The sequence below is a fragment of the Colossoma macropomum genome, unplaced genomic scaffold (genome assembly GCF_904425465.1).
Source record: "Colossoma macropomum unplaced genomic scaffold, Colossoma_macropomum, whole genome shotgun sequence".
Lineage (NCBI taxonomy): Eukaryota > Metazoa > Chordata > Actinopteri > Characiformes > Serrasalmidae > Colossoma > Colossoma macropomum.
The window spans coordinates 38,609,203-38,753,381 of record NW_023494791.1 but is presented as its reverse complement, the minus strand read 5'-3'; the positions used below and the strand labels follow the sequence as shown (position 1 = coordinate 38,753,381).

General features: G+C 38.4%; 1 protein-coding gene and 1 pseudogene across 1 annotated transcript; both read left to right on the top strand.

The window, feature by feature from the left end:
- The first annotated feature begins 71,828 nt into the window (after positions 1-71,828).
- Positions 71,829-104,513, top strand: LOC118811097. The gene is given in 28 exon segments (XM_036575306.1): positions 71,829-71,905; positions 72,000-72,104; positions 82,374-82,965; positions 83,082-83,457; positions 83,742-83,921; positions 83,924-84,045; positions 84,196-84,414; positions 84,549-84,650; positions 84,744-84,814; positions 87,321-87,363; positions 88,267-88,407; positions 89,084-89,358; positions 90,754-90,880; positions 91,000-91,041; positions 91,162-91,296; positions 93,536-93,715; positions 93,813-93,832; positions 94,094-94,172; positions 94,462-94,581; positions 95,830-95,955; positions 96,056-96,097; positions 96,525-96,656; positions 96,930-97,058; positions 101,688-101,981; positions 102,083-102,176; positions 102,802-102,928; positions 103,737-103,858; positions 104,009-104,513. Coding segments are annotated over 25 exon segments (3,804 nt in total). The 5' UTR covers positions 71,829-71,905; positions 72,000-72,018; the 3' UTR covers positions 102,879-102,928; positions 103,737-103,858; positions 104,009-104,513.
- A 2,608-nt stretch (positions 104,514-107,121) lies between these two features.
- LOC118811096 lies at positions 107,122-107,998 on the top strand (annotated as a pseudogene).
- The last annotated feature ends 36,181 nt before the right edge of the window (positions 107,999-144,179 follow it).

Genomic DNA, 144,179 nt, shown 5'->3' with positions numbered 1-144,179 from the left:
AATATGGACATGTCAATATTTTCATAATAAAGTGCCCTCAGCTTGTGTTCCATTAGGTGATGGAAATCAAATAGCAAATACAGTACTTTGCAAAAAGGTTTAGGCACCTGAGCACTAGGGATTGCATGACTATTAATTTTTACTAGTCACACAGTTATTCCAACAAGTAGTCGGCTAATTATGAAGAAAACTTCAATGTCTGAGAAAAACATTTAGTAAGCAGCTTGCTAATAAGGCCTGGGGTGGTAAGAAAAAACAGTGCCATTTCACATTAACTGGAAAGCATATAAAAATGTCAAAAGAAATTTGCTTCCAGTAGAGGTTTATTTGCTTTGCACCAAGCTCATCTGGCTAAACTGTAAGCCCATGAATTTTGCCCTGAACACAGATCAAACTTTATAATTGTAAGCTAACAAAATGTTGAGTATGTTTCATTCAAAAATAAAAAAAAATTATAATATGCTTTTTCAGTTTGTGCTATAGCATTTTTTTCATTACAGTGGCTTGAAAAAGTATTTGAACACTTACACTATACTTCAAAATGTATTACATTCTATAAGTTCTGCACTTGTTTTAAACAAGACCGTAATTCCCTTTTGAAGACGCTGTTTTTCAATGCTGGCTGGCTTGTTTTAGATTGTTATGGTTTGAGCAATTTCATTTGTTCCCATCAAACACAAACTCACCAAGACTTTTTTTGACATTTCTATTTCTGTGCTTTACAGTAAAGTTAGTGCTGTCTGGTTGGAGCTTGTCCAGGCCTTCTCTACACAAAGGGATTGATTTACCAATGGTTTTCAATGCTGCTAATCATATCTTGGTGTAAAAAGTGGTGAAGCGATTTGCTAAAGGGGCAATGGCTCTTTTTGCCTCTACAGTCACTGTGTTAGTAAAGCTAACTTTGTTTGCACTGTGGCTTCTGTACAGAAATGTTACAGGCACGGTTTAAAGTGCTGCACATAGCTAAGATGCTCTCCACAAGTTTAAATCATGCAGTGTTCCTTCGAGCAGGAAGTGCTTAGTGAAATTAAACAAGGAATTTACAGTACCACACATTCTAAATGCACTCAAGAACTCAAGTTTAGGTTCAAGCTGAAACCACCAAATGATATTTATTATGTCAAAATAATAGTGTAACATGTTCAAGAAATGCTTTTGCATGTTTAAGGTTATGCACCATCTATTGCAATGGGGTTATAGTAGTGTACCGTTGTAGTAGAGAGCAGGGTTAGCAAATTGCCCACGGAGTTTGTGTGAGGGAGAGACCAGAGAGACGTGAGCTGGGTCGCGAATGAGCTGCCAGCGAATAGAAAACTCTGTATATGTATGGTGTAACTGTGGCCAACAGTGAAAGCGGTGTCTCTTTTAATAGCAGCGGATGCTGCAATATATGAAAAGTTCATTTGCAAAAACAGATATTTCCATTTTGCAGCTGTGTTGTTGTGATTAAGTAAAAATAACTCAACAAAATACTGGTAACTTACAAAATTAAACTATTGATTTTTTTAGTTAAACGTTGTTTTTTGGCAAAAGCCAAATGGTCCTTTCATGTTTGAGATATAAACAAAGCCATTTCATTCTTACTGACCTATAAAGCTCTAAAAGGACTCGCCCCTCAGTACCTGAGTGAATTTCTCTCCTACTGTGAACCGTCGCACCTACTTAGATCGCAAGGTGCTGGCTTACTATCTGTACCTAGAATTAATAAACCTACATCAGGGGGAAGAGCCTTCTCATACAATGCCCCCCAGCTTTGGAATAATATTCCAGTCAGTGTTCGGGACTCAGACACAGCAATATAATTAGTTTTCCCTGTCAGATAAAAGGTGCAGATCTGGGGGTTCATGGTCATAGAGTATTATGGTAAACTGGGAATGTTGGTGCTGTCGTCCTGCTGCTCTCATGCGTTCACTCAAGTTTGCTCATGGTGGAGCGGTGGGGTGCCGACATCTCAGGGAGCCTCATGTCTCTGTTAACTTCTGGTTTCTCCCTTTTAGTAAAGGGCTGTAATAACTAGACCTGACGGAGTCTCTGCTGCTCTGTTAATACTGTAATCTGTGATCAGTCACTCATTACAGAACTAACTCTCTGTGCGTTTTCCTTTCTTTGCCGAGTTGAACAGTTGCCCATCCTGTGTGTCTGATGCTGTTGCTTCTTCTGCCTTGATCGGGTGCCCACTGATGGCCAGCCTTCAGGACTAGCTTGACCACCATTGAGCTTCATGCTGTACAACGCTGTGCAACCCTCACCCTCATGAACAGACCCTCCCGATGATGCAGTTGCTGCTACTGCTGCTGCATAAACTAAAACTAATCAAATTAACCATTGCTACTATAACAATTTATACTAACGCTATTTGCTATCCGGTGTCGACCAGAGGAGGATGGGTTCCCCTTTTGAGTCGTGGTTCCTCTCAAGGTTTCTTCCTCTTGCTCTTAGGGAGTTTTTCACTGTTGCCACTGGCGACGCTCATGGGGACTTGGACCCGTATTTTTCTGTAAAGCTGCTTTGTGACAACACCTGCTGTAAAAAGCGCTATATAAATAAACTTTGCTTGCTTGCTTGCTTGCAAATGGCTCACTCCTCCCTATATATTGCACTATGTGAGTTCTAAAATTTTTGCTTTTACACCCAAATATCACACTTTATGACCAGTATGAAACTGTGCCTTTTTCTCTTACCCAGTGGACATGGGCTTCCAAACGAAAAGCACGAGTCAAACACATAGTTATATTGCGCTGCTCATTTGTTAATGACGATGTTGCACATACATTGATTTCAACAGAATGTGTGCAAGTTAATAACCTGCTAAATTAGCCACCCCCACAGACACAAAGTTTTGCTCAACTGTCTGTTATTACACCTCTTTTGGTAAATGTGCTCCAGTGAGTCTACCATCAGTTTGATGTTGTGCTAAAAGTTGTTATTTGTGAAGTAGCCTAAAGAAGTTGGTTACACTGGTGCCAGTTTATGTAAAATCAAAACAGAACAAAACACGTACAAACAAGTAAAATATGACATTTTATGACCTTCACCCATGAGGTTTTGTATAGTACAACTTTTTGAAAAACAAATGTGGAAGTACTACATTGAAAGAATACAAGTTGTATAAAAATAAAAGAAAGATAAACATGTTGTATAAAAATAAATGTGATGTGCATTTTGAACTCATTTCAGAGCCTTTTGCCAGATCTGTGCTTTATGACAGCAGGGTTTTGTTAACAGGTAAAAGGAACATGTGATGTGTTTTCCAGCCCTGAGTCTGTATGATCTCAATATATTTACCTCATCTGTTCCTGGGTAACTACTTGTCTATTACAGGTGGACCTTCATGTAAAAGTAAAAAACAATCATGAGCGATTATAATGCAGTAATTTAGTGATTCGTTTAGTGCAACTGGCCACATTTTTCTGAAGAGCTTATGTTTTCACCTTATATGAATATCACCTGTGAAAAACAGATGAAAAGAAGTAAGTTTGCATTTTACAATATCATTTAGCTTCACTGTGATTATGGCATGTAACTGTCTCTGTATATAATGCTGTGCCTCACTATTTAAAAAACATAACGGGCAAGAAATAAAACAGAAACAAGTGAATCAGTATTTCACAGCTCTAATACCACATAATTTTAGCGTTTTAGGTTGTTACCTTAAATTAATTTTGTTTTAATAACCTTAATATTATAAAATTGCACAGGGATTCAAAAAGCATTGGAGTGATATGTTGATTATGTAGATGTTATTCTGTAAGAGCTGGAGATCGTATCCCTATAAACGTAAATATACAATGACTGACTATTTGTACAATATTGCTCACTTTTCACTTTTACTGTATGTTTGCTTTTTTGTATAAACTGGAAATGTAACATTTTATTTATGGGTAATTAGATAAAGTCAAAGTTTATTTATATAGCACTTTTTTACAACAGACATTGTAACAAACCAGCTTTACAGAAAAAAAAAAACAGGTCCAGGCCACCGTGAGCAAGCCAATGGTGATAGTGGCAAGGAAAAACTCCCTAAGAGAAAGCCAAAGAAACCTTGAGTGGAACCAAGACTCAAAAGGGGAACCCATCCTCCTCTGGTCAAAACCACATAGCAAACAGTAACAGCAGAGAATAAGGTTTGACCATTAGTATAAGACACGGAAAAGGAGAAAAACAGGAGAAGCAATGAATGCATTTATATGCACTTAATAATCTGATCATAATCAGATTTCTGCAGTTTTCTGATTATTCAAATGGTCATGTAACCAGCTTACTCTGATTCCTTAGATCGGAGTAAAGTCTAGAAATCTGATTAAAAAAATCTGATAAAGAGATTTCAGCTCAGTAATCAGATTTCTCAGTGCATGTAAACTCTTACTCTGATTTCTTTCAGACTTCTCAGTCTGCGCATGTGTGAAAACATACGGCGGTACCGGAAATAAGTAAGCAGCTTTGCCACAAGATGCAGCAAAACACTCTTGGGGCGACGCTAAAACCAGCTACATTCTCTATGAGATGAAGGATTTAAATGTTCTTCATCTTCTAGATGATGCATGTCCATATTTTCAGGTAAAGTTTAGCCGCAGCATGAAGTTTGAGTTTTGCATTACGTTTATGTCACGTCTTCTTCTGTGGGTTTATTGGCTGGTTGCAAAACAGAAATCCGATTACTGTCTGACTCATGTAGACCCTGAGTTTTCACATTATCTGATTACTCAAGTGCATATAAATGCGTTGATCGGATTTTTGTGGGAAAACACATCCATGTACCTTTGCATTGATTGCATTGAATTACACCTGCAATTTCACCTCTGGTTAAAATGATATTAACCCAGTAAAAGCCTCCTCAAATAAAACAAGATCACTGGTAGAACCCCATAACTAAGTTATCTGATTGTAATTTGAATTCCTATTCAGTACAATTTGGAGATTATGACTAGACTAACACATTGTACTATGCTGTATGTAAATTGATTGGTGCTGTATAAAATTCGGGAGAACCATGAGAGTCAACTCACGAGTTCCCTTTTATTTTCCTCTGACAGCTTAAGGGTTTAAGATGACCATCCTTATAAATTTTTAGCAAAGGAAGGAGCACCACACCCAAAGTGTTGAAAGAGCTCATAATTGGAGCAATATTACAAAATAACAATTTCTTATCTATTTTTATCACATTAAATAAAGAAAGTGCTACCTGAGGCAGGTAGATAACTAAGACTAAGATTAATCCTAGAAGGATTGTTTTAAAGGCGTTCCTCTTTTGTTGGTTGCCTACATCTCTACCTCTCTCTGTTGTGATCTGTGTGTTTCCTGGTCCTGGGTGTTTCAGGGAGCGCAGCACAGACACACAGCAAAACGAGATCACAGTCACTGCTGTGAAGAAGACAACATTGAAAATGGGGTCACGGTAACCATCTTGAAACATCTCATATAAGGCATAAGCAGCTGTCAGCAGCCAAACGACCGCAGCTGATGCAAACCTGTACTTAATACCTCTAAATTTTAAGAATATTACTGGATAGATCACTGCCAAAAACTGTTCAATAGAAATGCAGATATACATCAGAGATCTACCAATCCAGGACAGACGAAAAAGAAAATATATCACTGTCATGAACGCGTTATTGTTGAACAGAAACATATTCAACATGTCTGCGGCACAATAAGTGCAGTAGATCAGTTCCAGTAAAGACAGATTCAAAGGAAGCATGTGGTAAGGTTTGATTTTGAAGCCGTCGTGGAAAAATAGCCAGAGGATCCACAAATGAGCTGGTACTCCGAGGAAGAAGCAGAGTGACTTTGGAACACAAGAAAAAATCATACCAACAAAGACGTCTTTCCCACAGTCGAAAAAAGTGAAAGGAACCGAAGTAGCATTTATGTCAGTTCCAGATGTGTTGAACATTCTGTAGTAATGGAAAAGAAAACAATACAAAATTAATATCTTCACACTTCAGATCTACTGTGCAAATAGAGAAATAACCCTGAATTATGTCTTGAAAGATATGCAATCAAGTCACTAATAAAAGGTTAAAATATGCTTGCGATATGCAACGTCAGTGAGGGCATACATAATGAGGATCCTGTTGTGCCAGTCGTCTGCTTAAATACCATCAGATCCTGACTAAAATATAATAAACAAGAGAAAATAAACCCATGCGTTCTATGTAGATTTATTACACTGTTCTTATTTTGTCTCTGAAGATAAGGAACATCATGTAGTATTGGCTTTTTTACCTGCCTGCTCGCGTCTCTGGGATCTTTCAAGTTGCCTGGGATTTCCACTATGATAGTGGTTCACTGAGTCGATGAAAACACACCTGCTATTTAAATGTTGAAATGTTGATTTTAAATGTGAATATTTGCATTTTGCAATGCCATCAGGTAAAGATGAGCAAAAGGCTATGAAGAGTGTTTTGTAATGATCTTACACTGTATATACAAGAGAAATGTACCCTAAAATTGCTACAAAATTTCATTTACATGTATTTATATTGTCATTTTTAATGCAGATATTGTAATACTCCTATCAGTCAACCAAATGCATGGCAAAGAATACAAAGTACACCTGTGAAATAGTTTGTTGACATTCATGAATCATGAAATGGCTGTTAAAAGTAATGTAGCATGTTCGAGAAATGTTCTGCATCTTAATTTAGTAATAGTTCTGCAGCAGTTATTCTTTGGGTTTATTCTGACAAACACTCTTAATGTGAAGGCTTGGCTGCTTTGCTTTTGGTGAGATATGTGTCAGAGCAGACTTCTGCTGGAAGTTCCTTTGCCTTTTGCTTCTTTAGCAGCCACCTGTGTGTCATTTATTTTGAATTTAAAGCTCCAGCTGTGGTCAAAAGATGACACATAAAAATGACACAGCAATATGTCATTTCTACTGGGCAAACATTGTGCTAAGGATTCATAGAGATGGGTGTTGCAGGTTTGGCTGTGTTTATATAATTTTTAGCAATAAATCTAGTATATAATAGTCTGGCTGTTGTGTTAGAATAGGTATAATGATGACTACCCACTTTATCAGAGGCCTACACAAAAAGTTGTTTCTGCCTACACTACTGGGCTAGCATACAAAATTCTTTTAGTTCTCATATAGCCTTTGTAGTATCTAATACAGCCAATGTAATCTAGACTACTACTATTACTTCTGATTCTCAGACATACTTGGGAATATACAGAACAGTTGAATCTAGGTAAGCTGTTTTTTTTTTCGGAAACACAGCAGACCAAAAAAAATTCACTTGTTGGTTGCTGTTTGAAGTTTGCTTAGTGGTCATGGGGTGGTGTTAATGTGTTAATAATTCGCCGTATAAATCTGTACTAAATAGACACGTGCTGTATGAGCACCTTTTCAAAACTCCGTGCTGCCTCCGAGCTTGCCACCCCAACTTTCTAGGTCTGCTACTGATAAGAGCTGAAGTCCCAGCTGCTAAAAGACAAAAAGTTTGGGATATTTTCGGGATACTGTAATTCCTTTATATGGGGTTGACCCATTCCACCCTCTCTCGTCTACTTATGGTTCAAAATGCAGCAGCTAGACTTTTAACTGGAACAAAGAAAAGACAACACATCACTCCCTTTCTGGCTCACTTACATTGGTTACCTGTGAAATACAGAACTGATTTTAACATTTTACTATTTTTTTTTAAAGCCCTCAATGGATCAACTCCGCAATATATCACTAATTTGCTTTTCCATAGTCCGCTTCTAGGTCACTTAAGTCATCCTCACAACAACTCGTTTTAGCCCCACACTCATGTTTTAAAACCAAAGGTGACCTGGCTCTGGAATAGTCTCCCATCCCACATTAAGTCCTGTCCCATCATTCATTGTCAGTTCTACAATCTGCAGCTCAGTGGTGACCTTGTCCAAAGGTTTCTGTGATCTGTGAGTGCTTTTCAGTGGACAGAATGTATGAACATCACACTAATCCCTGTACAACCACACTGCTCTTAAATGCAAAGCCCTGCAGAGGGTGGTGTGGACAGCCCAGCACATCACTGGGGTTCAGCTTCCATTTCTTGGAGTTATACACTAATCACTGTCTATAGAGGACTAGGATGATTGTAAAGGACTCCACCCACCCATCTTTTCTTGCTACTGCTGAGTTGCAGGCGGTACAGAAGCATTAAGTCTAGAACTGGTTGATTTCAAGACACTAGTTTGTATGAATGGCATGACTGGCACACACACACACACACACACACACACATGTATATATATATATATATATATATATATATATATATATATATATATACATATATATATATATATATTTGTGTGTGTGTGTGTGTGTGTTTGTGTTTGTAAGAACAAGTAATTTTTAAGTAATTTTTCAGCTTTTGTATTGGTCCATTCATTGTGACATTTTAGCACAGTGTACAGGCCAGCAGGCATTTTCAAAATCTGCATACACACACACACACCCACACACATCTGTATATATATATATATCTCATTGCTGTCCAAAGAAAAACATGTATCTCCTTTTTTGACGATTTCTATTTTTCTACATCATTTGAGCAGCTGTTCTTTATATTGTGTGAAAATTTGATGGTGAATCGACCACTAGAAATGCTGCACAACTGCTTAGAAAAAAAATCTCTTTCCATTGACTTACATTAAAAGTTAAGAACATTTTGCCCTGTCCTGTACAGTTACTATTTCAGAGATACTTGTTTTTCTTTGGACAGATGGCCAGAGTCGATATATTTCTTGGATGAAGTTAAAGAAATAACTAAATTGCACTTGCATTGCACTCCCTAGTTTGCCTCATTAGCTTATACATTCCATTTTTCATTTTGTTTCCCAGTTTTACGTATATCCACTTCAGCCCTCAGTGAATTGGTAAGTACAGTACCAGCCAAAAGTTTGGACACAAAACCAAACAGAAGCTTTTTTTCAAATAAATGCTTATATTTCTGGTGTAACACAAGACTCTGCACTACTATAATCCATTCATGAATCCTTTTGTGTTTGTTGGTTCCCCACATCACCATGTGTGTCTTTTGATATATGTGTGTCTGCTGGTCCTGGGTGGACTGCCAACCCAGGAAAAGCAAAATAAGTGCAATGTAATAGCTTGTGGGGTCTTTACAGACAAAATACCTATTTGTATGAAGAAGAGCAGATGCAAGAGAGTGAGATTTAGGGCAAATAAAAGGCAAACTGTCTTTAATAGTTGAACATTTACAAAGCAAAGCAGTCAATTAAGTTGACGATATTAAATATATTCAAAGTGAAACATCTTGTCAAGCCAGACATGAGAAGAGGCAGAGGAAATGTTTTATATAGGCTCTTCAGTTCATGAAATGCACCGTCCCAACAGCTTGTGAGAGGTTCTGTGCAACAGTGATCAATAAGGTGATGAGGACAGAATGCACTATGCTATTCAAACTGTGATGTCCAAGAAAAATAAAAACACTTTACATGTGTCAAAATTTTGCATGTTGGGTATCATTAGTACAGTGTTGTCATACTGTATGAAAAACACCTTCAATCTACTTTAAATACATTTCAAAGAGTCAAAGAAGCATGATATGTTTCCTTTTCACTTGAATGGTTTGATGCTAGGGCCTCGAAGTGATTCAAGTCTGTCTTGATTTAGTCCCAAGCAGGTCTGATATTATACAGTTGTAGCTTTATACATAGCCTTTGCCAGAATTTGCTCAAATTGGAATAGCGGCAGATGTTTGAACGCCTCTTAAAGCCCCCTCACAGAAATGTGCTACATTTGAATGATTATGAATGTGCTGCCTATGATAGTTTTGAGATCAGCTTTTGGCCTAAATGTATTTTTTAATACATTCATGGGGGAAGAGGTATGTGTAGGGTGTTGTAAAGCAAATAGTACCCAAACCCTCTATTTTACCATCATCATTATTAAACAAAAAACTGAAGAAGACGTATAAATTCACTGGTCATTATGGATAGCAAATAAAATGGCAATATGTGCATTGTAGACATCATGACCCATGGTTCCTCACCATTTTAAAGAAATCTGAGTTGGTAATTTTCACTACAATGCACTGTTTCACATCACGCTCAATGACTGATACAGATCGACATTGAATTGTGTGGAAATTTCAAAGAACTGATGGAATTCCTCTTTAATGTGCCTGGATGAGGTACATCAATGTTTATTCATTTTTCAACTGTATGGTCAATGTGTGCACATCAAAATTAGAGGCTTATCATAAGAATTGGACTTGGCACACAACTCTAACTGTGTACACAGAAAACTCCCTACTGTTGAAATTGGCATTACAGTGTTCATTTGTGTCCAGTTATTCAGTATCATTTCAGCATGTTCCATATTTCTACAAACCAATCAATAAAGTGATCTGAACCACTAATAATTTCATATAAAACACATTTTCATTAAGTTCACATAAATATTCTCCAAAGACCTCACACACAAATCAAGACCTATGTTTTCAAAAGAGTTACCACAGCCACCAAATATATGTCAAATATTGAAACTGAGAAATTTTATTGTTCTTTGAAAAATATATGCCTGTTTTGAATTTGATGCCAGCAACAAAGTTGGTACAGGGGCAATAAAAGACTGGTAAATGTAGCAAACACTGGCTGAAACTTTACCTCAAGCAGAGTGTTTACCCAAAAAGTTAAGGGCCTTTTTCCTTTGTTCCTTTCCTTTTATTGTTGATTTTATTTTTTTTTCATGCATTGGGCTCATGTTCAGAGATGATAGGCAAATATTACCTGTGTTCTTTGACATGTATTGTGTATCAGGTAACAAGGGTTAAACTCTCTCTTAGAAACATTCCTGAATATCCTAATTGTTCATTCCTTGATTTTGAAAGTTAAACCAATTGGATGATATAGAAATGTTCTTTTTCTTTGTTTAAACTAGCTGAAACAAAGGAGGCAGTGATTTTGGGGAAGGCATTCCTCAAATTATGCACAACCAATCAGAGTTGAAAATAATGAGGAGCTAGTTGACCTTAGGTTAGGAGAACCTATCAGCACTCTGGCACCACTTCCAAAGGGTAGGGCCTCCAGCCGAGCAAAACCAGAGTGCACCGCAAATTTGGGTGAGTTCCTGCTTTCACAACAAAAGTTTCTAAGTTTGTGCCGGCCTAGGTCAGAAAGACAGGTCAGAAGTATTAGGACGCTAAATTTTCAGATCTGAAACCTTTGTTTGTTTTGTAACTTGCCTGTTCGTCTACACACCTTAAGTTTAAACCACCCTCAGAGAAGGAAGGTGGATATTTCTTGTCTGGCCCGGGAGGATATATCCATAACTTTCGATTCTGCTAAAGAGAGGTAGTTAGTTAAATTAGTATCACCAGCCTCAGAACCCTGATTGCAACCTGAACCTCGCCAGCGGAGTGGGAGCGGCTCTGACGCCACGGAGACCCAGCATCGCACCCAGAGCCATGCACTGATCTGTGAACAGATCGACCATCGAAAGGCTGCCCAAGCTCCACCGTCAGACGGCCACGAGACGCCTCCGTCCAATCACTGACGGAAAGGTTAATTGACAAGATGTCAGTAACATGATTTGGTATGAAAAGCGCATCCCAGAGAGGCTGAGTCTTTCAGAAGTAAAGATGGGGAAGTGTTCGTCACTCTGTGAAAGATTGTGCGGGCAAATAGTGCAACAATTCAAGAATAATGTTTTTCAACATAAAATAGCAAAGAACTAAGATTTCATAATCTATGGTACATAATGTCATTAAAAGATCCAGAGAATCTGGGGAAATCTCTGTATATGAAGAGCAAGGTCAAAAAATATTAGCTGGCTGTGATCTTTGGGCCCTCAGGTGGCACTGCATTAAAAACAGACACGATTCTATAGTGGAAATCATTGCATGGGCTCAAGAACACTTCCAAAAACCGCTTCCTGTGAACGCAGTTTGTCGCTGCATCCACAAATGCAAGTTAAAACTACTACGCAAAGAAGAACCATATATAAACAGGATCCAGAAATGCCGTCGGCTTCTCTGGGCCAAAGCTCATTTAAGATTGAGTGAGGCGAAGTGGAAAAGTGTCCTGTGGTACAACTACTGTCCTGGCTACTTCTGATGTCCAGACAAGAGACGGTGAGCCTGTCCCACCTTCTGACTAAGGCAGCAGGTCTGGCTCTCTCCTAAGGACTTGTCTCTCCATGTGGAGTACCAAAAGCTGGCCCCATGCTACATGGGCCCCTTCAAAGTCATCGGCTGGGTTAACCCAGTCTCATATTGCCTGCTCCTTCCACGCTCTTTGTACATCAACCCCATGTTCCACGTGTCACGTCTGAAGCCTATACTCTGCAATACCCTTGCCTGGCCCTGCACCTGGTAGCAAGGTCACTGGCCTACACTGTTAGGCTCCTCGTGGACTCTCGGGGGATTTGGGGCAGCACCCAATAACTTGTGGACCGGAAAGGGTAGGAGCCTGAGGAACACTTGTGGGTACCCGCTCTCAACATCTTGGTCCCAGAGTGATGAGGGCCTTCTGGCATGACCGTGCCATAAGTTTGGGAATGTCAACTCTGGCCAGCTCTGGCCACCAGAGCGAGGCACAGAGCCAGTCTGCCCCTACTTAAGGGGGGCTCACTCTAACCTCCATGCTCATTCTTGAGTTATGTTTTTAGAGCACTGTGCAAGGCTAGCTGGTAATTTGGTGAAGCTCTTTGAGTTTACTCCTACTTCTCTCTAACTTCTTGCCTCTCTTACTTATGTCAGACCTAACCCATCTGGAGTTTCTCTTAGGGTCTCTCTGATACCTCTAATCAAGTTCTTTCCTCAACACCCACAAAAAAAAAAATAAAAAAATAAAATCTGCCCTCCATGCCAGGGTTTCTTTCTTGGTATTTTTGTTTTTCTTTGTTCTCTTTTCCCTCCTATTGTTAGAAAACTTGTTTTGGTTTGCCTTCCCCTTTTGCTCTCTTCCCTGATAGCTGTTGTTTCTGTTTCATATTTGCACTTTCTCTTGTCTCTTCCAGTGATGTAGACAGATTATACTGGACCTCCGTTCCTGAGATTGGTGGTTCATTTCCTGCTTGGCGCTTGCTTCAGTCCCTTACATTTTAGTAGGGACATAACAAGAGTCTGATTGTCTTGATTTAGCACTAATTGATGATTTAATTTGAGCTATTGATAGGAATAAATAGAAAATAGCACAATAGAGACACAATGGTTAGATAAGGGTTGTACACAATACTTTGAAGTATAATACACAAATTATAGTGTTCTGGAAGATGCTTAATTCAGCCTAGTCATTGCTTAACAAAATAGTAATAAGAATCCAGTTATTTACCAGCTACTGGCTTGATAAAGCTTAATAAGAGCATTATATGGGCATTATAAAATCCCCTATACTGAACGTTTACCCAGCTGTCTCTTTTACAAAAAAATCTCAGTAAAGTTAATGATATTACATGAGCTGTCATAAAAGGGTTGCCTCCATCTGGTGAAAAACAGATATGCTATTTGTTTCTTAGGGCAGACTCACACAAGCCTTTTAAAAGGGTCTGTGCAATGGTGGTTTATCAGAGCAATGAAATTTCAGCACAGCCCCTATTCAAAAATTATTTTTCAAGTCACATTATTTACAGCACCTCTGTCAGAAATTTGCATCACACCAAATTTACATCACACCAATGGTCTAATATAATATGTAAAATGAGAAGTGGCTATTTTTATTGCTAACCACATGCACTCCACACTTCTCCTCTGCATACTCACGCTTATGTCTTTGGCACTTTCATTGTTATTGATTATGGATAAATCAATGATATTGATTAACAGTGCTATGCAGAACAAATGGAAGAGATCCAACTCTCATCGTAAGCTCATCTTCTTTTTCTGTGCTGTCCAAGTGGCAAAAAAATAACATTTTTACTTTTCCACCTCACCTCAGTGCATCCTAAATCAGCTCAGGCCCAAAAAACGTGGTGGTGTTTCTGGATCCTGTTTAAATATGGTTTCTTCTTCATTTTAGACTTTTAACTTGCATTTTATAACTTGCATTTGTGGATGCAGCAGCGAACTGTGTTCACTGTGTTGGTTATCAGAAATGTTCCTGAGCTCATGCAGTGATTTCCACTACAGAATCGTGTCTGTTTTTATTGCAGTCCCGCCTGAGGGTCCAAAGATCATGACCAGCCAATATTGGCCTTGTCCCTGGAATACAGACATTTCTTTGGATTCTCTGAATCTTTTAATGATATCATGTATCATAGATCATGAAATCCCCAAGGTCGTTTCCTATTTTATGCTGAGAAACATTATTCTTGAATTATTGCACTATTTGCTTACGCAGTCTTTCACAGAGTGGTGGTCCCTCCCCACCTTTACTTCTAAAAGACTCAGCCTTTCTGGGATGCTCTTTTTATATATAATCATCTTAATGATCTGTTGTCAATGGTTGTGAGATGTTCCACCATTTTTTTTAGCATTACACAAATTTACCAGTGTTTTGTTGCTCTGTGTTGCTGGCATCAAGTTAAAATTGTGCATATACTTTTAAAAAGCAATCAAATTGATCAGTTTTAACATTTGTCATTTTTACACTGTCACTAAAGGCCTACCTTCATGGGACTGATCATCACAGAAAAAAACTCTTAATGTAGACTTCTTTACAACTTTGAGTTAAAAATTTTCAGCTCAGTGCATGGCACAAAATGCATCCGCCAAGGGCACAGCAATGTGAGGCACCTTGGGTACAGAAGCAGTGATATAATATAAAATAATATAATATTCCTACTAAAACAACTGGAAACAGTGCAGCCTTGTTTGTGCTGTCAGTGGCACTGAATCATTAGACAGGATAGATACAATTAGTTGTAACAGCTGTAATAGTGTGGCACACTGACCGGGAAACCTGACAAGGGCTCAGAGACACACACCCAAACACCAGCGTGCATGAACCAACATGCTTCATTTACAAATTATAAATCAGACATACTTCTATAAACAAGATATAAACTACCTCAACTCAACGTCTATCACCAATCTTACTTATGTCAGTTGTTTTTTTAGAGTATTTCACACTCTTTAATGCACTCTCTTTCTGTGTGAGGCCAGTCTACCAGTCTATATGCTGATGTGCTGGTGAGAAAGGTCACTATTCTGCCTCTCCTCCGTGGCAGTAGGTTATCCAATGATAATAATGTACAGTAAATGCACCATTCCAGAACGCACGTTAGTCTGTGAAGCAGTGTTGGGGTGGGTGGATTTGATGTTGCTGATGTTTTCTGTTTTGTTGTGTCTTTATGGACGACTTACTGCTTCATGTTTATGAAATTTTAAGAAGCCACATTCTGTTGTACATCTATATATAAAGCTTGGGGAACAAAATCAGTATTGTCACACTTTTCCGGCCACATTTTAAATGTTTTTAAATACCTCTACTTCCCATGTTTCTGGACAAGCTCCTTAAAATCTCATTTTACCATTGGACATAGGGGTGCTGGGGGGTTGCAGCACTCTAATTCACATGGTTATGGACAGGCTCCTTCCATCTTTAAATCGGGGCTAAAGTTACACCATTATTTAGGAAACACACAATCAGTCAAGCAAATATTACAGACCAATTTCACTCCAATTTTTCTTTAAAACTACAAAGCAATTCTTCACATCTTGGTATGTTCCAATCTCAGTTACACTCTCTTTGGCTAACCAAACTTCTGTATTTTTTTATCAGTCTGATGGGAAACAAACTTTTGTTTATCAAACAAAATGCAGTCACCTCCTCTGTACAATGATGGAAATAGCCAGGTTTTTCAACTTACTTATTGAATATCTGTCTCTGGTGCATTTTCACACTGCAATAAACTTTAAAATGATCACAGATGTTTTTACATTCATAAATGTTTTAATCAATCAATCAGTCAGTCACTCAATCAATAAAACTCTTGAACTATACAGATTCCCTGCATTCAAAAAGGTGCCACACAGGATTCTTTGATTTTACTTCCCTAAAAAATCTGTAAGGGCGAAGAAACTTTTATTGTTTTTTATTTTTACCAATTTTTAAGGGTTCTTCTTAGAACATTTATATTATTTCAAAGTTCTTTAAACTTTAAAAAGATTACTCACATTAACAGATCTCAATCACAAAAATGGTTCTCTGAAAAACCATCTGTTGAAAGGTCCTTCAAGGAACGAAAATGGCTTTTGTATGGCATCACACAAAGAACCCTTCCTGGCACCTTTCTTTTTAAGAAACAATTCATTCTTAAAGTCAAATGACTTCAGCATCTGCAAGTGGACATAATAAGATATAAAATGAAAAGAAAAAAGCACACTATTTTACATCACTATGGCTATTACTTAGTAAAAGGTTTGTGTGTGTGTGTGTGTGTACGCGTGTGTGTTCCGCTGTAAGTACGCTGGCGCAATATGGCTTTACATCGCTTTACATTGGTTTTCTGTTAGCTTTGTTTTGTTTGTGTGTTTATTTTAATGTTTGCCTGAGAGGTTTGCCATCATATCCACTGAGATAGTGGCTGAGAGTGGTTTTCCAACTGTGGCTCGGGGGCTTATTGGACTGGCTGTTTGGGTGTTGCTGCATCGCAGCTATTATGCGGCCTGGACCGGCCGCTTGGGTGACGCTGTGGTGCAGCCACGGGGCTCTCTGGACTGGGGACCTGATCGATGTGACATCGCATGACCTGGGCTGGCTGCTTAGTTGACGCTGCACTACAGCTGTGAGGCTGCCTGGACCAGTAGAAAGGCCCTATACAAATAAAAGTGATGATGATAAAATATTATAAGTCAGGTCTGTTTCTCTACATGTGGGGCTACTACACCGCGTCTACATAATAACTTTTTTTAAAGCAAAGTGATTACATTTGTTCAAAGAGTGACGTCAAACAAATATACTATTGTTTCTGAATATATGCTAAAATATGAGAAATGCTAAAAATCCTTTACAGAAGCCCTGAAAGGCCATCATTACAGGTTCATTTTAATTTGTAAAAAAATAGACAAAATAGCAAATGTCTTTTGAAGATGATGACAGCAATAAGAAAAGAAAAAGGAAAAAGTATGTAATGATAATGTAACTTGAGGACACTAATGTTCACCCAGCTGAAACGTCTCAGTATAGAAGACATAGAATTTGTTACTCCCCACTAGCCAAGACTCTTTCTATCACACAATCCCACCTGGCATTTTCTTTTTCTGGGCTTCCAAATATGGCAAGGGTGTCAACCTTAACCACTAAAAGGGCCATATTAAAAAATCTCAACAAATCATTGGACCAAACAAATTGTTTTATATATAACAATAGACTGCATTAGCTGCAGATAATTGTTAAACATCTTTAAAAGTCCCCAGGAGGAAGGTAACTGCTGGCCCAGAGATTGTTGTTGGGGGAAGGGGGTCAGAGTGCACATTATGTTGTAGTGCATGCTGGGGACTGTAGTGCAGCACATGGTGAAACAAGCTAATATTAAAAGAAATTAAAAATAATGTGGGCCAAGTCAGGCTTCTTTGGCTTCTTGTGTTTGACGCATGGGAGATATGGGCAGCTGATGTTGGGGTGAATTCTTAGACCATTGTACCACATGTTAATATACAACTTTTCAAAGTTAAAACAAGAAGAAGATTTTAAAGTGTATTAATGTTTTAAGGACACAGAAATCTGAGCAATTCCGGGAGCTTATAAGAGGTGCAAACAGACTAAGCATTCACCCCTACCCAGAAGTTCTGAGTTTGAACGCTGGTGATGCCTGGTGGTCCAGCTATTGGGGAAATTCAATAAAAAAACATACATTCTGTACAGTTTAATGAATTGAGATACTAAAACTTTAAAATGAAAGTTTGGAGAATTTTTGAATTTTCAAACTAAGAATTCTGAGTTGGGTGAACTCTAATGTCCTCTAATGTCTCAATTTCAGCAAACTCAAGTAAAGCAATGCAATCATTGCAAAGAAATTCATTTTTAACAGTGTATGTGAATCCACAGCCTAGTAGGGCTTACGTACAAAGAGAACAATGTAACTGTGAAAAGAAAAGATGTTAAAAAAACAAGAAATAAAAAATAAAAGTATAATGAAATAAAAAACAATAATACAAAGCACATAAAAATAAAAGCATTAAGCCAGAAATAAAGCAAACATCAAATTTAAAAAGGATAAAATGTAAAATAAAAAACGTTAAAAGAATGATCTGATAAACAATATAAACTACTGTATTGTGTTTTAAGGAGAGAGTGTACACCACATGAATGGACTTGTCAAATGTACAACAGTTCTGGGTCATGCTCCTTAGATGGCAGGAGGAAAACTTAGTGGTGTTATAAATGTGAAATTTAAAAGCAAAACATCCAAAAATATTAGTTCACTAATTGTCTGTAGAGCCAAATTACCCAGCCTGCTTTTCTACCTTTACTTCCAGTAAGGAAAATGATTTTTTTGCTTCATTCAGTTTTTAATCAACGTGCTACTGTAAAATCAGTGACAGAACATGACCCAGAGTAGAATATATATTTTTGGAGTACATGCAGGTGATAATATTAACTGGAGTATGAATATACTGTATATTAAAGAATTCATACATACGTGTTAAATAAATCATGTTTAAACATATCCCTCCTTCAACATCTTTATCCTTGGGGTCAGCAATTTAAACCTCCAGTAATGATTACAAAAAAAATTGTTACCCAAGTTTATGTGTCTGGATTCTTTGCCAGATGTCAATTATTTTTTTTTTAGAGATGTTAAACATTGAATGGGGCCAAATTGACCCACAACATAATAGGATGGTTAACTATATTTATTTCTTTACTTACATTTGTTTTTTACTTTGCCATAATCCATTCCTTTTTTAAACAATTACATTCCACAATGTTCTTTATCCACTTTGATTTGCCTTTTGATTACTAAGGCATTTCAGATGGCCTTCCTTGTACAGTTTCTGCAGTGGTTGAACCATCACACAGTAAACATAAAAAGAGATCAATACAAAGTTAATATTACAGTAAAATAATTCCTTGTTAATATATATTAAACGGCATATGGTAATCAATGCCAGAGGAAGATAGCTGATCAGCACTATAAGCAATACAGTAGAAATAGCAATGAAGGCATTCCTCTTTTGTTGGTTCCCCTACATCTCTATCTCTCTCTTTTGTGGTCTCTCTTCCTCCTGGTCCTGAATGTTTCAGCGCACGCAGAACAGACATACAGCAAAATGAGATCACAAACAGTCCAATGAAGCAGAAGGATGAGAAAACATAGTCAGGAAATGTAAGTACTGCTGAGATCAGAAGCAGGCCATATACTGAAGACATCAACCAAATGGTCGCAGCTGCTGCAATCCTGTAATGGGTGGCTTTATATCTTAAGAAAGTAACTGGATAAATCACAGCCAGATACTGTTCAATGCAAACACACACCTGGATCAGAAGTTTACAGCCCCAGCACAGACTGAAAATGAAAAGTGACACTGATGAAAGTGTGATGTTCAGGAAGATGAAAGTATTAAGTATTTGAAAAGGTAAATGTATGCAGAAAAGCAGATCTATTGCAGTGAGGATCAAAGGGAACATCTGAGTGGGTTTGATTTTCCAGCCAGCACGGAGAGAGAGCCAGAGGAGCCAGGAATGAGCTGGTGTTCCCAAGAGGAAGCAGAGTGACATCGCAACATAAAGCCATATAAATCCAATAGGAATTTCTTTCATACAATAAATAAATTCAACAGGAACTCCAGAGGTATTCACAGATGTGTTTGTCATGTTGAAGCAATGCTGTAATATAGTACAAGAAGAAATTAACTGTCACTTAATTGTTAACTATGGAAATATGAGGAATTGTGGTGTAATTAAGAGACATTTTTAAACCTACTTTTATATAATCTATTCACATGATGTAATAAAACAATAGAGGGGTTTACCTTCAACTATTAAAAAGGAATGTAATTATGCTGTAGTAGGAAATACATATAGAACTTAGAAATGTCATAAAAATGTTTAAGTAGTAATGCTGAAATGCTCTTTCTGCATTCAAACGCAGAATTTTATAGGATCTTGCATCTTACTGGCAACATTAACGACATAGTCTAGCATTTTTTAGCTTAATCTACTACATCTGCAGCATACATTTGACTGCCACAGACAACAACTTCTGTACTTAGAGAACTTTCTTTCAAAACACATTTATGATAGAAGTCAGTGGGCAGGCACTGAATATACAGGTGAACAATTTTTTGTTCTTTTACTAAGTACAAGGAAATGCCTTGAATGCCCATTGGAATTATTCATTGACACCAGCACTTACAAGATTACTATAAACAGTGGACATGAGAACTAAATAAATAAACTGAAAACAAGAAAAGCAGAATAATTAACATTATTATGTCTAGTAAAGAAATATTATTCAGACTGTATTACCTCTTTCCCTAGATTCAGGGCTCATGCAAGACTTTCTGAGTACTTCTGTTCTTTTGCACTGTTACAACAACAGTGAAACCAAACCAATACACCATTGTTTAAGAGCTGTACAGGTGCTGTGCTTATGTCAGGAATTTGCATGTTCTGTATTAATGGTGAAATTCGGAAATATGCAAAACGCCAAGCATTTTCTTGCCTTGTTCAGTCGCTGGAGAAAGGAGACACACTGTGGGGTGGAGTGGGGGGGGCAGTAATTTTTTAGATCAACATTACGTTTGATCAACATCTTCAGAGCTCACCCTCCCAATGAGCCACAAACATTCTTTCTTCGCAATGACTATTTTACTTCTATCCACACTAATTAATATTAATATAATTAATAATTACTACATGTTTAAGGTTTCCTCAATCGCTTAAAGGGTCCATATCCTACATTTTTCTTGTGTTTATTTCTTTTCCTGAGCTCCATGTATAATGTTTTTTTGTGTAATGAGACAGAACTAGCCAGGTAAAAACAGGAATTGAATCTTTACTCTTTTGGACGTGATCAATACTTGTGGTCATGAAACATGAGTCACGGAGCACTGGTGTGCAGACCTCCATTACAAAGAAGAGTTTCTAATGTTTGGATGCTGCGCAACATGATGTGGTGCGTCCGGTGTGACGTGGCCTTTATAATGTGAATGATGAAATACAAAACAGACTGCACTACTTGTCAGAAGCAACACAAATGATGTTTAAACCAATGGACTGTGCATGTATTGCATAGGTGCAGCATATGTGTACATTTACATATTAATATAATTTTGTGATGACATTGAAAGCAGCTTTTTCTTCGTTATTCAACACTTAAATGGGAAGGATGTACCTAAAAATAAAATAAATTAAAACAAATTATTTGTCACTACTTACTTTTTTATCTTTTTATTTGTAAAATCTTTTCTCAAGCAAGACAAGTGAAGAGACAGAGGAATTGTGTTGTATAGTTTATGAAATGGCAATGTGGACCGTTTTTGTCTGCAGAATTGCAAAGTTGTGAGGAAACACCAAAATTTCTTGAAGTGATCGTTAAGGTGATGAGGACAGAATACATAATGCTATTCAAACTGTGATATCCAAGAGAAATAAAGGCATTTTGCATGTGTCAAAATTTTGCATGTTGCATATCACTGGTACAGTGTTGTCATATTGTATGAAAAACACCTGCAATCTTCTTTGAATACATTTCAAAGAATCAAAGAGGCATCATTAGTTTCCTTTTCACTTGAACATTTAATGTCAGAATTTGCTCCAAGTGGATAAGCACCACATGCTTGAATACCTCTTAAAGCCCCCTCATAGAAATATACTACATTTAAGTGGTTATGAATGTGCTGCCTATGATAGCTTGGAGATCAGCTTTTTGTCTAAATGTATTGGGTATATTCTATGTAGATCCATGAACACTCAAAGAATCCTTTGCATGATTAAAAGGTTCTTTGAATTGTGAAAGCATTCTTCAGATTGATGGAGAATGTTTTTACATTCGTACATATCGTACATTTTAGTAATTACATGTTAGTAATACTAACAATTACACATTAAAATTACTACCACTTAGCCCTTCTTCTAGGTAGTCAACTCCACAAAAAACTTTTAATTTTTTATTCAATCTTCTTTTTTGTGAAACACTGCAAAAAAGTTAATGAATGTTCATGATCTGTAATTTTCCTGGAATGGTCGATTATTTTTCCACTCCATGCCACATCACAGAGTATCTTTTGCCAATGAGCTGCTAGACCATTCTACCAAAGTGCTCCACGAGGTGCTTCTGGGAAACAGTCAGGACAGTCATCTGGCTCCACTATAAGTCTCCTTGTCCTACCTTGTCAGTCCACCTTGTAGATGGTGTATTTAGCAATCATGCTAAATGAGTTGTCTATTTTTCATTTGAAGTTTTTGACACTTTACTGCTGCTGAAGTTGCTGCAGCAGTCTTGGAAAGTAGCGATGAAGATACTGGAGCATTTTGATATGAAACCTAGAATGTGAGCAGAATGTTATATGCAAGTGCCTTTAAAGATAAATTTAAGAAGATATGCAAAAATAGAGAAACTCCTGTAGAGGACATGAGCAATTCAATTATTTTATTATTACTTTGACCTCAGATGAGAGTCTAGGGTAACCCGAATCGTATATCCCAAACCAACCACAGTAAGTAAGTAAACACACTCACATGAAGGATGCTTCAGTCAAGAGGCAATTTATTGGGCTTAATATCAAATAACAAGATTCAAATTACATTCAATGATATAGTTGATTAAAGGAGAAACATACAGAACTCAGATATTGTAATCAACCATTGGGATGGGATTAAGCAATAAGTCCTGAAGTTACTCCTTCTGAGGGAAGAGTGGAAGGGTGACTTGGAAACTTTCAAGCATGAATGTAAGGGAAATCTTAAGTGAGCTGATATATGTATGCACATGTAATATTATATATCATATATATATATATATATATATATATATATATATCGCTGTTGTCAGAAGAAAACCTCGTATCTCCATTTTTGACATTTTTCAGTATTTGACATAATTTGAAAATACTTGTTGGCCTTTACATTATATGTAACTTTCATGATAAATGGACCAAAAGAAATGACCTAAAATCAGAAAAACGTCTGGTTCCATTGACTTACATTGAAACTAAAGTAGGTTTTTGCCCTATAAAGTTACCATTTTGGAGATACAAGGTTTTGTTCTGACAACAGCGATATATATAGGGTCTAAACTTAATGGATTAAATAGCATCAACATCTGGGCGCGTGAAAGAGACCGCTGCCTTACTTTGAGTTAAGAAGCTGAACTGGACCTCTCCAGTGGTGTGGAAAGGATCCTCAGACACTCTTGAGTTGTGGGTGTACTCCACATCATCAGGATCAGCTTTGCTGCAGCAGTGGAGCAGGCAGATGTTTGAAGTGACCTCCGTCAGTGTGTTGTATATTGAGTGGCTCAAGAAAGAGAGCTTCACTGCTTCCCAGGTGGTGGTTCTGTCTGCGACAACTGGTGCGTTAGTAGGTGAAGCAGCAGGTCATGTGGCAGTACTCCAGATACAGTTCTTAAGTTTTTGAGACCGGCTGGACTTTTCAGGCTCAGCAGGTTGATGGTTCTGGATATGCTTAGATTATCAACCTGCGTGATACTAACTATCAACTAACTTTCTCGGTTTTGCTAAGAGAAAAGTTGACCATGCAACAGATTTCTTCAACTCTATCTCTAAGCATGGCTTGAACAGGCTTAAGGTGGACATTAAACAAATGAAAAAAGACAAGTTTCTCAGATCGGATAGTGAATGTTCTAAATATGAGCCAAGGCTGGTGTGAGCTTAAAGTCATTCTCCTGTTGTCCCTAACTGCCTTTTCTCTAACTAACTAAAAGTCTCTTTTGTTCAAGTTTGTTCTGGCTTTTGGCCATGACCTTTTAGGGTAAACCCAGAGTACTGCTAGGTCCTCTTAACGTAAGTGTTTTTAGCTATTCACAGTCTCCCATTCTGATTGCTGGTACAGTCTATGAGTGCCTCCCCCTCTATGAGGCTATCCGTCCATGTTTGAAATATAAAAACAAATAACTTCGTATTACAATGTCACAACAGTCTCATTATTGGTATGTCCAGTCTTCTTGCAGCAAACCAGGATATGTGGTTAACATTGATCATTGATGTTGATTTAACTTTTAAAAAATTGATTTTCTGTTACTCAAAGGGTTCTGGTTTAAGTCATACTGCTGGCATCCAGACAGACTCTTTCATTGTCCCATTGTGTGATGGATGGGAGGTGTTGATAAACCCACTACTGGGTCAGGGCCTGATTCCTGGCAGGAGCTCTAAAACCCTAAAGTTTAGCTTTTGGGGTTGTGGAAAGATCTTGTAAACTGAACCCAGGTGGTGTCCACCACACTTTAGACCCCAGAGGGTTAAATAAAATCTATTTACTGCAGGTTGAGGGTCTAATGGATTCTTTCCATGTGGCTTAACTGAGTTTTATTTGTTGATATTTATTGGTTCCAAAATTCAAAAATCCCCTGAGGGCAAACCAGAATGTTGTCATTACTATGTTTTCATTTAATAATAAATATAGATGTATGCTGTTTGGATTATATTTGGTTGGTTTTAGGGGGTGATTCTAAATAAGCTTTAGAGTTTTACAGAAAAGAAGAGAGAATAATCTCATCATTATTTGCTTCCAAAAGTTATGATGCATAGTTGGATTACAATTATAAGCATTACCTTATTAATATATTCTGTATCATTTATGAGTATTATGAGTATTAGTGAATTTACAATAAACTACAATTTGTAATAAACTCCATTATATTAAGAATTAAATCGTTCTCTTTTCTTTTATTTGTTTTATATTCTATAAAATTTGGTCTCGTTCTTGAATCTGACTCAACGTGTCCAGGTCTTGGTCTTTACTTGGACTCGCCTCTTATCGTCTTGACTACAACAGTATCACTTTCACTGCCACTGTGTTTTAGCTTGCAATAACAACAACAACAAAAAAAACCTAAAACAGCATCATTGGTGTGGAAGAAAAAACAACCATCAATAACCATCCTGCGACCCCCCCAAGAATGTTCTCTACTCCTAGTTTTTGGGTCACTGTTCAAACTATCTGCCTTTTACATGACTCTGCTTGTACAGCTTTAGCAGTAAAAGACTCAGTATACTGCACATATTACAAGAGGTCATAAAGGGAACAATGTCACACTGTAAGATCAATGGATCAATTTCGACTTTAGTAAATACGACAAGTGATACTTGTGGAAGGTAGCTGAACAACCCAGAAAGCAAAACAGCAAAGATATTCTTGAAGGCTTTTCTCTTTTGTTGGTTCCCCACATCTCTACCTCTCTCCATTGTGATCTGCGTGTCTCCTGGTCCTGGGTGTTTCAGGGCTCGCAGCACAGACACACAGCAAAATGAGATCACAGTCACTCCAATGAAGAAGACTGAAATGAAAATGAAATCAGGAAACCGAACTACTGACAAGGACAAACACAAGCCATATCCTGATGACATCAACCAAGCAATTGCAGCTGATACAGTCCTGTAGTGGATACCATTATATCTCAGGAATATCACTGGATGGAGCACTGCCAGATACTGCTCAACACAAATACAGGTCTGGATCAGAGGTTTGCAAGTCCAGGACATGCCAAAAACTAAGCATGTTGAAAAAAGGACTGCGGCGTTTTGGAAGCACAAGATATTTACTAATTGAAAAAATAAACATATGCAAAACAGGATTTCTAACAGAGTGAGGTTCAGGGGCAACACTTGGGTGGGTTTGATCCTCCAGCCAGCACGGAGAGACAGCCAAAGGAACCAAGCATGGCCTGGTGTTCCGAGTAGGATACAGAGTGATGTAGTAATGAAAGCCAGAAGAAATCCAAAATGAATCTGTTCCAGACATTGGAAAATACCAAGAGAATGTGAAGAGGAAGTTTTGTTCATTTCAAACATGCCTGAAATCCTGTAGTGATGAAAATAGGACAATTATTATTACAAAGACTTGGAAAAATACAAAAATTCATTCAGGTTGAGATCAGATTACAATTGTAGTTATGTGTCATACTTACCCCAGTTGCATAAAACTATGGGCCAAATTTACTAAGGGGCTTGCAAAACATGCGGCATGTGCTTAATTGACATATGCATGTAGTAAAAAGTATCATATACTACAATTTTATAAGTTTACATGGCGGAGGTGCTAAAACCAACCTACACAGGGCGTGCTTCAACCAGTTGTAGACAGAGAAAACAGAAAAAAGCTAAAATTTCAGTAGAAGATCTGGTGTTTCTGACGGAGGAGGCAAGTCCCATCTCCTACATGAGGAGCAGTTTGAGAAATCACTGTAAAGAAAATAATGATCATTTTAATTCTCTTTAAAAAAAAACAGCTGTCACTGAAGAAACATTATTGGTTGGGTTAATAAAGAGAGAACTGTAGATGTGTGCAGCATCAAATACCACAAAAAAATCAAATAAAACTATGAGTCCATTTCTTTTGCCTCTTTCTGTTCTGGCTATTCTCCAACAAGACTTAATTATCTTATCTGTCGACTAGTTCTCTAGTCCTGCAACAGCTTGTTTGTTTCTTTTATCTTTCTAAAACTAAAAATAATTCTAATGCTTGTGATAATGTGAATCATTAAAAAAAGGGCACCTTTTGAATAAAAGTCCCCCTTAATTCAAGTATCATTGGTCAGACCATGAATCTGAAAGAAAGCAGTGAAAATGAAGACCAAAGAGGATTCTAATGAGATGAGAGATAAAGTTACAGATGTGCACACAATAGGAAAGTGTTTGGATATCCCAGCGAGCCCTCCTGGATCAATTATGAGTAAACAGAAGGTCCATCCATACCACCCAGCCACTGTGTAGACAAGGCTGTCCCTCAAAACTCAACATCAGAGCAAGAAGACGGCTTGTGAGAGCAGCCACAGACAGGCCAACAATCACTTTGCACCCAACGGACCTGTAAGGTCGGGTGGGTAGAAGAAACCATTACCGCGGGTTTTGTTGTCACATGAGACAAAAATGGAGCTTTTTTGCCCAGAATTCAAAACGGTAATACAGCCTATATCTCAAACACGGAATAGTCTAGTCCGATTGAGGCCATTCGGGAATATAATTTCTATCCAATTGAACGAGGTGGGTAAACCTCAAAATAATCTGTTAAATAGGAGAATAATAGCCATATAAACGCCCGAATCTGATTACATCCCAATCGGAATGTGTAAGCGCATGTGTGTCCCATCATAGCGAAAGTTTATAACGCTCAACATGGCGGGAGCAGAAACTGGTCTGCAGAGGAGACGAAGTTTATGCTCTGATCTTTAAAAGACGGCAGTGGGACGGACGTCCAGGTTATGTGTCTCAGAGCACGACGTCTTCATCTCGCCGCTTCCTTTATACGTACATGTGAAGGACGTTTTTCTGAGTCTGACAGCGCGCCAACTGGAAACTCATCTCACGCCGACTGGACCTCACGTGATGTTAGCTGTCATGGTGACGTTTACTCTAAGCGCTACTCCACGCATGCATGTCATTTTGCATCGGATTACTTGTAGTGAGCATGTAAACGAAGATTTTCCATTAGATTGTTGAATAGAGTGTGCATATAAACACCTCAGTCTGAGTCTGTATTCGGATTGGCTGTGTTTATTTTAAGGATGAAAAGCTATGAACTTTACATTCACTGGAAAACAGCACAAGCCTCATGATCAAGGCATATGACTAAATATAATCGCCCCACATTTCAGCAAAATGCTTTGAAAGAGCTCAATTAATAATGTCATTATCTTTTTTACCATTTTTTACCATTTTTGGGAATTACTTTTTAATTACTACAAGGTTTTTACAGTCTGTTACTCGTTACTTTATAGACAATACATATAATACTAAAACGTAAAGAAATAAGATATAAAATAGATAAAAAAGATTATAAATACTTATTTAACTTTAGCACAACATTAACTGATATGAAGACCAAGTTACAAGGTATTGACGATAAGCTCTGTTAATAAGCACAGTTCATATAGATCACATACAGCCTATACAGATACATAAAGCCTATACAGCAGAAGTCAACACTATGTTAGGTGATAACTAAAAATCACCACATAAGATTTAAAAAAAAGAAAAAATGATTAATTATTAAATTATTAGAATTATTTAAAAAACAGTCTTTATTGTTTTTATTAACACTTATTTATTATTAAGCTTTTAAAAATAGCACATCATAGACACAATGGTTATGTAAGGATTATGCACAAGATCATGATGCATAATAAATAAAAATGCTCTGGAACATGTTTAATTAGTTATTGTTTAATAAAACAGTAATGAGTAGCCAGTTAGTTACTGCTACTGGTTTGATAAGGCTTACTTAGGGCATTATATGGGCATTATAATGTCCCATTATACTGAAATTTTACTCAGCTGCCTCTTCTACAAACAATCTCAGAGAAGTTAATGCAATTACACAAGCTGTCATCAAAAGGTTGCCTCCATCATATAAAAAACATATGTTTGTTACCTGTTTCTTAGGACAGACAAGTCTTCTAAGAGGTTCTCTGCAATGGTAGTTTATCAAAGCAATGAGAATGCAGCACACTTACTATTCAAAATGCTTTTCAAATCACCACATTATTTATAGTGCCTCTGTCAGAAATTTACACCACACCAAATTTGCATCACACCGATGGTCTAATATAATATGTAATGTGAGAAGTGATTTTTATTGCCAACCACATCCACTCCACACTTCTTCTTTGCACGCTTAGACTTGTGTTTTTGGCATTGCTATTGTTATTACTGTTTATGGATAAATCAATAATATTAATTAAAGGTGCTTTGCAGAGCAGAGAAAAAATGGAGGAAGTTATCTTTCTCTTTGTGAGCTCACCTTCTTTCTTTTGCTATTAAAGCATTCCTTTCATTCCAAACCCATATACAAGGACAACCTAGTTGCTAGCATCCTGCACACAGAACTCAACTCTTCTAACCTTCAAATCACTCACTGTTGAAGAAGTGTGGAAACTGTATAAACTGTCTTACAATCTGCTCTCTTAACCCAATTCAAACCAGACCCTTCCAAACAGTCTCCAACAAGCCATGTTGACCTTGAAGGAGTAGTTTGGCTGAAAATTCAAATATACATGTTTTCCCACTGACCCCTAATGCAATAAGATGTTTTTGGTGTCAAAATTTTGCTAGTTTAAGTTTGAACTGGAGCTATGAGAGTAATATTGTTAACAAACACTGAAAGTCAATAGTCTCCCACAAATTTTCCACAAGGTTTCCACAAATGCATGCCCAATTTGGTATCATTCCATTCAAGATGGGGCTAAGGAAGTTCACAGAAGATTGTCTATGTTTGTGGGAACCTGCCATTGACAAGTGGTAGGACGTGTGGTTTGTGGTGGATGTTTGGCTAATCTTAAAGCTTTTTCAAGATGTCGTTTCTGACAAGACTTTTTTGCACCCTTTTTACCACCCTCAAACAGGCTATCAGACAGAAAAGGTAGTGGATCGATACCAGTTTTGGTTTGGGAGTGTGTTAAGACTGGACAAGATAAGTCAACAGTGGACTGGGCTTCCCCAGACAATTCAGCCAAGACTGGTAAGTCCACTCCCACCCACAAAAGAAACACACTGACAGAAACCTCACTTTCAGGATCAGGATCCCACTTTCTCCTGTTCCGTGGTTTCATCTCCTCCACTCTGGGATCCCACTTCCTCCCATTCTGTGGTTTTATCTTTTCCACACTGGGATCCCATTTCCTCCTGTTCCATGGTTTCATGTCATCTCCTCTGTGATCCCACTTTCTCCCTTTCCCTGGTTTCATGTTCTCCACTCCGGGATACCAATTCCTCCTGTTCCGTGGTTTCATCTACTCTGTGCCAGGATCCCTGTTTCTCACTTTTTGTGTTTTCATCTCCTCTGCTCTAGGATGCCACTTCCTCTCATTCTGTGGTTTCATCTACTCTGCTCCAGGATCCCACTTCCTTCCGTCCCATGGTTTCATCTCTTCCACTCTGGGATGCCACTTCCTCCCATTCTGTGGTTTTATGTCCTCCGCTTCAGGATCCTACTTCTTCTCGTTCCATGGTTTCATGTCCTCAGCTCTGGGATCCTACTTCCTCCCATTCCATGGTTTCCTCTCCTCAGCTCTGGGATCCCACTTTCTCCTGTTCCGTGGTTTCATCTCCTCCACACTTCTTCCCATTCTATGGTTTCATCTCTTCTCCTCTGGGATCCCATTTCCTCCCATTCTGTGATTTCATATAGTCTCCCCTGTGATCCCACTTCCTCCCTTTGCATAGTTTCAAATTCTCCACTCTGGGATACCACTTGCTTCTGTCTCATTGCTCGTCTCATTTAAAATGATATGCAGTGGCTAAGGCGGCAGGAGATACGCACACTTTGTCTCTTTGTTTGTGTGCTGTGTGACTTAACTTGAACTTCACTACGATTTCGCTTTACCCCCTTTTTGGACTGTTAGTTATTGTATATATTGTATACTGTAAATAGTGCATCAATTGTAGGCAGTGACTGCTGTGTTGTTTGGGACTTGGGTTCAGTCTTTGTTTTTGTTTAGATAGGCTTTGTCTTTTTTTATTGTGTTTAATGTGTGCACATAAGTAACTGATTGTCTTTGTAGTTAGTGGGTTCTTTTGTTTGTTCTTTTGGCCTGGGTCACTTCTTAAGTCTGTTTGCCATTTACTGACTGTTACATTTAATATATTTTCATCGTTATATAAACTGTGACTCGTGTTTTCTATTTCTAAACCCATATCGCTGTTATCTTAACACACATTCATTTTTTTTCCCTGTTATGGCCTGACCATAGACTGGGTCATAACATTCCTTTCCAAAATAGAGTTGTGTATTTCAGATAGCCACACTGAAAATGTTTTCTGATGGTAGACAATTGTTTTGAATGTGTTTTTCGTCAACAGAGAATGAAATGGCTAAACATATAACCACCCACAGTTAGCACAAAAGCCATGAGACAGTATTCACATAGCATCCTATTACAAGCCATGCATGTTGATATGTCAACAATAGCACTGCCATCCTGTCTGGATTATGCAGATAACGATGACAATGATGATGATGTTTTTGTTCCAAAGTTTTTCATTTTGAATGTTTTAATGTGGAAACAAAAACATGAACAGCAAATATTTAATATAACATACTTATAACATAGATTGGAAACAATCTATCAACCCCATTTTCTCCTCAATTTAATCGTCTCCAATTCCACCTGCTACTCAGGACTCCCCCAATCACACGATGCTATCAATGCTAGGAGGGTGAAGGCTAACACAGGCTTCTTTTTCAAACTGCCGCTCACGCAGCGTCATGGGACAGCCGAACGCGCTCGGGGGAAAGCCAGATCTGCTACATCAGCTAACAGACGCCTGCATCGCTGGTGGGGGGAGAAGGAGGGCCATCCTACCCACCCAGAGAGAGCGAGGCCAATTGTGCTCTCTTGGACTCCCGGCTACAGATGGCTGTAGCATCACCAGGGATCGAACTCGCGATCTCCTGATGATAGGGCCAACGCTTAGACGGTTGCGCCACTCGGGAGCCTACGAGAGTCATATCTTTAATGATCTTGGGATACTACAACTGCAGCCACTAGTCTCTCCTCCATGTTTGTACACTGTCATTGAAAGCCTGCCTTCATCACATCGGTCATTGCGGACAAAATACTCATAATGTAGACTACTTCACCACCTTGAGTTCAACTTTTTCAGAGTTGCATAAGATGCAGCTGCCAAGGGTGCAGCAATGTCAGATATGTTGTGTGCAAAAACAATCAGAAAAATGTGTTTTTCCCACTGAAACCAACTGGAAACAGTGCAGTCTCACACGCACTCAGTGGCACTGAATCAATAGGCAGGATAGATACCATTAGCTGTAACAGACAGTGTGGCACACTGACCGAGAAACCAGATGAGGGCTCAGAGACACACACCAAAACATGAGCGCAAGTGAACATGCTTTATTTACACATATAAGTGATACAAACCAGCTCAACCATATCTATCAACACACTCTTTACTGCACACTCTTTAATGCACTCTCTCTCTCTCTCTCTCTCTCTCTCTCTCTCTCTCTGTGACCAGAAGGCCAGTGTTCACCATTCTATATGCTGATGGTGCTCCTCCCCAAATGAGCTGCATGCATGCTTGCCATATTTATGCCCAGGTTTCCTCCATCTTGAAATACCATTTTACCATGCTGATAGGGACTGCTGCAGCCCCCAGCCCCTCTACTTTCCACGGTTATGGACAGGTTCCTTCCATCTTGAAATCAAGGCTAAAGTTACAAAACACCCTCAGTGAAGCAAATACTACGAACTTCAGACCAGTTTCCCTCCTATATTTGTTTAACAACAGAACATGCTGTTCTAGCACAGATTTGGACTTAGGTTACATTAGCTTAGGATCTTCACATCCTGACATGTTAGACATTGTTTACACCTGATCCCTTCCCGTGACTAGTATCTGGATGGTATCCTGATCAGAATTTATCCACATGCAGTTACACTTGGTAGTCAAATGCATCTCCAGTTAGTTGGACTGAAATCCGATTTGCTAGGACGTAATATGCATATCAACATGTTACACTGCAACCGATTACCAACTGTTTTTCTTTATATATATATATATGTTGGTAAATAATCAGAAATGTGTTTACACCGATTGATTAATTATGAATGCTTAACTAAATGCATTCCTTGCATTAAAAAGGTTCCTGTCACATATCCATTGGGCTCAGAGATCTCCATGGACTCCATTTCCCAGAATCCTCTAGGATTGTGACTCCTGACCCTCCATCACACTTCAATCACCGCTCTCTGTCTCCCGAATACTAATCTGTTTCACCTGTTGTTCTCTAGTTAGTCTAGTTCGTTGTGAGCTATTGCATCTTTCTAGAGCCACTGAGTGTTTATTCCTGTTTTGTGATTTCCCGCTTCTGACTGATTTCCTGTATTTTGACTTCTCCCTTTTTGCCTGACCCCTTTTGGACTGATTTCACCTGGTGTTATGTTTGTGTCTTTGTACCTTTTGTCTTTTTTGGATTTGACCTGTGCCTGTTTACTGACAACGATTTTGGATCACGATTTCTACAGTAAAGCCTCTTCTTCCTTTTTTATCCGCGAGCGTGTGACTCATTCTGTCACGTTACAGTTCCACACAGGGACACCTCTTCTTTGATGCCATAGAAGAACCAAATTAAGTTTCCTAAAGAACCATCTTTATAAATTAAATGTGTGCGCTTGAAGAACTTTGTCATATGTTTGGGTTTTAACCAATTTAAGTGTTCTTCCTAGAGTCTTTATATTATGCGAAAGATCTTTAAACTTTAAAAAGGTTCTTTTATGAAAAAATGCTTCTCTGAGGAACTAATCTATTAAAATGTTCTTTAAGAAACCAAATGATTCCACTATGGCGTCACATAAAGAACCGTTCCTGGCACCTTTATTTTAAAGAGGATATAATACACTCTTAGATTCACATAACAGCAGCATCACTGCTTGCTTACACCAAACTAGAAGACATGATGAGATATAAAATGAAAAGAAAAGAGCACAATATTGTACATTACTATGGCTCTGTCACACAGTAAAACAACACATCTGCATAATAATGGCTTTTCAAGGGGAAAACAAGTACATTTGTAAAAGGAGGGATGTCAAACAAGTATACTATACTTTGTACAAGTGCAGCACTTTTATTATGGGTTTAATGCTGAAATATGAGAAAAGAATGTTTTTTAAAGACAATGACATCATTAAGAAAAGTCTGTTTCACTTTTTTCAAACTGATTATGGCATTATCTTGAGAAAATATATATCTGAAAATAACAACAACATTAACAACATGACTACAGTCTTTAAGAGGCATAAGTAACTTGAGATGTCAAGAAAACTTATATAAAACTTATATAAAATTAACGCAATATTACAGGAAAATGGAGTAAATAACACAGGAATCTGCAGCCTTTTAGGGCTTTTTTTAGAGAACAGTGTAACCATCAAAAAATGAACAAAAGTAGAACTATATATAATTAAAATAAAAACAGTAATATAAACCTTATCGAAAGAAAGGCTGAAAATGATGAAAAATAATGCAACAGTTATATATATATATATATGTTTAACATAAAATTCCACAATGTGCTTTATCCACTCTGATTTGCCTTCTGATTACTAAGGCATTTTAAATGACCTTCCTTGTACAGCCTCTGCAGTGGTTGAACCATCACACAGTAAACATAAAAAGAGAGCATCATAAAAACAATATCACAGTCAAAAAAGTCCTTGTCAATTTTTATTAAATGAAAAATGGTAATTGATGCCAGAGGAAGATAGCTGATCAGCACAATAAGCAATACAGTGGAAATAGATTTGAAGGCATTCCTCTTTTGTTGATTCCCCACATCTCGACCTCTCTCTTTTGTGGTCTCTCTTCCTCCTGGTCCTGGATGTCTCAGTGCACGCAGAACAGACATACAGCAAAATGAGTTCACAAACAGTCCAATGAGGCAGACGGACAAGAAAATGTAGTCAGGGAATTCAACCACTGCTGAGATCAGAAGCAGGCCATATCCTGAAGACATCAACCAAATAGCTGCAGCTGCTGCAATCCTGTACTGGATAGCTTTATATCTTAAGAAAGTAACTGGATAAATCACAGCCAGATACTGTTCAATGCAAACACACACCTGGATCAGAAGTCTGGAGCCCCAGCACAGACCGAAAATGAAAAGTGACACCAGTGAAAGTGTGTTGTTTCGGAGGATGAACATATTAAGTGCTTGCAAAGATAAATGCATGCAGAAAAGCAGCTCTATTGCAGTTAGGATCAGAGGAAACACCTGGGTGGCTTTAATTTTCCAGCCAGCACGAAGAGAGAGCCAGAGCAGCCAGGAATGAGCTGGTGTTCCCAAGAGGAAGCAGAGAAACAATGTAACATGAGACCAAATAAATCCAACATGAATTTCTTTAATGCAATAAAAAATTTCAGCAGGAACTCCAGAGGTATTAACAGATGTGTTCGACATGCTGAAGTATCACTGTAATACAGAAAAGAAAAAAAATTCAACTCAAAAAATAGCTAAAAAGAAAAATAAGTATTCTTCCAAATCTCCGTCTACCACGTCTGCAGCATACATCAGTACCACAAACAGCAACTCCTGTACTTACATTCAAACACATTTATAATAGAAGCCACTGGGCAGGTACTGAATAAACAGATGAAAACATTTTCTGTTCTTTAATAAAATACAGGGAAATGTCTTCAATGCCTATTGTAAATATTCAGACACCAGCCCTTACAAGACTACTATAAACAGTGGACACGATAAATACACTGCAACAAGAAAAGCAGAATATTTAACAGTATTATGACTAGTAAATTACCTGTTCAGGGCTCAGGCAAGACTTTCTGAGTGCTTCTGTTCTTTTAAACTGTTGTTCAAACAGTGATGATCAAGCCATTAAACCACTGTTCAAGAGCTGTACAGGTGCTGTGCTTACGTCATGAATTTGCACATTCTGCATTACTTTCTGTAACCCCTATCGCGCATCTTGCACATCTGGACACTCCACACCTAGACACTTTATTTCAGTACCAATATATCGCTGTTGTCGGATAAAAATCTCGTATCTCCAAAATAATGACTTTACAGGAGAAAGAACAAACATACTTTACTTTTAATGTAAATCAATGGAACCAGAAGTTTTTAAGTCATTTTGGGCTGTTTGTTTTAGTCCATTCATCATGAAATTTACACACAGTGTAAAGGACAACAGGCATTTTTATATTATGCCAAAAACTAAAAAACGACAAAGAAGAGATGCGGGGTTTGGTTCCGACAGCGGCGATATGCATGATGTCATTATAGGCTGTTATTGCACTGCCTTTTTCATCTCAGGTTATAGATCTATCTATTAATGGTGAAATTTCTTTAAATATGCAAAACACCAAACTTTTTTTTGACTTATCCATTGGCTGAAGAAAGGGAGCACACTGTAGGAAGTTGAAGGGAGGGAGGACTGGTTCCTTAGATCAACACCCCTAGAGCCCACCCTCCAATTAAGCCATGAACCTTCATAATGACTGCTTTACCTCTATCCACATTAAGAATACTTCCAAACACATGCAATGGCAATAACAACAAGGCAACTCTTTATAACCCACATTAAGTAATTGATTAATTAATGCATCAGTACTTATTGACTATAAGAATATAATATAAGAATATAAGAATACCATAATTTGCTGCTCAAAAAGTTTTTTTTTTTAACTAATTTTGAACCACTGTGGTAAATACATGTTTAAGGTTTCTCGAAGTAATGCTTAAAAAGCCCATATCCTATGTTTTTCTTGTATTTATCTCTTTTTTATCCTCTGAGATCCACGTATGTGGACTGAATGATATTTAGTTTAGAATATATTCAAAAGGCATTGAAAACAAGAAGAAGAAAAGGGAAAAACAATAAGAAGAATGAAATCTTTTTTTTATAAAAAATATAACACTATTATATAAGAATATGTATCAGAAAATGACCCTATTATCTCAGGATAACAGCACTTGTCATTTAATGACAGGGTCATGGCAAAGTACCACATAAAAAGAACTCTGTCATCACTCATATGGATTTGCAGGCTTTGAGGGCTTCCATAAAAAGAGAAGTATGCAATGTAATGTAAATTAAACAAACATTCAAACAAACAAACAAACAAACACAGTTTCCTTGGACAGGTTCCTTCCATCTTGAAATCAAGGCTAAAGTTACAACACACTCTCAGTCAAGCAAATATTACAAACTTCCAACCAATTTCTCCTACACTCCTACACTCCACAAATGGTGTCTCATCTCCAGGCTTTTTATTTTATTGTTCTGTTTTAAAACATTAGGTTATGAATAGGTACAAATCCATACTTTTCACCTGGGAGAAACTTATTTAAGGTACACAATTGGACCTTAAAACCATTGTTGTACCTTTGAGAGTACATTTACATTGTTTGTACCTTAATAAATGATATTAAACCTTAATAAAATGTAGCTGCACAGAACCTTTATTATTAACAGCGTATATTTGTTCAAAACCACAGAATGGGCTGTCCAGGCACAGATTGGGACTTAGGTTACGTTGGCCTAGGATCTTCATCTTGGGACGTTAGACCCTATTTACTCCTGCTTACTTCATGTGACTATCTGGATTGTATCCTGATCGAATTTTATTCACATGCATTTACACTTGGTGCTGAATGCATCTCCGTTAGTTGTCCAGTAGTGTCTATCCACATTTTGTTCCATCTGGTGACGTGGTGCATGGGGAGGAGTCTCGGTTGTACTGGGAGGGGTTTTGGTTGTTGAATGTGGTCTGGATTTGTATCTGTTTCAAAGTCTTATGTGTATTACACTTGCATTTTTTATGTGGCTTGGGCTTATCAAGATATACTCCTGATAGTCAAGGTACAGAAAGTGACCAGGTGTAAATTAAACTCTTTTTGGCCACAAATCTGTATGTTTTTATCAGTGTGATGGGAGCTTTTTCAAGCAAAATACCTACTCTGCACAGTGATGCAAAGGCTGGATTATTAAAATAACATATTATATCTGGCTCTGGTGCATTTTTACATTGAAATATATCTGTAAATAATCAGAGAAGTTTTTACACTCATATATTTTTATACTCATATACATTTTATTATAAATGCTTAAACTAAATGCATTCCCTGCATTGAAAAGGGACACCTCTTCTTTGATGCTATATGAGAACCAAATGAAGTTCCCTAAAGAACCATTTTGTCAAATGAAATGTGTGAGCATGAAAAACTGTTTATTTATTTATTTTTTTGTACCAATTTAAGGGTTCTTCCTAGAGCCTTTACATAATGTGGAAAGTCTTTACCAAATGATTCCACTATGGCATCACGCAAAGAACCATTCCTAGTACCTTTTTAAGAGGATATTATTCACTCTTAGATTCACCTAACATCAGCAACTGCTTGCTTACACCAAACTAGAAGACATATTGAAATATAAAATGAAAAGAAAAATGCACAATATTGTACATTACTATGGCTCTGTCACACAGTAAAACAACACTTCTGCATAATAATGTCTTTTCAAGGCAAAACGAGTACATCTGTAAAATGAGTGAAGTCAAACAAGTATACTATAGTTTATGAGTTGTACAAGTGCAGCAAATTTTGTATATATCTTAGTGTGGGTATAATGCCGGCATATTAGAAATTTTTTGTACTGAAGCCTTGAAAGCTGAATGATTTATTGTATTATCATACGATAACAAATGTCTTTTTAAAGACAATGACATCAATAAGAAAAAAGAAAAAGAGGAAAATCTGTTTTTTCAAACTGATTATGGTATTATCTTAAAAAAATAATCCCACTATATCTCAAAATAACAACATTTTTCATCTTAATGACTAGAGTCATTAAGAGGCATAAGCAACTTGAGATGTCAAGAAAAAGAAAAATGGAAAATAGAGTAAATGACACATATAAATCTGCAGACTTTTAGGGCTTTTGTAAAAATAGAGAATAGTGTAACCATCAAAAAATAAACAAAGGTAGAAGACCTAAAAGTTAAAATGCAAGAAATCAAAAATATATATATATTAACATAAAATTCCACAATGTGCTTTATCCACTCTGATTTGCCTTCTGATTACTAAGGCATTTTAAATGACCTTCCTTGTACAGCCTCTGCAGTGGTTGAACCATCACACAGTAAACATAAAAAGAGAACATTGTATAAACAATATCACATTCAAAAACTTCCTTGTCAATTTTTATTAAATGAAAAATGGTAATTGATGCCAGAGGAAGATAGCTGATCAGCACAATAAGCAATACAGTGGAAATAGAATTGAAGGCATTCCTCTTTTGTTGATTTCCCACATCTCGACCTCTCTCTTTTGTGGTCTCTCTTCCTCCTGGTCCTGGATGTCTCAGCGCACGCAGAACAGACATACAGCAAAATGAGATCACAATCATGCCAATGAAGCAGGTGGACAAGAAAATGTAGTCAGGGAATTCAACCACTGCTGAGATCAGAAACAGGTCATACCCTAAAGACATCAACCAAATAGCTGCAGCTGCTGCAATCCTGTACTGGATAGCTTTATATCTCAGGAAAGTAACTGGATAAATCACAGCCAGATACTGTTCAATACAAACACACACCTGGATCAGAAGTGTACAGCCCCAGCACAGACTGAAAATGAAAAGTGACACCAATAAAAGTGTGTTGTTTTGGAGGATGAAATCATTAAGTGCCTCAAAAGGTAAATGTATGCAGAAAAGCAGATCCATTACTGTGAGGATCAGAGGAAACACCTGAGTGGGTTTGATTTTCCGGCCAGCACGGAGAGAGAGCCAGAGGAGCCAGGAATGAGCTGGTGTTCCCAGGAGGAAGCAGAGTGACATCGCAAGACAAATCCAAATGAATCCAACATGGATTTCTTTCACACAATAAAAAGTTTCAGCAGGGACTCCAGAACTATTAACAGATGTATTCAACATTTTGAAGTAACGCTGTAATACAGAAAAAAAGACATTAGCTGTAACTGTCACGCCTACGGCATGCTCTCGTGAAACACACTTCATCTCCCAGAATCCCATGGGAGATCATGTGACTCGGCCATCGAACGCGGACTCGGATTCCGACAGAGACTCCATTGCCCATAGTGCAGTGGGGGCTCACGTGACCAAAGACTCTCGCGAACGCTCCTATCAGCGCTCACAATCCTAACTGCAATACTAACTGCTTTCACCTGTGTGTATTTTTATGAGACAGCGAACTCGTAGTATATAAGCCCGGGCTTTAGTTAGGTTCGTTCCGAGGTATTGTTTCCCTGAGACTTACTGAGCGTTTATATTCTGATTGTCTGATTCCGTGTTTTTGACCACTGCTTTGTTTCTCCCGTTTTGTTTCTCCCGTTTTGTATTTTGCTTCATCCCTCTGGTACTTTTGCCTTTACTGATTGATCTGTGTTTTTTTACTTTTTTGCCTGTTTCACGAGCGTCTGGTTTCTGTTGAACTGTCACAGTAACTTAAAAATAAATAAAAAAAATAAATAAATATTCTAGTATTTTTCATCCAAATCTCAATCTATCACATCTGCAGCATACATTTGAGTACCACAAACAACAACTCCTGTACTTTAATTCAAACACATTTATAATAGAGGCTAGTGGTCAGATACTGAATATACAGATGAACGAGTTTTTTGTATTTTAATAAAATACAGGGAAATGCCTTAAATGCCCATTGTAAATACTCAGACACCAGCTCTTACAAGACTACTATAAACAGTGGACATGATGAAAACCAAACTGCAAACAAGAAAAGTCATAACATATAACATTATTATGGATAGTAAATAAATATTATTTAGATTGTATTACCTGTTCATCTAGATTCAGGGCTCAGGCAAGACTTTCTGAGTGCTTCTGTTCTGTTAAACTGTTGTTCAGACTGTGATGACCAAGCCAATAAACCACTGTTCAAGAGCTGTACAGGTGCTGTGCTTCCGTCAGGAATTTGCACATTCTGTATTAATGGTGAATTTAGCAATATGCAAAACAGCGAACATTTTTTTTGTCTTGTTCAGTGGCTGGAGAAATCATTATATTGATTGATCAGTCTACTCAGGCTTTAGCAGAGCTCAGTAACACTGAGATTAATAACTGATCATCACAGTGATTTATCAGTCTACTCAGGCTTTAGCAGAGCTATGTAATGGCTCATTATAAGATCATTTGTTATCTTAACTAGAGCTGTCTCAGTGCTGTGATGTGGCCTGAATCCAGATTGGAATTTTTCATATATGTGGTTCTTATGTTAAGTTGTTGGGCTACAGCTTTTTCTAAGATCTTAGATATCAATGGTAGGTTAGAAATAGGCCTGTAATTAGACAATACACTAGCATCAAGGTTTGGTTTCTTGATCAGAGGTTTAATAACTGCTAGTTTAAAAGCTTTGGGTACATGGCCCAGGCTAAGGGATGAGTTTACTATAGTTAAAAGAGGATTAATGATAACTGGTAGCACTTCTTTGAGTAATTTTGAGGGAATTGCATCAAGTGTGCAGGTTTTGCAATTTGCAGAGGAGACAATCTTCTCTAATTCTGGCTGTGTGAGTGGGTAGAAAGTTTCAAGCCTTTCTTCTGCAACTATGTTATGTTTTATATCAGCCACGTCAGATGACAGCCAAGTTGGATTTAATACTGTAGGTTGAATTTGTTGTCTAATATTTTCGATTTTATTATTAAAAAAGTCCATAAAAACTTCACTGGTGAGAGTCGCCGGAATTTGTGGTTCAGTACCTGCCTGATTTTTTGTAATTCTGGAAATCACACTAAACAGTACTCTAGGATTATATTTATTATTCTCGATCAGCGAGGCCAGATATGCTGAGCGAGCTTCAGTGAGAGCATTTCTATACTCTATAAGGCTGTCCTTCCAGGCCAAGTGGAACACTTCCAGCTTGGTTGATTGCCATTTCCGCTCTAGTTTATCATTGTACCACGGGGCCGAGCTTTTTCTGTCTTATCCTTTTGAATTTAAGTGGCGCCACATTTTCTAAAGTAGATCGAAAGGTATTTTCTAAATAGTCGGTTAATACATCTAGCTCCATTGGGTCTGATGGAGTGGAAACTAGGCTTGTTAGTTCTGGGAGGTTTTCTACGAATTGTAGGGCGGTAAATGGTTTTATTGCGCGCTTTGTAGAATAGCAAGGGGACGTACATATATTATGGCTAAGACGTAGCTCATAAGAAATTAGGTAATGGTCGGAGATTACTGAGGTTTGCGGTAGGCTATTAAGCCTGTCTATGTTAAGTCCGAGTGTCAGAACTATGTCTAAAGTGTGACTACAGTAGTGTGTAGGCCCTGTTACATTTTGGGTAATACCAACGGATTTGTAATGTTGATGGAAAGAACCTCAAAAGAAGTGAAGGTGTCACATTGTTTCTGACTGATATCTAGGGTATTCTGGTAGATTACACATAATCCACCTCCTTTGCCTGATAATCTTGGGCTGTGTACATAATTATAGCCTATAGGGGTGGCTTCATTTAGTGCTGAATATTCATCCTGTCTAACCCATGTTTCGGTGAGACAGAAAACGTCAAATTTATGATTACTTATAATTTCATTTACAATGACTGCTTTTCAGTTTAGTGATCTTATATTGAGTAACCCAAATTTTAGAGTTGAGGTGTTGCTGCTATCATCTGAATATGATTTAATATTGATTAGGTTGTTGAAACGGGCTGATTGAGTTATTCTACGTTTAGATTTAGATTTAATTCAGGGCAGAGGCACAGTCTCAATACAGTGGAACCTAGGTGACGCAACTGGTCTGATATTTGTATTAATGGAATAAGCTTTTTTATCAGTACTTGCCTTATTTAGCAGAGCTCAGCAACAGTGAGATTAACAACTGATCATCACATTGATTTATCAGTCTACTCAGACTTTAGCGGAGCTCAGTAACACTGAGATTAATAACTGATCATCACATTGATTTATCAGTCTACTCAGGCTTTAGCAGAGCTCAGTAACACTGAGATTAATAACTGATCATCACATTGATTTATCAGTCTACTCAGGCTTTAGCAGAGCTCAGTAACACTGAGATTAATAACTGATCATCACATTGATTTATCAGTCTACTCAGGCTTTAGCAGAGTTCAGTAACACCGAGATTAATAACTGATCATCACATTGATTTATCAGTCTACTCAGGCTTTAGCAGAGCTCAGTAACACTGAGATTAATAACAGATCATCACATTGATTTATCAGTCTACTCAGGCTTTAGCAGAGCTCAGTAACACTGAGATTAATAACTGATCACATTGATTTATCAGTCTACTCAGGCTTTAGCAGGGCTCAGCAACACTGATATAAATGGCTGATCATCACAGTGATTTATCAGTCTACTCAGGCTTTAGCAGAGCTCAGTAACACTGAGATTAATGGCTGATCATCATAGTGATTTGTCAGTCTACTCAGGCTTTAGCAGAGCTCAGCAACACTGATATAAATGGCTGATCATCACATTGATTTATCAGTCTACTCAGGCTTTAGCAGAGCACAGTAACACTGAGATTAATGGCTGGTCATCACAGTGATTTATCAGTTTACTCAGGCTTTAGCAGAACTCAGTAATATTGAAATTAATAACTGATCATCACAGTGATTTATCAATCTACTCAGGCTTTAGTAGGAACCTCAGTGTTTGTAAAGAAGCCACTGTTCTTTAGAGGATATATTTACATGCTATGTGCTGATTTTAAAATAGTTAATAAACAAGGATTGATGGTGTCTTCTTTAAAAATGCCTTTATTGCCTTCAGATACCTAGTTTCTGTATTCTGAATACATATTCCCAATACTTATTTTCTGTTGCATCCCCACTCTTATTATTAAGCACAACATATGACAGTGGAGACCCTGGACTGTTGAGCACCTGAAGTCCGATATTAAGCAAAAAAAGGAAAAATATTTCACTTTCATAACTACAGCAATTAGGGTGATTAGTTCCTAAATGATTACTGAATGCTGTTAAAAGGACAGGGGATGTAATACAGTGATAAGCGTGCCCCGTCCCCTCATCAAACTTAGAATATGTGTATACAAAAACCAAAACAGTTACTTAGTTAAAACATTTAATATCTTGTCTTTGCATTGTTTTCAATTGAATTAGAATGTCATTGCTGTCTGTTTTTTATTTAAATTTGACCTATTGCCCCATTTTTTGGATTCGGCTTTGTGAATGTAAAATCATGCCTGAAACACTGGAATGATTTTCAAAGTTGCATGACACACCAGCTGCATGATTTAGACATGATATTAACTTAGTATCTTGTTACCACAGAAGAAGCAGCGGTGACAGGGACTAGGACCCTTCCCATGCCTTTTTAAACACTGTGTCCACTCACTGTCCACTCTATTAGACACTCCTACTTTGTTGGTCCACCTTGTAGATGTAAAGTCAGTGACGATAGCTGATCTGCTGCTGCACAGTTTGTGGTTGGTCCACTCGCACCGGCGCAACACAGACTAGATGAATATTCAAAGAGTACAAGCTGTGTTTTCTCTCTCCCTGTAAATGTAAAAACAGAATAATAGTACAAGAACTCAGTTTCTAATATACGAGTAAAGAATATGTCTTTGAAAATGTCAGTATAGTTTCAAACTAAAATAATCTTAAGCAACACTACTGCATAATAATGGCTTTTCAATGCACAACATGTAAAAGCACATTTGTTCAAAGAATGATGTCAAGTATACTATTGTTTGTGAGATGTACAGGTGCAATGCTTGTGTCAAACAAAATGCTAAAATTCCTTTTCTAAAGAAGCCCGAAAAGGCCAAGAATGCCTATATGTTATTCATTCAGTTTTCCTGTGATTGTAAAAAATTTGTAAATTATTTATGCTATTACCATAGCATAAAAATATATTATAAAAACAATGACAGCAATAATAAAAAGGAAAAATAATAAAATAGTGAAATCTTTTTATTATTATTATATTATTATTATTTGTCATTATATTTGAAAAATAATCCTATTATCTCAGGATTACAGCATGAGTTACAGCATGAGTTTCCTTTCAGGCTGCACACACACACACACACACACACACACACACACACACACACACACATACAATGACATAAAAACAATAATAGAATGCTTGGCAAAGTAAAAGAAATAATATAAAAAAAACCAATAATAATATAGGAATATCAAATATCGCATAAATTCCTAAAGAAATTTTCTGAAAAACAATAAAAGCTACTGTAGATGTTGCACAACAGCATGAACGGGCCTGCTGTGTGTACAGCAGGGTTTGGGCCCTGCTGTGTTCTTTAGATGACAGAAGGAAACCATGATGGCACAATAAATGTGTTGATTATAACTTAAAAGTCAAAGCAATTTTAGAGTAACGCCAAAATATATTAGTTCAGTACCTCTGTAGAGCCAGATTACGTCACCTGCTTAAAGTCTCTTTTTTCTGGTTTGGTAACAGTAGGAAGAAAATCTGGTTTTGCTTCATTCAGTTTTTCATCAGTGCACCACTGTATAATCAGTAACAGAACAAGACCACAGTAGAAAGTACAAAATACATTTTTGGAGTAGATACAGGTCAGTGTTGACATTAAATGTACAAACATGCTGTATATCATATATATATATATATATATAATATATATATATATATATATACATATATATATGTTTTTGTCCACTTTTCAACAAAACATCTTTTCTTTAAGGAATAAAACTGCACAGTGTACTTTATCCACTCCGATTTGCCCTTTGATTACTGATGCATTCCAGATGGCCTTCCTTGTACAGTTTCAACAGAGGCGGAGCCATCACAAAGTAAATATGAAAGGAGACCATTATAAGAACAATCTCACAGTATAATATTTTTTTGTTAATTCTTGTTAAACGAAATATAGTAATCAATGCCAGAGGAACATAGCTGAACAGCACAATAAGCAATTCGGTGGAAATAGCATTGAAGGCATTCCTCTTTTGTTGGTTCCCTACATCTCTACCTGTCTCTTTTGTGGTCTCTCTTCCTCCTGGTCCTGGATGTCTCAGTGTACGCAGAACAGACACACAGCAAAATGAAATCACAAACAGTCCAATGAAGCAGGTGGACGAGAGAACGTAGTCAGGGAATTCAACTTTTGTAATGGACAGAAAGCAGGCCATATCCTGAAGACATCATTGAAACAGTCATGGCTGTTGCATTTCTGTACTGGATAGCTTTATATCTCAGGAAAGTAACAGGATAAATCACAGCCAGATACTGTTCAATGCAAATACACACCTGGATCAGAAGTCTGGAGCCCCAGCACAGACCGAAAATGAACCGTGACACATGTGCAACTATGTCGTTTTGGATGATGTAAACACTAAGAGCTTCAAAACCTAAATGTAAGCATAAAAGCAGATCCATTACTGTGAGGACCAGAGGAAACACCTGAGTGGGCTTGATTTTCCAGCCCGTGTGGAGAGAGAGCCAGAGCAGCCAGGAATGAGCTGGTGTTCCCAGGAGGAAGCAGAGTGGCGACGAAACATGAATCGCAATAAATCCAACATGGATTTCTTTTATACAATAAAAAATTTCTAAAGGAAATCCATCGATATCACCAGATGTGTTTGACATGTTGAAGTAAAGCTGTAATATAGAATTGGGTTGTGAAATATGGAAATATGTGGAACTATAGAGAATTAAGAGACTTTTTATCTACTTGTCTATTCATCTATTTGTATGAAGTAGTAACGAATAGAAGATTTTACCTTCAACTCTTCTAAAAGAATGGGATCAGGTGGTAGTAAATCAACACAAAGATAAAGAATTATAAAATAAGTAGTAATGTTGAAATGGTCTTCCTGCGTTCCTATGCAGAATTTTGTAGCGTCTTGCATAGAACTGTAAAAAATAAAGAAATATTCTAGTATTTTTCATCCTAATCTCAATCTGCCACATCTGTTAAACAGGTTTTCTGTTCTTTTACTAAGTATTGAGTCTTGAATGAAACATAAAAAAAAACAAGGAAAGAACAACATTTTACAATATAATGGTTGTGTCACCTAGTAAAAAAATATCAAGACTATATTACCTGATTCTGTAGATTCAGGGTTCATGCAAGACTTTCTGAGTGCTTCTGTTCTTTTAAAGTTATACGAATGAATCACACCTGTTGTGCAAACATGATGACTAAGCCAGGAAAGATCTGTGCAGGTGCAGTGAAGAATTTGCATGTTTTATATCAATTTTGAAATATGCAAAATGCTAAATATTTTTCTTGCCTTGTTCATTGGCTGGAGAAGCGGGGCACACTCTGGAATAGAGGTCAGGGTGTGGGGGTGTGGGGATTGGTTTCTCAGATCAACACTACATCAGATTAATGGTTCCCCTGGATCTAGATTACCACTCTTCTGCACATGTTAGAGTTTTCTCTGCTCCCAATACACCTAATCCAATTAATCAGCTTGTTAACAAGCCCACCCTGAGCTGAAGTGTTTTGGAGCAGGAAAACACTAAACAGTGCAGGACAGGGGGTACTCCAGGAACAGGGTTGGTAACCTGTGCATTAGATCAACATCACCAGAGCTGAGAGCTTCTGACTGAGCTATGAACCTTCTTTCTTCACAATGGCTGTTTTACTGTTGTATCACATTAAGGAAACTTCCAAATGTGTGCATTTGCAATAATGACATGGTAACACTTTACCATATGGTTCCTTTATTAATGCATTAGTACTTTTAACTAAGCACTGAATTACTTACGTGATCCAGGCTGACACAGCTTAAGTTATGAATCACTTATAACTGCATGAGTGTGGCTACATTGGTGTAAGCAGAATAGGCAGATATGTACAACCCCATTTCCAAAAAAGTTGGGATGCTGTGCAAAATGTAAATAAAACAAAATGCAATGATGTGCAAATCATTAAAACCCTATATTAAATTGAAAATAGTACAAAGACAACATATCAAATGTTGAAACTGAGAAATGTTCTTGTTTTTGAATAAAATTTGCCCATTTTGAATTTGATGCCAACAACACATTCCAAAAAAGTCAGGACAGGGGCAACAAAAGGCTGGTAAGGTTGTGTAATGCTATAAAAACACCTGGTGGTTAATTGACAACAGGTCAGTAACAGGATTGGGTATTAAAAGAGCATCCCAGAGAGGCTGAGTCTTTCAGAAGTAAAGATGAGGAGGGGTTCACCACTCTGCATGGCAAATAGTTCAATAATTCAAGATTAACGTTTCTCAACATAAAATAGCAAAGAACTTTAGCTTTTCATCATCTACGGTACATAATAACATTAAAAGATTCAGAGAATCTGGAGAAATCTCTGTATACAAGGGAGAAGGCCAAAAACCAGTATTTGCTGGCTGTGATTTTTGGGTCCTCAGGCAGCACTGCATTAAAAACAGATATGATTCCATAGTGGAAATCACTGCATGGGCTCAGAAACACTTCTGAAAACCACTGTCTGTGAAAATATCCACAAATGCAAGTTAAACCTTTAATTGCAAAAAAGAAACTGTACATAAACAGGATCTACTGCCACCTTCTCTGGGCCTGAGCTCATTTAAAATGGACTGATGGGAAGTGGAAAAGTGTCCTGTGGTCTGACGAATCAACATTTGAATTTTTTTTGGGAATCATGGACACTGTGTCCTCCGGGCTAAAGATCACTCAGCTTGTTATCAGTGCACAGTATAAAAGCCAGTATTCATCATGGTATAGGGGTGCATTCATGCACATGGCATGGGTGACGTGCATATCTGTGAAGGCATCATTAATGCTGAATGATATATACAGGTTTTGGCAACATATGCTGCCATCCAGATGACGTCTTTTTCAGGGAAGGCCTTGAATATTTCAGCAAGACAATGTCAAACCACATTCTGCAAGTATTACAACAGCATTGCTCCGTATTAAAAGAGTCCGGGTGCTAAACTGGCCTGCCTGCAGTCCAGACCTGTCACCTACTGATAACATTTGGCACATTATGAAATGAAAAATATGAGGAAGGAGACCTTGAACTGTTGAGCAGCTGAAATCCTATATCAAGTAAGAATGGGAAAACATTTCACCATTAAAACTACAGCAGTCAGTCTCCTCAGTTCCCAAAGGCTTACAGAGTGTTGTTAAAAGAAGAGGTGATGAAACACAGTGGTAATCATGTCCCTGTTCCAACGTTTTTGGAACATGTTGTTGGCATCAAATTCTTAATGTGTCTTTGTAGTATTTGTAGTATTTTCCTTTAAAAATATGGTTTACATGATTTGCATATCATTGCATTCTATGTTTATTTACATTCTGCACAGCATCCCAACTTTTTTGGCAATGGGGCTGTACATTATTTAGTTTTTAATGACATCGCAAGAATACTACATTTAAAACAGGCTATTTATGAAGCTTAGTTTTCATAAATGGACTTTATGGACTGGGAATGAATGGTACATTTAGAAATTTTGACAGTGCTCGTATGCTACATCAAACGTTTTGATCCCAAAACCACCTCACTATGATACTAATTTAAGCCTTCATCTATGTTCTCTTTCAGGGTTCTGGTTTCAGGTACAGATAAGGGCTAATGTCTGCTTCTGGGAGTGATATGTTGGTTGGTACATCGATGGCACAATCCCAGGGCTTGGAAGGGGTAATTGTGAGGCTTTCTTTTTGCTGAATACATTCAGCCACATGCTGAAAGCAAAATGGAATGTCTGTGGAGGTCTCAATGCTAGGTCTTTTACTAGCTAGCCAAATGTAACCAAGAATGGCTGGGTTATCAGGAGAGTTTATAAACTATAAATGAGATGATTTCTTTGTAAAACAATCCAATTTTAATTCTCAGATTCACAGTCACAGATCCTTTATTCAAGGGAATACAAGAATGCTCTGAACACAACAGGCACACTGTAATTACTAACTACTGTCTATGCAATTGACTAATAAGTTATTGTACTGACTGCCGACATCCCAGTCAAACTGGGACAGGCATATAGCTTGAAAGACAGCATAGACAGAGTTTAGACAGAGCCTTTCTTTCACTGAGAGGGGTGCCCAACATATTTGCAGCTAATTTTCATGAATTCACATGGCAATTATTGCGAAATGGAAGTGTCTAGGAGCAACAACAGCTGAGTCATGAACAGGGTTGGGATAGCTACTGAAAAATTAGTAGCTAGCTACTTTGTAACTACTTTCCCAAAATTTGTAACTACCTACAATTTAACTACTTTTCCAGAAAAAAATTAGTGGCTACTTTTTAGCTACTTTCAAAGCACGATTGTCAGAATGTTTGTGAATCTCCACCTGACACACCGAACAAGCCCAACTGACAGTGTTAACAAGACACTGCATTTAATCATGTGGCAGAAAGAAACATACAACTGAAAAGCTGCAAATATACAAATAGATCACCAAAAAGAATAAGAATATTTAAGATGAACATTGATAATTTGTAGATGAATTGACTCATTTGCATTTATAAGAACTCAGCTGGTTTCCTAATAAGTTTAATCTGCAACGAGAAACTGTCAAACACTAAGTCGCGAAGATGAAAAATGAGAACCTGGTGAATGAGAAGCGACTTCAGCCTCGTAAAAAGTCAAACGTTGAGAAAAACAATAATAGAGTATTTGGCAAAGTAAAAGCTACAGTAAAAGGTATAATATTAAAACATAATTAGAATATAGAAATGTCAAATAGTATAAATTGCTGAAGGAATGATCTGAAAAACAATAAAAGCTACTGTAGATGTTGCACAACAGTAAGAATGGGCATGCTGCATGTACGGCAGGGTTTGGGTCATGCTGTGTTCTTTAGATGACAGAAGGAAACCTTGATGGTATTATAAACATGAAATTTAAAAGTCAAAGCAATTTTAGAGTAACACCAAAATATATTAGTTCAGTACCTCTGTAGAGCCAGATTACTTCACCTGCTTAAGGTCTCTTTTTTCTGGTTTGGTAACAGTAGGAAGAAATCTGGATTTGCTTCATTCAGTTTTTCATCAGTGCACCACTGTATAATCAGTAACAGAACAAGACCACAGTAGAAAGTACAAAATCCATTTTTGGAGTAGATACAAGTCAGTGTTGGCATTAAATGTACAAACATGCTGTATATCATATATATACAGTATGATATATATTATATATATATATATATACTGTATATATATGATATACAGCATGTTTGTACATGATGTTTTTGTCCACTTTTCAAAACATCTTTTCTTTAAAGAATAAAATTGCACAGTGTATTTTATCCACTCCGATTTGCCCTTTGATTACTGATGCATTTCAGATGGCCTTCCTTGTACAGTTTCAACAGAGGCGGAGCCATCACAAAGTAAATATGAAAGGAGACCATTATAAGAACAATCTCACAGTATAATATTTTTTTGTTAATTCTTGTTAAACGAAATATAGTAATCAATGCCAGAGGAAGATAGCTGAACAGCACAATAAGCAATACGGTGGAAATAGCATTGAAGGCATTCCTCTTTTGTTGGTTCCCCACATCTCTACCTCTTTCTTTTGTGGTCTCTCTTCCTCCTGGTCCTGGATGTCTCAGTGTACGCAGAACAGACATACAGCAAAATGAAATCACAAACAGTCCAATGAGGCAAGTGGACGAGAGAACGTAGTCGGGGAATTCAACTTTTGTAATGGACAGAAGCAGGCCATATCCTGAAGACATCAACCAAATAGCTGCAGCTGCTGCAATCCTGTACTGGATAGCTTTATATCTTAAGAAAGTAACTGGATAAATCACAGCCAGATACTGTTCAATACAAATACACACCTGGATCAGAAGTCTGGAGCCCCAGCACAGACCGAAAATGAACCGTGACACATGTGCAACTATGTCGTTTTGGATGATGAAAACACTAAGAGCTTCAAAACCTAAATGTAAGCAGAACAGCAGATCCATTACTGTAAGGATCAGAGAAAACACTTGAGTGGGTTTGATTTTCCAGCCCGTGTGGAGAGAGAGCCAGAGGAGCCAGGAATGAGCTGGTGTTCCCAGGAGGAAGCAGAGTGGCGACGAAATATGAATCGCAATAAATCCAACATGAATTTCTTTTATACAATAAAAAATTTCTAAAGGAAATCCATCGGTATCACCAGATGTGTTTGACATGTTGAAGTAAAGCTGTAATATAGAAATTAGTTGTGAAATATGGAAATATGTGAAATGACAGTTTAATTAAGAGACCTTGTTTGAATCTAATGTTAGGCTAGACGATTTTACATTCAGCTCTTTAAAAAGAATGGAAAATTGTGGTAGTAGAAATCAACACAAAGATAAAAGAAATTATAAAATGAGTGTTAATGAAATGGTCTTCCTGGGTTCCTGTGAAGAATTTTGTAGCATCTTGCATAGAACTGTAAAAAAATAAAGAAATATTCTAGTATTTTTTGTCCTAATCTCAATCTGCCACATGTGTTAAACAGGTTTTCTATTCTTTCACTAAGTACAGTGGAGTGCCTTGAATGAGACATATATTAAAAAACAAGAAAAGAACAACATTTTACATTATTATGGTTGTGTCATCTAGTAAAGAATTATCAAGACAGTATTACCTGTTTCTCTAGATTCAGGGTTCATGCAAGACTTTCTGAGTGCTTCTCTTCTTTTAAAGTGATAAGAATGAGTCTCACCTGCTGTTCAAACAGTGATGACTAAGCCAATAAAGATCTGTGCAGGTGCAGTGAAGAATTTGCATGTTTTATATTAATTTTGAAATATGCAAAATGCTAAATATTTTTTTCTTGCCTTGTTCATTGGCTGGAGAAAGGGGGCACACTCTGGGTTGGAGGTCAGGGTGTGGGGTTGGGGGGAAGTGGTTCCTCAGATCAACACTACATCAGATCAGTCGTTCCCCTGAATCTAGAGTACCCCTCTCCTGCAAATGTTAGTGTTTTCCCTACTCCCAATACACTAATCCAACTAATCAGCTCATTAACAAGCCCATCCTGAGCTGAAGTGGGTGTTTTAGAGCAGGAAAAGTCTAGGAACAGGGTTGGTAACCTGTGCGTTAGATCAACATCACCAGAGCCGAGAGCTTCTGACTGAGCTATGAACCTTCTTTCTTCACAATGGCTGTTTTACTGTTGTATAACATAAAGGAAACTTCCAAATGTGTGCATTTGCAATAATGACATGGTAACGTTTTACATCACGGTTCCTTCATTAATGCATTAGTACTTTTTAACTAAGCACTAAATTACTCAAGTGATCCAGGCTGAAACAGCTTAAGTTATGAATCATGTATAACTGCAAGAACGTGGCTACATTGATGTAGGCAGAATAGGCAAATATGTACATTGTTTAGCTTTTCATAATATCACAAGGACAATGGATTCAAAACAGGCTGTTTTTGAAGCTTAGTTTTCATAAATGGACTTTATGGACTGGGTAGTGAATGGTACATTTTGAAACTCTAACAGTGCTCATATGATCCTTTGATTCCAAAAAAAAAAGCCCCAGTATGATCCCAAGTCTTCATTTATGTGCTCTTTAAGGATTTTGGTTTCAGGGACAGATAAGGGGTCATTTCTGCTTTTGAGGTTAAAGTGTTGGCCAGTAAATTAATTGCACAATCCCAGGGCCTGGAAGCGGGTATTTGTGAGGCTGTCTTTTTGCTGAACACTTTAGCCAGATGCTGAAAGCAACACAGAAAATCTGTGGGGTTCTCGACGTTGGGGCTTTTATTATAGTAATGTTAAGCTAGCCAAGTGTTACCAAGAATTCCTGGGATATCGGGAGAGTCTAAAACTATAAACGAGACGCTTTGTTTGTGAAACAATCCAATTTTAATTCTCAGATTCACAGAAGCCTCAGTGACAGATCCTTAATTTAGTATAAGGATGTTCTGAACACAAATTAATAACTAACTACTGTCTATTTAATTAACAAATAAGTTACTGTACTCACTTCCGACATCCCAGTCAAACTAAGACAGGCAGGTAGCTTGACAGACAGCATAGACAAAGTATAGACAGAGCCATTCTAATAGCCCCTGCTGCCTTTCTTTCACTGAGAGGGGTATCCAACATATCCACATCTGTTCAATCTCTGAGTAAAAGGTAGTGGAAACATCATGGTAGGACTTCTGAGCCTTCACCTTTCACTCAGTTAGCTGTGCAAGGCAACTGATATTTAAATAAATTGGTCAGTGACTGTGTTTCCCTTTGACATAACGATTCCACCAGCAAGGCACATCTTACACCTCTTCAATACATTGTAAGCAAGGCACCATCACTCCACTCTCTCCCTGCAGGTAATGTTCTGAATTTAAATGGCAATTATTGTGAAATGGAAGTTTCTAGGAGCAACAACAGCTGAGTTAGCTGTGCTGTGCTGTCAGGAGATACATGAAATGGGCTTCTATGGCCAAGCACCTGGCTTCTTTTTCTTCACTGCTGTTTGAAAGTAGACCAGGCATGTCAAACTGGGGACCTTCTGGGCCAAAGTGCTGTGGAGATTTTATCTACTTCAAGAATTCAAATGTGTTTAGAGGCAATAGAGGGAATGGGCTGTTCCAGCCATCAGTACCAAGAAATGATCAGCTCAAAACTGGAATCTCTGAAAACATGGCAACCATAGTTAAACACAAATATGTGTCACACAGACACAGAAGTACACCTTTAGATGTCAAAGCTATTTTCTAGGCTTAATGAAATAAATACATCTTTTAGACCTACTAAACCAGCTAGCTCGCTATCACTAACAGAGTTCAGCAGGGTTCTGTTTAATCCAGAGGAGAACTACAGGCTGCGTTAGACAGCTGTAAGTACTGTCACAGGTATTGCACTTTCAACCTCACTTTTAAACATCCTTAACAGTCTTAAACAGTAGAGTGAAGTGAAGCTTACTCAGATTGCTACAATAAAGGAGCATGACAGATGCATGCAAGAAAGCTCATTTCCGCCGCTTGTATTTCGCGATCTCATTCTTTCGGTCATTACCCACAGCCCATGACCATAGGTGAGGGTCGAGATGTAGACCAATCAGTAAACAGTAAAACTCTTCTCCACTACAGTCTGGTACAGCGACCGCATTACTGCTGCCGCCTGTCCCAGCCTGCGGTCGATCTCACGATGCCTCTTCCCATCATTCGTGAACAAGACCCCGAGATTCTTAAACTCCTCCACCTGGGGCAGGTCCTTTCCCCTTACCTGGAGTGGGCATGCCATCCTTTTCCAGGCTTAGACCATGGACTCAGACTTGGAGGTGCTGATCCGCATACCAACCGCTTCACACTCAGCTGCAAACTGCTCCAGTGTGTGCTGGAGACATCCATGTGATCTAGCCAAAAGAACAACATCGTCTGCAAATAGCAGAGACACCACCCTCCGGCCTCCACACATAGTGCCCTCCTGACCCCGGCTACGCCTTGACACCCTGTCCATGAATATCACGAACAGGAGTGGAGACAGGGCACAACCCTGTAGAGGTCCAACACTCACACTGAAAGAGTCTGACTTAATGCCGAGTATACGAACAGCCCTCACTCCGGGAGTACAGAGATTGAATGGCCCGGAGTAGTAACCCCGACACCCCATACTCCCGGAGGACCTCCCACAAGATATCTCGGGGAACACGATCTTAAGCCTTCTCCAAATCCACAAAACACATGTAGACTGGGTTGGCAAACTCCCATGCCCCCTCAACAATCCGTGAGAGGGTGAAAAACTGGTCCATTGTTATAAAGCCAGGACGGAATCCACATTGTTCCTCCTCAATCTGAGGTTCAACTATCGGTCAAAGTCTCCTTTCCAGCACCCTGCTTTGGAGGATTTTGATGAGGCCAGGAAAAAAGACTTTCAGTTGGCTCCAAAGAGGCTCTGGACAACGGTCCAGTGACCCAGGAGCAGTCAGGGTGGCTTCGCCCAAGCTGTATTCGGCAGGGGTGGAGAAACTCAAATTTCAAATGAGGATAATGTTGTTTGTTGGAAGGAGCACTTTGAGGAACTCCTAAACCCAAGAGACATGCCTCCCTCACAGGACTCAGGGCCAGACGCTTCTGGCATGTCAGACTCTATTTCTCTGGTTTAGGTCACTAAGGTAGTTGGTAAGGTCCTTGGTGGCAAGGCACTATGTTGCATGGACCTCAGAAACAATACCCTTGGACTGTCAGACCAGGGTGGTGGTTACTATTTTTAAGAAAGGGGACCAGAGTGTATGCCAACTACTGCAGTATCACACTGCTTAGCCTCCCTGGGAAAGTTTATGCCAAGGTGCTGGAAAGGAGACTCCGACCAGTAGTCGAACCTTGGATTGAGGAGGAACAATGCGGTTTCTCTCCTGTGGAACAGAACAGAACAATGGACCAGCTTTTCACCCTCACACAGATTTTTGAGGGGCATGGGAGTTTGCCAACCCAGTCTACATGTGTTTTGTGGACTTGGAGAAGGCTTACAACCGTCTTCCGCAAGATATCCTGGAGTATGGGGTGCTGGGGCCACTACTCCGGACCATTCAGTCTTGGTGCTCCTAGAGTGAGAGTTGTGTCTGTATACTCGGCATTAAGTCGAGCTCATTCAGTGTGAGTGTTGGACTTCCCCAAAGTAGTGCATTGTCTCCACTCCTGTTCGTGATATTCATGGACAGGGTCTCAATGCGTAGCCGAGGTCAGGAGGGCATTATGTGTGGAGGCCGGAGGGTGGTGAAGTGGTTGGTCTGCGGATCAGCACCTCCAAGTCTTAGTCCATGGTCCTAGACCAGAAAAGGATGGCATGCCCGCTCTAGGTAAGGGGAAAGAACCTGCCCCAGGTGGAGGAGTTTAAGTGTCTCGGGGTCTTGTTCACGAGCGATGGGAAGAGGGATCATGAGATTGGCCGCAGACTGGGACAGGCGGCAGCAGTAATGCGGTCACTGTACCACAAGGGAAAGCTCTCTGCTTACTGGTCCGTCCACATCCCAACCCTAACCTATGGTCATATGCTTTGGGTAATGACTAAAAGAATGAGATTGCGAATACAAACGGTGGAAATGAGCTTTCTTTGCAGGGTGGTGGGCTACACTCTGCTCAATAGGGTGAGAAACCGGAAGGAGCTCATCCAGAAGGAGCTCTTCCGGAAGGAGCTCAGAGTAGAGCTGCTACTCCTCCACATTGAAAGGAGCCAGTTGAGGTAGTTCAGGCATCTGATCAGGATGCACCCTGGCCACTTCTGTTAGGGGTTTACCAGGCACGGCCTATGAAGGTCATGGTGGCATGCTGCTTTAACAGACATCTGGGTCTGAACCCCTGATGAGCAAGCCAAGGGATGACAGTGGCAATGAAAAACTCCCAGTGAGGAAAAAACCTTAAGAGGAAGCAAGACTCAACAGGGAAACCTATCCTCTCTGGTCAACACCCGATTGTGAAGATTGAGTTAAACATGGCAGGCAATGGGATTGTATGAGAGTAAAGCAGATTACATCCTCCTGAATGAAATAAACACAAAACAGCAGTGACTGTTCGAAGGTAGTTGGCCCATATGAGAGTTCGTGGGCACGATGATAGAGGCTGCTGGACGATGCTCAGGCCACTGCAGGAGACAGTTTGGCATAGAAAATCCTGTTAGCAACAGCACGGTTGTTCAGTTATGACACTGGATGAGAATTGCTCCCTTGGAATTTTAGCCCCCAAAAGGCTGCCGATGGCAAAAGGACATGGCTCCCAGGGACTGAGACTTAAATGGGATGAGAATGAAGGCAACAGTCAAATCAGCAGTGGCCAAAGAACAGCCAAAACGACTAGGAGAGCGGCAGGTTACAGGCAGCATCTTCACAAACAAACCAATGGAACTGAGTCGAGATAGGGCTGATCCAAGACGGAGCTGATCTGAGATGGAGCTGATCTGAGATAAAGCCTAGTGAAGTCAGAAATGAGTTGCAGAGCTAAGGAATGTAGGAGCTTATCCGAGATGGAGCTGGGTGGAGTCAGAAATGAGTTGCAGAGCTGATTGTACTGAAGCTGATCCAACATGGAGCGAAGTCAAGACAGAAATGAATTGCAAAGCTGAGGCGCATTAGAGCTGATCTGAGATGGAGTTGATCTGGGATGAAACCAAGTGGAGTCAAAAATGAATTGCAGAGTTGTATGTACTGGAGCTGATCCGAGATGGAGCAAAGTTGAGTCAAATGAGTTGCAGAGCTGAGTTGTGTTGGAGCTGATCTGAGATGGAACAATGGTGAGTCAGAAATGAGTCACAGAGCTGATTGTTCTGAAGCTGATCTGAGATGCAGTTGATCAAATATGGAGCACAGTTGAGTCAGAAATGAGTTGCAGAGCCACTTGTGCTGGAGCTGATCTGAGATGGAGCTGATCCGATATAAAGCAGAGCTGAGACAGAAATAAGTGGCAGAGCTGAACTGTGTTGGGGCCAATCCAAGATGGGGCCAAAGCAAAATGGAGCCAATTCGAGATGGACCTGAGTGAAGTCAGGTGTTGCAGAGCTGAGACATATTGGAGCTGAACCTGACATGGGTTGAGATGGAGCCATGTAGAGTCAGAAAGTAGTTGCAGGGCTGGGTTGCAGGAGCTGATCTGTGACGGAGTGGGCTAAGATGGAGCTGGGACAAGATAAAGTTTAGACAGAATGCAGCTGAGACGGGATGGATACAGGATGAAAGAGAGGGGGTGGTGGATGTGGAATGAAAAGGGCAAGAGAGAAAGAGAGAGTGACGACATTGCATAGGGCGAGCATGGCATGGTCATGTGGCTTGTGCGGCCATGCGAGCTGGGGGTCAAACAATGGCAGCAGAGAGTAGGTTTGTTTACATCCGGTGGAGGTGAGACAGTCAGCATGAGAGACGAAATCTGTCCATCAGGGTGCACTGGTGTGTGGTCACAGCCCAGACAAGGGTGCAGTTTGGACAGCGCTCGCGGAGGGTGAGGGCAGGAGTGGAGGAGTGTGAGACATCGAGGTTTTGAGTGCTGCAGCCATGTTGAGAGTGGTGGAACCGGGCAGGGAGACCACGCATGGCCAAGGAAATTGAGATCCTAGATCCTGGTGTGAGGTCACTAGCCAGAGAAGCAGGTATGATGAAAACAGGTTTCAAAAGGATGTGGGCTGAACTGTATCTGCAGAAGGAGTGGGCAGACAGCCGAAGGGAATTCAGGAGAGAGAGTCGAGGTCTGTGGCAGAGTGGCTCGTAGCTGGGCTGGCGTCTCACAACTGATTGTGAACACTATGTCACGGGAACAGAAGGTGACGAAATGAATTCATAGGATGTTAGATTGGAAGGGGGTTTCAGGCATGTTCCTCCCACAAAACTTCAGTTATAACGTTATAACATAACTCCATTTCTCATTATTACCTCTCTGGTCCTGATTACTAAGCAATTTTGATATCATATGGGAGAATGAATGAATTAATGAATAAATTAATGAATAAATAAATAAATACATAAATAAATAAAGTTGGAAAATAAAGAAAAAAATAAAACCCAAAATACATTTGTGATCTTTTAAATATTTTTATTTATTCATTTACTTTGTTTATTACTGCATTTAAATTTTTGTTTAGTTTATTATTTAATTTTGACAGTTACAGTGCTCCATTAACATAAGAGCATTGTACATAAACTGATCAGTAGGTGTGTGTCAGGATGACAATTTACAGAAACAGTCTAGACATTCCTACAGGGATTATTTATTATAAATATATTATAAATATATTCAAATTCCAATAGTATAAAATGAATACAACTGCTTTTATAAACTACACAAAGATAGAATGTACCTAGTCTTATCTAATTTCTCCATTGATTGTTAAGGCATTTTAAATTACCTTCTTTGTACAGTTTCAGCAGTGGTGGAACCATCACACAGTAAATGTTGAAAGAGGTCATTACAGGAACAATTTCACAATCCATCAATTTTTGATCTATTTTTATTAAACAAAATATGGAAATTGATGCCATAGGAAGGTAGCTCAGCAACACAGTTAGCAATACAGTGAAGTTTTAAAGGCATTCCTCTTTTGTCAGTTCCCTACATCTCCACCTCTCTCTTTAGTGGTCTTTCTTCCTCCTTGTCCTGGATGTTTTAGTTCACAAATAATGGATATACAACAAAATGAGATCACGATCACTCCAATGAAGCAAACAGACAAGAAAATGTAGTCAGGGAATTTGACTACTTCTGAGGTCAGAAGCAGGCCATATCCTGAAGACATCAACCAAGCAGTTGCAGCTGATGCAATCCTGTACTGGATAGCTTTATATCTTAAGAAAGTAACTGGATAAATCACAGCCAGATACTGTTCAATACAAACACACACCTGGATCAGAAGTCTGCAGGTCCAGGACAGACCGAAAATGAAAAGTAACACATATGCAACTGTGGTGTTTTGAGGGATAAAACCATTCAATGTATCAAAGGATAAATGTATACAGAAAAGAAGATCCATTGCTGTGAGAATCAGAGGGGAACACTTGGGTGTGTTTGATTTTCCAGCCGTCACGGAAAGAGAGCCAGAGGAACCAAGAATGAGCTGGTGTTCCAAAGATGAAGCAAAGTAACACCACAACATCACTCCAATGTAATATGAAATTCACTTACACAGTAAAACCCAAAATGGTCTGCAGAAATATTAACAGACATGTTTAACATGCTGAAGCAATGCTGTAATGCAGACAATGAAGAAATTAGTTGTGATTTGCATGGGACAAATAACAGTATAGTTTTCATCCTCAAAAAGAATGGAACCATGGTAGTAGGTTAAAGTACTGGTTTCTAGATGTGCATTAAGCTTAATCTTGCATTAGATTTTCGTCTCAATGCAGAATTACCATTGGAGTCTCGGCTTTACCTTAATCTGAGTCTGGCAAAAAAATTCCAATAAAATGTTTTTGTAGTAATGGTAAAAGGGCACCAACAGGTCTTTGTTTGTCCATACAGAATACTGCATACTGTTTAAACATTTCAGCTTAAAGTTAATATGAGTGAGTGAATATGAATAAAAAAATAATACCTGGATGATTACTTTAAACCAGTGGACATGTGGAAACATAAAATACACACTAGACATAAAATGAAAAGAGTTTAGCTTAATTATTTCCGTTACTTTGACTATGTCTCCTAGTAAATCATTAACTATGTTACCTGTTTCTGTAGACGTGGAGCTCATGTAAGACTTCTGATCAAATCTGTGCTTTTAAATCAAAACAAATAAATAAAGCACATCTGTTGTTGAAACAGCAATGTCCAAGCCAATCAACCACTGTTCAGGATTCAACAGGTGCAGAGCTTATGTCAAGAATTTGCATGTTTTAGATTAATGGAGTAATGCTGAATGTATGGGAAAAGGCTAAATGTTTTCTGTCCCTTTTGCCAGTGAGGTTAGGTTTTCAATCCACTTGGAATATGCATCGATCAGTGTCAGAAACATTTTTCCAATGAATGACCCAGGATAGTCTGCATGTATTCTCCTTCATGGTAGATCTGTCCCTTCCCATGTGTGTAGGGGAGCTATAGCCCCCAGATGATGCCTGTATTCCTGACCTAACTGACACATCTTAACCAAAACTTCAATATCAGCACCTAGTTTTGGCCACCAGAGGTAGTTGATGCACTTTAATTTGGATTTTTACCAGGATTTGACTGGTGTAACTGCTTTAACACTGCATCTCTGCCTGGTAATGAAACAATACCCCACAATACACCCCCATCACTTGTACTTCCTTCCTTCTTTCTGTTGTTGTGCATAAGATCAGTTAACTTCGATGCACCACTGCCTCGATCTCTGCATCTCTTCCAACATTCAGTTAGTTTGTGAAGTATAGTACAAGAGAAAATACACTGCATCTGTTGTATGATAACGTAAAAGAAACATATAGTGCCATGGCTCACTCCCTACAGGGCCAATCAGACCATAACCATAAAATTTCACCAAGAGCACTTCATCCAGGTTGCTGAGGTTTTCGGCTTGTGTTGTTCTATTCATCAATGTGTCAGCAAAGTATGCTGTCACATGGGGATTGCCTTGTAAGATGCTTTCCATTGTGCACTCAAACACGGTGAGACTAGAAGACACACCAAATGGTAAACAACAGCAGGAGTACAGGCTCTTGTTTGCATTCATAGTCACATACATCTTGGTATCATCAGCAGACACAATTTGTTGACATACATAATTACATGTCTTGCTATATATTAGTTAATAGATCTTTGGTATTGGTGTTGTTCTGGGGTCCTGAATTACATACGTCTCTGCAAGTTCTTACAGATCACCCTGGTTTGAGGACAGGGACTACTGAAGCTGCCCACTCTGAGATTCACTGGTATTCAAGGAGTTGCTGTTCTTCTTCCAAGAGATTACTTCATTGGATAAGACGCTAGTCAACCAGAGGTGAAACATCACTCCTTCATATTCTGATTCATAATCTTCAACTGCTGGAAAGTATCTCCTATACCCCCCTATAGTTATTGTCATAGACAGGCAAATGTGTAAGTGTGATAACTGGGGCAAAACAACAGCGAGGCATGAAAAGATGCTCTGCACTTGCTCTACATTGAAGAATTGCTGGATGCCCTGTCTGAGGCCCAGTGATTCTCCACTTTGGATCTTGCAAATGGCTAAAACCAGGTCCCAGGTGTGGAGGAAGGCAAAAGTAAGGCTGCTTTGTACACAAAATTTGGGTTATGCAAATTTAATATTTTGCCTTTAATCAACAGAGAACACACCTCGATGCAGGATTAGCATTTATTTGCTGAATTTAACATTGCAACAAAATGTGAAATGTGCAAAAGTTACAGACATTTTCAAGATTGAATGTTTTATACATTTTATTTAGAAATTTAGAATTTATCTCCTACATTATTTAATTACTGTTTTATTTATTCTTCATATTGGCAAACCTGGACTACTATGGACAGGAGAGCATTGCAGGTAAAGAGTTCAATACAAGTGTGAGGCAGAATTACGATTTACAGAAACAAGTATTCTTACAGCTCTTATAGACAGCAAAGTTTCTGCACAATTTTATTTAGCAGTGCAACAGAAGCAAAGCAAAACATCTTTTCTCATTGTAATGTGCAGTGTATATACCATGGACATGTACATATTTTACATTTGTGGTAAATGAACACTCTGAATAGGACTGAATAGGACCAGGAAGAAGCAAATTGCTAATGTTATCTGTCACGAATGCATAAAAAATCACATTATACAGAAACTGTAAAATCTAAAGTATTTTTAGATTGGTAAATAGTTTATGATTATCAGAGAAAACATGTGTTTATGTTTGCTGTACTCTAAGGGGGTTTTCACTTGTTCTTTTTTAAATGAATCACCCTCAATTCTGTTGAAGTGAACCTAAAAAGGAACCAGCTACAAATGACTGCACTGCTTTTTTTGTTCACAATGTAAATGAAAAAAAAAGTGGACTTTGTTCTCTTTAGCATGGAGGGGATCTCAGACCACTTATTGTAAAATATACACCAACAGCACCAAGGTATTAGAGAGCATTAAATGTTTACCATTGATTATGATTTTTTGAATGAATAGTGTATGTATTATACTGTCTGTTATATGAAGAATTCATTTGCAAAAACAGACAGAATGTTCATAAGTCATATTTTTTTTTTTTAGTTACACGTAATATCAATCAAACTGCAGTTGAGCTGTTTTGATAAAGTAAAAGTAACTCAACAAATACAGGTAACTTACAAAATTAAACTTTTACACACTTTACACACATAAAAATAATGGTAAATTCTTGCATCATGAAAGAGTTCTTCAGACTGAGAATGTGCTGTAGATGGTTCTAGATATGGTACATTGGTTGAATGCCAAACTGTCATACAGTAGTTAAAAACAAAGATCCCCATTTATATATATATATATGTGTGTGTGTGTGTGTGTGTAAAAAAATACATAAATGGGGATCTTTGTTTATAACTACTAGTCCAGCCACCTAAACTGGCTGGACTAGCACAAAACAACATTAAAATTGATCTAGCAAAAATTGACAACACTGAGCTAAACTTGATATTGCGACAGTTTCAGCTAAACTTGATATTGCTCAGTCCATACTTCAAAAGGCGAGGCTTACAGCAGACTGTGCAGCGAGTGAGCAGAGTTTGTTACTCTGACGTAGCAATCAGCTGCTTGTTAAGGAACTATAATTTGGCAGAAGGAACTGCTAACATTAAAACATATTAAACGCCACGTTCACAGCCCAATTTATTTATTTCTTACTTTATTTATTTAACTGTTGTATAAAAGCAATAGAACACTCAAGGTTGTGTGTTATCACGAATAACATCACGGCTGTGATGATCTATGCCTACCAAATCACAGCCGTGATGTTATTTCGCGATAACTCTCGTGAGTGTGTTATCCACTCTAATGAGACCTTTAATGTGGTCTGCTACATTTTTACTAAGCCAGAATGGGGTGCTAGCTGTACTGTCTACTGTGGTGAATCTGTCTGATACATGCATGTAAAGAACTGTCAGTAGCAGACAGCAGTCGAATGTGAGCACAGCACAGCAACCTCTGATAAAACCTGTATTTTTTCATATATTTTCAGGTGAGCTAACTGTAAAACTAAAAAGCAGCAGATACAAAACACTTAAACGTGTTAAATCTCAGTTTTGGCAAAGTAAACATGCAATATTATTATTAACATTTATTATTATTATGTTTAGCGCATTGTACCTCTGGACGCCTTCACTTTGGTTTTATAGGTTCTGCGTGAGCTTGCAATGCCTTGACAATGGACAATAACAACTTTTGTGACAAAACGTATTTAGGGTTCAAAATGGAATATGAGTTAAGAATAACTCACCACAGTAAGCTTGATGTTTTGGATGGTGTCTGTTTTTATTTTTTTCATTTTTTATTGTCATTTTATAAAAGCCATTCTAATATGCAATACAGAGATTTTAATTCTGGTGTGGGTCTAACTCTACAGTGCATCAGCCTTTAATATAAAGAGGGGGTTTGAATTCTTTTTTGGGACTGTTTTGAGGGGTCTGAGCTCATTTAATGTGTTCACGTATGCAAAGAAAGCCATGACTTGGTGGTCCACTTCAAAAGTCCACGTGTGAAAAAGCCCCAAAGGAACAGCAATACTTAAAATGTTTTTATTGATTATATTTTAATGTGACATGACAAGCACGTCTCTTTAAACTGCTTCTTGAGACATGGAACAGCTTAAGCAGTGCTGGAACCATCACACTGTAAACATTGAAAGTGGACATAAAGGGGAAAATTTCACACTTAAATAATATCTCATCTATTTTTACCACACGGAATATGCTAGTTGATATAAGAGGAAGATAACCAACCAGCACTGTAATCAATCCACCAAAGATTGTCTTAAAGGCATTCCTCTTTTGTTGGTTCATTGTGATCTCTCCGTCTCCTGGACCTGGCTTTCTCAAAGCACACAACACAGACACACAGCAAAATGACATCACAATCACTCCAGTAAAGAAGACAAAGACAAAGAGCAGATCTGGGAATGAAATTATTGAGAAGGCCAGACACATTCCGTATCCTGATGCCATTAACCAAGCAGCCATGGCAGGTGCGATCCTGTACTGCATGCCTTTATATCTCAGGAATATCACTGGATGGAGCACTGCCAGATACCGCTCAATGCACATACATATCTGGAGCAGAGGTCTGTAGAACCAGGGCAGGCCGTAGAAAAAGAAAGTTGCAGATGTAACTTTTGAATTGTGGAAGAGAAGACCATTCAGTACTAAAGCAGGTAATGGGATGCAGTAGAGCAGTTCTACTCCAATGAGAATCAAACAAAATATTTGGTTGGGTTTGATTTTCCAACCCCCACGAAGAGAGAGCCAGAGGAGCCAAGAATGGGCTGGTGTTCCCAGGAAGAAGCAGAGTGACATGGCAATGCGAGCAAGAATATTGCCAACATGAATTTCACTGTAACAGTCAAAAAAAGGAGGTGAAGACGAATTTACAGATGCAACTACCATTCTGTTCGAATGCTATAATAAAGAAAGAAAAAAAAAAACACAAATTATTGTTTTTCTTTTCCTCTGGGTTTGGTGGTGTCTATGTTGTTCATTATGTTATCTGGGGTTTTTTCAGTAATCTTTGGAAATACTTAATGAAATGAAAAGCACTTTCTAACAAAAATGTGTATCTATCTGTTGAAACTCTTAATTTCAATCTCTTAACTCTTAGTTAATTCTTAACAGTGTTAAGGTTAGGTTTAAGTCAAGGTGATTAATAAACTCTTAATAGATTATCAGTAACACATCAACATATCAGTGAAGTAGCAGTAGTGAAGCATCTGAATACACTGAAGTAAATATCTTGAGATTTACTGTTGATTACATTACGTACATTAAGTAGATGTATTGTTAATATGTTACTTCTATTATGCAAAACCTAACCTTACCCAACCTTAGGCAAAACCTAATCCTAACCCTGGTCCTAATCCTAACCCTAACCTTAACCTCAACCCAAAACCTAATCCTAACCCTCATATGTTTTTGACATGCTACTGAGAGTCTGTTTGGTGTTTGTTTCATCTGAAAAGGACCACTCAAAATAAAGTGTCACCCTAGAATGTAAGCCAACTGCAAGATAGGCCTATAATGGTCTATCTAAATAAAGTGTTACACATTTTAAAATGTTATCAATGTTCTAAAATAGTTAAAAAAGTTCAATCAGTACAACAAAATTTCTCAGTTAAAACAATTGCAAATTAACCCCTTAGAGTACAGGCTTTTTATTCTGCTATTTATCCTAAGACCTATTACTCAGTAACAACTATGAATTAATTACTTAATTACTATGAACTATTTGTTAATATGTAATAACAGGCAACATGACAACTACATAAGGCTTTCATGACTAACATAAATCTCCATAAACATTTATAAAGGCTTATTCCAGCAAGCATCAGTTGTCATAAAGGCTGCTTTTGTCTGCTTTTTGCTGGAAAAGTGTCTAACCCATTTACTTCAGAAAGACTGCACAACAAAGCAGCCTTTATGACAACTGATGCATATTGAAATAAGCCTCTAGAGTAAAAATACCCATAGACTTAAAGCTTTAAATCATCCAAGACTGACTTTCTGACTTTGCAAATGAATTTTAACTTCAGTCTTGTAATCAAACTGTTTTGGATCTAATAATACAATTGCAAAACTCTTATTTGCCAACAAATCTTTCTCTTAAATTTTGCAAAAACTATAAACTGCACTATACTAAACTATAAACTATATCATAAACTATACTCAATAAGGCAATAGAGATCAGTAACACTAAGATGAATTATGCCAATATCAGAAATAACAAACTGAGTAATATAAATTTCCACACTTTTTCAACATTTCTTGTCTTATTGCTTTAACAAATCTATCCAACAAATCATTACATTAATAAGCCCTTTGCAGAATGGGTGTGTTGAAAAACACTAAAACATGCAGGAGAGGCTATTCCAGGAGCTTTAAATGTCAATAGCAGTATTTTAAAATCAGTGCAGAATTGAACTGGCCAATGCAGTGTTGAAACAGCGCTAACTAGATCACACTCTTTGGTTCTAGTAAGGACTCTTACTTACTGGAGCTTGTTAAGATCAGCTGATCTTCCTCCAGGTGGCAGTGAGTGGCCTTCTTGTCTCCTTGTTCCTTCTGGAGATGTGCTGCTTCTAGAGGTGCTAGAACATTTTGCAAAGCATACAAATTACACAATGGTAGGATAAGGGCACTTTCAAAATGTCTCTCCTGGTCGGAATGAGTGTGAGCTGACTCTTTAAACTTGTAAAACCACTCCCTAACCAAAATCCCAGCTGGTTGGGTTCATGTTCGGACAGCCTGGGTGAGCTTGGAAAATACATCTGTCATAATTAACACATGTTCGTGTCCACAGTGCTGTAATTCACAGAATATTTTATTAATGTATACCACATAAATAAAGATAACAAATGAACAAAAACACCACACTATACCAATAAGAGTCCTTTTTGTGTCCAATTGCTGACAAGTTCAGCCAGTAATGATAAAGTGGGGCAGTGAGCTTGGAAAAGCCTAGAGCAAAATGACCATAAAAGCTTGTAAAGCATAGAAAGGATCTGAGCTCTCAGGATCTCAGCTCTGGGCCAGTGGACCAAAGAGTTTTACCTCTGTCTTAAAGCAGCAACATTTTTGTTATTTAGTCTTTATACTTTGTTATGGAAATCTTAAGAAACTGTAGCTGTATTTATCATGAAAAGTGGCTCTGCACTTGCTCTGCATTGGAGAATTGCTGGATGCCTGGTAAGACTGCTTGTTATACAGTCATTATTACAGGTTATTCAAATTTAATACAGTGCCTTTATTCAACAGAGAACACACCTTAATGCACAATCATTGTTTATTTACTGAATTTAACATATTGGAAAAAATGTGGAATGTTATTGTTCTGGCCCTGCCAGTGTAATAGCGACCCCTAGTGTACAGCATAGGAAGTGCAGCACAGGAACTTTGGTTTAATACAGGAAACAGGAAGTAAATTCAGTGCTGCCTGCTTATAGTCCTTGGAAATGGCTGTGGTTTTGAGAGCCAGAGGAGCCAAGAATGGGCTGGTGTTCCCAGGAAGAAGCAGAGTGACATGGCAATGCGGGCAAGAATATTGCCAACATACATTTCATCATAGCAGTCAAAAAAATTCTGAGGAGGTGAAGATGAATTTTTGCCATTTACAGATGCAACTACCATTCTGTTCGAATGCTGTAATAAAGAAAGAAAGAAAAAAAAAACACATCATTTTGGTTTTGCTGGTGTTTATGTTATCTTGTTTTTTTTAATAATCTTTGGAATAAACAAAAGTGCACTGAAAAGCACTTTTTCAACAAAAATGTGTCTCTTTTGTCGTAAAAAAAATTTGGATAGCCATCTTGGATCTGTTAAGTCAGTTGATTCTTAATTGTATTAAGGTTAGGTTTGGGTCAAGATTTAGAATTTGGATAAATTAGGGTAAAAGTAACAGATAATTAGTAGAATGCAAGTCAGCTGGAAGAAAAGCCTATAGCGGCCCATCCAAAAAAGTGTTACCTAAATTTGAAATTAAAAATATGAAAAACAGCGAGTTCCAATGATGAATTACTTTTTAAATTTTTGTACTTATTAGTGTGTTAGTGCCCTCCCTTCTTTTAAAAGAACATCCAACAGAAGCAGTCATTGTTTTTTGCCTCATAAAGGGTAATGTTTTACAGCTTATTTTACAATCTAATGCTCAAATTATTGCTAATGAAGCAACAACTGGTATTATGGGGGAGGCAATATCAAAGTTCTGAAAATGTTAAAAATTTCACTTAGTACAACAAATTTCTCAGTAAAAATAATTGCTAAATACATTTAAAATCAATTACTTGACTCTTAAATTAACCCCTTAAAGTACAGGCTTATTCAGCGGTTTATCCTATAACTTATTGCTCAGTAACAACTATGAATTATTTACTTGATTACTATGAATTTTTTGGTAATATGTACTAACAGGCAACATCACAATTACATTAGCCTTTTATGACTGATAAAAACCTACAGAAATATAATAAGGCTTATTCCAACAAGACTCAGTTGTCATAAAGGCTGCTTTTTCTAGAAAAAGTCATGACCCATTTCTGACACATACACAAAAAAGCAGTCTTTGTGACAAATGACGCATATTGAAATGAGCCTTTTAAGTAAAAATAACCATATACTTAAATCTTTAATTCATCAGTGATCCAAGACTGACTTTCTGACTTTGAAAATGAATTTTTAACTTTGACTTTGAATTTTTGACTCTTTTTTGCCAGCGTATCATTCTCTTAAATTTTGCAAAATAATAAACTATACACAGTAAGGCAATATGGAACAGTAACACTAAAATGAATTATGCCAAAATCTGACCTTCTGACCTTCCTCCAGTTGGGAGTGAGTGGCCTTCTTGTCTCCTTCTTCTTTCTGGAGATGTGCTGCTTCTTAGAACAGTTTGCAAAGCATACAAATTACACAATGGTAGGATAAGGGCACTTGCAAAATTTCTCTCCTGGTCGGAATGAGTGTGAGCTGACACTTTAAACTTGTAAAACCACTCCCTAACCAAAATCCCAGCTGGCTGGGTTGATGTTTGGACAGCCTGGGTGAGCTTGGAAAATACATCTGTCATAATTAACACTTGTTCGTGTCCATAGTGCTAATACTTCACTTTTAATTTCAATTTTATTAATGTATACCACATAAATAAAGATGACAAAATGAAAAAGAACATCACACTATACCAGTAAGAGTCCTTTTTGTCCTTTTACTGGCAAGCCACTAATGATAAAGTGGGGCAGTAAGCTTGAAAAAGCCTAGGACAAAATGCCTATAATAGCTCGCAAAGCATAGAAAGGATCTGAGCTCTCAGGATCTCAGATCTGGACCAGTGGCGCTCCCAGCTTTCGAAACAACATGGCCTAAAGAGTTTTACTCCTGTCCTAAAGCAGCAACATTTTTGTTATTTAGTCTTTTTTTTAATCTTAGGAAATTGTAGCTCTATTTATCATATTAGTGATGTTCACTAAGGCAAGGTGTTCTAATAAATGTGTAACAAATTTTGGAAAATTTTAACATAAAAATTTGCTTCATTAGACACTAAAAAAATAGTAGATGTATCACTAATTTTTTAAAATTCAAACCGTGTGTAGAATATTAGCTGTGTTCCAAAGCCTAGGCTGCAGCTAAGGTAGGGCCGGTTCTATAAAGACCTTAGTAGCCTATTGGCCCCACAAATTGGACAGCCCTAACGAGGCTATGTGGTGACGTCACCAGAAAGGTCCTGCCTCTTGCAATTGTGGCACGAAACTTGTGAGGGAACAGGTGAGAGAAAATGGAGCACTTATAAATAAAATATGATAAGTTATTTCATTTATTATAAGGTAATGAAGACGATTTTAAGGATGCAAACAACATACATATTAAAACAAGCTCTGTTCCAACAGCTTCGTTTTCAATCATTTTCATGGTGCTGTTTTTTTTCCTTCATGTCGTTAATGTGCAGAGAACAGTGGGTAACCGAACACCTGGAAGGATACATCTGTTCCATCCTCGAAATCACTCAGAACAAAGGTTGCTTTTCTAGGCTATATATCAAGGGCCCTTGAATTTGGAATGGCCTTCTATGACATAGCGGCTGAGAAATGCAGCCTTCCTGCTGCAGCCTAAGCTTTGGAACGCAGCTATTGTAATACACTGCAGCATTTTTGTTTGCCAAAAACATTAGCACCAATTTTGACAATCAAATCCTTCTGTAATAAACAAATTTTCAGACCTAATCATCCAATTTCAGATCTACTCATCCAATATAATTATGAAGTGCTGCTAAGTTGTTTCCATGTGTATAGTGTTTCTCCAGATCTTTTGTTTGAGTCTTCAGGCTTCTGAATAGCTGGTTCATGATTCCTCTAATTGTATCCATCCATCTTGTTGCAGGTTGTCCTCTTCCTTTGTTACCTTCAACTCTTCCATGGTGTTTTCTGGTTAAGAGAAGTTTTTGGGATGTGCTTATAGAAAAGATTCAGGTGACTATTGACTGCAAGTGTTTAAAAACATTAGCTTTGTAGCTAAACTAAAGTAGCACTAAACTTGGACACCAAGCATGTCTTGGCAGATTGACTGCATCTGGGGTAAGTTATATAAACTGATGATTTTTGACAGAATGAGTCCTTTAACCTCCACAGTATTAGGTAATGGATAATTTAGTAAACATGTTACAGAAGTAGACATTATTAGTAGGGGAACTAAATGACATGCTGAATGGCCATCTTTCAAAGTAGAAAAGCACAGCTGCTGTTTGCTTAACTCAGTAACTCTCCCCCTCGTTCCTCAATGTGCAAAGCAAATTCCTGTATTGGATGGCCTGGAGCATGATGCAGTGCCACCACTGTGGTTTGGATCACTCAGTCAGGACTTCCTGGTAATCTGACCCATGTCCGTCTGTCCTTAGTAGAGAGTGTGGCCAAGTGCACATGGGGTCAGTATAAGGCTGAATGACTCCACCAGATTGTTGCTTCCAAACCCCCCCTCCAAACTAAAGATTCCTGTACGAAGTGAGAGAAATGGAGAGGACGGGCAGGGGAAGGGAGAGAGAGAACAAACTGGCAAACACAGTTCCTGTGAGAAACAAATGACTGTGATGTTCCAGGACAGTACATTTAGGTAAATATGTAAATAGATAGTATATATGTTTTCTGTTGGTTTTATTATAAGCATTTTTTGGGGGTGGGGGGGCTGTACAAGGCTGTCCTTGGAACTAAACAAGGGAAAACATGCAAGCACCCCAGTGCCCCAGCCTGAGTGGGCAGAATAAGAGAGGGATGAATTAGATGAGAGATGAGTGATAAGTCACACTAGAAGTATCTACAGTCTGGATATAGTTACACTTACAGGCAAATGTAGTGAGTGTGCTTTTCTTGCCATAACTACTGATGACCAAGACAATGACCTGAAGTAAGGTTTGTTCGATTCTTGAACCTAAATCTTGATTTTCAGATTCCCATGCTGACCAGGAATGAAGGCTAATAAGAAGACCAAGCCCCAGAGAATGGGCCACTGGAAAGGAATGTCCTGCAGCACTTTACCCAAAGCAGGAAGCAAGTGAGTAAGGATGAAGAGAAAAAGTCAGCACCTTACCAGAGTCATTTTCAGGCATAGTGCATGCTGTAAAAACAGAGAAATTATAATGGAAAAAAACTGCTTGTATATTCCTACAACTACATACTGTTGTAAATCTAAAACACACGATATGAAGTAAGCAGTTTTCAGAGTCTTTAATTGGAATGGACCCTGAATTTTTACATTAATATGCACATATTTAAGAGCTATAAGTTTGTCAGCACTGTTTGTCAGTTTATCCTCAGCATTGCGGCATGTGTTATGAACTAAGTGGTGCTTAGCAATTCATCTTAAACCGAAAAGTTTTTTTATTTGGTGCAGACAGCTGTTAGCAAGCACAGCTCTCATGGATCACACTCGTCATCACTGTTTTATGCGCGTCATGTCCCCATTGTTTGTTCGCAGAATGAAAAATAGGTGCAGTTCACTGGCTCAAATTAATAAATACATGATTTTCGAGATTAATAGAGAGGTGATCAATTCTGTGTTCTTATGCCAGAGATTTTGTGTTGAGGTTAAGGTCATTTTGAGCTGATTTAGTGTCCTAATCATATCTATAACTATTGAAAGTAATAAAATCGACCTCATCTTCTGTCAGTAGAGTTTTAATGTATATCAACATCATCACATGTACATTATTGGAATGGTAGTATTTCATAGTTACTATGTTTTGTTTTGTTTGTTTACTATCTTTAACCCCTTAAAATCCCAGGTTTATTACATACTAGGGCTTATTATTTAGTAACTACAGGTACTTCAATGCAAAATGGCTAAGCTCCTCTTAAGTTATATAAGTGTGTAGTAAAACTTTGATGAATAACTGATGAATAAAATGCCTGTATGTTGTGTTATTCAGTAACACTGTATGTAAAAGCTACCTACATAGAAACTTAATAGCATATATATAAACATTAAATAATGTATTCATAAAGCGTTGGCTGAGTGTTTATAAACCTCTCATCTTAACACCACTATCTGAGGATTCACTACAAACAGATGCAGTGAAGGTGCTCTTTGATTTAAGCTTATGAACATATGTGCAGATAAATATTGTAGCTGTGGCAGTGGGGATTATTTACGAGACAACCTTTAAGCTGTCAAATGTAGTCCCTAGTGCAGGATAGCAAATCAAATGCAAGTTTATGATTTGGTTGCATGGTCCAGCACTGGTTGGTGAGGCAGTATGGTCATCTGATGCACTTATTTTTTAAAATCCCCCAGTGACCCTGAATGGGAGGCTATGTGCTGGCTTTGAATTTTGTTCTTTACTTACCCTAGTCGTTAACGTTTTCAGTCATTTATTGATGGTAGAGAGATAGAGAAACTGGTCATACTTTATTTTGATGGTCCCCTATAGATGATCTATACATCCTTAAATGATTAAGAAACTCTCTGGTGATGCTCAGTTGATTATCAACAACATTATGGTTAGGGTTAGGTTTTGGAGTAGGTGTAAGTTTTGTGTTGAAGGTAAGGTAAAGACTAGGTCTGCGCTTTGGGTTACATTTAATAGAACTTTTTACACTCAACTTCAAGTTCAGTTGCATGTAATAAATGTTCAGCTGTATGTTAGTTAAAGACAGACTAAATGTTTAGTTGTATGTTAGTTAAAGGCAGACTGAGTATCTACAAAGCAACTACATGGACCATAAAAATAAAGTCTCAGTGAGAAGACAAGGGCAGTGAAAACTAGACTTAAAAACAGTATCTAAAACTTATTCCAGTATATCATTGCAGTCAGAACAAAACTTTTATCTCCAAAAAGGTACCTTTACAGGAGAAGGAAAACACTTTAAAAGGAAGTTAATGGCAAAATAATGAATTCCAGGTCATTTTGGAACATGTTCTGTAAAACTATCCAGAAACAAATGGCTGTTATTTTACCAGCATCACAAGTGTTTATTAGTGCACAGAGCGAGCATTTTTGAGAAAACCTTGACTCTTTCTTGACCAATATCAGTGGCATTGCTTTGGTCACTTTTCTGCACACTGATTCTTGGAGATATCTGACAAGTGTTACTGTTTGTTTCAAAGGAAATCAGATCAATATTTGGGCAGGGATCGTCAGATTAGTCAGATTAGTACAAAAGTACATATGTCATTTAAACAATGTCATGGAGCATATTCTTTAGAGATCATGTACCATGGATACAAGATACAAAATAAAATAAATAAATAAGATTACATGGTGGCCAATGTGACAAAACAAGCAAACATCATTTAAATTGATGCTATGATTTAGATAAATGAGTGACATGTTGTGTGCCCATTTCAATGCCAGGTGATGAAACTAAGACATAAATCAGGGTTTTGTAGCTGTGTAAATGGCTCTCTTCAATCATCCCACTGAAGACTGAAGGTGATGAATCAGTCAGTCTTTGACAGCAAATACAAACACAATTACATTCCCTGTATGAGGTGTATAAATGCGCTGCTTTAAAGTTAATATCACAATGTAAGAATGTCTTGAAATATCTAGACCTGGAGGGCAACAGCAATGCAGAGCTTCTCCATTAGTTGAATCAAGTGTGTTGGAGCATACAATGTAATGTAACATTTAGTAAGGTAGATCCTCCCAGGGAGTGAGATGTGGGGTTGGGACACTGTGCAAAATGTAAAAAAAAATAGGATGCAATGACGTGAAAATCATGTAAACCATATTTTTAAAGGAAAATACAACAAAGACAACATATAAAATGTTGAAACTGAAAAATGTGATTGTTTTTTGAAAAGTATGTGCCCATTTTGAAGCCAACAACACGTTCCAAAAATGTTTGGACGGGGGCATGTTTACCACTGTGTTTCATCACCTCTTCTTTAACAACACTCTGCAAGTGTTTGGGAACTGAGGAGACACATTTTCACATTCTTGCTTGATCAAGGATTTCAGCTGCTCATCAATTGGGCGTCTCTTTTCTCGTATTTTTCATTTCATAATGCGCCAAATGATATCAGTGGGTGACAGGTCTGGACTGCAGGCAGGCCAGTCTAACACACAGACTCTTTTTTTAATATGGAGCAATGCTGTTGTAATACATGCAGAATGCAGTTTGGCATCATCTGGCTGAAATAAACAAGGCCTTTCCTGAAAAAGACGTTGTCTGGATGGCAGCATATGTTGCCAACACATGTATATATTGTTCTGCATTAATGGTGCCTTCACAGATATGCACGTCAAATGTTGATTCATCAGACCACAGGACACTTTTCCACTTCCCATCAGTCCATTTTAAATGAGCTCAGGCCCAGAGAAGGTGGCAGCGTTTCTGGATCCTGTTTATGTACAGTTTCTTCTTTGCATTTTAGAGTTTTAACTTGCATTTGTGGAAACAGCAATGAACTGTTTTCACAGACAGAAGTGGTTTTCAGAAGTGTTCCACTACAGAATCATGTCTGTTTTTAATGCAGTGCTGCCTGAGGGCCCAAAGATCATAGCCAGCCAATACTGTTTTTGGCCTTATCCGTTGCATACAGAGATTTCTCCAGATTCTTTCAATTCTTTTAATGATGCTATTTACTGTAGATGATGAAAAGCAAAAGTTCTACCATTTTATGTTGAAAAATGTTATTTTTGAATTGTTGCACTATTTGCTTGTGCAGTCTTTCACAGAGTGGTGAACCCCTCCTCATCTATACTTCTGAAAGACTCAGCATCTCTGGGATGCTCTTTTTATACATATCATATTACTTATCATATATCTTTTTATATTTATCATATTACTGATCTGTTGCCATCAACCACCATGTGTTTTTAGCATTACACAACTTTACCAGCCTTTTGTTGCCCCTGTCCCAACTTTTATGGAACATGTTGTTGGCATCAAATTCAAAATGGGCAAATATTTTTCAATAAACAATAACATTTCTCAGTTTCAACATTTGATATATTGACACATTATTGCATTTTGTTTTTATTTACATTTTGCACAGCGTCCCAACTTTTTTAGATATGGGGTTGTACACAGTGATATATCTCAGAACCATTTGGTGAAGTGTTCTGTAGGGAAACAAACAGTGGTTCATGCATTTAATCTTTTCTGGCAGCTTCATTTTTAAGAGTGTAGGAAATTAACCCTTTAAAATCCCATTACATGTACATTACAAAAGCTTATTATTATACTTACATGGTATGACTTATTATTCAGTAACTACATGGACTGTTCTTAGGTTATAGAAGAGTGTAATAAAATGTTGGGCCTATTAAAGGGTTAAAGTAAAGGTAGCATTTTTAAACTGAGCAAAATTGAGATTAAAGAGACAATAAATAAGACTGAAAGTACTGGTTAACATTCAGATTCTCACTAAAGGAATGAATCAAGTAGAAAACCTGATATAATTGCATATGAACTCTACATGTGAAGTGTTCAATTAGAAGATACCAAAAGTGCTAGCTACTTAAGAAGAGATATCTAAATCAGAGAAATTATGCAAAGGCAAACAAGTAAAAACATTGCTATGATTTATGATTGATCAACAAACTAAATAATTTTCAAGTTTTTTGGATGATCGCTCTTTAGTTGAAGCTTCTGAACCAACTGAAGTGTTGGAATTAGTACACTGCTAATATTGCCCCCCCCCACCCTCCACCACCATGCCAACTACAGTATCATTGACCCTGGAGTACCTGATACCCAGACCCAGATGACAGAGCACAAGATCACATTTGATCACACTGATCTGGGAGTGGCCTGTGACTTTTTAAGAACATCATGTCCCATCGTAGCCTCGTTGCAGAAGTTAACTGTAACGGAGACTTGGCTTAAAATTTCAACTCATGACTTGTGAAATTTAGTATGTAGCCTTTGACCTTTTCTGTGAATTCCCAGATTTGATTTCTGGCAATTACTTCAAATATGCTCTCCAACCTCCACAGTATTTTATTTAATGAAATGCCCTTCTCTGACAGCCAAAACGCTGCATGCCTCTTCATGTAGTGCCTCTGAGGAATGTAGACAACATGGTGGAAGAACATGAATCAAAATAGTTTATTACCTCACCACTAGATGCATGTGCTCGAAATTACGAACCTTGTATATCATGCCTCTAGAAAGACTGTGACACTCTAGCCTACACTGTGAAACACTTTCAGTATTTTTTCCTCATGTGACTGAGAATGCCAGTGCAGGATGTAGTCAAACGGTGAACAGTTCATCCACACCTACCAAGATTTAACAACAACAACAACAACAACAACAACAATAATAATAATAATAATACTAATAATAATAATAATAATAATCATCATCATCATCATCATCATCATAATAACAATCTTTATTTATTTAGTATTTTTCATGCTGGTGGCAGCTCAAAATGCTTTAGAAATTGATGCAGATCTAATTAAAAAGATAAAAACCAAGAGAAATTGTATTAATTAAACGCTAAGTTAAAGAGATATGTGTTTAGATGTTTCTTAAGAGGTGCACTGAGTTTGACTGTCTAATAAAAGGTCAAATTACGTTCTACAGTTTAGAAGCATAATACCTGAAAGTGTCTCCCCGCATTTCTATTTTACAGAAGATATTTTCAGATGGTCAGTATCCGCAGATTTCATGCTGGAACATAAACAGACAGACACACTCTGATGTAAGCTGTGCTTTAAGGTAATTCAGAGCTTTAAAAACTAGTAGCAGAACTTTAAAATCTATCCTAAAAGATACAGGTAGCCTTTCTGTTTTGTTTCTGTTAGGATGTGTGCTGCCACATTTTGTGTGAATTGTAGAGGATGTATTGTTTTCTTAGGGAGTCCAGTAAGAAGAGCGTTACAGTAATCAACTCTGCTTGTAACAAATGCATGAACAAGTTTCTCTGCATTGCTCTGAGAAAGAAAAGGCAGAACTTTAGCGATACTTTAGTGACTGTGTTTACATGCAGGATAAAGCGGCTTTTACTGAGTCTTAGTGCCGAGGATCAGTATTTCAGTTTTTACAAAATGTAGAACATTTTGTGAGAAATTTCAGACACACAGCTGGTAAGCCTGTCTACAGTCTTGATTCTTGATTATCAGAAGAAATGGAAATGTATAATTGTGTGTCATCAGCATAACTATGAAAATTGATGTTGTGTTTCCTAAAGACATCACCTAGAGGTAACATGCACAAAGAGAAAATCAAAGTCCTAAAACTGAACCTTGTGGGGCTCCACAAGAAATATACATTTTTTGGTGATTTCTCATTGAAACCATGAACTGTCTATTAACTAAATATGAATAAAACTATTCTAAAACTGTGCCTGAGAGGCCGACCCAATATTCAAGAAGGTGAATTAGAATCTTGCGATCAATGGTATCAAAAGTTGCACTAAGATCCAATAAGATCCAAGATCAGAATAGAAGGATTTTGTGCATCAGCGCTGAGCCTGAGGCTCATCTATTACCAGGTTCTCCACAAGTGCATGTGTAGCGTACACCAAGAGAATGGTGGAATACCAAATGCTTGACCTCTACAGTGAGTGGGTCTGGTGGCTCTGTTATGCTGTGGAGGGCATTTTTGGGGATGGCTTGAGTCCACTTATTCACTTAGAGGGAAGGCCACTGCAAAAACATGTTAACCCCTTAAAATCCTGGCACATTGCCTACTAAGGCTTATTATTCAGTAACTACAGGGACTTCAGTGCAAACTGGTTGAGCTATTCTTAGGTTATAAAAGTGTGTAATAAAAATTTGGGCCTAAATTGAGAGCACAGGACCCTGACTCTTGCTCCATAGGTCAGGGGTCCTGCTCATGGTCTGCCATTTAACTTGAGTGTGTAATTGAGAATTAGACTCCCCCTCCTCCAGAATTCCCTTTTTATCACTGCCTTCACTAAGACCATAAATGTAGCTCGGATGTGTCATCTGATCATTTAGTAAGAGATTTAGAACACAAGCTGTTCGGGTAAACCTTGCGATTTGGTGCTGGCAAATGGTGCAAATGCAACATATCTGAACTCAATTTTTCATTCTAAAATGTGATATGATGTTTCTACTATTTGAATTTGTCTTCACCTAAAGGTCTTTTTTGCCAGCATATTTTACATACAGTGTCAATACAGAGTTTATTTACATGTGTACACACAGGCAAACATAACGCGAAACACTGTGTGTTGCTGTTCCACAAGTACAAATGCATTTTTAGGAGTTGCACCTTCCCTCAGCAGACATCACCAAATTCAGTGGTTAGTACCACACTGACATAGGTAAAGTCTCCTCTGAAAGTAGTGGAATGGCAAGGCAAACTCTTGTTTTTGCTATACACTGAAGACATTTGAGTTTGAGATCAAAAGGTGATATCAGAACTAGAATCAGAATTACAATCACTTTATTTCACAAAGTATGTTACACATACAAGGAATTTGTCTTGGTGAGTGCACACATGTATGATGTAATATACTAAACAGACCAGACAAGCAAACAGATTGTTAACAAATATTTAGCTAAAGGAAAATAAAATAAAAACACAATAAAAAGAATAAAGAATAATGAATAATAAAGAACCAAGGTGGGGCTAAAGAGAAGTGTAAATATCTGTACATATGCAGATACCTATGCATATGAAGGCGCAATGACTATAAAAATTATTATACACAGAAAAGTGCAGAATGATATGAATATTTGCTGAAATTTAACATCTGCACAGGTGTGCAAATAGCATTATGTTAAGTTTTGTGTGTTGGCAATGTGTTTTGGGTCATTGCCTTAGGTTGGATGCATTTCTCTGTAAGTTGGCAGGCAGAATGTTTCTCTAGATGTCTTAATTCATTTTTTTGCACAAGCCATGACACTACCTCCACCATGTTTGACCAATAAGCTTCTATATTTTGGATCATGAGCAGATCATGAGCATCTTGTGGTATGGCCACTATACTTATGCTTTTAAAGTCTTCTTCAAATGGTGGACTGCGGTACTTTCACTCCTGCCCTGTGGAGGTTGTTGATGTTGTCACTGACTGTTGTTTTTGGGTTTTTCTTCACAGCTCTCACAATGTTTCTGTCTTTAACTGCTGTTGTTTTTCCTGATCAGCCTGTTTGATTTGTAGTTGTTAGTACACCAGAGGTTTCTTTCTTTTTCAGGACATTCCAAATTGTTGTATTGGTTATGACCAGTGCTTGTACATTGGCTATAATCAATTATCTCTCTTTTCTCAGTTTCAAAATGGATTGCTATTCTCTTATAGACAGCTCTCTGATCATCTTGTTTTATCCTTTTTAAGAACAAATGCAACCTTCACAGGTGAAACCCAGGGCACAAACCAAGAATAGACATTCTGAGCTATTAATTTTTTAAACAATCAATCTAACAGGACTCATCTGGGAAACAAAAAACACATGTCAGTCACATGTTACAATATTTTTGCTTATTTTAAAATGGGTAGGTTAAAATACAAAGTGAAATTATGATCTATCATGTCATATTCATCTTTTGATCTCAAACACAAATGTCTTTGGTGCAAAAAAGCAAACGCAAAAGAATGTGCCTTGCTATTCCCATACTTTAGCAAACAGTTATGGGTTTGCAAATAAGCCAAATCTGAAAACATGCTCAGTGCAGTCACCAAATAGGGTTAGCTGACAAAGTGATCCCATTGCATTGTTAACCCAAATCATTTTACTTGTTACTCTAACACAAAGTGCTGGAGATGAACGGGTGGCCTACCATTGCTCCCTTCCTCCCTTTCTGGTTTCGTCCAGGGTCTCCACCTGAAGTGACCCCAACAGGGGCAAAATCTCCCAGAAACTTCCGGTGGCTACTGTTCACAAACAACTTCATGTACACACTATAGGGCCATTAAAATCTTAGCCTTTAGGCAACCCAGAAGTACCCACTGATGGTCCACTTACAGTCCTCAACATGCTCTCTCTCAGGCTGTAGTCCATCATGTTTCGCCAAACAGTCCCACTGCAAGCAGTGTTCATGGATGCATAAGCTGACATCCACCTAGACCAAGTGTATGACTCTAGCTTGCAATGGCTGTGATGATAGCATCATGTTCTGTCCATGTTCCTGTCCATCCTCGTCTTCCATTTTTGGAGGCTCTGTCTTTGCTTCTTCTTGCCTGCCACAGCTTAACTCATCCCACTTCTGATATCAGTGTGGTAACTCCAAGGAAGAGACAAAAACCAGGAACCGTTCTGGAAAAGATGCAGTGCTCTTTGTGCAAACTCACATCACAGCCTTGACAGCCTATTGCCTCCTGCTATTCTAGGTCAGCCAGAGGAATCTGCAATTTAACTAACGATAGCCAACTAACCAATAACATTAACTGGGTATTATCATGTTACATATGCATGATGCCAAGTGCTAAAAGATAACTTTTTGATGTGTTGAAACTGATGTGATGGTGGTGGGTTTTGTGTTACTCCAGGTATAACCCTGTTTCCAAAAATGTTGGGACACTGTGCAAAATGTAAATAAAAACAGAATGCAATGATGTGCAATCATTTAAATCCTTTTCCCAATTGAAAATAGTACAAAAAGCAACATATCAAAAGTTAAAACTGAGAATATTTTATTGGTTTTTGAAAAATATATGCCCAATTTGAATGTGATGCCAGCAACACCTTTCAATACCTAGTATTTAATACACAAATATATTGTAGCATCTTGGTGAAGAAGAAGACCTGGGAAGTATCACGATTTCTGCTACGAGAAGTGCTATTTATTAAAACCAGCAGAAAAAGCACATGATACAGCCAGAGATAGAAGGCAAGGTCACTACTAGCCATAGCTCTTCACTCTACGGTAAATGCACACTCACTCTAAACTAACACATTGCACAGCTCTGCATGGCATGCCTCTAAAGCCCCGTCTGTGAACGGGAGCAAGTGGCAGCCACCACAATATAGTACTTATATATTTACTAGTTCTTCTACCACATGATAACAAAAGACTTATTATTAAATTTAACAACTAATATAAAAACAAATGAATGCACTGGAGCAAAGGTACTTACTCTACTCTATACCTCTCTATTATCTGTGCGTCTGTTTAGTAAAGCTTTTTGTATTACCACTACTTGGCCAACTGCATGCTACAAGGGACAAGCTAGTATTTAGCTTGATATACAAATATTTGTTTGTGCTTGAAAGTGTATGGGTACATACAAGTGGGACATTTATTAGTTCTGAGAATGTTTTTTTTTTTCTGTTTTTAAACAGTTTAATTATTAAATTAATTAAATATTGCTTAATATTTGTTTTAGCCATAAAATACAACAAATCTCAAACTTGTTTCAAAAACTAATATGCCTACTGTTTCATTCTTCTCTCCCCAGCTTTGCACTTCCCTTTGGCATAAATTTCATGTTGGCACCTTCACCACACTTAAACAGTGCTTTGTTCAGTTGTCCTCAGCTGTTTGCACCAACACAGGCTGCCCTTTTGGGGCTAGCTCAGCTTGAAGCTCAACTGGTCCTAAACCAGTTAAATAACATTGCTGTTGGTGACCACAGTGGCTATTGTAATCCCCTTCTCCCCAGTATTTTACACACATATCTGTCACAAAATGCAGCGCCTTTGTCCCTCTGCCAGCCACCAAGAGCTGCTTCATACCCACTGCCAAAGACTTCACATGCTCCCAGTAACCTTGCATCAGACACAATCTATCAACAGATGTCTACAGGCATCTTCCCTTTAGTATCTGCAGATAAGCTGGAGACAGCTAACACCAAGCATCAGAATGGTACTGGGGTGATGGGTGCACCTCAGGAGCAGGAGCAGACACTAGGTTCTTGTTTAGGCAAAGATAAAAAGGTACAGGCTGATTTTCATGAAGCACCACTTGCCACAGTCAGCTGCAACCACCAACAAGAAAGCCAAAAAACACACACTCTGACAAGTTCTGCCATGCTCTCCCCTGCAACCCAGGTAGGCACAGCCAAAGCCTGATCTACTCATCTCCAATTATTCAGGCATAATGCAGTATTCCTGGCCACAAGCCAGATACCCAACTGACATCTAAGACTTTTTCCTCGATTATACAGTATGTTCACCAGCACAAGCCTACAAGAATTGCCTCTGTTGCTGCACCCTCAAGATATACATCAGGAAAAGTCTTTGAATATGGTCAATCAAGAAGGAAGTCTGAGTGGAGGAAGTCACCAAGAGGTTTAGCATGCTCAAAGAAGACTAATCAGTCTTGGGCATACAGAGATAAAAGTCAGAGTGAATGGCATGAACACCATTCTCCATCACAGTCTATATCACCCTCACCCTCCTGGTCTCCCAGCCCTCCACCACTTAGCCATAAGAGGTGCTCACAAAGCCCAGACAACTCTGAAAGATACAGCCCTTCTGATCTTATACATGGAGGCTCCTCTTCTGAATACAGATCTTCAAAAAGAACAAGAGATTTCTCAAGTAAGAAATCACTAGACTTACCTGTGACTTCACAGTTAATCACATACTAATTGTAACCTCTGCAATGAATCTTCAATCAAATCAAATCACGTTTATTGTCACATCACATATACACAGCTGGAAAGTGAGTGAAAATCTTATGTGCGTAGACGTTTCCTATGTGAGCTGTTTGATTTGAACTTTTTCAAACTAGGCCAAGGACAGTTTACTAGAAAAGGACACATTTATTTGACTAGTTGAGAGCACCCCATGACTCCAAACACTTGTTGATGTTTTGCTTAAAGGTACAAATAATTTCTGTCAGGAAAAGTCTGAAGAATGTGCATGTGGACATCATCAAGCAGAATGGTGGTGCTTTTCTTTCCCATCATCATCTTGCTCAAATAAATCTTCAAAAAGCACCAAGAAGGGACACGTTCCATCTCCAGACCTAAAGCAGAAGAGGGAAATTTTAAGGAAAGGAATGGCTGTTTGTCTGTTAGTCACTCACACTGCAGATATCCCTCATTCAAAATACTGAAAAAAGATGATCATCATGCTTCTTCTTCAACTTCCTTACATACACCCCAGCAAACATCAGCACAAAATGTGAGTTTCAAAGATATAACAAGGCATTCCAAAAACAGATTAAAGTTTGTGATGCTGGAAATCTTTCAGAACCATTTATCATCTAGGTACTCTTTTTCGTTGAGTTATCTAACAGAGCCTCTGTCTGTTCTTTCTCTGTCTGTCATTAAGGTACTGCAAAAGACAAAGAACATCATCAAAAAGACAAAGGAACCGTGGGTGTCAGTTATGCCCCAGTCCTCAAAAAGCTGCCTAAATAAAGCTCATCTGGGTCTGTTGGGCATCCCTGCTGAAGCAAAGTACCAGGATGTCTGTCGAAGTTTGGCACCCTTTGGAGTAATAAAGGAGCTTGTGTTTTTTCCACAGCTAGACAAGCAGTCACAAGTGTTGGTGTGGAAATTTTGCTGTTTGTTTGTGTATATGTTTAAATTAAGTATGCGATTTGTTAATCTTCTCTGGCTAGCTCAAAAATTATAGGTCATAACAAAAGGAGACATCTACTTCTTTTGTTATTTTGTCTTTAGGCCTTTCTGCATATGTTGAAAAAGGAGGATGCTGAAGCCCTTTCTAAATGTCAAAATCTAACCATCTGCAACAAAGTCATCACTGTGGTACCCTATCATCAGGTTTGGCCCTCATTATTGTATAGGTACATGCATGTGTCTTTTTCTATAAGCTGAAACTAAAATTCTGCCTCAACGTCATCTCCATTCTCTCAGAAACCAGTTGTGCACACAGATGGCCCCCAAGGAAAGATTGCGTTGCAGCAACCGATGGTCCTGATGGAAAGGTAGACATTTTCTGGCACTCATTCACAACTATCACAAAAGGCTGCAAGCAGTTATTGACAGTTAACACAGTTGTATGGTATTTGTATTGTAAGGTATTTGGCTTCCTAGCAGTAATTTTAGCTATCTGGATAACATATGCATTCTGCCCCCAAGTGTCCTAAAGTGGTTGTAGTTTTTTCTTCCACCTTCACATTACAAGATCAGAAAGGGATTTTAATAGTCCTTAAACCAGAAAATCACTTCCTAGAGATTTTTGCAGCACTGCTGTGTGATGTGAGTAGGCATGTTTACAAAAAGAAGTGTTTTTTTTTCATCATCATCATCATCATTACCATCATCATCTTCTTAAACTGCTTAATCCAGATGGGGTCACGGTAGCAGTTGGGAAAGCAGAGAATCCCAGATGATTCTGTTGGGTTGGGATGCAGACCAACCGGTAAACAGAGAGCTTTGCTTTATGGCTCAGCTCCCTTTTCACTACAGTCCGTTACTATGACCACATTACTGCTGCCATCTGTCTCAGCCTGTGGCCAATCTCATGATCCCTCTTCCCATCTCCAGTGAACAAGACCCCGAGATACTTAAACTCCTCCACTTGGGCCAGGTCCTTTCCCCTTTTCCCCTGGAGGCACCCATACAATGGAAACAAAGGACAACATAATCTGCAAACAGCAGAGACACCACCCTCCGGTCTCCATACATAATACCCTCCTGACCTCGGCTATGCCTTGACACCCTGTCCGTGAATATCACAAACAGGAATGGAGAGAAGGCACAAACTCGGTGGAGTCCAACACTTACACTGAATGAGCTTGACTTAATGCCGAGTATACGGACACAACTCTTGGGAGCACAGAGACCAAATGGACCAGAGTAGTGGCCCTGGCACCCCATAATCCTGGAGGACCTCTCACAGGAAATCTCAGGGAACATGTTCGTAAGCCTTCTCCAAGTTCACAAAACACATGTAGACTGTGTTGGCAAACTCCCATGTCCCCTCAACAGTCTGCCTGAGGGTGAAAATTTGGTCCATGGTTCCAGAGCCAGGACGGAATCTGCATTGTTAATCCTCAATCCGAGGAGCACCTTGGCAAAAACGTTCCCAGGGATGTTGAGCAATGTGATACCCCGGTAAATGGCACACACTCCCCGGTCCCCTTTCTTAAAAATAGCGACCACCATCCTTGTCTGCCAGTCCAAGGGTACAGTTCCAGAGGCCCATGTGACATTGCAGAGACGTGTCAGCCATGACAGCCCCACAACATATAGAGCCTTAAGCATTTCTGGGCAAATCTTATCCACCTTGCCAACTACTTTAGTGACCTCCACCAGAGAAATGGAGTCTGACACACCAGGAGCCTCTGGCCCTGACTCCTGTGAGGGAGACATGTCTCTTGGGATTAGGAGTTCCTCAAAAATCATTCTGAATAGGGGCCTCTTCTCAGTCTTCCCTGTGATCTGATCCAATTAACTACCAGATGGTGACTGGTTGACAGCTAAGCACCTATCTTCACCCCAGAACATATGGTCCCAAGATGAAATGACAACAAAGTCAATCACTGACTGTTGACCCAGTGAGCTCTGGTACCAAGTGTTTGAACTTGGTGTTTGTTATGGACAATCTATGACACAGAACTCCAATAATAATTCCCCATTTGAGTTAAGATCAGGCAGGCCATTCTTCCCAATCCCCTATTCAGGTTTTCCAACCATTGCCAATAGGAGCATTGAAGTCCCCCACCAAGACTACAGAGTCTGTAGGCGGGACCTTTTCCAGAACCCCACTCACTCTCTCCAAGAAGGCCGAATACTCTGAGCTGTTGTTTGGTGCATAAGCACACACAACAGTCAGAGTTTTTCTCTCTGCAATTTTAATTTTCATTGAGGCGACGCTCTTGTCCACTGGGACAAACTACAACTGCACAGCAGCCAGCCGATGACTTGTGAGTATCCCAACACCTGCCTAGTGCCTCTCACCCTGTGCAACTCCTGAGTAGGAGAGGGACAAACCCCCTCAAGGAGTTTAGTCCCAGAGCCAACACTGTGAGTGAAGGTGAGCCCAACTATATCTAGTTGATACCTCTGAACCTCCTGCACAAGCTCCAGCTCCTTCCCCACCAGTAAGGTTACGTTTCATGTGCCAAGAGCCAGTTTCCACCACAGGGGTCCATGCCGCCAAGGACTTCCTTGCCATCTCCCACCAACTTTTTTTTATTCAGCCAAAGTGATACATCCTAGTAGCAGGGAAATCAAAAACTCTGTAGTGCAGGCACAAGACCAGAGCTGGGAAACACTAATTTTAGCAGTAAAAAGGCACTGTGAGTCAAAATCTGGCCTTAAATAAATACGCAAGAAGCTAAATAGCCTTGTAGTGTCTGTGAAAATTGAATTCAGTGTATCAGTGTAGCAATATTCAGCTCTACTGATGATTCTGAAAATGCTTGTTTTTAATTCTATTTACCTTTTGTGTTGGTGTTCCATCTGGATTTCCTTCTTTTTTCTAAGTGGCGAGCCAAACTTAATAACAACACCTGAAGTCGAGGGAAAGGTAACTTTGAAGTGTATTAAAGCATAAATTGATGTAAAATATTGCATATGTCTAATCAAAAACTCTGCTTTTCATTATGTCATTAAAAGTATGTATTTGAGCCGAATAAAACATGTTATTCCATGAAAGTATTGTCAATCTCAGTAACTGCTTTGTACTTTAATAATGTCATCTGGATTCTCTTTTACCTAATCTTATTCTTATTTTCTGGCAGTAAATGATATGGTGACATGCCTGTTCACTGCTAACATATGGACATCAGCACAGTATAGTTAAAAACATTCATAGATAAATTAAATCGCATGTAATGTGTAATAACTAAAGAGTTTGGCTTCCAAATTAATTGTGTCATGTACATGTGTCATGTATACACTAGTACATTAGGGAATATACATTCTGAGGAGGATCTAGATGGACAGTTCTGATCTCCAGAACTGGGGGCCTCCTGCCCCCATTTTAAAGCTCATTTTAAAGATTAGTAGTTTTCAATAAGAGAATATTGGATCAGTATCAGCCATTTCACAGTTTCAATATCAATATTAGAAAAGCAGAGTTTTACAATTGACATTGGAAAAGTGGTATCCACCCATCTATATTAATTATGCATCATGGTTGATTTTCTTAAACGATTATTAAAAATGTATATACAATGTACAATTTTGTCAAAATATGAACAGAAAATAAAGAGAAAGTGTGTTTTGAGGAGGTTTAAAGACGATTTTGACATTTTCATCTAAGAAATAGGCCTTGTTACCCTTTACGTTCCATTGTTGTAATTACATCATACATAATTACATAATTACATTAATTACATTTTTGTAGTAGATTTATTGCATATTGTCAGCCTTAGAAGGATATGTATTGTTCACAATAAATCATTTGGGTTATTTTCCTGTCTCACAGAAAGGTGTAATTCGTATCTCTGGAATTCCTTTTGATTACTCTGAGTATGACCTGATCCAACTGGTGACCCCTTTTGGTCAGCCCATCAAGATTCTCATAGCAACTGAAGTTGACATGGATAATGGTCTGGATTGGAAGATGGTATAATAACTTCATATTTTATTTACTCGTGAATTAGTTGCAGAACATGTAAGCTCAATTTAGTTTAAACTGAACTAAATTTATGGACAACAGTCATAACTGTGACACTGTAAAAAGGTTTGAACTGATGTGAAATATTGCACTATTCATCTATCCTATTCATTTTGCTTTGCGTTATTTCATTCAAAGAGTTCAATAAGATAGTTAAATTATTTGATACTACAATTTTTTACACTACTGCGGAAAGTTTATATCCAGCCAAAACAGCTTCTGAGCACAAGTTAATCATTTTTTAGAGTCAAGGAAAAAGCAGAAAAACAGAAATTGGCATATTCACATATTAAAAAGCTGAAAGTGCAAAAAAAATTTTATTTGGAAAGTAAAATTAAAAAGGTCGAAACAGAGTTGAAACGTCAGGTTTCACAGAATGGCTCATTTAAAATATCAATATTACAGTTTATTATCCCAGCAAGTAGAATTCTCTGTTTAGGACAAAGCCAGGGGATAAGGCAGGGAGACTGCTCGTTAGATACATAAAACAGAAGGAATTATCATGCATTATTCTTGCCATTAGATCTCCAGGAGACACTATGTTAACTGCAGTAACAGATATCAATACAGTTTTAAAGATTTTAAAGTTGATCTTTATCGATCAACTTCTGTCTTTACTGAGGAGGAGGTATTTAGTTTTATAGATCCATTCAGACTGCCCAAACTGACAGAGGAGCAAAAACAGGATCTGGATTCACCCATAACAGTAGAAGAGATTATTGAAGTTATTAGGGCCTTGCCTTCTGGTAAATCTCCAGGACCAGAACCAGGAACCTTTGCTTCAGAACTAGCCCCACTCTTGCTCGACATGTATACAGAGGCTTTTGAGAGGGGTGAACGGCCTCCTACTCTGTCACAAGCGCTGAATACCCTTGTTCTTAAAGATAAAGACCCCTGTGAGTGCGAAAGTTACTGTCTAATTTCTTTAATGTCATTAGATATAAAATTTTTGTCAAAAATTCTAGCAGTCCATTTGGACAGAATGATTACTTCTTTAGTACATACTGATCAGGTGGGCTTCATTCATGGCCGGATCCCCTACTGATAACGTCTGCATCGGGTCTACTGGACTCCCTATCAGATTGCATAAGCTTGGTTTAAAGGATACAGCTGAGTGCTGGCACTGCAAGTCTGAGGAAGGGGACTTTATTCATGCTATGTGACGTTGCCCTAGATTTCAGGCATTTTGGATGGTGCTTCATGATTTTATTTGTGAAGTACTAGGTAGTCAAATTCCCTTCTGCCCAAGATTGTTTGTCTTAGGACATCCCTTGGTGCTAGAAACCAGGAACAAGCATTTAAAGACATGGATTCACACCAGATTAATGCTTGGTAGGCAGGTCATCCTTAGGAGGTGGAAGGAAGCGGGTCCTCCATCATTTCAAGAATGGGTTTCTGAGATGGGCAAAGTAGTTGCATATGAAAAACTATCATTTAAATTGTTCATGTGTTTAGAAGTGTACAGACGTAACTGGGACAAATATTTAAGATTTATAGAGAGTTCTTAAAGATGAGTACTGTGTTGTGACCCCCTTTGTTGTTGTTGTAAACTTTATTTATTTATTTTGTAATTTTATTTTATGTATTTATTTATTTCTAAGACTTGTGTATCTATGGTTATCTGTATGCTGAAACATTTACTGGAGTTTTCTTGCTCATTCATTTATTTATTTTTATAATACAGAGCCTTGTACTGCGCTGGATTAAGTCAGGTCATGAATGTAGTACCGACACAGTTGGGGTGGGAAGGGGGAGGGTAAGAGATGTCATGTTGTTGAAAAAATACAAATATATGGTTTTGTATTAATCTAAGATAAAAGCCAATAAAAACTGTTAATGATGAAAAAAGGAAAAACAGAAAATTACACCGAAGCCTCAACAGCTAAATATAATATGAAAATGTTCAGTATTTAGTGTGTCCACTTTTTACCCTTATTACAGCTTCTGTTTTTTAAAGAGACTTGCTTTCAGTTCTTCAAAGAAATCTGCAGGGATATTTTTCCACACATCCAAAGTCATAGAAGTTGGTTGCATTCTGTGCTTCTCACAATCCAAGTAATCCCAAACACATTCAGTGATGTTAAGTTCTGGACTCTGGGATGGCCAATTGTAATTGTTTGTTAAGTATGTGTTTCCTGCTTTTTTCCTGAGACTGAATAATGAATCACTTGTACTTAATAGCTCATTTAGAGGGTGATCTCTAACTTTTGCTCAGTACTGTAGGTTGAACTGACAATCTACTTTTTACAGTGTATATGATATTCTCAATAAAATGTCTCTGTGTGCATTTTACAGGTTTTGGTGGTGCTTTTCAAATGAACTTTCAGCCCTCAACATTGTACAGGTTTACTCTGTTGTCCCAGTGCATTTAAAGCAATTTGACGTGACTCTAGTGCCCCAAACTGTAGACTTCAGTTCACCTGTGAGTGATCACTTTTGAGATATTGAAATGCTGTTCTTGTTGGTTGTTGATAAGCAGTGTCCTATCAAATCAATATTTCCTCACAATCCTCTTTCCTTTTTTTTTTTTACTAATAACAGGAGTCATTATTTCAAGCCTTTACTGCACCAACAGACCCTACAGTAAGTATTACTGCTAACTTAGTGGCATATCAGTAAATATTCGAACTTTACATCTGTATCCTAGGTGATGCACATGAGCTGTGCAGTAATAGAAATCAATTGGGTCATTCTATTCTTTAGGGTTCACTCACACCATGGGAGCACCTGCTGGTGGTCAGTAATGTCCCAGACCAGCCCCACATAGCTTCAGAAGTGCGCAACCTAGTGCAGCCTTTCAGTAAAGTGCTCCGAACGTTGGCACTTCCAGAAGAAAAGGTCAGTAAGTGACTGTGTTCTGAAATGAAAATTCTTGTCTTCATGCCTTTTGTTTCATTGTTCTGTTAAAAAAATGAGGTTATAAAACCTCTCAACCTCAAAACTCTCATTTATAAGATATTACTTCACATACCATAATTTAGTGACATTTATAGTGAAATAGTTATCTTACTCCACAGGTTTGTCCATTATGCAGTACACCACAATGTTTGTAAGGTTCCTCTTGCCTGTGTTAAATATTCAGTGCAATAAGAACACAGATTTTTACTAATTAAAGTGACCCATGTCAGAGAAAACTGAATTTTCCTTACTTTCTTGAAATAAAGAGTTTGGATGTCATATATAAACATTGCCAAAGTTTCAACCGTTCAGTGCCCAGTCCATATGAGGAAACTAAGCTGCAAAAACAGCCCGTTATGTCACGGAAACCAACACATATACCCATCAATTCAACCTACAGCAATTTAGCTCTGACTATTCACACTGAAGTTATAAGGTTTCAGCCTGGACTGCTTTTTGAATAAACAACAATACAGAACACCCAGTCAAAGTAGAGTTCATTTACACAGTAAATGTAAAGGCACAGTAACCAAAACAGCCTGTTTAAGTCTCTCAAGTGGACAATGTTGTATAGAACATCAATGGATGTCGTTCATAAAAGAATGCACATCTTGGGAATACTGCATGCTACAGACAGACTTAGTTTCATTTTTTAATGGAAGGGTAGTGCTTTGTCGTTTCAATGAGGGTTACGTGGATCGTATTCCTTTCAGAAGCTTAATCCAGCCTGGAACTGCACTGTCTTTTTGGAGACTGTAGAAAATAAATCTATAATGACAAATCCAACGCTGAATGTCTTCTGTGATTATTTATCCATTACTCTGTGTTGAAAATAGTTATTGCTGTTGTTAGCTGGGCTGTTAGCCATCTACTGATGCCTTGGGGTGAGTCTGTTGACCAGTCAGAGGCTAGGTTCCTTACTCGTTGACCAGGTAGAGGCTGTGTTCCTGACTTGTTGCCGGAACAATGCTACCCTTTCCAGTCAAAATGAAAGTATGTCTCCAGCATGCAGCATTCACAAAATATTTTTTCTTTTATCTACAATGTCGGTTGATGTCGCATACAACATTGCGGATCTGAGAGGATTAAATCTAAGGGATAAAGAGAGTTTGGAAAATGGTCAGGTAAAAATTTATTTATGAATGTATTTGGTACATAAACCTTCCAAAATATTACGAGTTGACCTCAGGAAAAAAATAAGTATGAGGTTATAACAAATAACTGAGGGAGATGATGAGAAGTTGTAGTAAAACTTTTCTTAATTTTCACATTAAGCTGTTTCAAAAAGCTTTGCAAACCACAAAGATAGCACTACTGAGGTGAGCCAATCACTAGTAATCCAAGCCCACTCTACTAAATCCAACTTGCTGGATCCCCAAAATGGCCTGAGATTTCCACCTGCAAAAGAAAGAGACAAAAAAGGGCTCCAGCTGTCCACATCAGCCTTGTAACGAGACCAAACACCTGCACGCAAATGTGTCTCAGTAGCCAATTTGGTCCAAGCTCCGCCCCCCAATATCACCTGCAACACAAACCAGATGGCCCAGAGGGTCGTAAGATATGGGGCCTTTAAGGATGAACTGCTTCATTCAGATGAAGATTTATTCAGAATTTATTCATTTATTTATCAAGAATTCAATCATAAAATGTCATTCAATTTGAAAAATTCAGTTTCAAATAGAAACAAGAGCAAAGCTCCCAACAGGCTCAGAGAGAAACATGAGAACTCATTTCTGGCCAATCATGAAGTCCCACTAGACCATAGCAGAGTACTCTATGAATTACATGGCAACACACTTCTGGTTCTATTTTTTTTTTTTGCTCAGCAATATTAGTCAGCAGATTAGTTTGCCTGTCACTGAAAATAAACATCTTAATATGTTTTACCTTCTCTTTAAAAATTTTAGAATACTAAGATATTTAATTTCAGTTAAATACACTACTAGCAGTTTATCATGTCTGAAATAAGCAGATGAGTTTCTAGACTGTATATGGTTAATAAATGTAAATGTATTACATTCACTGTAAACATCAATTTTCACATATATATTAAATAAATACTAATCACTGAAATTCATATCTTATTTAGTCTGTAGAATATTTTATCAAGAAAAAGAGTAAAGAATAATAACAATCTAATCTAAAAAAACATCATAAGCCTCTTTTTTATTGTTGTAAGGCCACAGATCAGACTGTATCTGATGATCAGAGCACTCATTGCCTCACGATGGTCTTTGAGTTGAAGTCTTCAGTGAGTGTTTCCTTGGCCTGTGAGTGGTTTCAGAAAACCCCCTGCATTTTGTATGATTATCACCTTTGTTTTTCCATGGGGACTAAACCTCAGCCAGCCAAATCTGGGGTGAGTGCATAAACACAGCGTTTTTTATTATGATACTTCAGGTTCATTATAGTGTGATGTTGCATAACCTAAGCTATGGCTCTTTTTTATATTACAGGTCATAGCTAGCAGCAAGAGGTATTTTTTTCTTTTTTTTACTTCTGCCTCAGTAAACTGACCATCACTTGTGTGAGAGATAATTACTTATGTATCTGGATTTTACAAAATATATTGACTAAAGAATAATTTCCAAAATGGTAACTTTGCAGGAGAAGGCAAAAATGTTAATTAACTTGAAAAAGGTATATATTGGTTTTTTTTTTTGGACAGCAACAATATGTGAGTTTCTCAATACTGCAATCCATTATCTTCAAAACTAAATGCTTTGTATTGGCTTAGCTGGAATGGACTAGCCTCAGATGAGAACTGCAGAGTAAAACATCATGATATGAGTCCGTGGATCCATGGATCTGTAGAGGTGTGTCCAAATTTTCTTTATTTATTATTATTATTTTTTTAAGATTTTCTTTTAGTAACTAAATATGTAAAAGTAAATGTCAGTGACATGCACAAAGAACCATAGAGGTGGACATACGCAACATACAAATGAACAAAATAATACATTTTATGTGCTGGTAAGACCTTTAGAAAGAGTTTATCCTTTTCATGCACCCACTAGAATCAAGACTGTCAGAAACAAATACACAGAAAATCAGACTTTTTGTCCATTTCATCTTTTTTTCTACTCCAACCAATAATGTCTCTAGGGGATTTTGGTCCTTATCTCTGGATTTCCTGAAACTATGGATTCTGAAGATGACTTTATCCAGATGGCAGCTCCTCATGGTGTTCCAACTAAAGTTGTCATTGCGGCTGCTCAGAGAAAGGTTTGCAGCAGTAACTTTATCAAGTCATGGTAATGGAAGTGTTCATCACTGTTGCTTTGGAGCTGCTCAACAATACTGTGCTGCCTGTAGCTCAAAATGATCCACATTGGAAGAAAGCATGCATGTCGTCTCTAAATTCTCTAATGGTGTCGTTCTATGGCTATTTGAACTAGGAGTGTTAAACTCCAGTCCTGCAGATCTAGCTTGGTGATTTCCCATCTCAGACACACTAACTAAAGCTAGTAAATACAGTCCTATGCAAATTTCAGTGATCACACTTAATTTATTTGACTTTCAGGCAAAAAAGTCATTATATAAAAGTTAATTTTTCAGTAGATATTTTTGCGAAGATCAGATAATCCACTAGGATAAGGGGAAAGTCAAAGGAGAAACAGGCATTTACAAAATTGCCGTTCAAAACATTATTAAATGATACAGACAAAAAGGGACTCTTTATAGCCATGCAAGTCCTGGTAGACCACCAAAACTGCACCAGTCAGATAAACAGCACTTAAAGCTTTCATCTTTGAGAGAGAGGAAAAAATCAAACTCCACTCTTACTTCATATCTGAAAAAAATCCACAGATTTTTCTGTCTATCCTTCCACTGTGAGAAGACAGCTCAATGCTACAGTTCTGAAAGGCTGTGTAGCTGTCAAGAGGAGAAAATACACAAAAAGAAAAAGTTGCTGGTGTTCTCAGAACAGTGTACTGACCATCCCAGACTTCAGTATCAATGAATGTGTTTGGGATTACCTGGAACATGAGAAGCGGAAAATTCAACCAGCATCTAAGACTGAACGTTGAAGGTGTGGGAAAAAAAATCCCTGCAGATTTCTTTGAAAAACTGCTAGCAAGTCTCTTGAAAAGAGGGAAATAAAGACAAAAAGTGGACACAAATACTTAATTTGATGTTACATTTAGTGGCTGAGGCTTCTCCAAATGCAGTGGCTGTTTTGAGCGGAAATTAAATTAAAAGTGGTCTCTGACTTTTGCACAATACTGCTACTACTGAATTGATTCAGGTGTGTTTGACAAGGAAAATCAAACTATTCAGAATTGAAAACCCCTGAGATATATACTGTAAACTATGAACTAAATAGCTTATATAGAATAATATAGAAACATTTAAATATGAAATGTTCCATACATACAAATGAGTGTGCATACACACATGCTGATAAAAATATTAACTTCAAAATTCAATCAGTCAGTAAATCTAATCTAGCGACTGTGTTATGTTATTCAGGCTTTGGTGGAGCTTCCTGATAAGCACTCTGCTAAGAAGATGGTGGTGGCTTATAATGCTATCCCAATTGGTTTGAAACAACTAGACATGAAACTTCTGCCTGATACAGTTGACATCAATAAACCAGTAAGACACTGAAGGAAAGCCATGATTTCTGTACTTCATAGCTTTTAACTGTATATTTCACTGATGCTAATGATGGGAATACAGCCATCCTGTGTTGCAGGTGTCACTTTTTCAAGTCATTATGGGTCCAGAACATCCTGGTGTAAGTATCAGGTCAATATTTTTGACATAATGGTCTCTGTTTCTGAGACAGCAGAGTTATGATCTGTTCCGTAAGTGTGATTCAGATGGGATTAGTTTCACATGGGGAGATGGGTTAATTTTTACCAGTGTTTCTAAGCGATTTTAATCCCATCAGAATTCGTCATGTCAGTAATTGTTATGCACTGCATGCTCTTGCATAGTAATTTCATAATTCTGCTAAATGAATCGCTTGTGAATTGCGATGTTGGTAAATGTTCCACCAAGTGGAAAAGCAGCCTTTACATTTTTTTCATTAGCATGGAAGCCCAAATCAAGTGGACATGTATTGTCCTACCTCAAGTGTTTGAACATTAAAACTGAATGAGAGAAAGTTGGATTTCATGTAGTGATGATGACTGTTTACTGTTATATCACTCATCTTTCAGGGAAAAGCTACAGATCCGCACCTCTTGCTGACAGCTGGTAATGTGCCAGACACTGTTAGTGGAATCTCACAAGTGCAGCAACTAGTCCAGAGATACGGTGCAGTGAATCATACCTTGATTCTCAACAACATGGTAAGGTTGAATCTTCTTAAAAGCAATGACATTCATGAATGAGCTCCTCACGTTCTAGGTCAGGTGTATTGGAGTAGAGGAAACACAAATATGTGAAGAATATATAATTTATTTGGGAACCAATTATGTCAGTGCATATTATTAAATGCAAGGCCTTATTCTGCATTCATAATTAAATGTACTAAATGTCTTCAATAGCATTGTTCTTGACGCTGTTTTGTGTTGATATTCTTTTTATTTATTGTACTTTCTTATCTTGTGTATTTTTTTCAGGTCATATTTGAAATGATAACATCTAAAGTGGCAAAGGTGGCTTACAAACAGTTGAAAAAGCTACCTTACACAGCACACAGGGGCACACTGTCTTTTGTCTGGGGTTCAGATCCTTCAGTAACATCAAAGGTACATTTGCAATCTTTGTATCCCTTATGACTACACTAAAAAGAATTGCTTGGATTTGGGGCAATTTGTTAGCACTCAAATTTCTAAAATTTACAACCCCATTTCCAAAAAAGTTGGGACGCTGTGCAGAATGTAAATAAAAATAGGATGCAATGATATGCAAATCATGTAAACCATATTTGTAAAGAAAAATATTACAAAGACAATATATAAAATGCTGAGAAATGTTATTGTTTTTAGAAAAATATATGCCCATTTTGAATTTGATGCCAACAACACATTCCAAAATAGTTGGGACGGGGCATGTTTACCACTGTGTTTCATCACCTCTTCATTTAATAACACTCTGTAAATGTTTGGGAACTGAGGAGACCAATTGCTTAAAGTAGTTTTGAAAGTAAAATATTTTCCTGTACTTTTTTGATATAGGATTTCAGCTGCTCATCAGTTCAGGGTTTCCTTTGTCATATTTTTCATTTCATAATGCGCCAAGTGTCAGTGGGTGACAGGTCTGGACTGTAGGCAGACCAGTTTGGCACCTGGACTCTTTTAATACAAAGCAATGCTGCTGTAATACATGCAGAATGTGGTTTGACATTGTCTTGTTGAAACAATCACAGCCTTTCCTGAAAAAAGACGTCATCTGGATGGCAGCATAAGTTGCCAAAACATGTATATATCATTCAGCATTAATGGTGCCTTCACAGATGTGCACGTCAACCATGCCATGTGCACTAATGCACCCCTATACCATCATGTATACTGGCTTTTGAACTGTGCACTGATAACAAGCCGAGTGGTCTTTAGCCCGGAGGACACAGTGTCCATGATTTCCAAAAAGAATTTCAAATTTTAATTTGTCAGACCACAGGACACTTTTCCACTTCACCTCAGTCAAATGAGCTCAGGCCCAGAGAAGGTGGCAGCATTTCTGGATCCTGTTTATACATGGTTTCTTCTTTGCGTTTTAGAGTTTTAACTTGTATTTGTGGATGCAGCGATGAACTGTTTTCAAAGACAGTGGTTTTCAGAAGTGTTTCTGAGCTCATGCAATGATTTCCACTACAAAATCATGTCGGTTTTTAATGCAGTGCTGCCTGAGGGCCCGAAGATTATGGCCAGCAAATACTGTTTTTTGGCCTTGTCCCTTGCATCCACCAGGTGTTTTTTAGGATTACACAACTTTACCAGCCTTTTTTTTTGGTGCCCCCGTCCCAACTTTTTTGGAACGTGTTGTTGGAATCAAATTCAAAATGGGCAAATATTTTTCAAAAAACAATAAAATTTCTCAGTTTCAACATTTGATATGTTGTCTTTGTACTATTTCCAATGAAATATAGGGTTTAAATGATTCGCATATCATTGCATTTTGTTTTTATTTACATTTTGCACTGCATTGTTGGAAATGGGGTTGTATGTTCCTCACTGTTATTATAGAGCTGCCAGGGGAAAGGCCTTGTCAGTCACTGCAGCAAGTGAATAATACCATTCAACAGCTGAGAATCTCTGAGTTTACATGCACTTCAGAATCTGATAACTGCAGAAAATCAGACCACACCCCCTCCTCCACAACATCATCTAGAAGATGAAGAATATTTTAATTCTTCAGTTTGTTAAGCATGTATTTGGTTTCAGCATCGCTCAAAAAGTGTTTTGTTGCCATCTTGTGGGTACTGTGTTAAATACTGCTTGCTATTTTCACACATGCGCAGACTGAGAAAAATGAAAGAAATCAGAGTAAGAGTATACATGCACTGAAAAACATGATTACTGAGCTAAAATCCAGCTTTTTTATTAGATTTGACTGTATGTTTCAACGTTTACTCCATGTAATTGCCTATATAATATAATGCCTAGTTGTCTAGGGATTATTCAGATTATTAGGGTTCAAGCATGCAATGCATTGAACCCTATTGAAATTGTGAGAATTTTTCTTATTAGGGTTCAAGCATGCAATGCATTGAACCCTATTGAAATTGTCAAGATTTTTCTTATTAGGGTTCAAGCATGCAATGCATTGAACCCTATTGGAATTGTGAGAATTTTTCTTATTAGGGTTCAAGCATGCAATGCATTGAACCCTATTGAAATTGTCAAGATTTTTCTTATTAGGGTTCAAGCATGCAATGCATTGAACCGTATTGAAATTGTCAAGATTTTTCTTATTATTATTATTATTATTTTTCTGCCCTGAAACGGAACGCACAGCCCAAACCGTCAGTCCTAGAGACACCAAACTTGGTCAATAGGTAGTAGTCCCTCCCGCTACTCAGGCGCAAGAAATCAGCCCAGTCGACCACAAGGGGGCGCTACAGTGAAGGCCAACGCGTTTGGGTCTATATCTCCTAAACCAGATTTTTGCCAGACAAGCCATATTTTTTTCCTGGTTCTATGGGTCCAAATAAACCTTTTGGCTATTTTGATTATTTAGCTCCGCCCACTTAGATTTTTCGCAATACTGCAAAATGTGCGAAACCTACTTTTGTGTACTAGTCCTCCAATCTTTGCCCAATCCTCATTCATTTGGTGTCAAAAAATTCAGAAGAGCCTCAAGGTCAATAATTATCAAAAACATTTTAAGTTTTCTATACAACATGGCTGCCATATGCAAATGAACCCTTCTGGATAAATTCAAAATAATTCAGAATTAATTGAAAAATCTCTAACTCAAGAATCCTTCAGCCAAAAAATTTCAAACTTCACAGGCCATGCCAGTAGCCCATTCTGAGGTAGCCATTCGATTTTTGTGTGCATAAGTAATTAGGGGGCGGAGCAACAAAAACAGGGCATTTTCTCTGCGTCTGAACATCCGATCAAGCTGAAACTTTGCATGCAGCATCCTCTCGCCAGTCTACAAGTGTGCATTTAAGGACGTTTGGATACATCGAAATTTGTGGTCGCCATCGGCCAATAAGCATTCAGCAGGCCATTTGACAGGCTTACCATTGACCAATCATGACGAATTTGGCTATTTTGATTATTTAGCTCCGCCCACTTAGATTTTTCGCAATACTGCAAAATGTGCGAAACCTACTTTTGTGTACTAGTCCTCCAATCTTTGCCCAATCCTCATTCATTTGGTGTCAAAAAATTCAGAAGAGCCTCAAGGTCAATAATTATCAAAAACATTTCAAGTTTTCCGTACAGCATGGCTGCCATATGCAAATGAACCCTTCTGGATAAATTCAAAATAATTCAGAATTAATTGAAAAATCTCTAACTCAAGAATCCTTCAGCCAAAAAATTTCAAACTTCACAGGCCATGCCAGTAGCCCATTCTGAGGTAGCCATTCGATTTTTGTGCGCATAAGTAATTAGGGGGCGGAGCAACAAAAACAGGGCATTTTCTCTGCCTCTGAACATCCGATCAAGCTGAAACTTTGCATCCAGCATTCTCTCCCCAGTCTACAAGTGTGCATTGAAGGACATTTGGATACATCGAAATTTGTGGTCGCCATCGGCCAATAAGCATTCAGCAGGCCATTTGACAGGCTTACCATTGACCAATCATGACGAAACTTGACTGGTGTCTATATGTAGCCACTTTCTAACAACCTGTCGAGTTTCAAAAGATTTGACCACTGGGGGGCGCTATTTCAAAAAATGACACATTATTACATGTTATTACAATATTATTACAATTTTCGCCTACAACCTATTGTATTACCATGTGACAAACAATTTTGCCTATACATGTTTATTAAAAATCTGTATCCTTTTTTTGTAATAGATAAATGTTTCAAAACCCTACTTTTCGAACTAGTCTCTGGATTTTGATCCAATCTTTTCAAAATTGGTCTAGAACAATTCTTTGGCCTCTCTACGTAAATAATTATCAAAAACATTTTCACTTTTCTACTCAGGGTCATGTGGATCAATCAATTATTTCCTGCATACGTGGCATTGTTAGCTCGATTAGCTATAACTCACCAGTCATTGGTCAGATCATGTTCAAACTTTGAGTATTTATACATATTGAGATTCGAATAGAGTATGCCAAGTTTGGTCCAGATTGGCCTTTGGGTGTGCCTTAGCACTCAAAAACACTGAAAAATCAATTAAAATGCTATTACAATGTTATTACAAGGTCCACATATAAACAATTGGTGTCATGTGACTCAGTCCCCTACGATGAACAACTTTCTAATTACATGTTATGTCAAAAATTGCACTGCTTGTCTTTTATTTTGGCTTATTCATTCAAAGATTTCACTATACAAAGACTTACTATACAAAGGCTTGAGGCCTGTTTAGGCCTAATATAATAAAAGGCTTGAGGCCTTTTTAGGCCTAATGGGCGAAACCAGAAGCTTGAGGCCTTTTTAGGCCTAATGGGCTAAACCTGCAGAAGGGCCCGTACTGCTGTTGCGTGCTTGAACCCGCTCATTGTCGCTTGCGGCTATATTTTTATTTATTTTTCTCATAGTTGAGTTTTAGGTTGTGACTTCACATTCACTTAAAGAGATCTTTTGTATTCTTCTATTGTACATGTATCTAAAGGCAGGTACATTTATAAAGAGAGGAAAATGTTTCTGTAATGAAAATGCTCTAATGCTGTAATGAAAGTCTATCCTTTGAATTTACTGATTTGGTGGCACAAATGACACAAATGATTTTTTCCTGTCCTAGGAAGACGTTGAAGATGTCCCCTTTGATTTAGACATCCATGACTTTGTTTCAGTTGATGAGGTCAATGATGTCATCCCTCTGCCTGCTGAACCTTTCACATCAACACAGCCAAACCGTAGACCTGACACCAAGATGGCAGGTGATATCAGAAGCACAGAGGGGATTCAACACTTCCCTTTTTCGGGGGAGGAGGGGAAGCAAACTTATGGCAAAACAAAAGAGGGGGCCAAATGTCGAAGAAACAAGAAAGGAAGGAGAAGAGGCCAAAAACAACAAGATGGCACCATGAACAATGTGAGCATGTGCTTAGGGACAGGAAATGTTGTGCAACTATATTTATAAAAACTCATTAGACCTTTACCATGTGACCATAAACATCAGACGTTTTTAAACAGGTGCGGTTGACCTCATCTAATATCAGTGACTTACCAGCTGTGGTTGAAAATCAGGTCAAAATCCAAATGAAAACTAAACAACATGATGTAACAGGCAAGTAGGCATACTTTTCATCTTTGAGCACATTAAACAGCTAAACCAAAAAGATGTGTGATTTAACATTTTAAATATTGTAATGAATCAAAGGTCAGGGTGATAAAGTAGTGTAAACTGCAATGCCTTCAGTCATATGCAAAGGTTAGGGTGAAAATGCTAAAATGTTATAATAAAAAAAAAAAAAAAAAAATATAATATATATATATATATTATATGTATATGTTTTTTTCTTTTTTCAATATTTAAACTCTGCATATTTGCAGAAAATGCCATATTTACGTTTATTTATTTTAAGTTCATTAAACTCCACAACACATAATTTGATTGGGGTGTTCAAATTTTTGCATTTAACTATATTTCCAGAACAAAAGGCATGAGATAGAGCATTGGTGTGGAAGTAAATTCTTGGTATGTAAAATATTTCTGAAAATGTCATTACACTGCAGTGGAACATCGTAGAGTGGACAGATCAGGTATGAAAGAGATATGTAAGAAGTTCATATAGAATATTAATAAGCAAGTAATGGAGAACACACAAAACACAGAATAGTCCAAATATAGGTTTCAGAGAGGTTCTCAAGCTGAATTTGTCCTTTGTTTGTCTCTGTTGTTTTTGCTCTAGGCTTAATACACAGAAGGAAGTGTCTTTTGGAAAAAGCAAAGACCTTTTCTGAAGAAGAGGAATATTACCAGGCCTGATTTCCCTGAGGGATACTCTCTTGTGCCATTTAACCCAGAATGTCCTGTAGGTGAGATGATAGTACTTGATGTGAATCCTTAAAATCCTTGTGATTAAATTCTTGTAAATATGTCCATTTTACACAAATGGTTACAGGTCATTACAGAGTCCCTGAAGGGACGTGTGGTGTATGTTTTAGGTAAATATCAGGTCAGCACCCGATACTATCAGGTGAGCACCGGATGCTATGTTATGAGCACCGGATACGATATGGTGAGCATCTGATACTATGTGGTAAGCAGCAGATACAGATGCTGATTTGATAGTATCTGGTGCTCACCTGATGGTATCTGTTGTGCACCTGAGAGTATGGTGCTCACTACATAGTATTTAGTGCTCACCACTTAGTATCTGATGCACACCACATAGTACCTGGTGCTCGACACATAGTATCTGGTGCTTACCACATAGTGTCCAGTGCTCACCATATAGTATCTGGTGCTCACCACTGAGTATCTGGTGCCCCCCTGATAGTATCCAGTGCTCACCAGTTTTACCTAAAAAATGCCACTTGTCCCTTCAGAGTTTAACTAAGCTAGCCTAATGCAAAAAAAGTATTTAATATTGAAGTTTTGAATGTATGCTAGCCCAACCACCACTGACACCCAAAAATTGCAATTTGCCACCATGACAGCCCTAACCAAGTCTATATTATCTATAAAAAATACATGGGTGTGCTTTTCTAATGAAGTGAAGGCCTTAGGTTTATTGCAGTTTAACTTTTGGGCTTACTGTGGTGCAAACAAATCCAAAGTCCTGTTATGTTCATTTTAATTCTATCATGATTCTTCTACTGATCAAAATTTTTTTCTGAACAGGCACCGAATTCCTTGAACAAAAGTCCAGCTTCTTTTGCAAAGTGTGTAAGAAGTTTAGTGTAGGTGATGAGGAAGTGAAGGACATCCACTGTCGCAGCTTCAGACATTACAGAAATCTAGAGGTAAATGTCAACTAGTGGAATCCATTTTTTCTAAATATTTTAAATTAGAAAAAAAAATATCGAAACCTAAATGTGTCAGAAACATCTGGATTCTGGGAGTATAATTTTGATATATGTCCAAATTTCATTTGTTTCCTATTGTGTGAACAGAGATGCCTGCAAAACTGGCTGCAAAAGAGAAGCTGTTCAGAGCAGGACAAGCATGGAAGATGAAAATATGCAGCACCCTTTTTTTCTTTTTGAGGAGACAAAACTAAGCAAGATCGCTGGGAGAGTTCAAGACAACAGAGCGCATTCTGTGATTTTCTTTTAATTCTGTTTTTTATCTTATCAGTAGTAGATGAAATGTATTCTCCTGCAATACTACAGGGAGATTCACTCGAAAGAGGCCCCGAATATTCTGTTGTAACTCCCGTTAGGATGAAGCAATCTGAACCAAAAAAATACGCTACATACCATGTGTAATTGTTTGCATTACATGTTATGCTGGAAGTGATCTCTGTTTTCTGCCAGACACATGAAGGGGTACGGGGGTATGCACCTGGATGTTGCAAACGGAGGTTAAATGTTGCAATGGCTGTCCGGCACCTACCTCATTGCTCCGATGCAGAGACATCCTGGCTTGTTCGAAGCTCCATATACTGAGGAACACATTGCATGTTGTTTTATTCAGATTGCTTCGTCCTGGAGAGAGTTATTACAGAATATTCAGGGCCTCTTTCAGGTGAATCTTCCTGTATAATGGTAATATTGAAAAAGAGGTTTCATAAAATGTTGTCGCCATAGGAAGGAGTTTGTTGGCATGTAATGGATGAGTGTAAACACCCAGAAAGTGTTTATTTCAGTGTTTACAGACAAGGTGGTAGCGGTTAAGTTTAATTTAATTTCTATTTTTTAATGAAAAGTTTGTGAATGTTTTGGTATCCTTTGTATCCTCAGTTCTTTGTATCCTCAGTTCTTTGTATCCTCAGTTCTTTGTATCCTCAGTTCTTTGTATCCTCAGTTCTGTATCCTCTTTGCAATAAAATAGTAGTGACACTAGGCCCCGTATTTCACCTCAGTTTTACCCAGAACTGCAAAGCTCTACAGGTGGAGAATAAAAAAAAAACAGTTGCAGTCAAAAAATATTTCACCTGTGTGGAGATTGTGAATATTGAGAAACTTTGTGCTTTTTTGAAGCACTTAAACAAATAGAACATGTATGTAAGTTGTGTGACATTGATCATGAATATATATTATTTTATCATTTATCATTGTTTAAATTCAGCCATATCATACATATTCAACGTCCATGCAATATCTCAGTTTCTTTTTCTTTCTCTTTCTGTACTAATATCCCTATACCATGACAGATGCCAGCTTTTTAATACTGGTAACAATCTGGAAGATCTTTTTCTTCTTTGGCCCACAGAACAGAATGTCCATTATTTCCCTATATATTCTAAAAGACCCATCCTTGCTCAGAAAGCATTACACCTTGCCTGTGTGCTCCTTTTATACTTTAGGCATGACTGTATCACCTGTTTATTTTCGAAAACATTTCACAATGTTTCTAGTCTTAAATTGCCACAGCACCAACGTTTTTAGAATGTGTTGTTGGCATCATTTTCAGAATGTATTAATATTTATAAAAAACAGCTAAGTTGATCAAAACATTAAGTATCTTGTCTTTGTGCTGTTTTTTTTTCAAATACAGGTCAAAGTAGATTTATAAATTACTGCTGTTTCTCGTCACAACTTTTTTCAAACTGAGTTTGTAAATTAAGAAAATGAAAAAAATACAGCTCCCCTCAAAAGTAACACACTCAAGAATTAGAGTGAAGTAAAATGGGATGAATCAGCCAATCTCAAACTTTTTTAGTCTAAGTTTGTAGATAGTAAGTGGTACTGCGCCCCCTCCCTACTTGTGTGAGGCGTTATGAGACAGATGCTGGAAGATGAATGGCAGGGTACATCTCACTTACACAAAGTGGGCATGTGGGCATACCCATATATACAAACACAGATGCCACATTTAGTTCAGCCAGACAATGGCACAGCCACCTTGGAATGGTCAATACTCCTTTGCCAGATTGCGCTCTGTATAGTTAGTGAGTCAGTTTTAGAGAGGTACGATCCAAAATTATAATATTTAAAAGACATAACACTCAGGATACTGGATAGGATTACATAAGAGGACGCCATGACTGACATTTATGTTTGTGCAGTGTTTATAGATATGGGCATGTGACTGGTGAAGTGCAGAGCATGCACTGGTGTAATTGAAAAAAAAACTGTTTTTTTCTCTGGTTTGTATTGAGCTTATGCCATTGTATAACATTTACAGGGTTTCTGAACTATACGGGGTGTGTCAACTATAGTTACACTCTTTATTTACGCTGATTGTAAAAATGTAAATGTGTAAATGTGCATTGTAACTACAGGGAAAACATAATTCATCCAGGAACTGTCTGAATGAGTTTCCCACCACTACATGTAAGCATCAGATACATACATAAATATAAATCTACATATAAATATAACCCCATCCAAATTAGACAATAAAAAAATAATCAGCTGAAATGTCTGATGATTATATCAAACAAATTTGGTAAAAATGTATTTGTTCTCAACTACAGGAGCAGCTAACTAAACAACAGTGTGATGCAATTAAAAATAGTTACAGAAAGGGGTTTAAAAGTAGAAACTAGATTTTGATTGTTAAGCTAAATAAATGAATATTAAAAACATGTAATTTCATATAAAATGACAATGTTTATAATGATTTACATTAATAAAGATAAATATAACTATTAAGTTATGCATTCATTCTTGTCGTAATGCTGTATGCTTAACCCTGAGCAGTACTATGCTGTTACCATGTAATTCATGACGCCATACGTCATTTGTTATTAAAATCAGGAAACATATATGTAGACTTGAAAACAGAGACACACACATGCATGGCATGTGAACTACCATTCATCTTCTTCAGCTGCCCCTGGAACAGAACTTGCATTTGGTTATGAACAATATCTGTTATTTTCTTGAACAGTGAAAAATTACCCTATTAGAAAGAATAATTTAAATGCTAATAACGAGTGGAAAAACAGGTAAGTACTCATTTTTGGCATCTATTTCTGTAAATATAATGGTGTTAATCAGCTTCACAGTGAAAGTGTGGGTTTCATGTTCTTCCCTAGGATATCTGGAATGTTTTTGGTCCCACCATCTATAGTAACTGAATATTTCCTTTGAGAGGTCAAAAGGGAGACGAAGAAGAGATGAATTTCACTGATGAGTTCTCCACTACAGCTGAACAGTATCATCTCAACGTTTTAACAAACAGCACTGCTTGGATGTACTATGTATATATTTCTAGTAATGCCATCAATATCATCTTAGGTCTACCAGCCAATTGTTATATAGTGTGGCTCATGTTAACCGGAAAAGGCACTGGATTTGTGTCAGACTTCTTCAGTCTCAATCTTGCTGTTTGTGAGATCCTCTATTGTTCAGGTGGTCTGATAAGCTTCAGTGTTGTTCCATTTTTAGCATATTTTAAATTTCAGAATTTTATTTCAGTAATACCCATCTTTGCTCGTCCTTTGTTCCTCTGTTTGATCTGTGTGGAGCGTTATGTGGCTGTAGTCCATCCTGTCACCTTCCTAAAGTTCAAGCCTCTGAGATACAGGCTGGCATGTTCTGCTGTTGTGTGGATGATAGTGGCTGGCTTTGGTGTGTTTTGCCTGTTTATTTTATCCTCAAATAACTTGTTCATGTTCATTTGTGTTGTCCTGCCACAGTACTTGCTCTTCCTCATCATTAAATTGTTCTGCTGTTTAGCCGTCCTTCGGGCTCTGAAGCATCCGGGGCCAGGAGAGAGGGGCAAGCAGAGAGCGGCCAACCACATGAAAGAGAAGAGCGATGAATATTATTCTGATTGTCACAGTGGCCATTGTTATTAATTATACCCCGCTATTTTTGGCAGGACTTTGTTATGGTTCTTTGCCAACGAAAAGTTTTATGGCATTCTGGATGATTAGTGTTACCATCTGTATGATAGTTGCTTTTGTGCAGCCTTTTTTGTACATACAACGGTTTGGGGATCTAACACTGCTCTTTAGAATGTTCCACAGTCTTTTCTTCAAGTTCCATTGAGAGCCTCTATTTCCCAGCCTGCCAAGATCAGTTTAGTGCTATGTTTTGCCCATTTGTGCCTAATTGCTATTTTGGTATCCAGAAATGATCATTTTTTTGTCAACACCATTTGGAAAAGTGTTTTTGAATTGAAGTCATAGAGAGTAGATAGTAATTGTTCAATACAGCTTTTTGTTTTTGGCCTCAACCCTACTGATGTTTCACTTTTTCAGAGTTCTCAGCAGCAACTGAATTATGTGAATGTAGCATGGTAGGGCTTTTCCCAGGAGTGGGGGAGGATGCTTGAGACAAGGGCTGTGGTTTCAGCAATTTTTTTCAGACAATTTTTTTATTTACACAATCAGAAAACCATCTCAAATATATATAGAACTGCTACTTTGCAGTAAAGCATAGAGTTTTCAGAAACCTTGTTTCCAGCATGAGCTTTTCAGCTCTTTTTGTTCATCTGCTCCACTCTTCAGGATGGCCACCAGTGCCATATGGCCGTTGTCAAACCGGTCTGAGGAGGCAAGAGGCTCTTGTGGCTCGCATCAGTACTCAGGGTTTGGACACTGTCCTCATGCCGGTTCCTCTTGTCAGTGGTTGAGGCTGAGGCATCGTCCTCATTCTGTCTCTCGCAGCTTTCTATGGTGCTTGGGGCTCCAGCACCATCTTTACACCATCTCTTGCAACTCTCATCGGTGCTCAGAGCTTGGCCACTGTCCTCACACCTGCCTCTGGCGGCTCTCCACAGTGCTTGAAGGTCAGCATTTGTGTAGCTGCTGTCTGCTGTCATTGCTGCTCGAGCCTGGCACAGTGAATAAATAGGCTACGCTCATCAGCACAAAATTTATATAGACATTTCCTGATACCATTAACATATATGACAGCAGGTCACATAAAAGTCTAAAGTTTCAGCACTTTGAATCAGAACATTTGCAACAAGAGACTATACTATGTAAGCATGTCAAGTTTAATGTGATATGACCCAGTCTAGTGTCAGGCCAATAGAAAGACTATTACGACCATTGTCACAACAGTAAAATCATCTAAAATATAGAAGTATAGTGACACTTATTCAAGTATCACTAGGCTCACTCCACTCTCTGTTATCTGAGCTATTACTGAACTCAGCTTGCCAGCATGTCACCCTTGGTTCTGCTTTCCATGATACAATACGGTGAACTAGCCTATTCAAATAACTTGATCAAATAAATAAAAACAATTAAAACAAACCTAAAACCATGATGGTGATATATGACACTTTACAAGTGATAGTTACTAAAAGCTGCATTTGAACAACCAAATTTATTAATTACTTAAAATTATGATTAATAATGAAATGTAAATATTTTGTTGTTTAAAGGTGGTTTTAAAAGCAAGTATTCAAGTTCATTCAAGTACTTGTTCGGAAATGCCAAGCCTGTAAAAAGGACCAGATATGTATCTTATTCCTGGACTCATTAGCTCACACTATTGTGTGTGTCTCCTCTGTGGAAGGTCTTGCAGTTCCTGGGTACATTTCTGAGATGTAATCTTGTTTCTTGGTTTCCTGTGTTTTGGACACTTGTTCTGTTGTCCAAACATTCCTCCATGGCTTATAATGAATGGCACCCATTACCATAATGTGAGCACAATGCTAAGTAATAGCTGATTGCTTTAATTCATTAGCACTATTGACTAACTTCATTCAGGCTGCTTTAGAAATATAATATTACTTAATGCATTACCAGTCACACCTCAAGTACTTCTACATTTGTATTTGTTTTGAGACTTATTTGCATGCTTTCTGTTTTGCATTTGCTTTAAGTGCACCATATGATGTAAGAACAGGCTGCTGAACTGGCCCCAGTTCATAGTCTTGTATGCATTGCACAAGAAATTCAAACTAATATTGGTAATGTTGATGACTGATGTTTTCTATATAATTAATGTTTAATTGATGTCAATTTTTATTTATTTATTTTTTTCAAATTCAAAGTAGCTTTATTGGCAGGACTTTGCCTTTGGACTTGATTCCAGACATGAGTGTACACTTGCTGGTTCTGATTAGTGAATTTGATATGTAAATTCAATATGATTCATCTATGTATGTATGTGGTTAGATGTCAAACCATTTGTACTCAGTGTTTAAAATTACATGCTACTACGTTTATCTAGGATCAATAAAGTAGGTTTATTTTAATGTGAATAAATACTGCTCTTTGTTTTTTTTTCCCCAGTCTCTTTAGGTCTTCTCTATGGCCCTTTTAATGTATTTTTTCCCTAGTTAAATAATTGTTAACTGCCAACCAGACGTTTAAATGTCCTAACAATAATATAAATTAGTATAAAGCTCTTATCATATGATGAGTCAGGTGGTCTGAGCAGTAAAACATACGTCGCTGCTCAGAAGGCTAAAGAGGTTTGGTGTGAAGCTCCCCATCCTCAGATCACTGTTGAGAGCATCCTGTAAAGAGTGATGTGTACATATTTGGTTGGTGTTTTATGTTTCATTGTCCTAAAATAGTTTCTAAATACTTAAAAAAAATGCTAAAATGCTGAATATTTTTAATACACATAGTGTGGAATACGTAAATGCTCTGGGTCAATATTGGTGTCTTGGAAAGAATCTACAATATAGTATTTCCCTCCTAAAGTCTTGTACCACACTGCACTGCATAATTTTGTGTTCTCCTGCTCTAACACACTGATTTAGATCCAAGAGAGCTTGATCATTATCCAAAGATGTGACTAAGGCACAGGAAAAACAAAAAACTGTGCTGTGCAGTTGGACTACAAGACCAGAGTTGGAAAAGACTACTGTAAGGATTCTGTCTTTGGAAATATCATTTGATTTATGATAGGTGTACCTGATAAAAAGACCAGTGGGTATTTCATGTGGTGTTTCCATTATTTTGTACACCCCCTGTATACTTAATTAAATTTTTTCAAATGACAATTCAGCATGCAGAAAACTTGTAGAAATAATGTATTAGAATTTTCTTATACTTCATGTTGGACAAAAAAACAATTTGATTTATGCACTAATGATTGGTTCTTGCAAATATGGACAAGGTTTTTGCATGTTTTTACACTCTAAAAACAGGCAGAGAAGTGATTTATATCACAAATCTATCCCTTAGACTTTCCAGTTGTAGTGGAGTGTAGTGTTCAAACAACTCACTTAAATACTTCACTTTCAAACATTGCATTATTTTATGCAACTGAACTTGATTCGATTAGTACCTGTTTTTAAAACAAATGACATATAACTGTAGCACTGTGAGACTATGCCTAACAATCAAACTACATCAACACATTTATGTAGACAAATTGCCTGAGCAACAGCAACAGGATTATCACTTAAAAACCGAAGGCTGCCATTAGACAGAGTATGAAAAAATACTCAAAACAGTGTTTTTAAAAGCTCCAAATCTAAAATGCTCTGACAAATAGTAACTGATTAACTGATTATGTGTACCAGGTAAATGCAGTTTAAAAAGTATGTTAAGTTTCTTTATAGAATCGTTTGATTTATGGTAGTATTTTCAACTGTCAGCTGAAATGGGCTGACATGGTCTTTCATCATTATGCCATCATCAGCAATTTAAATTGTACACCCACAGAAACCTTCCACTCCAATAGTGTCCATTTTTCTTTCGCAGACAACCAAAAAAAATCCAAACTTTACACAGGTCAGAACTATTTATCTTCTGTTAATTTTTTTTTGGATAGTGTGCAATACCAGTATAGGCATAAACAAATTTCAGTCCATGGATTATATTCAAAAAACATTTACAGTGTGAACTTTATTATGATATAAAGATATTGCAAAGTAACTGTAGAATAGTTACCTCCAGTGCTTAACTCATGGACATACAGTGCTGTCTGTAAGAATTTCAACAGTAGCATGATTTGTGTTGATTTGGCTCTGTATTATAGCATATTTGAGCCTACTGTAATGGGGCAAGATCAAAGTAATTAATGTAATGGAGTTAAGCAATTGTGAACTATTTACATTACTGTTTACAGCCTTGTAATCCTCAGGCTATCTCTAAAGGTTCTTTAATGAGATTATCTGGTTTTGTCCATGCAGTAGCCATGAACAATTTCAGTGAATTAAACTGATCATCTGTTAGTTTGTTATTTCAATGCATTTCCATTTCCATTTCCATTCCAAATTGGGCTTGTTTTACATCTTATCATATAACAATTAGTAATACATTTAATAATTTGCTGTCAGTTAAGTCAATAATTTTATCCAAGCAGTGAACTTTCTTTCTGAACGGAAACCTTTCCATTTCAGTGGAGTAAGGAAAGAACAAACAACCTGCAGTACTTACATCCACATTGAGGGAACCACCTATGAATTACAGTCCTTTTATACATATGTTTGCCATTTAAGAGAACAAGAGGTAATTGGACAGTGGGCTGTGCAGTTTTATCTTGGGTGCTGTTTACATACGGTGTTAACATGATCTGATTATAAATACAGTGCAAAGTACAGGTGTGAAGAGGGTTCAATGCATCTAGGAGATAAATAACCAACTAATGACCACATAGTATTTGTACATAGTATGTGTCTCCAGCAGCATCATAGAAGCACCTAATGAACTGCATCAACACATCAGAGACCAAATCAGTTCCATAATTTCTTCATCTCCTCTCCCGTTTGCTTGCAAGTTGTTCAGTGTTGCATCAGCAGTCTATGTCATCTAAACATTTGTATCACCCCACATATATACAGCTATCTGTCTCACTGTCCGCTTATGATCAGATCACTCAAGACAAATGATATTACCGATTGTGAACAAGACCTTAAACAACTTTGTCTCATTGTATTATTAATTCATACACCAGAGAGCAGATAAAAGGTCTAGAGTTCATTTTAGATGTTATGTTTGCATCTGGAATCTGTCGCCTCTCAATAAGTAGTCCATTAAGCTGAAACCACAGCATGAATCAATCAGAACTGCTTCATAATTCAACCACAGTTGTTTAAAACACCGTTAAGAAGCAAGAATTGCCCCAGTGAGCATAGCAATTTAGCTTACACACTAGTAGATGACCACAAGCCTCAACTGTGTAGAAAACTATTGTTGAGCTGTTAAACAGATTGCTCCAAAATGTGTAAACATCTTTCAGCATTAATGACAGTTGTGTTTTGAGCCTCACGAGAGAAATGTAGTGTGCAGAAGCACAACCACATGAAGAAAAAAGCTCTCTGGGTATTTGTGATCATCCTAGTGTCCATGTTTATCACATACTTCCCAGTGGTCATCTTTATATTTTCGTATGATTCTTTGTCTGACTCCCAGAGATGGCACGGCATGTCAATATACACCTACATGTTGATCTTTACTGGACTTGTACAGCCTTTCCTGTGTCTGCGTAGGGCTGGAAAGCTTCCTTTCACCCATACGTTATGATTTAAGACAATACTTAAATTGTAACATTTTCAGAATTCATTTAGAATATATGTACAACACATTTTGGTAAGCAGAGGGGTATTCTTTTTTTTGTTGTTGTTGTTTACTTAATTCACACTGTTCCTCACTGTTACTGGTTGGCAGCTTTCTTTATGATAATAATTAATCTGTTAGTATGTTTCATGAAACATTTACTAATAATTTGATTGAATTCTAAAAATTGTCTACTTTTTTGCCTCTCTTGCTGCCTGCTTCAGTCTACTGCTGCTCATTAGTTTGATCATCCTGGCTCATCACCTTAATTTATTAGTCTTCTCAGGCTTTAAACCTCAGTGTTTGTAAAAAAGCCACCTCATTAGAATTCATCTAACAAGCAGGTTTGCTACATGCCATGGTTAATAAACACGCACTGTTTCTTTGAAAAATTATTTGTTGAAGATTGTTTGAATATATATATATGTGTATGTGTGTGTGTGTGTGTGTGTGTGTGTGTGTGTGATGGTGGGACAAAGTTTATTGCCACCATGTTGAATTTCTCAAGGCCTCAATTGCCCAATGGAGGCTCCTAGTAGTCAAAAGAATATAAGCCTGTGTAGCATGTAAAACTGTTTTAGATGATAGCACTGCATGAAATAAACTGCTCGTGTAAGCAATGTCAAATAAAAGTTGTTGCCTATTTCATAAACCCCTGTCTGTGTCTTATATTCTTAGTTTAAATTCAAACTTCAAATGTCAGAAGTACTGAGCGTGTGATAAAGATCACTGAATAGACCACACAAAGTCTGATTAATTCAATTCAGGTCATGAATTACAGTGAATTACAGTATAGGGCAACCTTTTGCTTGGAATGTGATTGAGATGTACATTGTCATAAGACTGCTTTATCTAATTTAATGATATTCCAGTGAATAATATTACCCTTTTACTGAATCCACTGTTGCCATTCCAGAGAGTCCTGATACTGACTGGTCACTTTGTTAGCAACCTATACTTTGCAGGTCCACCTTGTTTGGGTATGGATACAGAGACTCTAGCACATCTTTGTATTAGCCATCCTCCAGCCCCTCATCAATGGTCAATGTATGAACACATAACTACTTGTGGCCTTTAGATAATTTTAGCTAATTTTGAGCTAAATCCTGTAGTCACCTGTTTCTCATTTCCATTAAGTATCTTTCCTTTCCCCTTTCACATTATATTTGGAGATGCATTGACAACAAGGAATGCGGTAAACATGTCCTAAAGCTTACCTCTGTCAGTCATCGGTTTCAGCTGGGCACATTCCTAATTACGAACCGCTAAAATCACTCCGGTGAAAAAGAGATGCTGGGGATTTTTAGGAACAAATATAGGATTTCTGAATGCTTTGACTATTCATAGTGCTTTGGATCACTCTCAATCAGAGACACAAGAAGAAGTGCCAGACCAAAACACATGCAGAATGTGATGTTTATAAAGACTCAAAACAGAAATAATAAAAGGATATGGAGTAAATTCTGGGTAAATTTTCAAACTGGATTATCCACTGATGGTGTCACAAAATGACAGACCTCACAAACTCACAGAGTGGGGTTGCAGAGTGCTGAAGCACATAAAAATCACCAAGGTTTTCATAGCCAAAGTAAAGATGGAGGAAGGATAATGCTCTAGAGTTGTTCTTCAGGGTTTGGACTTGGTCCCTTAGTTAGAGTAAAGTTTAATGTTAATGCTACAGAATTCCAAACTATTTTAGACAATTATATGTATCCAACTTTGTAGCAGCACTTGGTGGAAGGCCATTTCCTGTTCCAGCATGACTGTGCCCCTGTGCACAAAACAAGGTCAATAAAGACATGGTTTGACGAGTTTGGTATCGAGGAACTCCAAAGGCCTGCACAGAACCCTAACCCCAACCGCACACCTTTGGGATGATCAATTGTGAGCCAGGTCTTCTTGTCCAACATCACTGCCTGACCTCACAAATGCTCTCTTGACTGAATGGGCACAAATTCCCACATACACTTCAAAGTCTTTGTGGAAAGCCTTCAACCCAACTCACTTGTTAGTGCTTTGCTGCACAACAGTGAACCCACTAAGGTTAAATTATGACATGTGTATTATGACTGTAAGGGGCCTACAAGATTGTCATGCCCTTGAATCTACCTTAAAAGTCCTTTATAGAAACAGCCAGCATAGATGCCAGAGGAATAATACCTTTATCAACAAATACAATCTTTTAAAATCTTCATCAACAATCTCAATCCTTTAATATGTAGGAGAGCAACCCTTAGAGGGACAGCAATGTCTATGGATTTCCAGCTCAGTATGCATTGGTTTGTCCCAGAGATTGCCAAGCTCTGCATATTCTTGCTGGGGTTGGGGGTCCACCGATGGCAGTGGTCTCTCTCTGTCCAGGTCTTTCCATACCATAGGGAAATTGCTCAGAGGTGTGTGTGCAGCTCTCTTCCCTTTTACATTCAGTGACCTCCACCATCTGCTGCTCCCTCTGTTATGAATCTTTATTCCTTTCAAGCCCACTTCTCTGCTCAGTTTGAAGGAGGGCTCAAAGGAAGTTTTCCATGGTCACTCAGATATTCTCCTCGTAACCTGCAGTAATTGGCAGCAATGGCCAGATCTAACCTTACCTTGGAGAGAATCTCCTCCTTTAAGTCCTTGTAGTTTTGTCAGGATGCAAGGTGGAATAGGTAAGCTGCACTTTGCTAGTGAGATAAGAGATGGTTAGATCTCTGCCCATTCCTCTTTGTCCCATATGTTCAGCGATGGTTTTTAAGGTATACAAGTACACCTCCATGCTGCGATCAGGACTAAGCTTGGTCAGCATTTGGTGAACTGTTTTTATAGGGAGAGGATGGGCAACACCTGTGGAAGCTAAGAGATCCTTGATCACCTGCTCTAGACTGCAAGCCATTTCCTGCATCACATCTTGATGTCTTGCATTGTTGCCAATATGTATTGGATTAGTTGATTCATCCTGAGTGTCTCTTGGCCTTTGTAGGGATGGAGGTTTTGCTAAACCATAGTTATGTCCACCAAATGCCCACATTCTTCAGCCACTGTGGGAATGCAAGTAGATACGAGAGTTGACGATAAACAGAGATCCACATGGATGAAAGGTGGAAACCCCAGAGGGTGTGTTTACAGCAGCAAAGTTTTTGATTAATAGAAGGTTGAAGTCCTTGGCAGAGATGTAAGGGGGAATCTTGTCCAAATGGGGAGGTGTCTAAAGAGATGATTTAAATGGCACTGAATGCTCTCTCAAAGCCCCATAAAACATCAGGTCTGTGTAGATTCAGCACACCATACTCAAGTAAATTATTATTATGCTGGTAATGAGGGAGAGAGAGCTTCTGCCACACAGAGTCAGCAAGCAGCTGAAAGACATAAAAAGTCAAAGCCTAAAAAAGGTTGGTGAACAGCGTGCACACTCTAAATTTCACATTAAGAAAGCTCTGTGTTTGTCTCTCCTGCCTCTGGTGTTCTTACTCTCCTCAAAACTAAGGGTGTCACAGAAAGCTTTGTGGCAACTGGGAGGCAGAGCTGCTTTTTCCCTGGTCACAAGCTGGCTGAAAATTTGGGGAAGGTGCACAAACTCTTCAAAACAATCAGCTGGCCTGAAATAGACTGTTTGGATACTGTGTGACTTCAGCCAGTGCAGCCTATATGTTGGTTAAGTTTAGTTAATCTTGAGTTTAATTATAAATAAACGCTTTTTTGAGCACCCACACTGGTCTGTATTTGTATATTCTTGGGTTCTCATTTGGCTTCCCAGCCAGTGTGACTCCCTTCCCTAGGCCGATGAAACAATGATAGAGAATGTGTGCTCTCATCCTGGAAGGTAGGGAGCTGACCGAGTCCACTGCACCCTGCCATCCCCTCAATGAAGTAAGGACACCAGAACATTATGTCCTGCCCCACAGTCTACCTCCCAGCCCTTGATCACACCAATGTTTGGTCTTTCCCCATCTCCTTCATGCTCATTAAGGTGGACTAGAGCAATAAATAAATAAAAAAAACAATAAACGCAACAAAAGAAATTTAATACCAATATTATTATTATTTTTGTGTGCAGTGTCCAGTTAAAAAATGTGTTGATAAAATGGAAACTGATGCATTGCGTTATTAGACACAGAAAACTTGACATTTGTTCAGAACATTTAGGGCAAACCATATACCTGTTCCATCTGTCGTGAACTTTGGAAACTGTTCATTCTATATTAAAAAGTAATCAATTTAACATAATCTAATATTAATATTTATAAATATACATTTCTATACCGTAATGAGATAAATCTAACCATTCATTCATTCTTGTGCTTAATGGTGTGTGCTTAAATGTGACTATTACCATACATGTGTGATAACTATTTGATTTGCTATTGAAATCAGGAAAAATTTTCATATGTGTAAACAAAGTAAAACAGCCTTACAGATATATTGCCTGTGAAATAGAGCATTCATGTTGCTCACCTCAGCTGCCTTTGGGATAAAACCTTTGTATTCTTCTGTTTTTGAACAGGTATGTCTTAAGCTGTTATTTTTAAAAAGTTTGATTTATTTCTTTTAAAGAAAACCTCTTTTGAATGTTTGTTATAATCATTTAAATGCTATAATGAATGTGGAAAACTACCTGTATAAGTATTATAGTGTAAATCAGCTTGACAGTGAATATGTGTGTTTTCATGTTCTTCTCTAGGTTATATGGAATGTTCCTCCATTGAACAACCTAAATATTTTCCCTTGAGAGGTTAAAAGGGAGGTGAAAAAAGATGAATTTCACTGACGAGTTCTCCCCTACAGCTGATAAATATTATCCCGTAATCTTTACAAACAGCACTGCTTGGACAACCTACTTCTATATTTCTACTAAGGTCTTCAATATCATCTTAGGTCTACCAGCCAATTGTTATATAGTGTGGCTCATGTTAACCGGAAAAGGCACTGGATTTGTCTCAGACCTCTTCAGTCTCAATCTTGCTGTTTGTGAAATCCTCTATTGTTCAGGTTGTCTGATAAGCTTCAGTGTTGTTCCATTTTTAGCATATTTTAAATTTCAGAATTTTATTTCAGTAATACCCATCTTTGCTCGTCCTTTGTTCCTCTGTTTGATCTGTGTGGAGCGTTATGTGGCTGTAGTCCATCCTGTCACCTTCCTGAAGTTCAAGCCTCTGAGATACAGGCTGGCATGTTCTGCTGTTGTGTGGATGATAGTGGCTGGCTTTGGTGTGTTTTGCCTGTTTATTTTATCCTCAAATAACTTGTTCATGTTCATTTGTGTTGTCCTGCCACAGTACTTGCTCTTCCTCATCATTAAATTGTTCTGCTGTTTAGCCGTCCTTCGGGCTCTGAAGCATCCAGGGCCAGGAGAGAGGGGTAAGCAGAGAGAGGAGGCCAACTGCATGAAGAGAAGAGCGATGAATAATATTCTGATTGTCACAGTGACCATGGTTATTTATTATGGTCCTGTACTTTTGGCAGGATTTTTTTATGGTTCTCTTTTAGCAAAGGACTACATGGCATTCTGGACAATTAGTGTTGCTATCTCTATGACAGTTGCTTATGTGCAGCCTTTTATGTACATACAGCGGTTCGGGAATCTAACACTGATCTCTAGAATGTTCTATGGACTTATTTCAAAGAAGTTATAGGACTGTATTTTCGTGCAGGTGCAAGTGTAGTTTAATGGTGTGGTGTTGGTGTATTGTTAATTTGGTTGACCTGTTTGTTCCAAATTTTAACCGTTTATTCCCAGTTGCTATTTTGGTGGTCAGAAATGACAGTGTCTGCACTCACACTCAAATCTCATTATCTGAGCTGCAGCTGAAGCTGTGATAAAAAGACTGCATTCTGTGTTAATGTGCAACAAACTATTGTATTGTTAAATAAATATTGACCGTTAAATAAACACTGAATGTTTGTTTTATCTAAAAAAGGACTACTCAGAATCGTGTCACAGAGTTTTGCTATTTTGAAAATATTTTTCCATTCTATTTTTAATATCTTTAAAACTGCACCTAATGCAGATATAACATCATAATTCTAAGCTGATGATTTACTACTGATGTTAGTAATTATTTTTTCCCCTGTACTTTCCTGTATATTATTTTTGGTGTTGTAAAGCACTTTGGGCTTTTCCAGTTGTTATAATTCCAGCAAGTTGTTATTATTAATATTATAACTAATATGCTTGTTCACAATTTGTTTATTGTGATTATTATTTTTCAGACATTGATGTTTCATCATATCAGGTACAGTTGCAGTTTAGTAAAAGTAATGAGCATCTCGAGGTTGTGTTACAGTGATTCCACTCAGTTCATGGTAAACTCATTGTAACATACAGCCTCTAATGCATTGCTGCATTGAAATACCAGACTCACCAAATTTATTGTCATCATACAGGCAAAAAATTAACTAAGATAATTGCTCTGTTCTCAAGGGCTCACACATGCATAACAAGACAGAAAACACATTTGTTGTGAGTTATGTCAGCCTTATATTTATTACTAAAATTTCAATATGAAATCTATAAGAAACATAAAATACCCATATCCACTGTGAAATAAACCCTTAAAAGCCCAAGCTTATTGCATACTTTTATTCACTAACTGCAGGTACTTCAATGCAAACTGGCTGAGCTACTGTTAGGTTATAAAAGTGTGTAATAATTATAACCAATTGTAATATTTAAGGGGTTAAAATTTTTTAAAGAACCAGTGCTGTAGTAAACCTCCCTGGAAAGAGGCAAAACATTCTCCAACGATAATGCTTGGAGATTTGCAGAAAATGGTGGCAATTCTAGGTCAGCAAGTTACCAAAACTGCAGTAAAACATAACCTCCATGCCAACAAACTGTGTGGAATGCATGCCAAATTAATGCCATTTCTTTCATCTAGTCACAAATTTAAGCGCCTGAGTTTGCTAGATTCTATTGGTGCATTGACTAGAACCAGATTCTATGGTCTGATAACAGCTTTTTGGCAACAAACACTCTTGGGCTTGGCAAAAAAAGAAGGATGATTATATAAAAAAGCACCTCATGCCCACTGTTAAGTGTGCTGGAGGTTCTCTGATGTTTTGGGGCTGTTTTTCTTCCAAAGGCCCTGGGAACCCTGTTAGACTATACAGCATTATGAAGCACCAGGAGATTTTTAATGAAAATCTGGCTGCCTCAGCCAAAAAGCAAAACCTGGTCAAGGTTTGATCTACCAGAAGGACAATGATCCAAACATACATCTAAACCCACACATAAAATGGTTAAATAAGCACATAATCAAGCTTTTTACATGGCCACCCCAATTCTTTGTTCTAAAGTTCATTGAAAAACGTGTGAGGTAAGCTGAAGAGGACAACTATAAATAGAGGTCCCACGGTGGTGATTCTGGAGGGGCTAGCAGGGGCCAGTGCCCCTGTAACCACAAGCTTGGTCCCCCTTATGGCCCCCCTAAATGAGAAGTGAGTCAGCTCACTCTTGCAAACACACAGCAACAAAGTAAAAACACATTTTCCATTCAAACCCATTCAAGCGTGGTGCGCCAAGTTCCCCTCGTGGAGTACAAAGTGCTTCCCTGCATAGCAAGTTGGACAACTAGTATATAAACAGAGAAGCAAAGAAGTAAAAGTGAGTAAAATGTTTGTCAAAGCTGTCTATCTAAGTGTGCTATGTTTGTTGTATAATTCTAAAAGTCATGTGGCTAGCGTTCTTCAGAATGTTTTGCATTGCGTAGTACATTATATGCATATATGTTTAACATTAACTTAGCTAGCTAACGCAAAAATCAAATCATAGTGCAGACATCATATTTGTTTTTTGCTCTATAGTTCTTTCCAAAATAAAGAGGAAAAGTGATATATCACACGTCTTTCAAAAAAAGAAAAACAATCATGCAGAAAGTGAGAGAGCAGGAGTATATTCAAGAGGCCTTGGCTCAGGGGTTCATCCGTCCTTCTACTTTACCCGCAGCTGCTGGTTTCTTTTTTGTGAAGAAGAAGGACAGAGGACTAAGACTGTAAGACTGTATTGGCTGCAGAGGACTTAATCAAGTTACTAAAAGCTACTCATATCCTTACCCACAAGTCCCGGTAGCTTTGGAACAGCTTAGAGGTGCCGACATTTTCATTAAACAGATCTACGCAATGCTTGCAATTTTGTCAGAATTAAAGAGAGTGACCAGTGGAAAACTGCCTTTAGCATTGTGAGTACTTAGTGATGCCATTTGGCCTTTCAAACACTTCTTCCATCTTTCAGGCGTTCATGAACAATGTGCTTAGAGACATGTTAGGCAAATTCATCAATACTTACACTGATAATATCCTGATTTACTCTTTGGATCTTCCTACACACATCAGTCATGTCTGTCAAGTCTTAGCCAGATTGTTAGAGAAAAAATTGTAATCACCATCATCATCATCGTTAACCGCTTAGTCCAGATAGGGTCGCGGTAGCAGTTGGGAGAGCAGAGAATCCCAGATGACCCTGTCCCCCGCAACTTCCTCCAGCTCATTCCCGGGGACCCCAAGCCGCTCCCAGGCCAACTTGGAGATATAATCCCTCCAGCGGGTCCTAGGACGACCCTGGGGTCTTATTCCGGTAGGCCATGCCTGGTACACCCCCACCGGGAGGCGTCCAGGGGGCATCCGGATCAGATGCCCGAACCACCTCAGCTGGCTCCTCTCAATGCGGAGGAGTAGCGGCTCTACTCCGAGCTCCTCCCAGATGGCCGAGCTCCTCACCCTATCAAATAGAGTGTAGCCCGCCACCCTGTGAAGAAAGCTCATTTCCCGCCGCTTGTATTCGCGATCTCATTCTTTCGGTCATTACCCACAGCTCATGACCATAGGTGAGGGTCGGGATGTAGACCGATCGGTAAACAGTCACCACTACAGTCCGGTACAGCGACTGCATTACTGCTGCCGCTTGTCCCAGCCTGCGGTCGATCTCACGATCCTTCTTCCCATCACTCGTGAACAAGACCCCGAGATACTTAAACTCCTCCACCTGGGGCAAGTCCTTTCCCCTTACCTGGAGTGGGCATACCATCCTTTTCCGGGCTAAGACCATGGACTCGGAGACTGATGTGTGCTGATCCGCATACCAACCGCTTCACACTCAGCTGCAAACCACTCCAGTGTGCGCTGGAGGCATCCATGTGATCCAGCCAAAAGAACAACATCATCTGCAAATAGCAGAGACGCCACCCTCCGGCCTCCACACATAATGCCCTCCTGACCCCAGCTACGCCTTGACACCCTGTCCATGAATATCACAAACAGGAGTGGAGACAGGGCACAACCCTGGCGGAGTCCAACACTTACACTGAAAGAGTCCGACTTAATGCCAAGTATACGAACACAGCTCTCACTCCGGGCGTACAGAGATTGAATGGCCCCGAGTAGTAACCCCGGCAATCCATACTCCCGGAGGACCTCCCACAAGATATCTCAGGGAACACGGTCGTAAGCCTTCTCCAAATCCACAAAACACATGTAGACTGGATTGGCAAACTCCCATGCCACCTCAACAATCCGTGAGAGGGTGAAAAGCTGGTCCATTGTTCCACGGCCAGGACGGAATCCGCATTGTTCCTCCTCAATCTGAGGTTCAACTATCGGTCGAAGTCTCCTTTTCAGCACCTTGGCATAGACTTTCCCAGGGAGGCTGAGCAGTGTGATACCCCGATAGTTGGCACACACCCTCCGGTCCCCTTTCTTGAAAATAGGGACCACCACCCCAGTCTGCCAGTCCAAGGGTACTGTTCCCGAGGTCCATGCACCATTGCAGAGGCGTGTCAGCCACAACAGCCCCACAATATCCAGAGCCTTAAGCATCTCTGGACGAATCTCATCCACCCCCGGTGCCTTGCCACTGAAGAGCTTGCCAACTACCTCAGTGACCTCCACCAGGGAAATGGAGCTTGACATGCCAGACTCCTGTGAGGGAGGCATGTCTCCTGGATTAAGGAGTTCCTCAAAGTGATCTTTCCACCGACTGACAATATCCTCATTTGAAGTCAGAGTTTCTCCACCCCTGCTGAATACAGCCTGGGCGCAGCCACCCCGACCGCTCCTGAGTCCCCGGACAGTTGTCCAGAACCTCCTCAAGGCCGCCCGAAAGTCTTTTTCCATGGCCTCACCAAACTCCTCCCATGCCCTGGATTTTGCTTCTGCCACCGTTGCAGCTGCCACCTTTTTTGCCTGTTGGTATCTGCTGAATCGGGAGTCCTTCGGGCCATCCAGTCCCTAAAGGCCTCTTTCTTCAGCTTGACAGCCTCCCTCACCACCGGTGTCCACCAGGTGGTTCTTGGGTTACCGCCCTGACAGGCACCCACAAGCTTTTGGCCACAGCCATGCCTGGCAGCTTCCACAATGGAGGTTTTGAACAGGGTCCATTCAGACTCCATGTCTCCTACCTCCTGCCGGACATGAGAGAGCTCTCCCGGAGGTGGGAGTTTAAATCATTCCGAACAGGGGCCTCCGGCAGTCATTCCCAGCACACCCTCGCTATTCGCTTGGGCCTACCGGGTCTGACCATTAGTCTTCCCTGCCATCTGATCCAACTCACCACCAGGTGGTGATCAGTCGACAGCTCAGCACCCCTCTTCACCCGAGTGTCCAGAACATACGGTCCCGAGTAGATGAAACGACAACAAAGTCGATCATTGACCTTTCAGCCAAGGAGCTCTGGTACCACGTACACTTATGAACATCCTTGGGTTGGAACTTGGTGTTCGTTATGGACCATCCATGCCTAGCACACAAGTCCAATAACAACTCACCATTCGGGTTTAGATGGGGCAGGCCGTTCTTCCCAATCACACCTCTCCAGGTCTCCCAGTCATTGCCAACATGAGCATTGAAGTCTCCCAGTAAGACTATGGAGTCTGTAGGTGGGACCCTTTCCAGAACCCCGCCCACTTGCTCCAAGGAGGCCGAATACTCCAACCTGTTGTTTGGTGCATAAGCACACACAACAGTCAGTGTTTTCCTCTCTGCGATTTTAATACGCATTGAGGCGACCCTCTCGTCCACCGGGACAAACTCCAACTGCACTGCCGCCAGCCGGGGACTCGTGAGTATCTCCACACCCGCCCGGCGCCTCTCACCTTGTGCAACCCCGGAGTAGGAGAGGGACCAACCCCTATCCAGGAGTTTGGTTCCAGAGCCGATACTGTGGGTGGAGGTGAGCCCAACTATATCTACTTGGTACCTCTCAACCTCCCGCGCAAGCGCCGGCTCCTTCCCCCCCAGTAAGGTTACATTCCACGTACCAAGAGCCAGTTTCTGCCGCAGGGGCCTAGGCCACCAAGGGCCCCCCTGCAATCTCCCACTGCCTGTACGGCACTGCACCACTCCCCCATGCTGGACCTCGCGGGTGGTGGGCCCACATGGTCCCCCCACGTTGCCTCTTCGGGCTGAGCCCGGCCGGGTTACGTGGGCTGCCCGGCCACCAGGCGCTCACCGAGGGACGCTACCCCCAGGCCTGGCTCCAGGGGTAGGTCCCGGTGACCCTCTCCCGGGCAGGGTACACGATCTTCTGTGTCCGTTTTTCATGGAGGTTTTTGGATCGAGTTAGTCTGGGTCTTCACTCCAGACCTGTTCGCCCTGGGAGACCCTACCAGGAGCATGTTGCTCCTGACAACTTAGCTCTGAAGATCCCTAGACCACACAAGCCCTTCTGCCACAACGAGGCCCCAATCCAGGAAGGGGAAAAAAAATAAATAAAAAAATTGTAAGGTAAAGGTAAAAAATGTTACTTACAATCCACTTACAATCATTTCTAGGCTATATAATTAGTTTACAGGGAGTAATGGCTCCAAGGTTGAAGCAGTTTTGAATTAACCAGTACCCAGCTCTGTCAAGGGCTTATAGCATTTTCTTGGATTTGCTATTTTTAACCATAGATTCATTCATGGTTATAGCAGTATTGCTTCACCATTAATAGCTCTTCTCAAGGGTAATGCTAAACAGCTGGTCTGGAACCCCCAAGCTGAGAACGCTTTGAACTCTTTAAAGTCTTTGTTTACCTATGCTCCCATTCTCAAACACCCGGACCCTACTAAGCCTTTTGTATTTGAGGTGGATGCTTCCAATATTGGAGTAGGAGCCATTCTTTCTCAGCATGTGGGTTCACCGCCAAAGTCACATCCAGTAGCTTTGTATTCCCATAAGCTCACCTGGACAGAATGTAACTTTGGCACTGGGGAGAGGGAATTACAAGCTTTGAAACTAGCATTTGAGGAGTGGCGTAGAGGGGGCTAAACATCCATTTCACGTGCTCACTGATCACAAGAACCTGGAATATGTTTGTTCCACTAAGCGACTTATTCCCCGTCAGGCACGTTGGTCATTGTTTTTCAATCACTTTAAATTCACCATACAGAGTAGCAGGTGTCAAAACCCAGTAACACCAAAACACAGTAAACAGGCTCAGAATTCAGGTGAGGAACACAGAGACTTTGCAAACTCACAGAGAAAACAAAGGGGTATAAGTAGGAGTCGTAATGGAATTAAGTCTTCCTTGGAGTGAACAGTTGGTGTGTGGGAGATGAGGAGAGTGGGTGGAGCCAAGAGAGGTCAAAGTCGAGTCTTCCCAGAGGAGGGGAGATGTAACAATAATAACACAAATAATTTTAATCCTTCATGTCTTTATTGTACACACTAATTAAACTTTCACAATGCTGGTGGAAAATTAAGTGAACACTTGGATTTCATAACTGGTGAAACCTCCTAGCAACATCAAGCAATCAATTTAACATAAATTAACGTTAATTATTCTATACGTACATACTTTTAATGAGATAAATGTTACTCTAATCATTCATTGTTGTGCTGAATGGTGTTTGCAAAAACATGACTTTTACCATACCTGTGTGATAAATTATATCATACTTGATTTGCTATTGAAATCAGGAAAAATTTCAATATGTGTAAACAAAGTAAAATAGCCTTACAGATATATTGGATGGGAAATAGGGCATTCATTCTGCTCACCTCAGCTGCCTCTGGAATACAACCTTCATATCATTCTGTTTATGAACAGCAGGTATATCTTCAGCTGTTGCTTTACTGATTTGAAAAGAAGTTTCATTTATTTATGTCTTTTAAATAAGACCTGTTTAAAGAAACCTTTTAAAATAAGTTTCAAATATATATATATATCTTTTAAGACCTGTTTAGAGTTGAGTATGTTTGGAATACTAATTTAAATGCTATAGTGACAGGAAAAACTATGTAACACTCATTACTGGCTACTGTCTGTGCAAGTATGGTGTTAATCAACTTGACAGCGAATGTGTGTGTTCTGTTTTTATGTTCTTTTCTAGGATATCTGGAGAGTTTTTGGTTCGTCCATTGAACCAAACTGAAGATTTTCTCTGAGATTTTAAAAGGGAAGCAAAAAAAAAGAGATGAATTTCACTGATGAGATCTCCACTACAGCTGAGAAATATCATCTTGTCCTTTTTACAAACAGCACCACTTGGACAACCTACTTCTATATTTCTGTTAATGCCATCAATATCATCTTAGGTCTACCAGCCAATTGTTATATAGTGTGGCTCATGTTAACCGGAAAAGGCTCTGGACGTGTGTCAGACCTCTTCAGTCTCAATCTTGTTCTTTGTGAGATCCTCTTTTGCATAGGTACTCTGATAGCCTTTAGTGTTTATTCGCTTTCAGAGTATGCAGGTTTTCTGAGTTTTATATCAGTATTCTTCATATCTGGTCGTCCTTTTTTCCTCTGTTTGCTCTGTGTGGAGCGTTATGTGGCTGTAATCTATCCTGTCACCTTCCTGAAGTTCAAACCACTGAGATACAGGCTGGCATGTTCTGCTGTTGTGTGGATAATAGTGGCTGGCTTTGGTGTGTTTTGCCTGTTTATTTTATCCTCAAATAACTTGTTCATGTTCATTTGTGTTGTCCTGCCACAGTACTTGCTCTTCTTCATCATTAAATTGTTCTGCTGTTTAGCCATCCTTCGTGCTCTGAAGCATCCAGGGCCAGGAGAGAGGGGTAAGCAGAGAGCGGCCAACCACATGAAGAGAAGAGCGATGAATATTATTCTGATTGTCACAGTGGCCATTGTTATTAATTATACCCCGCTATTTTTGGCAGGACTTTGTTATGGTTTCTTACCAGCACAGAAATTTGCAGCATTCTGGACGATTAGTGTTGCCATCTGTAGGACAGTTGCTTTTTTGCAGCCTTTTATGTACATACAGCGGTTTGGAAATCTAACACTGATCTCTAGAATATTCCATGGTCTTATTTCAATGAAGTTATAAGGTTGTATTTTCGTGCAGGTGCAAGTGTAGTTTAGTGGTGTGGTGCTGGTGTAGTGTTAATTTGATTGACCTGCTGGTTCCCAGTTGCTATTTGGTGGTCAGAAATGATAGTGTCTGCAATGACATGCATGGACTGTTGCAACAGGAGATATGACTTTCAAAATCCACCAGTCCAGTGGTATTTTTGCAGCGTCTTGCAACTTCTCGCTCTAAAAACATCAGATACTTGAAAAGAAACCAATAGAATATCTTAAAAAAAAGAATTGTATGAATGCACACACATATGACCACATACAGCAAAGGAATTCTGCATTAATGTGCCACAAACCATTGTGTTAAATGAACTTTGACACTAAGGCTGCTTGACAAATATAGCCTGCTATTAATGAACCAACTGGAAGCAACATTAGCACAAGAACTGTGTGTCAGGAGCTTCATGAAATGGGTTTCCATGACTGAACAGCTGGACACAAGCCCAAGATCACTATGCACAATGCCAACCGTCGACTAGAACGGTGTAAAACGCGCCACCTCTGAACTCTGAAGCAGTGGAAACAGATGCTGTTTGGAGTAATGAATCAGGCTTCACATGGTTCATGCCAGGAGAACACAACCTAGTGCCAACAGTAAAGTTTGGTGAAGGAGGGATAATGGTCTGGGGCTGTTTTAAAGGGTTTGAGCTCAGCCCCTTAGTTCCAGTGAACGGTAATTTCAATGCTACAGCATACAAAGACATTTTAGAGGAAAGAGGCAAATCACTGTGGATTTGTAACAGAAGTTGAGATTTTATTTGTAGTAATCTGAAAACATTTTCATTTTTCCATTCATCATGCAATTTTCTTGTAATGCAAAGAGCAGTTTGTGTTTTCAAACTATGTAAAAAAGTTAAAAGGAAAACGTAAAAAACAATGAAAGTGGGGATATAAGGTCTTGTTCCAGCAGTGATGATGTACATGTAGTGTACACAGTATAAATAAATTTCCCTATGGTACTAACTTCTCATACAGTATGTAAAACAATAGATTCATATTATGAAAAGATCTGGTGCTTATTTCATGATATTTCTTGACAATTCTAATATTTTCTGCATATATTTGAATCAACAACCTCATGCTAGTGATCTAAAAGTTCCATTCTAATGTGTTTTATTCACAGATTCTAAACTTAAGAGAGAGCTTTCAGAATTAAATGATTTTATATGCATTTGATCTATTCTGGAAAAGTATCCCAGAAAGTATCTCAAGACAAGGACTTTGTTTGTTGTTAGGATATGAAAGGTGATTGTACTACATTCAAGAGTTTTGGGTGACACAATTTTGAGTGGTCATTTGTAGATGATTAATAAACTCTTAATAGAGTAACAGTTACATAATGAAGTATCAGAAGTGCAGCATTTGAATACATTGAGGTAAATATCTTAAGATACTATCTCATATCTTAAGTACTGTTGATACATCACTTACATTAAGTAGATGTATTGTTGATATGTTACATGAAGCACACTTAATATGTAACCTAACCTCACCCAACCTTTCCAAAAACCTAATCCTCTCACCTGCCCAAATCCTTACCCTCTCAATTGTCCAAATCTTCGAGTCCTAAACAAGTCAGTCTGCATTCTTCAGCTAATTTAAGGCCATAACACTGAATAAAGGTAACAGTACTATAGCCTTTTAATGACAGCATATTAGCAGTATATGGGCGACTGTATAGAGTCCCATCTGCAGTCAGGCTCTCCATGTTTCTTCCACTTTGAGTCTCGAGTCTTTCCAAATCTCAATGACTTGGCTCAATGACTTGGCTTAAGTCCAAGTCATTGGTGTTGAAGTCAAAGTCCCAAGTCTTTCTCGATTTTTTCAAATCAAGTCTAAAGTCATCAAATTTGCAAATCAAGTTGGACTCGAGTCCAAGTCACATGACTCGAGTCCACACCTCTGAAAAGCAGTAAGCATCTTGAGGTTGTGTTACACTGACTTTACTGCAGTTCATGGTAAACTCACTGTAGCATGCAGCCTCAAATGGATTGCTGCGTTGAAATACCAAACTCACCAAATTTATTGCCATCATAGAGAAAAAAAAACTAATATAAATGCTCTGTCCTCAAGAGCTCACATGTGCATAATAAGACAGAAAACACATTTGTTGTCAATTATGTCAGCTTTATATTTATTACTAAAATATCAATGTGAAATCTATAAGAAACACACCTGAATATACCCAAATCTCCTGTTAGGCTGAAAATGAGCCCCTGAAAAGCTCAAGCTTATTGCATACTTACACACTTATTATTCAGCAACTGCAGGGACTTCAGTGCAAACTGGCTGAGCTACTCTTAGCTTATAAAAGTGTGTAATAATTGTAATTAATTGTAATATTAAAAAACTTTGGGCCCACTGGTGGATGCTGGCCATTTAAGAGTTTAAGAAGTTTTGAACAACCAGAGCTATAGTGAACCTCCCTGGAAAGTGGCAAAAAAACCCTAAAATGCATCACAGTTACAAACAAATTATATGAAAAAAGTTAAGTAAAAAATAACAACATCTGAAGTTTTAACACATACCAAGCTGTAACTTAACAGCACTTCCAGCAGGAGCCCTGTCACAAGACTATTAATATGGTGGCAAAGAGTATGTGAACCCATTTGGAATGAATTCATTACATTAATTGATTTGTTCTTCATAAAAGTCACAAGTATAGACAAAAACAATTTGCTAAAGCTAATTACCCAATAATTTTAATACTTCATGTCTTTATTGTGCACATTAAACATGGAAGTGTCTAGTGTCAAATTCGCAGAGCAAAGTCATCAAGAGCTGAAATGCATAGCCCATAAAAATCACACATCACTCACTACAGAGTTCCAAACTGCCTCTGGAAGCAGCAGTAGCACAAGAACTGTGCATCGGGAGCATCATGAAATGGGTTTCCATGGCTGAGCAGCTGTACACAAGCCCAAGATCACAAGATTACAGTTCCTATAACTGTTGATCAGCCTTGCACATTGACGTAAACAGATTTTGGCCCATTCCTTTCTTACAGAACTGCTTCAACTGTGTTTTGTTGATTGGCCACAATTTAGGTTCTGCCAAAAGATTTCTACTGGATTAAGGTCTGGACCGTTCTTCAAAGACTAACTGGTGGTTTTAGGGTCATTGTCTTTCTGCAAGGTCCACCTACCGTTGAGGTGCAGTTCACAGATGGATGACCTAACATTCTCATGTACAATTTCTTTATACAATCCAGAATTCATAGCTCCATCAAATGATGGCAAGCTGCCCTGGTACAATAGCAGCAAAACAGCCCCAAACTGTGATACTGCCACCACCATGTTTCAACGTTGGGATGAGGTTCTTATGGTAGGTTGCAGTGTTTGGTTTTGCCAAACATAACATCTCTCGTATAAGCCATAAAGATCTATTTTTGCTTTATCGTCCACATAATATTAATTCAGTAGCCTTCTGGCTCATCTAGGTGGTCTCTAGTGAACTTTAAACAGGCAGAAAAGTTGTTTCTGGAGAGTAGTGGATTTCTCCATACTATCATTATATGTATACTACTCTTGTTCAGTGTTTGTCTTATTGTTGACTCATGAACACTGACATTAGCTAGTGTAAGAGAGGCTTGCAGATCCTTAGATGTTACCCTGGGGTTATTTGTGCTCTCCCAGAATATTCCACGGTTTAGTCTTGGACTTTATGTTGGATGACCACTCCAGTGAAAGGGTTACAGGGGTGTTGAGTTTTCTCCATTTGTACACTATCTGTCTGACAGCGGATCGGTGAAGTCCACACTCATCAGAACTAGTCTTGGGACCTCTTCCAGTCTAATGAGCATCGACAAATGTTTTTCTGAGGTCCTCAGACATCTTATTTGACTGAGACATGGCATGCACAAACAAATGTGTGTGGCAAAGACCAGACTTTTATGATGAAGACTCAGGATAATGTTTGTTAAATAGTGTAGGGTCAGACACACTCACACCTTATTGTCATCCAACTGATTGAACTTCCTAACCTGAATTATCACCTGTACCAAACTGATCATTCTAGAGGTTCACAAACTTTTACCTACAAAGACATTTAATGTTGGACCACTTTGTTCAATAAATGGATGAAAGTCTGTAGAATTTTTGTGTTATTTGTTTTATTGGGTTATTTCTATCTATTGTTATGGCTTAACTGAAGATCTGATCATGCTTTAGGTCACATTTATGTAGAAATTCACAAAATGATGAAGAGTTCACAAACTTTCAAGCAGTACTGTACATGTAGTGTATATAGTACAATACATTTCCCCATGGAATTTAAGTCTCAGAATTTGTAGAACAATAAATTTAAACTTTGAAAATAAACTGATCTGGTGCTTTTTTCTTGACATGTCTTTATAATTCTCATATATTTTACATATTTTTTAATCAAGTCAATCATATGAGTCAATAATGTGTGGTAGCATTAGGTTTCACTGCCAGCTTTTGGACATACCTATTAAAATAAGTTATTTGATGCACTAGAGTTAAATTTGTCTTTTATTTGAAAAGCCTTCTCACCTTCTCACTTCTTACATTCATTTCAGGCAATGCGAATAATAAGCAGAACCTTAAGCTATGTAAGTTATAAAACACAAAATTTGAAAAGCGTACCCTAGTTTAAAGTCTTTTAAAAATGCATTACTGTTGCAAACAAATTATATGAAAAAAGTTAAGTAAAAAATACTGCATCAGAGGTATTAACAGAAACCAAGCTGTAACTCAACAGCACTCCTAGCAGGAGCTCTGTCATGGGACTATTAATACAGTGGCAAGAAAAAGTATGTGAATTCATGTGAAATTACCCAGTTGTCTGCATTAATTGCTCTGGTCTTCATATAACTCACACGTTTTGACAAAATATAACTTTATATTACTATTAATAATTATATAACTATATACTTTTAATGAGATAAATGTGACTCTAGTCATGCATTCATTCATTCTTGTGCATAATGGTGTTTGCATAAACATGACTTTTACCATACCTGTTTGATAATTGATGATGCCATATTTGATTTGCCATTGAAATCAGGAAGAATTTCAATATGTGTAAACGAAGTAAAACAGCCTTACAGATATATTGGATGTTAAATAGAGCCTTCATTCTGCTCACCTCAGCTGCCTTTGGAATACAAACTTCATACTGTTCTGTTTATGAACAATAGGTATATCTTCAGCTGTTGCTTTACTGATTTGAAAAGACGTTTCATTTATTTATGTCTTTTAAATAAGACCTGTTTATAGGTGAGTATGTTTGGAATACTAATTTAAATTATCATAATGAAGGGAAAAATATGTGACACTCATTACTGGCTACTGTCTGTGTAAGTATGATGGAGTTAATCAGCTTGCCAGTAAATGTGTGTGTTTTGTTTTCGTGTTCTTCTGTAGGATATCTGGAGTGTTTTTGGTTCAGCAAAAGAACCAAACTGAATATTGTCCCTGAGAGGTTAAAAGAAGGCAAAAAAAAGAGATGAATTTCACTGATGAGATCTCCACTACAGCTGAAAAATATCTTCCTGTCCTTTTTACAAACAGCACCACTTGGTCATTCTACATCTATATCTCTGTTAATGCCATCAATATCATCTTAGGTCTACCAGCCAATTGTTATATAGTGTGGCTCATTTTAACAGGAAAAGGCACTGGATTTGTCTCAGACCTCTTCAGTCTCAATCTTGCTGTTTGTGAGATCCTCTTGTGCTTAGGTACTCTGATAGCTTTTAGTGGCAATTGGTTTTCAGATAATGCACGATTTCTGAGTTTTATATCAGTATTGGCCATCTTTGGTCATCCTTTGTTCCTCTGTTTGATCTGTGTGGAGCGTTATGTGGCTGTAGTCCATCCTATCACCTTCCTGAAGTTCAAGCCTCTGAGATACAGGCTCACATGTTCTGCTGTTGTGTGGATAATAGTGGCTGGCTTTGGTGTGTTTTGCATGTTTATTTTATCCTCAAATAGCTTGTACATGTTCATTTGTGTTGTCCTGCCACAGTACTTGCTCTTCCTCATCATTAAATTGTTCTGCTGTTTAGCCGTCCTTCGGGCTCTGAAGCATCCAAGGCCAGGAGAGAGGGGTAAGCAGAGAGCGGAGGCGAACCGCATGAAGAGAAGAGCGATCAATATTATTCTGATTGTCACAGTGGCCATGGTTATTAATTATGCCCCTCTATTTTTGGCAGGACTTTGTTATGGTTCGTTACCAGCAGAAGATTTTGTGGCATTCTGGACGATTAGTGTTGCCATCTGTAAGACAGTTGCTTTTTTGCAGCCTTTTATGTACATACAGCGGTTTGGGAATTTAACACTGATCTCTAGAATGTTCCACAGACTTATCTCACTGAAGTTTCATTGAAGGCCTCTATTTCCTTTATTGTTAATTTGACTGACCTGTTTGTTCCCAGTTGCTGTTTTGTTGGTAAGAAATGACAGTGCCTGTACTGACATGCACGGACTGTTGCAACAGGAGGTTTGACGTTTAAAATGCACCAGTGCAGTGGTATCTTTGCAGCCTCTTGCAACTTCTCACATTCAGAACAGCATATAATTAAGAGAATCAATAGAATATCTCTAAACAAATTTAATTAATCTGATTCTGGTTCTGAAATTTGATTATCTGACCTGCAGCTGAAGCTGTGATGAAAAAAAAACAACACACACACACATATGACCACACACAGCAATGGAATTCTGTGGTAATGTGCCACGAACCATTGTGTTGTTAAATATATTTAGACTGTTAGGCTGCTTGACAAACATAGCCTGCTATTAATGAACCCCAGTGCTTGGCGCAACAATTAATTTATTTTGTTTAATTTGCTTTCATTTCTTTTCTTTTTTTTCTTTCAGCCTTGAAGGAATTTATTGTTGTGAAATGTGCTGTGTTGTGTGTGAATGTGCTGAAGTTGTATTTTAGGCTGCCTATTTTGTGTTTCTCCTTATATGGTCATATTTGTCACACCTGTTACTTGTCCTGTATAAGCTGGCTCGAATCTTGGCATCAGTCCAGTTATAAAACTGTGTCAGTCCAATGTATTACGGGCTGGCTGTATGTCTGGAACCTGCATGCACAACGAATAAACTTCACCTGTCCAGACAACAGATTGAGTTCCCTGGTTTGGAGCGGGTTTGGATTCTTCAGCCTTCAGTGATTATGTTGATTTTTTGTTTGCTAAAGTTAGTCAGGTTGCTAGCCAGCCAGCTGAATTATTATGTCTACAAAACAGGGAGCTAACTTACTTAAATCTGAATTCATGGATCACTCAGGAGATCACTGCTTGATAATGAAATACCTAAGTTAGCTAACTTACCTTCCTGATCTTGTTCATGATTGTTAGCTGGCTAGCTAATATCCAGCTTAATTAGAAAATGACCTAATCTAAAAAGCAGCAACCTAGCTTCCAGAGTAGCCTTTTATACACTCTTTGGCCACACGTATGTGGAAGACCCTCCTAATTATTGAGTCCAGGTGTTTTAGCCTTTACTAACAGGTGTATAAAATCAAACACATAGCCATGTAATCACGATAGACTGGAGTAGAATGGATTGTACTGAAGGTTCAGTGACTTAAACGTGGCACTGTCATAGGATGACACTGCCTGCTAGATCTGCCCTGATCAACTATAACTTTGCTATAATTGCAAAATGCAAGTGTCTAGGAAGTGTCAACAAGTCTCAGCCACAAAGCAGTAGACCAAACTTGCAGAGCAAAATCACCAAGTGCTGAAGTGCATAGCACATAAAAATCAGCCATCACTCACTACAGAGTTCCAAACTGCCTCTGGAAGCAATAAGCATAAAAACTGTCCATCAGGAGCTTCATGAATGGGTTTCCATGGCTGAGCAGCTGGACATAAACCCAAGATCACTACGCACAATGCCAGGCATCGGTTGGAGTGGTGTAAAACATGCTATCACTGAACTCTGGTCAGTGGAAATATGTTCCTTGGAGTGGTGAATCAGGCTTCACTTGGCGGATGTCAGGAGGATGCTACCTCTTGGAATGCATAGCGCCAACGGTAAAGTTTGGTGGAGAAGAGATAATGGTCTTGGGATATTTTTAAGGGTTTGAGCTTAGCTTCATAGTTCCAGTGATGGGTAATTTCAATGCTACAGCAGACAAAGACATTTTAGACAATTATGCTTCCAACTTTGTGGGAGCAGTTTGAGGAAGGCACCTTCCTGTTCCAGCATGACTGTGCCCCTTTGCACAAAAAGAGGTCCATGAAGACATATTTTGATGATTTTGGTGTGGAGAAACTCCAGTGGCCTGCACAGAGCCCTGACCTCAACCCCACTGAACACCTTTGGGATGAATTAAAATGCTGATTGCAAGTCAGGCCTTCTCACTTTACATCAGTGTCTCCCGTCATAAATACTCTTTTTACTGACTGGGCACAAATGTTCACAGACACACTCTGAAATCTTGCAAAAAGCCTTCCCAGATAAATGGAGGCTGTTGTACTCAAAATGGGAACTTTACAGGAAAGGGGCAAATCATTCTGAATTTTTAATAGAAGTTACTGTGAAAAGATTTAATTTGTAGTAATTTAGGATCATTTCTATTTTTCCCATCATTAAATTTTTTATAATGTTGTGTTTTTAAATTGTGTAAAAAAGCAAAAGCCATCAAAAGTGGGAATATAAGGTTTTGTTCCAACAGCAATTATATACATGTAGTGTACATAGTACAATAAAATCCCCCATGGCACTAAATGTCATACAGTATGTAGAACAATAGATTTATATTATGATCTGATGCTCATTTCTTGATATTTCTCAATAATTCTCATATATTCTGCATGTATTATAATGAAGTCAATAATATAGGTCAAGAATGTGTGGTAGCATTAGGTTTCACTTACAGCTTTGGTACACACCTATTAAAATAAGATATTTGATGCACTAGAGTTAAATTGTCTTTTGTTTGAAAAGCCTTCTCACCTCCACCATTTTCATGGCAAATTCATTTCAGGCGATGCAAATAATATGCACAAGTTACATAACACAAAAACACAACACACTTGCAAAGAAATGATATGAAAAAGGTTAAGTAAAAAATACAACATCTGAGGTATTAACAAAAACCAAGCTGTAACTTAACAGCACTCCCAGTAGGAGCCCTGCCACAAACATATTAATACAGTGGCAGGACAAAGTATGTGAATCCATTTGAAATTACCCAGTTTTCTGCATTAATTGAACTGTTCTTCATATGAGTCACAAGCATAGACAAACACAATGTGCTAAAGCTAATAATGCAATCATTTTAATTCTTCATGTCTTTATTGTGCACACCAATTAAACATTCCCAGTGCTGGTGAAAAACTAAGTGAACACTTGGACTAAATAACTTGTCATTTGGCAATAACCTCAAGCAGTGAATCTGACATAACTTTATATTAATATTAATGATCCTATACTTTCAATGAGATAAATCTAACTCATCATTCATTCATTGTTGTGCTTAATGGTGTTTGCATAAACATGACTTTTACCATACCTGTGTGATAAATGATGATGTCATACTTGATTTGCTATGGAAATCAGAAAAATTTCAATATGTGTAAAAAAAACAGCCAGACAGATATAGTGCGTGTGAAATAGAACATTCATTTTGCTCACCTCGGCTGCTTTTGGAATACAACCTTCATATTGTTTATGGATAATAGGTATAGCTTCAGCTATTACTTTACTAATAAAAAAAAGATTTATTAATTTATGTCATTTAAATAAAACCTGGTTTGAGTCAAATTTAAATGCTAAAGTGAAGGGGAAAATACTCATTACAGGTAACTGCCTGTGTAAGTGTGATGGTGTTAATCAGCTTGACAGTAAATGTGTATGTTTTGTTTTCATGTTCTTCCCTAGGATATCTGGAGTGTTTTTGGTTCCTCTACTGAAGAATATTTTCCCTGAGAGGTTAAAAGGGAGGCAAGAAAAGAGATGAATTTCACTGATGAGATCTCCACTACAGCTGAGAAATATCATCCTGCCCTTTTTACAAACAGCACCACTTGGACAGCCTACCTCTATTTTTCTACTAATGTCATCAATATCATCTTGGGTCTACCAGCCAATTGTTATATAGTGTGGCTCATTTTAACAGGAAAAGGAACTGGATTTGTCTCAGACCTCTTTAGTCTCAATCTTGCTGTTTGTGAGATCCTCTTGTGCTTAGGTACTCTGATAGCTTTTAGTTTTTACTCGTTTACAGGGTTTAAAACATTTCTGAATTTCATATCAGTAATACCCATCTTTGGTCGTCCTTTGTTCCTCTGTTTGATCTGTGTGGAGCGTTATGTGGCTGTAGTCTATCCTGTAACTTTCCTGAAGTTCAAGCCTCTGAGATACAGGCTCACATGTTCTGCTGTTGTGTGGATGATAATGGCTTGCTTTGGTGTTTTTTGCATGTTTATTTTATCCTCAAATAACTTGTTCATGTTCATTTGTGTTGTCCTGCCACAGTACTTGCTCTTCCTCATCATTAAATTGTTCTGCTGTTTAGCCATCTTTCAGGCTCTGAAGCATCCAGGACCAGGAGAGAGGGGTAAGCAGAGAGCGGAGGCGAACCGCATGAAGAGGAGAGCGATTAATATTATTCTGATTGTCACAGTGGCCATAGTTATCCATTATACCCCCCTATTTTTGGCAGGACTTTGTTATGGTTCGTTACCAGCAGAAGATTTTTTGGTTTTCTGGACAATTAGTGTTACCATCACTATGACAGTTGCTTTTGTGCAACCTGTTATGTACATACAGCGGTTTGGGAATCTAACACTGGTCTTTAGAATGTTCCATAGTTTTATTTCAGTGAAGTTATAAGGCTTTTCATTTTTAATGCAGGCACAAGTATAGTTGTTAAGTATAGTGGTATAGCATTGGTGTAACATTAGTACACATTTTCACATACATTACCTTCAGCCAATACCCATTCTTAGTGCAAATGCTCTTGCACACAGACAGGGCTTCCAGAATCACAGGGGTGAGTGAACATGTGACCCACCACTATGTAACTGGCTGAGTTTAGATCGCTTACATCAGAAAGAAACTAAAATGCATGGAGTACTGACGAATAGACACAAACAGACAGAGTCAATGTCAGAACCAATCAAATCTCCATTACAGCTGCAGGTGAATCCTTTCTAAGTTCATGTTCAACGATTGGAGCTGCAGCTCACTAATCCAGTAAAAACTGTTTTACTGTGATATCCAAATGAACATTCTTGATCACAGTTTTTTAGTATACAATGTGAATTTCCTAAAAACTATTTTATTATTTTTACTGCTGCCTTGCTAAACTAAAGGCTCCTTCACACCTGCCACGATCGGTTTGGGTGGAAGCACATTCTGTACTTCCTGTAAAATCAAATATAAATTTGGAAAATGCTCATTAAATTGTGTATTTACAATTGCATTGCCCATGTAATTGTGTATTATTTAGGATTTAATTTGCATCTCTAGGTAAAAAATAAATGGAAAAAGCTAACATGGAACATTCATTATATATACAACATACAATATACAACAGTGATACATATACATTTCTAATGGTCCATCCATCATGAAATTTAATAATTTGATGAATGATTTAAGATTTTGTTCCGACAGTGACAATAATGTACCCCTGTGTTACATAGTATAATAAATTTCCAAATTCTCATGAGCATTTAGAACTATAGATTTATACTATAAAATTAACCTATGCTGGTGCTTACCTCTTGATATTTCTTCATAATGCTCATCTGGATATATTTTTTTCAACAAGCTCATGATATCGATCTGCTTCATGAAATCTGCGCAAATATATGACCAAAAAAAAGGTATATAGAACACTGTACCACACTATATTACAATGAAACAGCTGCCTTTATATTTATATGAATTTTATGTATTGAAGTGTTTAGGATAATAGAGTTTGAATCTTGAACAGTGTGGTGAAGTTTCCATTCCATTATGGGTTTACAAAAGGTTCTATATGTGTTTGGTCCATTCTGGAAAAGGCTATTTGCAAATATCCTATGATATAATGTTCAGTAGTTGAAAGTATCTCAAGACAATGACTTATCAACAAACTCAATGAAAGGCATGCCAGAAGGCCTTTTCTTTCATCTAACCACAAATATAAGTGCCTGAGTTTGCGAGATGCTACTTGTGCTTACACTAGAACCAGGTTCTATGGCCAGATAATAAAGCTTTTTGGCAGCAAACATTCATGATCTGTGTGGCACAACAAGAAGGCTAATTATACACAAACTAGCCTAATGCCCACTGTGTGGTGGAGGATCTGTGATGTTTTGAGGCTGTTTCTCCTCCAAGGCTCTGGGAATCTTGATAGGATATGGCATTATGAAGTACCAAGAAATCTGGCTGCTGCAGCCAAAAGATTAAAACTGTTTCATGGTTAGACATTCCATAAGGACAAGGATCCAAACATACATCTAAATCCATGGATAAAATTGTTAAATAAACATACAATCAAGCTTTTGACATAACCATCTTAATCCTTTGTCCTGAACTTCATTGAAAATCTTTGAAGTACACTGAACAGAAGAGCTCTAAATAGAGGGCCCAGGACCCTGTAGGATCTGTAGAGATTATGTATTTAGGTGTGGTCAGATCATTTACTCTGTATTCTCTAATGCCATCAAGCATTATAGAAGAAGACTCTTTCCTGTTTTTTGAAGGGTTGCACAATGTACTAAATTGAAAGGGTGCCAATAACTGTGACACATGGTTTTGTTAAAAACATATTTTGATGAGTTATTGTTTTATAGGCAATATTTACTTCAATTAAAGGTCAGACTTGTCTTATATTTTCAGTGTGACATTGAGATAATTAACCACAAAGACATTTTTTTTATCTTTTGACTTCTTTCCATCCTGTGAGTCAATGATGTGTGGCAGAATTAGGTTTCACTGTCAGCCTTTGGACACACCTATTCAAAAATATATTTGATGTACTACACATAAATTATCTTTTGTCTGAAAAGCCCTCTCACCTCTGCCATTTTCATGGTGCATTCATTTCAGCCGATGCAAATAATATGCAGAACCTTAAACTGTGTAAGTTATTTAAGCACAACTTTGCTCCTCTTCTTCAGGCTGCAAAAAATGACTTGGAAAAATGGGGTAGCTTACCCTTATCATTGTTGGGTCGTATTCACTTAATTAAAATGAACATGAACAGTGCCATCATATCATTTATTTGGCACAGAAAACAACCTAGGTTAAGATACCGCTATTTTAGTTTGCCTTCAAAGCTGGGAGGTTTATCTGCACCCTCACTGAAGCTCTATCAGTTGTCAGTTCAGCTAAGATTTATTTTAGAATAGATTATTGATGATCCTAATTCAACCTGGATTAGTTGTGAAGCTGCATCACTGAAGAAAATTCCCCTCCCTAATCTTCTTTATATATCACCAGCTTTGGCTGCAGAGCTAACAAAAAATAATATCATACTAAGGAATATCCTCTCTATCTGGAAACAGGTTAAGAAATTAGAAGGATTCAGTAACTGCTTCTCTTTATTAACCCCCCTGCATGAAATCCAGATTTCCCCCTGGACCTAACTCTGGCTCAAGGGTGTCAGGGTTGTTGGAGACATAGTACAGGATGGTGATATCCTCTCTTTTCAGCAGATCAGAGATAGGTTTGGTATACCAAAGTATGATGTTCTAAAGTTTTTACAGATTCAGAGTTTCAGACGTGCAAGGTTGAAGCTGCTCACAGGTGGCTTCGCTATCTCCCCGGTAGAACTACTCTTAAGAGATACAAAACAAGTAAGATTTGTGACAAAAAGGTTGTACAGTGAGCTTAGTAATACCAATATGGACAATAATAATAAAGTTAAAAGATTGTGGGAAGAAGATTTTGGTTCAACAATTGATTTGGCATTATCACAAACCAAGCTTTAACATGACAGCACTCCTAGCAGGTGCTCTGCCAAAAGACTATTAATATGGTAAAACCTCCTTTGGCAGTAACCTCAAGCAAACACTTCCTGTAGCTTCAGATCAGACCATCACAATGTACCACTCCTCCTTAAAAACTATTGCGGATTAGTCATATTCTTTAGACGTCTGTGTGAGCGGCTCCCTTGAGGTCATTCCACAGCATCTCTACTGGGTTATGGTCTGGACTCTGACTGGGCCACTTCAAATGGCAGATTTTGTTCTTTTGAAGCCATTCTGTAGTAGATTTATTTCAGTGCTTAGGGTCATTGTCCCACTGCATCAACCAGCTTTTACAGAGCTTTAGCCTTTTCACAACCACCCTGACTTGATCTTTTAAGATACTTTGATAACCTTTGGAATTCATTTTTCCCTCGATGATGGAAACTGGTCCAGGCTCAGAGGCAGCAAACAGCCCCAATGATGCTCCCTCCACCATACATCACTGTTGGGATGACGTTTTCATCTTGGTGTCCAGTGCCCTTTTTACATCATGCATGCTGTGTGTTCTTTCCAATTCAACCTTAGTTTTATCAGTTCACAAAACATTTTCCCATGGAAAACACGATGATGATTGATGGCGCCGCTCCAACCAGCCACTCCATATCCCATTTTTCACATCAAACATAAGTTGCTTTATCGAGTACAGAAGACTCTGGACAGATTGCACAAGGTGTTCAATCCTCCCAGGACTCATATAAATACAGTAAGGCACCTGGCACACCACCATCCTCTGGGTGGCCACCTAGCCTTTAAGAATACCCTGGCCCACATCACACCCCACTTCCACTAGCCATCCATCCAGAGTGAGGTTAAGAACTATTAACTTGTTAACAAATAACTTTTTCCCGTTATCGGTAATGCCATTCAAGGGGATAGAGATAGACATCATGGGATTGCTATTGAAATCAGGCCACGGGGACTAATATATCTTGGTGATGGATGGACAATCACCTTTGGAAGACAATCGCTAGGGAAGTGTTCCTGTTCTGCAGCCATGTGGGCATCCCTAAGGATATCATCACAGACCAGGGCACCCCCTTTGTCTCCCAGCTGATGGCAGACCTCTGTAAGCTCCTCCAGGTGCAACACCTGCCTACCTGTGTCTATCACCCCAAAACAGACAGGCTGGCTGGCGGCTGAGGAGCGTCCTCAACATAGTCATAACTTCTCTTCTCTAGCCTCCCCCCTTTTTAGACCCCGTAGAGGAAGGAGACACCCTGTTAAAGTTCAGCGGTCACTTTGTAATGTCCCAGCCTCATGCTAGGCCACCTACAGCCGCTAAGGGGAGACAAGGCACCACTAAAGGGTAGTTAGGGCTGAGCGATAACAGCTGTGGGCACCCTACTTAAGAGGTGCTCACATGCTGCTTTCTGATCAGTCTTTAGTTCACATTGCTACAAGCATGTCTCAGACTCTCATTTTTCTTTTTTCCACGCTCTTGAGTCTGTACTGGTCTGCACTTGAGTCCACCTTTTGTGCTTGGCCAGTGGCTTAACTCATAGCATCCTGATATCTAAACAAGGGAACTGCCAATTCGATCCCCACTCGGTGTAAGCCAGCCATCACAATACAGCAAGACTGTGCCAGAATATGGACTCGGCAGGGGCAGCTGAAAAATGCACTAGCCAATCAGGGCTCAGCTATTGGCTGTCATGAACAGGCCTTGCAGCAGATTCTAGCTCAACTGGAAGGCTTGGCAAGTGCCCTTGCTGAAGCCAGATTGGCAGAACTCCCAGCCCCGCCAGCAGTGGATCCTTCTCCTGAAATTAATCCAATTAATGTATAAGCTCCCAGAGCAGAACCTAATTTGCCGTCTTCAGAAAGGTATAACGGAGACCCTGGACATTGTAGGGGGTTCCTCAAACAGTGCACATTGGCATTTGAGCAGCAGCCCTCTAGATACCCCACTGAACATTCTAAAATAGTGTATGTCATCTCACTACTTATGGGCCAAGCCTTGGCTTGGGCTACCCCCGTGTTGGAGAATGATGTAACCACATGTTCCTCCTTAGAGCTCACATTTTATTACCCAGTCTGTGGGGGAAAGGATGGCTCTCATCTCTTCCAGTTAAGGCAGGGTAAACATTCAGTGGCAGACTACACCATTGAGTTTCACATTCTGGCAGCAGAAAGTAGCTGGAAAGCAGAGAGAAGGCTGCCTTCCAATAAGGCCTCAGCAGTAAGGTCAAGGATGAGCTGGCCACCCATGATGCACCAAATTCACTGAAAGAGCTCTTTAAGCAGGCTCTCAAGTTGAACAACCAACTGCACTGGGGACCTCAGTGCTAGGATTCATGCATTGTAATCCCTGCAACAGTCGCTAGTCAGGGGAGCACACCTCTGCTCAACTCCAACTTATCACGAGTCCCCACCAAGTATCACAACCTGTCAGATGTTTTCAGTAAGGGAGGGGCCCAGATCTTACCAGGATTTCTTTAGAAGGATTGGGCTCCTCATCTCTGCATGGACTATAGAGGCTTAAAAAAATTACGGGTTAGGACCACTACCCATTGCCATTGATGACCTCAGCAT